The sequence below is a fragment of the Macaca nemestrina genome, chromosome 10 (genome assembly GCF_043159975.1).
Source record: "Macaca nemestrina isolate mMacNem1 chromosome 10, mMacNem.hap1, whole genome shotgun sequence".
Lineage (NCBI taxonomy): Eukaryota > Metazoa > Chordata > Mammalia > Primates > Cercopithecidae > Macaca > Macaca nemestrina.
In genome coordinates, this window is record NC_092134.1 from 108,594,278 (window position 1) to 108,738,456 (window position 144,179).

General features: G+C 36.7%; 1 protein-coding gene and 2 pseudogenes across 1 annotated transcript; 2 read left to right on the plus strand and 1 right to left on the minus strand.

The window, feature by feature from the left end:
• Positions 1 to 19,699: 19,699 nt before the first annotated feature.
• On the minus strand, positions 19,700 to 21,116 carry LOC105496900 (hsc70-interacting protein pseudogene; annotated as a pseudogene).
• A 15,067-nt stretch (positions 21,117 to 36,183) lies between these two features.
• On the plus strand, positions 36,184 to 104,762 carry LOC105496893 (synaptotagmin 10). The gene is made up of 7 exons (XM_011767538.3): positions 36,184 to 36,643; positions 49,309 to 49,666; positions 66,686 to 67,253; positions 90,479 to 90,599; positions 93,247 to 93,418; positions 95,804 to 95,933; positions 98,815 to 104,762. The coding sequence occupies exons 1-7, from the start codon at positions 36,493 to 36,495 to the stop codon at positions 98,884 to 98,886; spliced, it is 1,572 nt and encodes a 523-aa protein (XP_011765840.2). The 5' UTR covers positions 36,184 to 36,492; the 3' UTR covers positions 98,887 to 104,762.
• Positions 104,763 to 138,085: 33,323 nt separating this feature from the next.
• LOC105496892 (large ribosomal subunit protein uL18m pseudogene) lies at positions 138,086 to 138,991 on the plus strand (annotated as a pseudogene).
• The last annotated feature ends 5,188 nt before the right edge of the window (positions 138,992 to 144,179 follow it).

The window sequence follows — 144,179 nt, forward strand, 5'->3', positions numbered from 1 at the left end:
AATTTTCTTAGTAATTTCTCTATTACAATTAAAATCACAAACTTATAGCTAGTTTAAATTGATACCAACCTAGCTTCAGTAACATTAAAAAAACTCTATTCCTATCTGGCTCCATCGCCCCCTTTACGCTTTTATAGTCAAAAGTTACATTTGTATGCCTCGTGTGTCTATATTAAATACCCATAATCATTGTTTTATACATTTATATTTCAAATCATATATAATAAAAGAAGTGTTACAAACCAAAACAACACTGTTTTACATTTACGTATGTAGTTATCGTTACTAGTTATTTATCTCTGTTTGTGCTTCTGATTTATTATCTAGTATCCTTTAATATTTCTTGTAGGTGGGCCTACTAGCAATAAACTCTCTCAGCTTTTGTCCATCCATGAATATATTAATTTCTCTTTCATTTTTGAAGAAGAGTTTTGTCAAATATAAAATTGATTGACAGTCTTTTTTCTTTCAACACCTTAAATATGTTGCCCCATTGTCTTCTGGCCTCTATAATTTCAAATAAGAAAACAAATATTAATCTTACTGAGAATTCCTTGTAGGTGATGAGTCACTTCACTTGCTACTTCAAAGATTGATTATAGTGTGTCTCAGTATGACTATATTTGAGTTGATTCTACTCAAAGTTCATTAAAGATTCTTGGATTGGTAAATTCAGACTTTCATCAAATTTATAGTTTTCAACCACAATTTCTTTATATATTCTTTCTTCTTCTTTATCTCTTTCTTCAACTTCTGAGAATCCCAGAATGTTATGTTATACTTGAGAGTGCCCAAAAGATTCCTTAGGCTTTATTAATATTAATTCATTATTTTTCCTTTCTGCTCCTCAGAGTGGATAATTTAATTGGAGTTTATTGATTCTTTCTTCTGTCTGCTCAAATATACTGCTTATCTCCTCTAGTGAATCTTTCACTTTAGCTACTTTACTGTTTAGCTCCAGAATTTCTATTTGTTTCCTTTTTTATAATTTCCATGTCTTTATTAATATTCCATATTTGATGAGACATAATTCTTCTGGTTTCCTTTAGTCATTGTCCATAGTTTATTTTAGCTCTTTGAGCATACAGTTGATTTAAGTCCAATGTCTGGATTCCTCAGTGATAGTTTTGTCAATCAACACTTTTTCCTGTGAGGGGCATACTTTCTTGTTTCTCTGTATGCCTTTTAGTTTTTTGTTGAAAAGTCAAAACTTGGCCGGGCGCGGTGGCTCAAGCCTGTAATCCCAGCACTTTGGGAGGCCGAGGCGGGTGGATCACGAGGTCAGGAGATCAAGACCATCCTGGCTAACATGGTGAAACCCCGTCTCTACTAAAAATACAAAAAAAAAAAAAAAAAAAAAACTAGCCGGGCGTGGTGGCGGGCGCCTGTAGTCCCAGCTACTCGGAGGCTGAGGCGGGAGAATGGCGTGAACCCGGGAGGTGGAGCTTGCAGTGAGCCGAGATCGCGCCACTGCACTCCAGCCTGGGCGACAGAGCGAGACTCCGTCTCAAAAAAAAAAAAAGAAAAATCAAAACTTTGAAAATTGTAACATGGAAAATCTGGAAATAATATTCTCCCTCCCCAAACGTTATTGTTGAGGGCTGCTGTTATCCAATTGTTTAGTGACTTCTTAAAGCTATTTTTTTCAAAAACTTATTCCTTGCTGTGTGTAGTCACTGAAATCTGTTCCGTTACCACAGCATTCAGCCAGTGACTTGACAGAGATTTCCTTAACTGCTGAAATTTAGCAGTGTTTTCTTTCATTAAGCACTTCTCTGGTTCTACAAGTTTCCTATTGGATTAGTTTTTATTAGATTCCAGAGTTCTGAAAAGCTGTTTCAGTTAGCTATTTTTCATCTTAATGTTTGTTTCAATAGAGAGCTCCCTACTCTGCTATTTTTAGGTTATCCCTCCTAAGTTGTGTTTTTTAACGGTTTCATATTTTTAAAAAAATGTTTAACAAATATAAAGACAGATTCCATGAGTTACAAATGAAAATAGTGATTTATTTCCATTCATCACTTACTTAGAAACATATTACCTTTAGGATCTAGGTGATCAACAAACTTTGCTAAACTATTGGATCTCAATAATGTAATCAAGCTATTTTCCATGCTTGCCCTTTTAATGATGTTTTCTGAAAATGTATCCAGTAGAATTTAAAAGTAGTAATATCCTCAAGCAGGTTTTTTTCAAATGGATCTGATGTTCTCTAGTTTTTTTATTGAAATTAAGAATATAGTAACATATAACTATTCATTGCAAAAATATTTAAAGAGATTTACCATTTTCTTTAATGTCATCATTAATACAAGTTTTTTTCTGGTTAGACCAAGACTGGCCATCTTGAAATTTTAGGTTACAAGTGATTATAGCCTAATATTTAAAGGCTCTCCTAAAAAACCATGTCACTCCTCCAGAGAATATGAGAAACCCAACTGAAGAATAGTGGTGTCACATAACACAGACTAGTATACCATAAAATTCTGTTTCCTCTACCTCTTATTTCAATTCAAATGATAAATAAGCTCAAGAAGAGAACTGTATTTACAATTATTTTTTTAAATGATATTTCATTTTGTTTTCTAGTGCTAGCCAAATCTGACTAAAAGTGTAAACATGATTACGTCTTAACAACATTCCTATTTGCCAACATTCCCATTACCAAAAAAAAAAAAAAAACGAAGCATGGGAAACATGTTGTTCGTGTCTAAATTTTATTATTTACACATAATAAAAATACAATTCAAAAATAATTATATACATGTTTAAAATAAAAACATTCGGAATGAGTGCACTTCTTCAATTTAGTGGCTCTGCACAACTTATTTTTGATGTTCTTCCAGGACTCAGCTGATGGAACATAAGCCATTTGTATCTGTTCTCAAAAATGCTGTTTGTTCCTTTCCAACCAGGAAGCTAACAAATTAACTCAAGAAAGTAATCTAGTCCGACCCATTAAATTTATATGTTCATATATATAAATAAAAAATATTTGTTTAAAAAAATAGATTAACCAAATCAGAATAAATATATGCCAGAGCTTTACAAAATCCTTACAAGGATTCTGGTAAGAAGCCAGAATTAAAGAAAATGTTCCCATCAGTGAAGGACAATGAAGTTAAACAGGAAGTCCAAAATAAAAGTGTAGGCAAAGGTGAATCCAATAAAAATGATTAGGAATGTATGTGTAGGATGAGGGATTCGGCTCCTAAAGAGTGAGCAGGCTAGAAAATCAATTGACTCAACTAACTGATGCAATTTTAGTCTTTTTTCCAACTTTTATAGTTTTCAGTCCCAGCCATGAATTGATGCCACCTGTATCACTTTCTGAAAATCCAACTTTTGGGGTACTCCCTTGAGAGATTCTTAATCATGGTCTTTGGTATGATTCAGACATGGGTATTTTACAAAGCCCTGCAGGCAACTCTGATGCACGACCAGGAGTGTATACTGCTGACTCAGCTGTTTGGATGTTCCATGTAAATTAGATAGACAGATACATAGATAGATAGATGTCTTTATTTTTATATATCTGAACCCATTTCATTAGGCAAAATTCTAATCTCTGTTCTTCTGGGGGACTTCAAAATGGTAATAAATGCATGAATTTTAATATATTTATTTTGTGGGCTAAATTTTTATTTAATGATTAAATAAAAAGTAGAAAACTAGGTAATGTATAAATGCATGTCATCAAGTCCGAACATTCGGTAACTACTTACTGTAAATTACCAAGTTTGCCCCAACCTCAGAGTCTTTGCCTAAAAAGTCAAAACTTGATGTACATCAGATTCATTTCCTATTATTTCTGACATGGAAGCAATATTTCCTTTGTCACAGCCTGCTTGGGCTTCTCAGTATAATTTCATTATAAGCACCAGGACCTTTCTTCCTCCTGATAACGAATAAGAATGTAAATACGAAATTAAAATCTACTTTTGACTCTATTAACAGCTTAAGAGTAGCCACTTGGGACAGAGGGTAACCTTAATTCTAGAACATTTGGAAGGGCATCAGTGTAATGATGAAGCAACAGTCACTCCCTGAATAGGCTGACAACAACTCCTAGAGTTTCTCACCAAAAAAGAGCAGACTTCCAAGGAACAGCTGCAGATACCTATCATGACAAAACTACTGTTCATGCAGTTTAAACTTCATAGGTTTTAGAGTCTGAATAAACCACTTTTTTATTCCAGCCCCACACTTCCCAGTTGGGTAACCCCAGGCAAGTTGCATAAACTCTCTGTGTCTCTATTTTTAATTCTATAAGTTAATGATAAACATATGTACATTATAAACATACACATACACATATGCATATATTTACACACACACACACGATCAATTTTTTTTTTTTTTTTTTTTTCCTGCACAAGCCAAATAGGTAAATGGGGTTTTGGTAGGAATCACCAACCCTGCATCTTTCAAGTCCTTCAGGGTAACATAAATTTCTGCAATTCTTCCAGGATTGCGATATTGTCTTTTGTTTACTGTTTTCTTAGATAGAAGCAGTTCTAGGGGTTTCCATTTGCCTTTCTTACCACAATAACCCTCACTCCAGAGGTCAGGGAAATAAGATGGGGATTCTACCAGTTGCTGAGTACATCTGTCCCAATTACACATTGTGGAACTGGAGAAAAAACCACAAGATTGGTCTGTGGACCTGCTCAACTCAGACACAGGCTTGAGCTAAAATCCCACTGATAACCTGACCCCCATAATCTCCTACTCTGACTCCTTAAGCCCTTGACTTGACTTCCATAAGCCACTACTCTGACTGGTAGAACACAATAACATTTTGGGTCTCCTGGAATTAGAATAGATATAGACAGAAAGATAGATATGATAAATATATTTATTTCGAGGAATTGGCTTATGGAATTGTAGGGATTAGCTAGTGTGAAATCTGTCAGAAAGGCTGGTAAGCTGGGACAGAAGCTGAAGTTGCTTCCCACAGGTAGACTGTATTATTCCTCAGAGAAAGTTCAGTTTTGCTCTTAAGGCCTTTCAACTGATTGGATGAGTTCACTCCAAATTACTGAGGATAATTTCCTTTACTTAAAGTCAACTGATTTTAGAGGTTAACCACACACACAAAAATACCTTCATAGCAATACTAGATTTGTGTGTGATTTAATAAATGGGTACTACGTGCTGGCCAAGTTGACACATAAAACTAACCAATGCAGACCCCTACATCTGGAAATGAAAATAACAACTTACAGGTCAACCTCAACATCTTCATAAGCCCTATGTCTTCTTTATTATGCAATATTTAATTTATTGCATCTAACTATTCTGTTTAAATCATTTAGATGTTCCATCTAATTTATCATTAATGTTTACATCTGTTTCCACAAACAAGTTATATTTTATGAAAATCACTGTAGGTCATTTTATCCCAAAACAAAATCTTTAGAAAATGTCATCAGCAGGTACGTTGATATTCCAATATGAGAACAGGCACAAAGTGACATTAATTGCTAAATTAATTCCCAAAACTTTCCATAGGTCACAGTCATCTTCCATGAAATTCTGATGTAAAAATATAGAAAAGCATACTTCAAAAAGCTCCCAGATTATTTTCTTCATCCTAAATGAAGGAAATGTTCTTCTTTTGTCATACTCCAACCTATCCTGTTTATTTTAAACTCTTTATATAACATTATACAAGCAAGATCCTCCCATATCTGTATAGTGGTCCTCCAATTATAATGACCAGTAATAATTTCATTTAGGATAAACCTTTGCTCAAACATAGACCAAAAGCTTTCAGTTTCAATAAACACTTACTGAAAAATGGTTAGCTCTGTGAAAACAAAGATTGCTACTTTTTGACAGCTACAGTATCCCCAGCTCCCGAGACATCCAGATCAACTTTGTTGGTATTTATGTCAGTAAAACCAAGGTGGTAAGTTTTAGCTTATACAAAAGGTGGTTGTTTTCTTTCTCTCTAAGCAGTGGCCACATATTGCATTCCTCTTTCTTTCTTTTTTTTTTTTCTTTTAGTTATACTTTGAGTTCTGTGGTATATGTGAAGAAGGTGAAGGTTTGCTACATAAGCATACACATGTCACGATGGTTTGCTGCACCCATCAACCCGTCATCTACATTATGTATTTCTCCTAATGCTATCCCTCTCCTAGCCCTCCACACCCCGACAGGCCCCGGTGTGTGAGGCGCCCCCTTCCCACCATGTCCACGTGTTCTCATCATTCAACCCCCACTTATGAGTGAGAACATGCAATGTTTGGTTTTCTGTTCTTGTGTTAGTTTGCTGGGAATTATGGTTTCCAGCTTCATCCATGTCCCTGCAAAGGACACGAACCCATCTTTTTTTACAGCTGCATAGTATTCCATGGTGTATATGTGCCAAATTTTCTTTATGTAGTCTATCATTAATGGGCCTTTGGGTTTGTTCTAAGTGTTTGCTACTGTGAATAGTGCTGCAGTAAACATATGTGTGCATGTGTCTTTGTAGTAGAATGATTTATAATCCTTTGGGTATATACCCACTAATGGGATTGTTTGGTCAAATGGTATTTCTGGTTCTAGATCCTTGAGGACTCGCCATACTGTTTTCAACAATGGTTGAACTGATTTACACTCCCATCAACAGTATAAACGCATTCCTGTTTCTCCACATCCTCTCCAGCATCTGTGATTTCCTGACTTTTTAATGATCACCATTTTAACTGGAGTGTGATGGTATCTCATTGTGATTTGGATTTGCATTTCTCTAATGACCAGTGATGATGAGGTTTTTTTCCATATATTTGTTGGCTGCATACATGTTTTCTTTTGAAAAGTGTCTGTTCATATCCTTTGCCCTCTTTTTGATGGGTTTTGTTTTTTCTTGTAAATTTAAGTTCTTTGTAGATTCTGGATATTAGCCCTTCAACAGATCGATAGATTGCAAAATTTTTCTCCCATTCTGTAGATTGCCTGTTCACTCTGCAGATAGTTTCTTTTGCTGTGCAGAAGCTCTTTAGTTTAATTAGATCCCATTTGTCAATTTTGGTTTTTGTTGCCATTGCTTTTGGTGTTTTAGTCATGAAGTCTTTGCCCATGCCTACGTCCTGAATAGAATTGCCTAGGTTTTCTTCTAGGGTTTTTATGGTTTTGGTCTTACGTTTAAGTCTTTAATCCATCTTGAGTTAATTTTTGTATAAGGTGTAAGGAAGGGATCCAGTTTCAGCTTTCTGTATATGGCTAGGCAGATTTCTCAACACCATTTATTAAATAGGAAATGCTTTCCCTATTGCTTGTTTTTGTCAGGTTTGTCAAAGATCAGATGGTTGTAGATGTGTGGCATTACTTTTGAGGCCTGTGCTCTGTTCCATTAGTCTATATATGAGTTTTGGTACCAGTACCATGCTGTTTTGGTTTCTGTAGCCTAGTAGTATAGTTTGAAGGCAAGTAGCGTGATGTTTCCAGCTTTGTTCTTTTTGCTTAGGATTGTCTTGGCTATATGGGGTCTTTTTTGGTTCTGTATGCAATTTAAAGTAGTTTTATTTCTAATTCTGTGAAGAAAGTCAATGGTAGCTTAATGGGGATAGCATTGAATCTATAAATTACTTTGGGCACTATGACCATTTTCACAATATTGATTCTTCCTATTCATGAGCATGGAATGTTTTTCCGTTTGTGTCCTCCCTCACGTCCTTGAGCAGTGGTTTATAGTTCTCCTTGAAGAAGTCCTTCACATCCCTTGCAAGTTGTATTCCTAGGTATTTTATTCTCTTTGTAGCAATTGTGAATGGGAGTTTACTCATGATTTGGCTCTATTATTGATGTATAGGAATGCTTGTGATTTTTGCACACTTATTTGGTATCCTAAGACTTTCTGAAGTTGCTTATCAGCTTAAGGAGATTTTTGGCTGAGACAATGGGGTTTTCTAAATACACAATCATGTCATCTGCTAACAGAAACAATTTGACTTCCTCTTTTCCTAATTTAATACCCTTTATTTATTTATCTTGGCTGATTGCCCTGGCCAGAACTTCCAATACTATGTTGAATAGGAGTCGTGAGAGAGGGCATCCTTGTCTTTTGCTGGTTTTCAAAGGAAATGCTTCCAGCTTTTGCCCATTCAGTATGATATTGGCTGTGGGTTTGACATAAATAGCTCTTATTATTTTGAGGTCCATTCCATCTATACCTAGTTTATTGAGAGTTTTAGTAGGAAGGGCTGTTGTATCTTGTCGAAGGCCTTTTCTGCATCTATTGAGATAATTAAGTGGTTTTTGTCATTGGTTCTGTTTATGTGATGGATTACATTTGATTTGCATATGTTGAACCAGCCTTGCATCCCAGGGATGAAGCCGGCTTGATAGCAGTGGATAAGCTTTTCGATGTGCTGCTGGATTCAGTTTGCCACTATTTTATTGAGGATTTTCGGATCAATGTTCATCAGGGATAGTGGCCTGAAATTTTCTTTCTTTCTTGTGTCTCTGGCAGGTTTTGGTATCATGATGATGCTGGCCTCATAAAATGAATTAAGGAGGATTCTCTCTTTTTCTATTATTTGGAATAGTTGCAGATGGAATGGTACCAGCTCCTCTTTGTACCTCTGGTAGAATTTGGCTGTGAATCCATCTGGTCCTGGACTCTTTTTGCTTTGTAGGCTATTAATTACTGCCTCAATTTCAGAACTTGTTATTGGTCTACTTAAGGATTTGACTTCTTCCTGGTTTAGTCTTGGGAGGGTGCATGTGTCCAGGAATTTATCCATTTCTTCTAGATTTTTTAGTTCATTTGTGTAGAGGTGTTTAGAGTATCCTCTGATGGTAGTTTGTATTTCTGTGGGATTGGTGGTGATATCCCTTTTATCATTTTTTATTGCGTCTATCTGATTCTTCTCTCTTTTCTTTGTTATTCTGGCTGGTGGTCTATTTTGTTGATCTTTTCAAAAAACCAGCTCCTGGATTCATCGATTTTTTGAAGTGTTTTTCACGTCTCTATCTCCTTCAGTTTTGCTCTGATCTTAGTTATTTCTTGTCTTCTGCTAGCTTTTGAAATTGCTTGCTCTTGCTTCTCTAGTTCTTTTAATTCTAATGTTAAGGTGTCAATTTTAGATCTTTCCTGTTTTCTCTTGTGGGCATTTAATGCTATAAGTTTCCCTCTACACACTGCTTTAAATGTATCCCAGAGATTCTGGTATATTGTGTCTTTGTTCTCATTGGTTTCTAAGAACATCTTTATTTCTGCCTTAATTTTGTTATTTACCCAGTAGTCATTCAGGAGCAGGTTGTTCAGTTCCATGTAGTTGTGGGTTTTTAAGTGAGTTTCTTATTCCTGAGTTCTAATTTGATTACACTGTGGTCTGAGAGACTGTTTGTTTTGATTTCCATTGTTTTGAATTTGCCGAGGAGTGTTTTACTTCCAATTAAGTGGTCAATTTTAGAATACGTGTGATGTGGTGCTGAGAAGAATGTATATTATGTTGATTTGGGGTGCAGAGTTCTGTAGATTTCTATTAGGTATGCTTGGTCCAGAGCTGAGTTCAATCCTGTATATCCTTATGGATTTTCTGTCTCGTTAATCTATCTCTTATCGACAGTGGGGTGTTAAAGTCTCCCACTATTATTGTGTTATTGTCTAAGTCTCTTCGTAGGCCTCTAAGAAGCTTGCTTTATGAATCTGGGTGCACATACATTGGGTACATATATATTTAGAATAGTTAGCTCTTCTTGTTGCATTGATCCCTTTACCATTAAGTAGAGCCCTTCTTTGTCTGTTTTGATCTTTGTTGGTTTAAAGTCTGTTTCATCAGAGACTAGGATTGCAACCCCTGCTCTTTTTTTTTTTTTTTTTTTTTTATCTTTCCATTTGCTTGGTAAATATTCCTCCATCCCTTTATTTTGAGCCTATATGTGTCTTTGCACGTGAAATGGGTCTCCTGAATACAGCACACTGAAGGGACTTGACTCTTTATCCAATTTGCCAGTCTGTGTCTTTTAATTGGGACATTTAGCTCATTTACATTTAAGGTTAATATTGTTATGTGTGAACTTGTTCCTGCCACTATGACGTTAGCTGGTTATTTTGCCCATTAGTTGATGCAGTTTCTTCAGAGTGACAATGGTCTTTACAAGTTGGTGTGTTTTTGCAGTGGCTGGTTCTGTTGTTCCTTTCCATGTTTAGTGCTTCCTTCAGGAGCTCTTGTAAGGCAGGCCTAGTGGTGACAAAATCCCTCAACATTTCCTCATCTGTAAAGGATTCTAGTTCTCCTTGACTTATGGAGCTTAGTTTGTCTGAATATGAAATTCTGGTTTGAAAATTCTTCCTTTAAGAATGGTGAATTTTGTTCCCCACTCTCTTCTGGCTTGTAAGGTTTCTGCTGAGAGATCCACTGTTAATCTGATGGGCTTTCCCTTGTGGGTAACCCGACTTTTCTCTCTGACTGCACTTAGCATTTTTTCCTTCATTTCAACCTCGGTGAATCTGATGATTGTGTGTCTTGGAGTTGTTCTTCTCGAGGAGTATCTTTGTGGTATTCTCTGTATTTCCTGAATTTGAATATTGGCTAGCCTTGCTAGGTTGAGGAAGTTCTCCTGGAAAATATCCTAAAGAGTATTTTCCAACTTGGTTCCATCCTCCCTGTCACTTTCAGGTACAGCAATCAAACATAGATTTGGTCTTTTCACATAATCCCATATTTCTTGGAGGCTTTGTTTGTTTCTTTTCACTTTTTCCTCTCTAATCTTGTGTTCTCACTTTATTTCATTGAGTTGGTCTTCAATCTCTGATATCCTTCCTTCTGCTGGATCGATTCAGCTATTGATACTTGTGTATGCTTCATGAAGTTCTCATACTGTGTTTTTCAACCCCATCAAGTCATTTATGTTCTTCTGTAAACTGGTTATTCTAGTTAGCAATTCATCTAACCTTTTTTCAAGATTCTTAGCTTCCTTGCATTGGGTTAGAACATGCTCCTTTATCTTGGAGAAATTTGTTATTAGCCACCCTCTGAGGCCTACTTCATCAAACTCATTCTCTGTCCAGTTTTTTTTTTTTTTTTTTTTTTTTTCCCTTGCTGGCAAGGAATTGTGATCCTTTGGAGGAGAAGAGGCATTCTGGTTTTTGGAATTTTCAGGCTTTTTGTGCTGGTTTCTCCACATCTTCATGGATTTATCTACCTTTGGTCTTTGAAGTCAGGGACCTTCAGAGGGGGTCTTTGAGTAGACCTCCTTTTTTTTAATGTTTATACTATTCATTTCTGTTTGTTAGTTTTCCTTCTAACAGGGCCATCTGCTGCAAGTCTGCTGGAGTTTGCTGGAAGCTCACTCCAGACCCTGTTTGCCTGGGTATTGCCAGCAGAGGCTGCAGAACAGCAAAGATTGCTGCCTGTTCCTTCCTCTGGAAGCTTTGTTGCAGAGGGGAACCTGCCAGACACCAGCCAGAGCTCTCCTGGTGGTCTGTTGGCCCCTACTGGGAGGAGTCTACCAGTCAGTATACATGGGGGTCAGCAACCCACTTAAGGAGGCAGTCTGTCCCTTATCAGAGCTCAAACACTGTGCTGGGAGATCCTCTGCTCTCTTCATAACTGCCAGGAAGGAACGTTTAGGTCTGCAGAAGCTCTCCTCACAACTGCCCCTTCCCCCAGGTGCTCTATCCCAGGGAGGTGGGGGTTTCAGCTATAAGTTCCTGACTGGGGCTGCTGCCTTTTTTTCAGCGCTTCCCTGCCCAGAGAGGATGGAATCCAGAGATGCAGTCTGGTCGCAGCAGCCTTGCTGAGCTGAGGTGGGCTGGGCTCAGTTTGAACTTCCCAGTGGTTTTGTTTACACTGTGAAGGTAAAACCTCCTACCCAAGCCTCAGTGATGGTGGATGCCCCTTCCCCCACCAAGCTTGAGCATCCCCAGTCTGTGGAGCTCAGACTGCTGCTCTGGCAGCAAGAATTTCAAGCCAGTAGATCTTAGCTTGCTGGGCTCCGTGGGAGTAGGACCCATTGGAGCCAGTCCACTTAGCTCCCTGGCTTCAGCCCCCTTTCCAGGGGAGTGAACAGCTCTGTCTTGCTGGCGTTCCAGGTGCCACTGGGGTATGAAAAAAGAACTGCAGCTAGTTTGGTGTCTGCCCGAAGGGCTGCCCAATTTTGTGCTGGAAATCCAGAGCCCTGGTGGCGTAGGCACTGGAGGGAATCTCCTGGTCTGCCGGTTTCGGAGATCATGGGAAAAATGCAGTATCTGTGCAGGAATGCACAGCACAGTCCCTAATGGCTTCCCTTGGCTAGGAGAGGGAGTTCCCCAATCTCTTGCACTTCCCTGGTGAGGTGACACACCACCCTGCTTCAGCTTGGCCAGTCCCAGTGAGATGAACTGGGTACCTCAGTTGGAAATGCAGAAATCACCCACCTCCTGCATGGATGTCACTGGGAGCTGCAGACCAGAGCTGTTCCTATTTGGCCATCTTGCCAGCAATCCCACATTCCTGTTTCTAGGCAACTTAACATTGCAAAAGAATAAAGTGACTGCAACTAAATCAGCTGAAACCATTAGATTTACTGGACAAAGTGCTCTGAGTTCATTGACAGTTTTCTTTTTTTTTTTTTTTTTTTGAGACGGAGTCTTGCTCTGCCGCCCAGGCTGGAGTGCAGTGGCCGGATCTCAGCTCACTGCAAGCTCCACCTCCCGGGTTCCCGCCATTCTCCTGCCTCAGCCTCCCCAGTAGCTGGGACTACAGGCGCCCGCCACTTTGCCCGGCTAGTTTTTTGTATTTTTTTAGTAGAGACGGGGTTTCACCATGTTAGCCAGGATGGTCTCGATCTCCCGACCTCGTGATCCGCCCGTCTCGGCCTCCCAAAGTGCTGGGATTACAGGCTTGAGCCACCGCGCCCGGCCGACAGTTTTCAATTATCTGTGTGTATCACAGAAAGTGTAAGTACACAATATTAAGGTGTTCATTTAAAAGTAATATTTACCCTATGTAGTCTGGATACTTGAAAACAGTTCAGAAGCATGTCCTTGTTTTAGATTCATAGGAAAATCATTTTAATCCCTCATTTACTATTAAGTTTACTAAGTGCTATTTATGCATATGAATCCAAGGAAGCACAGACTCTTTAATTTAATTATCAGACATTGATATGTTACTGTATTTTGAACACCAGGCTGGCAATTGTTTCAATTTGAAACAATCAGCCGGCTGGAAAAAATCTAAAATCATTTAAACCTAAAAAATTTGTTTTGTTAAATAATTTGAATGATAATGAAATACAAGCTCACATGGAGAAACAATTTTCATTTAATATTTTTGTAATGTTCCTTGCATCTAATTTAAATGAGATTACATTTTTCTATATTTATTTTGATTTACTATAATTAAATGAAGTTCAAAGCAAAGCATTTAAGAAAGATATGGACCTATGTTCTTAAGATCAAAATAAAGAAATACGGGCTCTGTGAAAGTTTAAAGGAAGGTTACCACCATTTATTGAATTTCTGCAAAATATTAAGCATTGGAATCTGAGCTTTACATATATTACATCATTAATCCATATACAATAAAGTGTTATAATTCTAAATTAATAGAAGAAGATTCTGAACTTTTAGAATAGTTATTGCTTAAAATGCTGGAAGACATGGCAGGGTTAGGGTTTGAACCTATGCTAACTCCAGAGCCAAGCTCATAACTATTAAACTATAGTTATTAAACCTTTGCTATTGTCTGAATGTTTGTGTCCCTCCAAAATTCATATTTTGAAATCCTAACCTCAAATATCATAGTATTAGGATGTGGGAGGTAATTTGGTCTTATAAAAGAAGGCTACGGGAGCATATCTGGCCCTTCTCCTATGTGAAGACACAAGATGAAAACTGCTCTCTGTGAACTAGGAAGTGGGTACTCACCACTGATCTCTCGGCACTTTTATCTCGAGCTTCTCAGCCTCCAGAACTGTGAAAAATAATTTCTGTTGTTTATAAGTCAATCCATTTTATCGTATAAACAGTCCTAACAGACTAAGACTACCTGTTCCAAAAATTATTGCAATCTTTTAAAAAATCCCTTTCTAAACTTTAGATTTATTTGAAACTATTATTATCTAAGTAGTTCTTTCATATTATAATAGTAACACATGGTTGTCATATAAAATTTAGATGATACAGGTATATAAGCTAAAGGATAAAAATTAAAATAATCCAATCATATCAGTGATCAATTGCAGAGAACAAATTGCAAATGTTTTCTCCCATTCTGTGTGTTGCCTTTTTACTCTGTTATTTTAATACATAAAATTGTTCAAATTTTAATAATGTTCAACTTCTCTTTCTTTTATTGTCTGTTTAAATTGGTGTCATATCCAATAAATTTTTGACAAGTTTAATGTTATGAAACTTTTGCATTATATTGTCTTCTAAGGGTTTTATAGTTTTAGATCTTACATTTATTTAGGTCTTTGGTTCATTTTGAGTTAATTTTTGAATTATGGTGCTAGGTAAAAGTCCAACTTCATTTCTTTGCACGTCGATATCCAATTTTTCTAGAACCAAAACTATCTTTTCCCCCATTGAATGGTGTGGGCACCATATCAAAATCATTTGACCATATGTAGGAAGATTTTTCTGGGTTTTTTGTTGTCATTGTTGTTGTTTTGAGACAGAATCTCACTCTGTCACCCAGGTTGAAGTGCAGTGGCTTGATCCCAGCTCACTGCAACCTCCGCCTCCCAGGTTCAAGTGATTCTCCTGCTTCAGCCTCCCGAGTAGCTGGGATTACAGACGCCCACCACCACGCCTGGCTAATTTTTGTATATTTAGTAGAGACAGGGTTTCACCATGTTGGCCAGGCTGATCTCGAACTCCTGACCTCAGGTGATCCGCCTGCCTCATCTTCCCAAATTTCTGAGATCACAGGCATGAGCCACTGCGCCCAGCTATTTTTCTGGGTTCTTTATTCTATTTCATTGGCCTACATATCTGTCCTTTTGAGAAGTGTAAGTGCTTCAGCTTTGTTCCCTTTTATTCAAGATATTTTGGGCTATTCAGGGTCCCTGGAGATTCCATGTGAATTTTTAAATGGGCTTTCTCTTTCCACAAAAAGAAATCATTGAGATTTTGATAGGAATTGCATTGAATATGTAGTTTGCTTTGGGTAGTGTTGACATATTAACCGTATTAAGTCTGCCAATCTTGGAATGTGGGACATTTTCCCACTTATTTATGTATTCTTTAATTTCAGCAATGTTTTATCATTTTCATTGTACAAATTTTTCAACTGCCCAGTTAATACCTAAGTACTTTCTTTTCTTTGATGTCATTGTAATGGAATTATTTTTGTGATTTTCTTTTCAGATGGCCTACTGTTAATGTATAAAAATTCAACTGATTTTTGTGTTGACTTTGCATAGTGCTATTTTGCTGAATTCATTTATTGATTCTATAGTTCTTTTGTGGAATCTAGGGTTTTCTACACATAAAAGCATATCATCTGTGAACAGAGATAATTTTATTTCCTTTTTTCTATCTTAGATGCCTATTATTTCTTTTTCTGGCATAATTGCCCTAAATAGGACTTCCAGTCCTATATTGAATAGAAGTGGTGAAGGCAGTCTTCCTTGCCTTGTTTCTGATCTTAGATGAAAAATGTTCAATCTTTCACAGTCGAGTATAATGTTCACTGCAGGATTTTTATATATGGCCTGTATTATATTGAGGTACTTTCCTTCTATTCTTAGTTTGTTGAATGTTTTAATTATAAAAGATGTTGAATTTTGTGAGATAATTTTTCTGCATCAATTGAGATAATTATGTAGGTTTTTCTTTCATTCCGTTTATGTGATACATTACATTGATCAGTTTTTATATATTAAACTATTACTGCATTCAGAAATAAGTTGCATTTGGTCATAATGTATAATCATTTTGATATACTGCTGAGTTCCATTTGCTAATATTTTGCTGAATCATTGTTTATATTGTTTAGTTCCTTCAGCATCTTTAAAGCAGTTGTTTTAGGATCTTTGTTTAGTAGATCTACCATCAGGTCTTTTTCAGTGACAATTGTTGTAAACAATTACATTGTTCTGTAATTTTCTTTTCCTGCAGTGTCTTTGTCTGGCTTTGGTATCACATTCATGCTGACCTTATAGAATGAGACAGGAAATGTTCCCTCTTCTTCAATTCCTCCTCTTCAATTTTTTAAAAAAGGTTTGAACAGATTGATTAGTGCTCATTTTTCTTTAAATGTTTGGCAGAATTCACCAGTGAATTCATCAGGTCTAAAGTTTTTCTTTGTTGGAAGATTTTTCGATTACTGATTCAATCTCATTATTAGTAATAGATCTATTCATGTTTTCTATTTCTTCATGATTTAGTATTGTTTGTTTCATGTTTCTAGGAATTTGTCCACTTCATTGAAATTATCCAGTTGTTGGTATATAATTTGTCATAGCACTCTCATAATCCTTTTTACTTCTGTAGAATCAGTAATTATATGCCCACTTTCCATTCTGATTTTAGTAGTTTGAGTCTTCTCTCTTTATTTCTTAGTCCCATTAAGTGTCTACATGTTTGTAATTGTTGTGTGTTCCTACTTGTATTAAACCTTTTATGAATATAAAGTTTCCTTCTTATCTTTAAGAAGATTAAAGTTTATTTTGATTTAAAGTCTATTTTTGTCTGATATAACTACCCCTGCTTTCTTTTGATTACTATTTGCATGAAATACCTTTTTCCTTTTGTCCACTTTCAATCTATTTGTATCTTTGATCTAAAGTGAGTCTCTTGTGAACAGCATATATTTCGAACATGTTTTTTTAATCCATTCATCCAATGGCTGTCATTTGATTGGCAAGTTTAATTCATTTACATTTAAAGTAATTACTTACAGGGGTGGACTTACTTGTCATTTTACTATTTGTTTTCTATATGGCTTATAACTTTTTGGTGTTCCATTTCCTGTGTTACTGTCTTCTATGTTTAGTTTAATTTTTGTAGTGGAATGTTAAAATTCATTGCTCATTTCCTTTTGTATATATTCTATAGCTATTTTCTTTGTGGTTACCATGAGGATTATGCTTAACACCCTAAAGTTATAATACTATAATTGACATTTATGCCAGGTTAATTTAAGTAACATATAAAAGCTCTACTCTTTTAACAGTTCTGCCTCCACTCTTTTTATGTCATTCACAGAATGACATTTTTATACCTTATGTGTTCCAAAACATACACTAATAATTATTAGTCTCTTAAATCACAATTTTGTTTTCTAACAAAATTTGGAGTTACAAAGCAAAGTTTCAATAATACTCACCTTTAGACTACTTTTTAAAAGTCTCTTAAATTCTGTAGAAAATTAAAAGTACAGTTACAAACCATTGTTACAATACCACTAGTTTTTATAATTACTCACATTCTTATTTTTATTGACATTTTTATTTCTTCATACAGCTTTGAGTTACTGACTAGTGTCCTTTCATTTTATCTTGCAAGACTCCCTTGAGTATTTTTTACAGGGAAAGCCTGTTGGTAAAGAATTCCCTTGGCTTTTGTTTTCTGAGACCATTTTAATTTCTCCCTCATTTTTGAAAGAAAGTTTTGCCAGATATAGAATCCTTAGTTGACAGGTTTTTTTATTTCTTTTAGCACTTTGACTATATTGAGCTTTGGCCTCAATTTTCTGAGAAATCAGCTGATAGTCTTGTTGAGGATTTGTTATATCTGACAAGTTCCATCCCTCTTGCTGCTTTCAAGATTCTCTTAGTTTTTGTCTCTGAAAAATTTTACTATAATGTGCCTCAGTGTAAGTCTTTTTTAGTTCATTTTACTTGGAATTCATTGAGCTGCTTAAATAACTATTTTAATGTTTTTCATCACATTTGGGAATATTTCAGCTATTATTCTTTCAAAAATTACCTTTCTCTCTTTGTTTCTTCTCCTTCTGGGACTCTCTCAATGCATATGTTGGTTGATGCTGTCCCACATGTCCTATAGTTTCTTTTCACTTTCCTTCGATCTTTTTTCTTTCTACTCCTCAGACTCAATAGTTTCCATTGTCCTATCTTCAACTTTATTGATTCTTTCTTCTTTCTCTTCAAATCTCTCTGAATCCCTGTAGTGATTTCTCTCATTTCCATTATTATAATTTCAGGTCCAGAAATTCTCTTTGGTTTCCTTTTACATTTTCCATCTCTTTATTGGTATTTCCATTTATTTCCACACATCATTTTCTTGACTTTCTCCACATCTTCCTTTAGTTCCTTCAGCATCTTTAAAGCAGCTGTTTTAGGATCTTTGTCTAGTAGATCTACCATCAGGTCTTTTTCAGTGACAATTTCTGTTAATTTATTTTTTTCTTTTGAATGGGTCATACTTGCCAATTTCTTCGTATGTCTTTTGATATTTTTGTTGAAAACTAGACATTTGAATCTAATAAAATGGTTAACTCTGGAAATCAAATCCTCTCCCTTTCCCAGGGCTTGCAGTTTTTAGTTTTTGTTGCTGTTGTTGTAGGCTGTCTCTGTGCCAAATATCAGCCTGTGGTGTAAACTTCAGGTCTTCTCAAGTCTTTTCTCAGCCCACACCTTTCCTTACACATGCATGGTAACTTTCTAATTTTCCCCATGTATGCAATTGCTTCTTAACATCCTAGTCTTTAATGTCTGGCTTCCAAGCGGGGAAAAGGAGAAAAATTGGTGTGGCAAGAATCACTGGCCTTTTAAATCACCTGGAAGTCTTTTCAGTCACAGATGGAGGGCTTGCAACAACTGGGGGAGATGCAACAACAATGCCTCTCTATCCCCCCACCCCATCTGCACTTCTGTGATCAGAAATAGCAATTGGTAATGAGAACACAGAACCTGATGTTTGGAAGACAGGATATGTTTTGCCCAACACGGCTCCTGCAAACTATGGGCAGGTTGTTCCATGAACACATGCAAGCTGCCTGTCATGGGGTTGGGGGTGCGAGACAGATTCTATGGTGGTAAGAGCTAAAACTGACCTAAATTAACTGCAATTTACCATCCAAGCCACCCTTGGAAGTTACAAGCCTTCAACAGACTCCAGCGTTCCAAAATATTTACATCAGACCCATTCTGCTAACGCAATTGTTGTCTAGGTGGGAAAACAGATTCCTGGTGTTTCCTGTTTCCATCATCTCAGATTCCTCTCACCAATAGCTCTTTTTTGAATAAGTGAATGGTGTTCAATTTTGCCAATATGACACACATGATCTAATAAATCCCCCATTTTGGAAATGTAAATTGCTCTAACATTTTTAGTATTACAAACAATGTTCTGATAAATATTTTTCTTGCTAAATCAGTTAATTCACTCATGATATTTTCTTTAGGATAAACTGTTAGAAGTATACTTCTAAGGAAAGCATGCAAAAATGAGTAATTTAGAGAAATATAACATCCACTTATTTTCTTACCAACAGTGTACACAACTACCCAGTTATCTTGCCGACACTGGCTCTTACAATTTTTTTAAAAGCTGATTATATTGATAAATTCTGCAGTTACTTGACTATTAATGAGGTTATTTTATGTGTTAATTTGTCATGGCTACATTTTTTTAAAATTCATGTTGCCTATTTCATTATTAAAATTTGACTTTTGTTTTAATTAATTTATGAAATATTTTATTATTGAGATATTATTGTTACTAATCTTTTGGTATGTATGCCACACACATTTTTCTCAGTTCATTTTTTTTGTTTTAAATAGTTTTAAAGTTTAAAAAGTGTTTAAAGTTTGTAATTCCTAGTAGGAAAACATTATGTAAATGAATACCCTAATGGCAAACCACTGTAAAATGCTTCAGCTGCATTTGGGGTCGAGGGATACTGATTATCTTCAAGGTGACCCAGCTCTCTTGATGAGGAGGTCAGAAGTACACTGGTTCATATTATTGTGATACCCATCTAAAGCATTCTAGGTGATCTAGATTGCTTTTCCTTCAGCAAGGGCTTTATTTATCAGGAGGGCATTATACTTGACCTCCAAATTTGGCTGATAATTTACTGATAAGATTCATAACCTTTGGTTGCTCTGGTATTTTGACATATTTGCTGGGTTCTGGGCTACATGCTGGAAGGCCACCATAATTTTGGATCCTGCTTCGCTGCAAGAACCTCGGGATCACTAAGAATTTCTTTAAGTCCAGGCATTCCTGCCACTCAAGGCATTCCCCCTCCCATTCCCAGCATTCCTCTGTGAAAATTATCAGGCATTCCCCCAAGAAAGCCACCCAGAAAAGAGTCATACTGAACTGCTGACTGTCCTCTGGCTTCTTCCTCTATTTGGGCTCTCTCATGCTCTTCTGGAGCCTTCTTAACTCTTTCTATTCTTTCTTTGATCTCTCACTCTTCACGTTTTCTCTCACGCTTTTTCCGACGTTCTGCAATTTTCTGTGCCCTAGGTTGAACTTCTTTTAGCACTGCTCTAGCATCTTCATCATCATCCACTTTAAAGGAAAGGCCAAGCAGGATCATGGGTTGCTTCGTCCCAACGGACTAAGAAATCTGTGTGGTTTCCCTCATGACTTGTAAGGCTGACCTGAATCAGGATTTATTTCAATGGCTCTGTCACAGTCTTGAATGGCAGCATTTGGTTTCTGTAATTTCTCAAAGACATTGGCCCTCTTGGTATACAGAATGGCCAAGGGAGGATTCAGCTTGATGGAATCTATGAATGAGTTGATGGCTTTCTACAGTTCATCATCAGTTAGGGCTTCAATGGCAGCCACTTACTTATCGTTAACCTGATCCATCATCTCCTCTGCTATCTCTGAATTTCTCATTTCTTGAGGGGCATCAGTGTCTAGTTCCATCACACCTTCATTATCAGTTCCTAGATCGCTTTCCTCATTTGATGGTTTGTCTGTCTTTAAGTCTTCCTCCGCCTTCTTATTATCTGCTTTTTCTTCCTTGATATTTTCTTCTGATTGAGCTTTCGGAGTAGCAGATGGCACCTTACCCCGCATGCTCTTCACCCACTCCCTCAGGAAGCGCATTTTTCATGTGCAGAACACTTGGATCCTGCTTACACATTTTCACGAAGGTCGGAAGCTCCTTCACTTTGCAGGGGTCCGTCCGTGGTCGGTAGGTGGTGGGTGAAGCTGAAGGGCTGCTGCTGAGTTCACGGGCCAGACCCTGGCTCAGCATGACCTCAGTTCATTTTTTATAATGTTTTTCAGTATATTTTTATCCTGTGTTATGGTTTCAATTTTTACATTAAAAATGATCTAAACATTTTTATTTTAGAATTAATTTTTACAATTTTAAATATATAAGGCATTGAAAATTAAATTCTGTGTGGTGATAAATAAGCATTTGTTGTTTTTTAAAGATAACTTTATTGAGATATTATTCACATTTATTATTCAATCTTTGAAAGTGTATAATTCAGTGGTTTTTAGAGTATCCACAGAGTTGTGTAAACATCACTACTAACTTTGAAACATTTTATCACCAAAAAAAATAACCTTTCCATTAGTAGCCACTGCCCATTCCCCAGTTCTTCCTGCCCCCGTCTCCAGATCCTGAAAGCCACGAATCTACTTTTCATCTCTAAGAATTTAGGTACCCTGGAGACTTTGTATAAATGGTGCCTCAGAGTATGTGGTCTTTTGTGACTGGCTTATTTCACTTAACACAATATTTTCCGGGCTCATCTATGTTGTAGCTTGTATCAGTAATTTATTATTTTGTATTGCAAAACAATATTCTATGGTACGGAATACATCACATTTTGTTTATCCATTAATCAGCTGATGGATATTACCACTTTTTGAAAACTAGGAATAATACTGCTATGAATATTAGTGTATACATTTTTGTGTGTGAAAATATGTTTCCAGTTCTCCTGGCTAAATACTAAGAAGCGAATCAGTAGATAACTCATAGGAAGTTATACTTGGTTTTCCAATGTCATTGTACCATTTTTATTTCTACCAGAGGTGCATAAGGGTTCTACATTCTCTTACTGACATGTGTTATATCTGTCTTTTAATAATAGCTATCTTAGTTGATATGAAGTGATATGTTACTATGGTTTTAATTTGCATTTCTCTAATGGCTAATGATGTTGAATATCTTAATGTGCTTAGTGACCATATGTATATCTTCTTTGGGGAAATATCTACTCAAATCCTTTACTCATTTTTTTAAAATTGAGTTATCTGTCTTTTTGTTGTTGACTTATAATCATTCTTTATATTTTCTAGATTAAAGTCCCTCATTATATAAGTGTTTTACAATATTATCTCCAGACCTATCAGTTAGCTTTTTGCATTCTTGATGCATTTTTGAAGTAAAAAAGGTTTAATTTTCATTAAGTTCAAATTATCTATTTTTTAAAATTTTGTCTATTGAGTTTTTGGTGTCAAATTTAAGAAATTATTGTCTAACTGAAGGTCATGAAAATTTATTCCTGTTTTTCTCAAAAAGATTTATAATTTCAGTTCTTACATTTAGGTCTATGATCTCTTTTGAATTAATTTTTATGTATGGTGTGAGGAAGAAGTACACTTTCATCCTTTTGCATGTGTATACCAGTTGTCTCATCACCATTTGTGGAAAAAATGATTTTTCCCCTACTGAATTGTGTTTGTAACCTTATTGAAAAGTCAATTGCCCATAAATATAAGGGTTTTTTTCTGGATTATCATTTCATCAATCTGTATATCTGTCCTTATCCTAGCACCTCACTGTCTGCATTACTTTAGGGCTTTATAGTAAATTTGATTGGAAGTATGAGACCTTCAAATTTCTTCTTTTTTTATAGATTGTTTGAGTTATTCTGGGTGCTTTGCAGTTCCATCTAAATTTTAGGATCATTCGATTAATTTTTGCAAAAACAGCAGCTGGGATTTTCATATAGATGACATTAAATCTGTATACCAACTTTGCGACTTTGCCTTCTTAACAATAGTAAGTCTTGGATTCATGAGCATATCTTTCATTTATTAAGATATTTTAAAATTTCTTTCAGCAATATTTGTATTTTACAAGGCTCAAGTCTTATAAGTATTTTACTATTTTAATGTTCTAAGTGAAATTGCTTTCTTAATTTCATTTTGGATTGCTTATTACTATTATACAGCAACAATATTTTTATATTGATCTTGAATCCTGAAACTTTATGTTAAATTCATTTATTAGCTGTTGTAGTTTCAATATGGATTCCTTAGGATTTTCTGTATATAAGATGATGTCCTCTGCAAACAGAGATAGTTTTACTTCTTCCTTTCTAATCTGGCTGCTTTTTGTTTCATTATTTTTCCCTAATTGTCCTGCCTAGAACCTCCAGTAAAATGTTAAATAGAAGAGGCATGAGTGTATATTGTTGTCTTTTCCTAATCTTTGGGTAAAGCTTTCAGTCTTTCACCATTAAGTACGATGTTAGTTGGGATTTTTGTTTGTTTGTGTGGGAGAGCTGTGAGGAGGGCAATACTTGGTTTTTGTTTTGTGTAAATGCCCTTCATGAGGTTGAGAAAGTTCCTTTGTATTCCTGGTTTGTTTAGTGTTTTTTTTTTTTTGTTTTTTTTTTTATCATGAATCCCTTTGTTTTTAAAGTAAAGATTTAACAGCCAGAATTCAAGATTGGTAAATAAAATATTTAATCAATATACACAATTATGATTTAGGTTTAAAAAACTTTTAAAAAACTTGAATCATTTTTAAGTTCTCTGTTTTTTGTTTTGTTTGTATTTTGTAGCATGTGAGTTGGCTTTGAAGTTAATCCCAAAAGAAGCACTCCAAAAAAAATTTGCGTAAATGCAGCATTTTGAAATTGTTGGTGAGTCCATAAAAGCAACTATGCAGACAAACAATATATTTTACTTTATAGTCATATTCCATATTCTAGCACTTACTCTTTAATGTTTACAATAAAAAATATTACAAATTCTTCTGCAGAAAACTTACTCAAAAAATTAAATTGAAATTTTCTAGGCCAGCTTTCTGCCAAGAGAGAAACTGAGAATAAAAATTTCCTCAGAACTTACATACTATTTATATCACCATGTATTAATTATATAACTTTGTTGAGTGAAAGAATTGTAATCCTAATGATTTACAAATCATTTTAATCAATATATCCTCTTTATTGAACTTCTCAAAATAACCAGTAACATTTATGTGATTTTGGTGTTTAGAAATTGACACAGTACATTCTAAGCACTTAATTCAAACTTGTCAGTACCAGATAAATCCTACTTAAAAACTATTATAGCTCTTCACATGGTCACTAAAGCTAAATTGTCATTTTATTCCTGCTCTGTGCCTATAATTATTCTCAGTTCTGGGATGCAGTGGTGAAAAAGTCAGACCTGGCTGTCAGGGAGTTTGTGATCTAGTATGGGAAAGATAGATAGTAAACACATAAATAAACCAGCAAGATAATTTCAGAGAGAGGCCACTGCTGCAGAGATAATAGAATATTCTAATATGATTTAGAATGATTAGAACTTCCTCTGTGAGAATTGAGGAAGAACGTGGTGTAAATGGGAATTTTAGGGAGGTTAATGATGTGCTACGTGAGGTAATTCATCACTTGTTGCCTCTTGAGAAAGGTATTTTGCTACTTCTTAAGACTTCTAGGGGGCCCAATTATTTTACTTATTAATGAGGCACCAATTCGAAAAAATATTTGACACAGAGTAAAAAGGCTGAGCTGTAACTGATTTATATATCAAATAATCCTAATCCACAGAGTGACGATTATAATTTATATTTGCATAGCATTTTTGAGTACTTTCACATTCACTGCCTCTTTTGAGCATCAGGGCAATCCTTTGATGAAGTAAAACATGATATTATTCTATCAGTAAAAAAAGACACGCTAAGTTCAAAGAGTTTGAGTAAGTTATCCATTACACAGCTGGCAAATTATGGAACTTAAAACAGAACTGTGGGTTTGTTTGTTTGTTTTTTACCTAATTTCAATTAATGCCCTCAATCTGTTGTTATTTTAGATTGCTTATTTTGAGTTGACCAGATATTACACCCAAAGTAAGTAAGTATACTACGTAAATTCTTAAGGATACTTTTTGGTCTAAAGAACCCATCTAGAAGAGTGGTTCTCAAAGTGTGGTCCCTGGACCAGCAGTATCTGTATCACATGGGAAATTTTTAGAAATGCAAATTCTCAGTCCCCACCTCAAATCAAATGAATTAGAAACTCCAGGAGTGGGGCCTAGCAACTTATGTTTTAACAACCATTCCAAATGATTCTTACACATGCTAAGGTTTGAGATCACAAGTTTAGAAAAGAAACAATGGTTAGTCTCAGATTCCTTATTTTTTTAATTAACAATAAAAATATTTTGCATTTTAATTTTAATTTCTTTGATAGGCATATACATTATATATATTTGCATAAGTGTTTACATATAAAAACACAGGGCAGTCTTTGAAAATAATGCACTCAATGTCAGGAATTTAAAAGTACTAACATCTATTTTTATAAACGGGGATGCACAAAAAAGGATAATCTTATATGTTTCTGGTAGAAATGTGAATTTAAATGTAATTTCACATGGCAGAATTATCTTCCTTGGAAATATAGATAATGTAAATAAAATTATCAGTATTTAAGTAAATATTACAAGTAAATTCACTGCAACATGGCCCATTGTGATAAATAGCTAAAGTAAAAAAAAAAAAAAAAAAAAAAAACTGCATCAGTAGGGAAATAATTGAATAAATTATGGTATATCATCATCTTGAAATGTTTCTAGTCATTAAAAATAATTATTCATCATGCCGTACATGCTGGAGATTTAATATACAGCATAGTGACTATCAGTAACAATACCGTATTATTTATTTGAAATATGCTGAGAAGACGGGCATACCTTGTTTTATCGTGCTTCATTTTATTGCACTTCACAGATATTGTGCTGCTTACAAGTTGAAGGTTTGTGGCAACCCTGCCTTGAGCAAGTGTATTGGCACCATTTTGCCAACAGCATGTGCTTACTTCATGTCTGTCACATTTTCATAATTTTTGCAATATTCAAACATTTTAATTATTATATTTTTTATGATAATATGTGATCAGTGATTGATACAGTGTGGATATTTGTCCTGACCAAATCTCATGCTGAAATGTAATCCCCGGTGTTGGAGTTGGGGCCTGATGGAAGGGGCTTGGATCATGAGGATAGATCCCCCATAAATGGCTTGGGCCATTCTCTTAGTGATAAGTGAGCTCTCTCTCTAAGTTCATACAAGATCTGGTTGTTTAAGTGTGTGGCACCTCTACCCCCAATTCCCTCTCTCTTGCTCCTGTTTTCACCATGTGACATGCAAGTTCCCACTTCAGCTTCCACCGTAAAAGTTCTCTAAGCCATCCCCAGAAACAGATGCTGGCATTTTGCTTCCTCTACAACCTGCAGAACTGTGAGCCAATTAAATCTCTATTCTTATAAATTATCTAGTCTTAAGTATTTCTTTATAGCTATGCAACAATCGCCTAACACAGTGATCTTTGATATTACCATATTGTTTCGAAGTACGATAAACCACACCCATAAAAGACAGCAAAATAATTAATAAATATTTTGTGTGTTCTGACTGCTTCATCAACCCGCGATCTCCTATCTCTCTCCCTCTCATTGGGTCTCTTTATTCCCTGAGATACAATACTAAAATTAGGCCAACTACTAACTCAAAAACGGCCTTCAAGTGTTTAAGTGAAAGGAAGAGTCACACATCTCTCACTTTATTTTATTTATTATTATTATTTTTTTTAATGTATTTATTTCTTGAGACAGGGTCTCACTCTATCACCCAGGCTGGCGTGCAGTGGTGCAATCTCAGTTCATTGCAGTTTCCGCCTCCGGGTTCAAGAGATTCTCCTGCTTCAGTCACCCAAGTAGCTGGGATTACAGGAGTGCAATACCATGTCCGGCTAATGGAGATGGTGTTTCACCATGTTGTCCAGAATTCCTGAACTCAAGGGATCCGCCCACCTTGGTCTCCCAAAGTGCTGGGATTACAGGTGTGAGCCACCGCACCAGGCCGCATCTCTCACTTTAAATCAGATGCTAGAAATGATTATGCTTAGTGAAGAAGGCACGTCTAAAGCCAAGACAGTCTGAAAGCTAGGCCTCCTGCATCAGTTAGCCAAGTTATGAATACAAAGAAAAAGTTATTGAAAGAAATTACAAGCGCCACTCTAGTGAACATATAAATGATAAGAAAGTGAAAACAGGCCGGGTGCGGTGGCTCACGCCTGTAATCCCAGCACTTTGGGAGGCCGAGGTGGGTAGATCACGAGGTCAGGAGATCGAGACCATCCTGGCGAATACAGTGAAACCCCGTCTGTACTAAAAATACAAAAAAATTAGTCGGGCGTGGTGGCGGACGCCTGTAGTCCCAGCTACTCAGGAGGCTGAGGCAGGAGAATGGCCTGAACCCGGGAGGCGGAGCTTGCAGTGAGTGGAGATCCCGCCACTGCACTCCAGCCTGGGCAACAGAGTAAGACTCCTTCTCAAAAGAAAAAAGAAAACAGCCTATTGCTGATATGAAGAAAGTTTTGCTGGTCTGGATAGAAGATCAAACCTCCGCAATATTTCCTCAATCAAAACTCTAATCCAGAGCAACGCCCTAACTTGCGCTCTAGGTCCTTGAAGGCTGAGAGAGGTGAGGGAGCTGCAGAAGAAACCTTGTAAGCTAGCAGAGACTGGTTCATTAGGTTTAAGGGAAGAAGCCATCTCCACAATATAAAGTGCAAGGTGAAGCAACAAGTGCTGATGTAGAAGCTGCAGCAAGTTATCCAGAAGATCTAGCTAAAATCACGGATGAAGGTGGCTACACTAAACAACAGATTTTCAATGTAGATGAAACAACCTTCTATTAGAAGAAGATGCCATCTAGGACTTTCATAGGAGACAGGAGAAGTCAGTGCCCGGCTTCAAAGGACAAGCTGACTCTCTTATTAAGGGCTAGTGAAGCTGGTGGCTTTAAGTGATAATCAAGGCTCATTTACCATTTCAAAACTCTTAGGATCCTTAAGAATGATACTAGATCTGCTCTGCCTGTGTTCCCTAAATGGAACAAGAAAGCCTGGATGACAGCACATCTGTTTATAGCATGGTTTCTTGAATATTTTAAGCCCACTGTTGAGACTTAATGCTCAGAAAAAAGAGTCCTTTCAAAATATTACTGTTCATTGACAATGCATCTAGAAATCCAAGGGCTCTGATGGAGATGTACAAAGAGATTAATGTTGTTTTCACGACTGCTGCCCATGTACCAAGGAGTAATTTTGATTTTCAAATCTTTTATTTCAGAAATACTTTTTGTTGTTGTTGTTGTTTGGGGGTTTTATAAATGATGATTTATTAAGCTTTTGTTCTTCTTCCATTTTGATACATTTCCTGTACATGGCTCTCGAGGTTCTTTTTTTTTTTTTAACTTTATTTTAGATGCAGGGGGTACATATGCAGGTTTGTAACCGGGGTATATTGCATGATGCTAAGGTTTGGGGTCCAAATGATCCCATCACTCAGGTACTCAGCATAGTACCCAATAGTTCATTTTTCAATCCTTTCTGTCCTCCTTCCTCCACCCAGTAGTCTCCAGTGTCTATTGTTGTCATCTTTATGTCCATGAGTACCCAATGTTTAGCTCCCACTTATAAGTGAGAGCATGCAGTATTTGGTCTTCTGTCCCCGCATGAACTCACTTAGGATAATGGCCTCCGGCTGCATACTTGTTGCTGCAAAGGACATGAATATTTAAGAAATACTCTTGATAAGGGCACAGCTGCCATAGATGGTGAACCTCTGATGGATCTGGGCAAAGTAAATATAAAGACCTCTGGAAAAGATTCATCCTTCCAGATGCCATTAAGAAGACTCATGATTCATGGAGGCAGCCAAAATATAAATATGAACAGGAGTTTGGAAGAAATTGATTCCAGCCCTCATGGATGACTTTGAGGGGTTCAAGACTTCTGTGGCAGAAGTAACTGCAGATGTGGTACAAATAACAAAAGAACTAAAATTAGAGGTGAAGCCTGAAGATGTGAATTACTGCACTCTCATGATAAAACCTGAGCACAGGAAGAGTTGCTTCTTACAAATGAGCAAAGAAAGTGGTTTCTTGAGATGGAATCTATTCCTGATGAACATGCAGGAAACACTGTTATAATGACAACAAAGTATTTGGAATATTCCATAAATTTAGTTGATAAAGCGGCAACAGGATTTAAGAGGATTGGTTCCAATTTTGGACAAAATTCTTCTGTGGGTAAAATGATATCACAAAGCACAGAAAAAATCTTTTGTGAAAGGAAGAGTTGACTGGTGCAGCAAACTTCATTGCTGTCTTATTGTAAGAAATTGCCACAGCCACCCCAACCTTCAGCAACCACCCTTGATCAATCAGCAACCATCAACACCAACGCAAGACCCTCCACCAGCAAAAAAAAGACTGCAACTCGCTAAAGGCGCAGATGATCGTTAGAATGTTTTAGCAATAAAGTATTTTTTAATTAAGGCATGTATATTGCTTTTTAGACATAGTACTATTGCACACTTAATAGACTACAGTATGTGTCAAGATAAATTGTATAAGCACTGGGAAACCAAAAATGTACTGTGACTTTTTGATGATATTTTGTGGCTTTATTATGATATTCACTTTATTGAGGTGATCTGGAACCAAATCCACAATATCTCCCAGGTATTCCTGGAGATCTGTAGTGTCTTCACTAACTTACTCTACACACACAAAATGGTAACTATGAGTAATGATGGATATATTATTTAAATTAATTGTAATCATTTCACAATGTATAGCTATAGCAAATCATCACATTATACACCCTGAATGTGTACTTTTTTAATTTGTCAATTATACCTCAAAAAAGCAAGAAAAAATAATTCATTAAACTACCACAGTTAAATCGAAGGGATTTTCATTAGTTATAGTTAGGTAAAAACTGCATCATTTTGGAAAATAGACAACAGAGTAACACGTATACATCTGTGTATCCATATGCTTATTTACTTACATGGGAGAGGAAAAGAATATGACAAGGTTCATTCTAGGTTCTTAGATGGTATAACTAGTAGGGTCATAGATTGGTTGCTAATGTGAATGAAGAAGTAGATGAAGGCCATACTTTTATCATTTCACTCTTTTATCAATTCACCTTCCTGGCTGACTGATCCCTTAATACCTTTCTGCCTACTCTGTAGACACCTTATGAGGATAGATGAGAAGCCGCAGCATCCAGCAATGGCTAAGACCCTAATTCTGCAACTTAAGGTCTGAATTGGAATCCAGACTCTACTATCAATGGCTATATACCCTAAGAAAGGCTACTTAAACTCTCTGAGGTGTTTTTTTTTTACCTGTACAAAACAAATAAAAATATCTATTACACAAGTTTATTGTGAAAATTAAATAGTAAATGTATGTAAAAAGCTTAGAACTATGTCTGTCACTATTCTAAATGAGCTAATATATAAGATATTAATACTATAACAATTAGCTTGAAAGTACTTAGTTTTTTATAGCTTATATATCTAATAATTATGATTATGATTATTAAGCATAGATATAAAACATATAACACAGACATGACACAAAACAGGTATCAAGAGTTTGTGACTGTTCCTGAGATACAAATGGACATCTTTTTCCTTCTGGGTCTTCTTCCTCCCTGGGAATAGAACAGTTTACTAGCTTCTATTACATACCCTGGTGATATGGTTTGGCTCTGTCCTCACCCAGATCTCACCTTGAATTGTAATAATCCCCATGTGTCAAGGGCTGGGCCAGGTGAAGATAATTGAATCATGGGGGTGGTTCCCCCCATACTGTTCTGATGGTAGCAAGCCTCATGAGATCTGATGGTTTTATAAATAGGAGTTCCCCTGCACAAGCTCTCTTGCCTGCCACCACGTAAGATATGACTTTGCTCTTCATTCACCTTTTGCCATGACTGGGAGGCCTCCCCAACCATGTGGAACTGTAAGTCAATTAAACCTCTTTCCTTTATAAATTACCCAGTCTCAGGTATGCCTTTATTAGCAGTGTGAGAACAGACTAATATACTATATATTTCTGAAATAAGTAACTAATGGCTCTTATTACTGATGATAACTACAGAGAAAGAGATAGGGTTAAGAAGTGACATATTAATCTACTCATTAACAAATGCTTATTGAATAACTATTACTGCTGGCACAGTGTGAAGCACTAGAAAAAGAGCAGTGATAAAGCAATATATGTTCCCTTCCTTCCAGAGCTTACAAGAAATTATTTGACTTTATGATTTGTGCTGCAAAGGAGAAATTGAGGATGAAAAGAAAGTACATGGTCAACTCAGAAAACAATAAAGAAGACAGACAGAAGTCAGGTCAGTAAGGCTTTACAGACCACGCTGAAGGTATTCAATAAATCCAAAGCACAATTGGAAGCCACAGGAAAGTTAAATAGTGGCACAATGAGAATTGCCTTTTTAAATAGCTAAACATGATAAATTAAGAATTTGCGTGCTTGTGTTCCTGCTCCTGAAATGACACTGCAATGACAGTAAAGCAATAAAAGGCTATAAACCCCAAAGAACAAAAAGACTAAAAAGACAAAAGATGTTAATAGATTTAGAAGATGGAAGTCGGTGAATAAGCAGTCACTAACTTGCTAAGCAGAGGGAGCTTAAACCTCTAGAGGCAGACAGCAATGAGAAGCTAGTGATTCACCCCAGAGAGACCCAGAAAAAAATAGAGATGGAGACACCTCATATTCATTCTGAAGAAGGTGGAGGTAAGACAAGAGGCTAAAAAGGCAGGGGTTGGGGGTCAATGTAATTCTTAAGATGTCTTGAAGCTTAAGTCTCCACCCACACATCCTTAATTATTACCCTTCCCCAAATTGTAAATAAAATAGGTTTGTTTTTTGTGTTTTATTTTGCCCAGAAATATTAACCTTGAAAGGCTCTAGATCCCAGATATCAGACCCAAAAAAGGACAGAGTCAGGGGACATACTGAAGAAGGAGGATTAAGTAAAAGCACGCAGATTTTAATTATTACCTTTACATCCCTGGTGAGAGACTAGATAGTCCCTCTCTGAAAAGAATTTAATCACTCCAGAGAATAAAGCTGTTGATACCGATATTTGGGGTGTTCCAATTAAAAATACAGCTCAGTTATGAATTGCCCTTCAGTAATGCTCACTGGTTCTATGTCTTACTGATGCACTTGGTCCTGCAAATCCATATTACAGTGTTTTTAAATGGAAGCCCAGGGATCAGCAGACACCTGAGAAAAAATCCTCCAACATAAAGAACAGAACAACAACAACAAAAAGAATTATTCAGAGAAAAAGATGACAAGACTGAAACAAGGGTGAAAGGGTGTTAAATATACATAATTAATATGGTCAGAGAAAGAAGAAAAGATTTTGCATTCATGAAATAAGAAAAAAATAATCACTAACCCAAAAAGTGTGCAGATCTTAGAACTATAAGACATGAAATTGTAGTAGTTTAATAGAAGGCTCAGAGGACAACGTCAAGGAAATCTCCCCAAAATTAGAGCACAAGGAGTAGGGTGACAAAAATGGAAAATAGAAGAGAAGTGAAAATTGGAAATTTAGTCCTGATAGCCAAAAATCCAACAAAAAAGGAGTTCTAGTAAGGGACTGCACAGAAAAAATGGAAGTTAGAACATTACTGAAGGAATAAATCAATAGAATTTCTCAGAATTGAAGAACTCAAAACTGAGTCTCAGATTGAAATGCTCACTGGGTATCCATCAGGAAAAATGAACAAATTGAACATAATGGAAAAAGAGAAGACACCAAAATCTTCCAGAGTGATGAATTGGGTTGTATTAAAAGGATCTGGAGGCCTGGGGACAGTGGCTACTGCCTGTAATCCTAGCACTTTGGGAGGCCAAGGTGGCCTGATCGCCTGAGGTCAGGAGTTTAGGATCAGCCTGGCCAACATGGTGAAACCCTGCCTCCACTAAAAATACAAAAAATTAGCTGGGCGTGGTGGCGGGCACCTGTAATCCCAGCTACTCTGGAGGCTGAGGCCGGAGAATTGCTTGAACCAGGGAGGCAGAGGGTGCAATGAGCCGAGATTGAACCATTGTACTCCAGCCTAGGCAATGAGAGCGAACCTCTGTCAAAAGGAAGGAAGGAAGGAAGGAAGGGAGGAAGGAAGGGAGGGAGGGAGGGAGGGAGGGAGGGAAGGAAGGAAGGAAGGAAGGAAGGAAGGAAGGAAGGAAGGAAGGAAGGAAGGAAGGAAGGAAGGAAGGAAGGAAGGATGGATCTGGAGTCAGAACTGGACTTCTTAGTACGGACACCCTTCTGTGCAAGACAGAAGTTTTGTCATCATCACCAGCGGGGAGTGAGTGGCAATTCCATTTTCTGAATTGAGGAATACAGGAGCGGCCCCAAGTGTATACAGAAAGTTACAACTGGGATGTTATGAATCTGAGCTGCCAATAAAATACAAAAAAGGAAAGCAGTAACACTTTAAGTAAGTTAAAATTTAATAATTTTCTGTGATCTTCATTCAGACTAAGCTTAGCTGCTCTGAGATTTCTTCATTTACCCACTCTCTTAGTTCCTGTCTTGGAGGTCAAATAATATTTAAAATTAGAGTCTTAGAGTGATTCCCAAGTTCCCCTCACCTTAGGGAGATCTCTGCCTAACAAGCTAACTCTCACTCCTCCACGATGTGAATGAGAAAGAGGAAGAAGAAATTGGAAGAGGATTGAGCAAGCAGGGAAATCACAGAGTTTTGAATGTTTAAAATTGTCACTTAAACAGATATGCTTAGCTCACGTGGGTTTTTCTTGGGCTCCTTATTTCCAAACCAGTCCCTCCTCTACATAACTTAGAGGTCATCCAGAAGGAAGCTGTGACAGAGATCATTACAGCCAGCATTTTTTTGACTAACAATGGCTACTATAGTACTTAGCACAGCCTACAGTGCTCGGTAAATATCAGTCTAACCTGCACTCCTCTCCTTTTACTATTTCACCAATTCCTTCAGAGTGTGAGTGGGGAAGTAAATACAAATCTGTATTTCTTGGTTTACTTTTTAGGTTCTTGGTAGTTGAAATAGTTGGAAAAAAAATTTAAAGACTGAAAGTTGAAATTCTTGTCATCTTATCCTTCAGCATTGAAAAAGATGATCTTCAATGCAGTTTTTACTTTGCCCAAAATTCTTGCCTGAGCTTTTAGTTAGTGACACACACACAAAAAAAAACTGTTTTGATTCACCTGCTAATGAGCTGTGAGATAGTCCAAAGAACAAAGAAAAAAATCAAAACCTGTGATATTCATTTTAGATGAAAGAAATTTTTTTTCAGAGAAATGAATTCAGAAAATCGAATATCCAAGTGAAATTAACTCTTCTTGTTGTGAAAACACAACAGTAAGGCCAGGAACAGCATAAACAAATACCAGGAAAGTTATTTTCAGAATTTGTTTACTTAATATTTAACGCTGAAATCAAACACAAGAGGGTCATTAGGAAGATCTTCTGCATTACTCCACTTAAGCAATTAGATTCTGTAAGTAGTATAAAGATAATTACTCATTTGGTCCTCCTACACAGCAATTAGTTCATATGGTAAATATGAAAGTACAGCATGGCATTGCAGGTTGTTTTCTACCAGTCTGTCTGTGTAGACTGTAGCAGAATGGGGGGCAAAAGGCAATTGGAAAGGGCCTTATTAAAATGTGTTACTTAACTTTGTAGATACAGTAGATGTTTAATTTTTTTTGATTGACAGTGAAATTATTTCTTTAGACAATGACTGAAAAACCACCCAAGTCAGTGTGCATAAAAACAAAACTCAGATAGAGACTGCAGATTTTAGTTTGTCTTAATTCATGGTAAAAAATAGTCCTAGTTAAACCAATTATCCTATGGATCAGGTCAAAATTATTCAACTAATGAATGCTTCCCTACTGGAGTGCTATGGCTAATATTTATAGTAGGTTTACCGTAGTGCCCGTGCAAAGGAAATAATTTACCATGAACTGTTTAGCCGTTTTTAAAAAAGACTACTTATTCTACTAGTATAGACATGCCAACAAGTTCAATACATCCCACTTCAAAAATAAAGAATCCCTCATCACAAGAGGGTTAAATCAATCCTCAGGTTATGATATGGGATGAAACTCCGCCCGAAAACAGTTTAAAAACCATGTAAACACATTATTATATCCTGAAGCCCGTGTTTATTAATTTTATTTTGTCGCTTTAGTTCTAGTGATTTGCACGCATTTGCATTAAAGAATTATAAGAATAGGTGAGCTTAAGACATACGAATCAAAATCTCCCATTTCACAGACTCAGGCAAAGACCCGAAAGCAGGCCGGGCACGGTGGCTAGTGCCAGTAATACCAGCATTTTGGGAAGCTAAGGCGGTAGGATTGATTGAGCAAAGGAGTTCGAGACCAGCCAGGGCACCATAGTGAGATCCCTGTTTTTACAATAAGTTAAAAAAAACAAATGGCGCCTGGAGTCCCTGGAGTCCTAGCTACTAGGGAGGCTGAAGTGGGAGGAACACCAAGACCTGAAAGCAGCTTCAAGGTTAGGCTGAGATGTGTGACAGATTTGAACTTAATCCTGTTCCCTTTAACACCCATGTCTTGTTTTAAGTCGCTAAGAAGGTAGATGGAGAGAGTCAAGTTGTGCATTCTCAATCTCCAATTACGGATTAATCAACAGAATCTTATCTGATTATTAGTACAAATAACATTTTATTTTGTGACCTACCTAAGAGGGTTTGCTTATTCATGCATTCATTTTTTTAAATTAACTTTTTCAGTTTTTCTTCGATTGGGATGACTTTTCCAGAAGGGCAGAAGCAGATAGCACAAAAAGTAGAATACATGCGTGGAAAAGTTGGAGAGACAAAGGCGGCGGGGATGGCTGCACTGATGCAGGGAAAAGTACTGGGAAAACGGAGAGGGCTCCTCGGGCCAGCTCTGGGCAACGATGAGCAACTCCAGCCTCGGCAGGGGCGCCGGGCCGCCAGCCCTCCCTCGCGAGTCCGTTCTCCAGAGGACGCGGGGAGCTGGGTCTGCGCGCTCTGCCGCCAGTCACCCCGCGCCCGCGCCGGGCTGCTATTGGACGCGTCGCCGCCAGGCGCCCGCCAGAAACACCAGTGTGCTGGGGGGAGGAGGGGGGCGTGCTTGCGAGTCGAGGGCTTTGGCTTTTTTACGGCTCCCCCCTCCCCTCGGCACTCCATGCCGGGTCTCTAGTTCCAGCTCGCCTCGGCTCGCTCGCGCGGCGGGAGAGTTGGCGCAAACCTCGCCGCAGCCGCAGCCGCAGCCTCCTCGCGCGCCTCTTCTTCCCCTGCGCCCTCCGCTCCCGCTATGGGACTAACGTGGGGCTCCTAAGAGTTGCCGGCTCTCAGCTGCGCGCTCTCCAGCTAAAGTCACGGCAGGCGGACTATGGCTTAGGACGCCCGAGGGGTTAGTCTAGAGGTCGGGAAGAAGAAAACACGGCTAACTGGGGAAAAAAAGAGAAAACGAAAGAAAAGCCAAACGATGAGTTTCCACAAGGAGGACGGAGTGAACGGTCTGTGCCAGAAGGCGCTGCACATCGTCACCGAGCTGTGCTTCGCGGGCCAGGTGGAATGGGAGAAGTGCTTGGGCATCTTCCCTCGGGACAGGGGCAGCCAGGGCGGAGGCAGCACAGGTAACCGGGAGGGCTCCGCTCGCCTCCTCGCGCTCCGCTGGGACCCCGAGCGCTCGGCTGCAAGCTCCGGGGTTCTGCGCCTCCCGCGCCGCTCCCGGGGCATATTTGGGGCGCCGCGCTTTCCTACCTCGCTCCCTCCTTCGCTCAGCTCCTGGCGACTTCGAGGGTGGGGCGTTTGGGTTTTGTTTCCTCCTGTCCACCTGCAGGGCTTCTCCCATTCTCTGGTCCGCTTCCCGCCTCCCGGCGCCGTCTCCCGCTCCCAGGCTCGCCGCGCCTCTCGGCGCTCTCCCACGCCTCCCATCTCGCTCCCGGAGTGGAGAGGTGAGTGCGGGCGGTGACTGCGCCGGGAAGGCTCGCGGCTCGGCTGCTTGTGGGGGCGGCTCACCTGTGGGACTGGGGCTGCTCTCGCTCGTTAACCAGCCTCTGGTCCCGGCCTTTTTGATGGGGGCCAGGCGGGACGGACAATCTATGCTTGGACGCAGAACTCCCTCGCAGAGGTGGCTGCCTTGGCCTCCGAGGTAACTCGCGGCTGCAACCTTTCGGGTACTTGACAATTTCTAAAGCCCTTTTAATATATGTGATTTTCTAGGGTTTCATGACAAAGTTGGTAAAACAGCAGGGATTATTGATCCCATTTGTGAGGCGACACCTAAAGCTCAGAGCACATATCGAAGAAGTGGAAGAGAGGGGAAACGTTTAAAATCCCTAGCACACGCACGCTCTCATACATCCAACTCACAGACGTCCTCCCTACCCTTCAGGAAACTAGGAAGTGGGCTGGATGGAGGAGGATATCGACCGTCGGAAATCTGGAGATGGAAAAAAGTCTCAAGTGGATTTTCCTCAAGGCTTGGGGGTGGAAAGAATCGAATTCGAGTCACTGTTTGGGTCACCATTGGGGAAAAGGTTGGTGTGTCCAGCCTGCTGTGCTGCTCGGGCGCACGCGAGGTGGATCAGAGCCGCTTGGGAGGGTCACTTGTTGCACTAGGAGTCAAAAAACACTGCTTTCGGGATTTTCGGCTGGAAGGTTACCATTCCTTCTCTAGGTTCTTTCCCTTTGCTTTTCCTGTCATTTTGATCTCCTGGCGGAATTTGAAGCGTTGAAGGTAATCAGGGCAACAAGAGCTGAACAGCCAGGCTCGGGGTAGAGCAGGACAAAATGGAGCCCTGCGTGCTGGGAGGGAGCAAAGCTGGGCACATTTAGTGAATCTCCTCCACCACTACCCCTGCGTCAAAGCCAAGCGGGGAGCGGGAATGGGTTTAGTTTAGCTTTTACGTTCCGTCGTTCACATGAGTAGCTGCAGGATTTGGAATTCTCTGATCCACGGCAACGCGAGCCAAGGGGGCTCTGTCTGCACTTGGCAGAGCTTGAAGAGATGCCGCTGTTTGGACCCTGGAACGGAGAACTTTAAAATTTTGTCAGTGTATAAACACAACTGATAATCATTTCCATTCGTTCAGTAGGTGTTAAATTCCTAGGAGTGTATGAAACTCAGTGGAAGGCACTGGTGGGCATGTTGTATTCTGTGTCGTGTGTATCGTTGCTAAGTATGAGGTAAAGACCAGTATAGTGTGACCTCAGAGTCCTCTGTGGTGATATTAGGTAAGCTTTTCTGAAACGTCTTTAGTGACACACGTGCTAAAGGTAACACTGAGAGAAGAGGCTACGCTGGACGAAATTAGAGTATTTAAGTTTGAAGACTGTGCTTTGGTAATTGAATAGTTGATGCTGTGAATAAAACTACTGATTTTCCTCTTTCCTGCCCTTTTGTGATCACACACCAAATAGGGGTTGCCCGGGTCTCAGATTGGCTAGTAATGAGGAAAATATGTGAAAATTAGAAACCAAATCCCAACTTCTAAATCTGTCCAAAATGCACAACTATATCAGTTTCAGATAAAATACAGTATATGAATTATAGAAATGGTTCTCAGTTTTTCCTAATCACCACAAGAAGTAGTTGTAGTCTGAATTCCTTTTGAACTTTTCTCCTTGGGAATAAAAAGTGAGAAAATTAGCCTAAAACAATTGCGAGAATATTTTCCTCCCCTTAGGAGGAAAAATAGACTACATAATATATATTTCTTAGCCACTCAGCGTCACACTGTTCTTCAAAGTAGATTTTCTTATAACTTTGTGCCCTCATGCTTGTTATTATAGGTTCCTAAATAAAGCACTTCCAGTGATCCTTCTACTCATTGTTTAATGAGAAGGGCATTTTTGGTAGGAAGACATCAACAATGTTGAATGGCACAGTGCTTATTTACTTTGAAAGTTAATCAGCACTGCCCACATGGTATTAGTTGTTCTAACATTACAGTAATAATTACAAGCTCCAAAATTGTGTATATTTTTAATTCCTTCACATAGAGATAGAGGGAGAGAAATTCAGGTAATTCCAGTTAAAGTCATTCTACATGAAGGGAGTTACAAATCACATATATAAGTAAGATATTAGATATTATCTTACTGGTTTTGTAAATGTCAGTGAAGTGCAAGCATCACCGTTCTTTTTACCATATCAGCAGTAGCAGAAGCAGCAGCAGTATTGTTGCCATTGAGGATTTCACAATCACAGTATGATCGCAATATGACCAATCTCATACTTTAATGAAATTGGTGAAGACTTACACTAAAGTTGCCAACACAGGTACATTTACTCTTTTGGCGTAGTTTATCAGAGTCATTATATGTGCCAGCATTACTAATATTCTAGAAAGTTCACCATGTGCAATTGTTAGAATATCAGATATGTTGAGTCTTTTTACCACAGATTCTCTCCCTCTCCCCAAATAAATATATCACCCACTAAATTCATCTCAATGCACAATATGATTTGATATTAGAATGCTTAGGGAAAATACAAAGCAATATATTGGGCTCAAAAGTTATTTTTCAGGCATACTGTGACTGAATATATATAATCGTTTTTAAACTGGATTTAGCTTAATGTCTGGTTACTCCTTAATTGCTGCTTGAATGCTTATCAATTTCAAGGAACCCATGTTGCTTAAAAGGCACACCTCATAAATCACAGCTCATCAAGCCCACTTAAGCTCATTCACTTGAGCTCACATCACAATTGTATAGATCTAACCTTAATGTAAAGATTTTCGTAAGCATTTAATTCATTCATGTTCTAATTTTGCATGTTTACACAATTTTAATTTGGGACTAAAATTTCTAAAATAAAAATTTATACAAAATTCTTTTAAATTCATACGTGTGTTCTTCCGTTTCTTAGAGGTAGGGATAATAAGTAGGTATATGGCAAATAATTTTATTAAAGTACTTACCTGATAAGAAAAGGGATAGTTAAGTAAAATTTTAAGAATTACATCATAATTTCCCTCTAAGATCAAGGCATAGTGGGTCTACGATAAAGGTTTAAAATTAGTAGAGGGACTTCATAGTAGAGGGACAAACCAAATGACTACCCAATTAATTGAGTTATCATTTTTTTAATCACCATAACAGAGTTTTACACATCCTAGTGATTGTATAAAGAATTCCAGTTTACAAACATATTATCAGCAGAATTTTTCCCTTGAGACTTGTAGGTCTGTAAAAGAATAATAGAGCCACAGTGAATTCAAAATGATAGGCCCATTTGAAGAAGGATATATAAGAGGGTATTTTTCCTTCCTCCACATTGTCACTCCACTGCAGAGTGGCCAGCTTCTGCTATGTCTAGCCTCATTGTCACATGATCATCAATACACCTTGTGCTTGGTCTGATTTACTTCAAACGGAAATGGAGACCTATCTTCAAAACCAAAGAGGTCTCAGCAACATTTATTCTTCTTAATTCCCAGTATGTTAGCAGTATTGGCAGGAATTTCTTTTGGCTTTAACCTTTTCTTTTTCCTTTGTGACGAATTAAAAGCTGTATTTCCTTTTTCTATGAACTATGAGTCTCTGACATCTAATTCTCATGAGTGATTTTGTATACCAAGTTCAAATCACATTTAAAAAATTTTAAATTTTGGTTTTCTGAAAAAAATTGGTAATTGTTTGAGATGCACCTGCATTCATTTACAAGCTTTTTTAAATACAAAATTCCGGCAGAAAACAATCATTACCATAAATGTTTAATGTAATTTCCAATGTCAATTAAAATCATTTCTATTTTGAACATATGATTATATTCTTCCTGATCTACGTTTTATTCCACTAACGATGTACACATTAAGTCAATAGCATGTCAGCTCTTTGAGGGCAGGGACTTGTTAATTATTTTATCCTCAGTGCCTAGAAAAATCTGTGGTTCATACTAGCTACTTTATTTATTTATTTATTTGCTTATTATTTTTATTTTATTTTTTTTAAGACAGAGTTTCACTGTTGTTGCCCAGGCTGGAGTGCAATGGTGGGATCTCTGCTCATCACAACCTCCGTCTCCCAGGTTCAAGCGATTCTCCTGCCTCAGCCTCCCGAGTAGCTGGGATTATAGGCATGTGCCACCACACCCAGCTAATTTTGTGTTTTTAGTAGAGACGGGGGTTTTCTCCATACTGGCCAGGCTGGTCTCAAACTCCCAACCTCAGGTGATCCACCCGTCTCGGCGTCCCAAAGTGCTGAGATTACAGGCATGAGCCACCGCACCCAGCCCAATTAATATTTTTTAAATGAATGAATGCATCTTGGGATTTATTATCAAGAAACTTCAAATGTATTATTTGTAAAATAATGAGTCTGTCTTAATAACCTCCAAATCCCTTCTGCAACTAAATTGTATACATCTGTATTTTTGTGTCACCAGTGTCTAATATGCTATATAGACATACAGAATATTTAGTTTATGATAACAGCAGAAATTAGAGCATTTGAAACATTTAAAAGCTACAATTCAGTGAGCAATATACTCATGAAAAAGCAACTGAACTTGATATAGGTATCCATTGACTTTCTTCAGAGTGTGTTCAGGTGGAGCTATAATTCCATGGCAAATTTGTAAGTGTTGCATAAAGCGCTGGGTCTACAAGTTCTAGAATCTCTGTTCAATATATTCATGTATGGCAGTAAAAGGAAAGCATTGTTAGTGTGCTAAGTAGAAAGTGACAGGGGAAAAGTAACCATCTCATTATTCGGATTGCTGTTAATCATTCCAGTTGAAAGTGGGAATCATCATTTTGCAGATGTGAAAACCAAGGCAAAGAAATTTAACTTCCCTTCAAATCACAACTAGTTAGTGTTGGAGATAGGCTAAGAAACCAGGGCTTCTTAGATTTTAACCTAGGTTTAACGAAGAGTAGGAATAGGAAGAGGAGATTCTGGGGGCATCCTTGGCGCCAAAGGGCATTGGAAAAAATGTCTGTGAAGATAAGCTCTTATTATTATTATATCATTGGCTATAATTACTGGCTAATAAAATTTCTTAGTGTGCAATTATGACCCAAATCCGAAACATTTTTATTAGATTTTCTGTCATCCAAATATAACAAGCAGTGTTTTTCATTTTTCTTAACTTGACTATATGCACACATGTGTACTTCATTCTATGAGTAGGTGTTTACATATTCTTGGCCAAATACAATTGATTTGTGTCAACTGTAAAATCACATAAAAGGTTTTTAGTGTGTTTGAAATGCACAACTTTGAACTCATATAATCCCAAATATGGTTCCTTTCATATGTTTATAAATAAGTCTGTAGTGAAAACAGATATTAAATTACCAGTTACATTGTTTTTGTTAATTTGTAATTAGTAAAAATAACTCATTAAAATCTTGTGTACTGTATTTTCCTACCATATTTTGGTCAAGTTAAGTAATTAACAGTGTATACTGTTAAAAATTCAGTACTATGAGGCATTGGAGACAAAATATGACAAGGAAAAAGAGCTGAGAGTCACCCACTAAAAGATCTCAGAGCATCATTAGTATGAATGTATCAAAGAAACTGAACCTTCAGATAAGGAGTGTTACTATTGTAGGTCTTTCGTCTAACTTGCACAATGCCAGTTTCCTCTGTTGGTGGAACACCTAACACTGACCAAGCTTACAAACAGAGTTGCTGACTAAAGAGATGACTTCTTTTATTATTTTATAGGGTAATTTTCTTTTTCTTCATAATGTTAAATACATCCTAAGTAGTCACTGAAGCTATAAGAGCTGACATCAACATGCCTCACGTAGACTATCAAGGGAAAAAAGTGGAAGCTCTTATGGGTTTATTACCGGAAATTAATAAAAGTCTTTAACACCTTTGTTTCTTTATGGAATTCTGCTGTAATGGCCTTGGAGCCAGACGGGGGGAATCATCTTAAGGAGAATAGAAAGGAACTGATATTAATGACCTTTTTTTTACTTAGATGGACCTTGATGTATGTTATGATCTAGTATCTAATTTATTATTCCATTGTCGATTAGAAAACAGTCAGTTTTTAAAACCTTGTAAATGTCAATTTGTCCATACCACAAAATTGTCTTAATTAAAAAGGACTATTGTTTTCTCTTCAGTATTTATTAATTTTATTCCCTTAGTGATGTTTTAGTAGTCATGAATTTATAGGACTAGTGGACAAAACAATATTCACAAGCCTATCATTTCTAATCTGCTACAATATGAGCTGTTAATGTACCTGAGAAGTGGGGTTAGCATTATGCCTTTATTCAAGCAATGTTTATTGAGCACTTACGATGTGAAAGCCACTGTGCCAAGCATTAAATGTACTAGTGCCATCAATTAAATGTATGTGATGCTATGTGTGATGTTCAAGTTAATGTAAATATATAAGTAATATACAGTCACAAATTATAATTTACTCAATTATGAGCATATGTAAAGCTTTTTAATAAATTTAGATATTTGAATACCATATTTGGTACCATGTTTTATCAAATCGGAGATGCCTTTATTATAAGATGCACCATTATTTTATGTGGCACCAAGAAAGGAAAGAGAATGTTGCCAAATAAACTATGGCACAATGCTTTTTAATCACATGGGATTTTATTTTATATGTATAGAAATAACCTCTTTTAAAACTTAATTAGACTTTTAAAGAAGTCTTATATCACTCTGGCACAAATATAGAAGGAAAACATAAAATAAATACATACGTTAAAAGTGATTTTAAAACTAAAATTCTGAGTCTGATTCTTCTGAACGGCTTTTTGATTCAGAATTAATGATGCCCTTGCTTTTCCATACATTTCATATTCTATGCCATAAAAAGTGTTAATGATACATTTTTTTCTTAAAAGAATTCATAAAAGATATACAAGCCAATGGTACTGTGCTCTAAAGCTAACTGTGCAAATATGTGGGATGTTACCAGTATTTCTAAATACATCTGACTCACCACCTTCACCACACATTTCCAAAAAATTGACTTGTAAGGTTAAAGGATATGCTTCAGTATTTTCTCCAATATTCTCTTACGAGCCACTTGGACTTCTATAAATTTTGATGCTGATGTTTTTGCTTTAGCACATACACAAATAACGAAAATTATGACACAATTATTGCCTGGCTATTAGCTATTGTGACAAGCCATCAATACTAAGATAACATCCTGATTTCAAAAATGCAAAATGTATTAAAGTATTTATTTGATAATGGATTAAATATAGTATTAATATAATTTTTATCATTTATTGAAATTCAAGAGAAAAGCAAAGATCAATACATTTAAAATGGGCATTATAAGAGGCAACATGCAAGGATTGTTGGTGATTGATTGTATTATGTATTAGATTTATCGATGAGAAAGTGACTACTAGTTGCTTCCCAATATTCATCTCTTGCTTCTACTTCACAACAATAGGATCTCTTATTTTTTTTAAGAATATGGCAGCATAAAACATTTTAAAAGAACATTTTTCCGTCTCCTTCCAGTTTGGTATAGCCTCATGACTAAGTCCTGACCCTTGGGAAGTTAGCAGTGATGTGCACAACTTCAAATTTGTACTTTTAAAATGAAATGACATACCTTCACCTTCCCTTTTTCCATCTTCTTCTTCCATTTAGCTGCCTGAAATATTGTCATAGCCTTCCCTTTTTCTATCTTCTTCTTCCATCCAGCTGCCTGAAATATGGACATAGTACCTTGCCATTTTGGACGTTAAAGAGAAGCAAAGACCTTTTAATAGCAGAGCAAAAATGTAAAACCAGAATTCCAGGCACCTTGGAGGTGATAAATCTGCTGTGGCCTGTTTATGCTGGGACAGTCTCGTTTCACATGAAAGAGAAATAAACCATCTTGTTTCAGTCACTATTAATTTGGTCCCTTGTTATAGAAATCAGAAGCATGCCCTAATTATTATAATGGTAATATCAGATGTATAGTATAAATAAATTAACTTCAGAGATAATCCCAAAATTTCATCTTTGACTAAGAGTTGCTGATTTGAGTTTTATTGCCCCTCTTTCTCTGTGAAATGGTGCCATAAGCAAACATGTAGTGTGGTCAGGCAACAACGGGGAGCAGGAAAGAAACAAAAGGCTTGGAATATCGATGAACTAAATTATATTAATTTCTGATTAATGATTGGAAATCACATTTTTGTACATTTTGAAAAGTTAAAAATGAACTAGAATTTCAAACTTTTTAAAAAGATACAGAGAGACACAGAGAAGAGTATCAATTCAAGCAGTGGTAATTGGATTTGAGAACGGGACACTTGGCCTGTGCTTTTCTGCATGATCATAGTTAGCTGTATGGGTAGTAGGTAATTGGACCCAGCAGTATTTTTAAGTCTCAGTGGACAAGATCATGCAAATGTTATGGCCTGGTTTTACAGACTTTAGCAAAGTTGTGCCATACTAAAAGTTTCTGAGGAAGTCGCATTTTAGAAGTTCCCTGTATTGGGGGGAGGGGGGAGGGGGGAGGGATTGCATTGGGAGTTATACCTGATGTAAATGACGAGTTGATGGGTGCAGCACACCAACATGGCACAAGTATACATATGTAACAAACCTGCACGTTATGCACATGTACCCTACAACTTAAAGTATAATAATAATAAATAAATTTTAAAAATAAATAAATAAATAAAAATAAAAATAAAAAAGATGTTCCCTGTATTTTCTGATGACAGTGATCTTTTTCTCAGTTTTTCCTAACTGTGTCACTTGATTTTGGGATATTAAGACATGATAAAAGAGTAAAATGTTTCTAACTAAAATTAGTTAGAGATATATAGTCAGACAGACCGACAGACATATGGACAGACAGTGGCAGAATAATGTTTATGCATATGTATGTAATCAAACCAGAGTCTGAGCAATTTTAAACCTAATTATCTCAGAGCCTAATCTAATTTCTGTATATTTCATTAACTCTTAATCTTTCCAGATATAATAGGATGAATGTTATGTAATGGATTCTTTTGAATTATCTGGAGACATGAAAATTAGAGCTAGAGAGCCTAGTCACCAAGTTTGCCCATTGGAATGGGTAACTTGAAAGTCCATGTAGAAAAGCCAGGACATTCATATTCATCTCCCTGGCCTCCTGGTGATTGGCCACCTTCCTCCAGTGATCTTCTCTAGTCTACCTTACCTCTTTTATTTTATGATCATACTCAAACCCTTGTCATTATGGTGAACGATACTACCATAGCATTGTAAATCCAAATATTTCAATCCCCAACCAAAATCTCCTATGAGTTCATCTTTCTCATTTAGAAACTCCAGTCTATTAACTTTCCTATTTATCTCTGAATTTTCTTTCAATAAATATGGCATCCTACTCATGATGCATCATTTTATCTGTCCAATACACTCTCTCCTTTGTGGTCTATCACACTCTTCTGGAAAAACAAACAAACCAAAAACCTCATCCATGGATGAATTTATTTGTCTCTCTGCCCCTACACCAAAGCTGCTGAATGTTTAGAAGATTTTAAAACCAGGCAGACTAGCATCACTTTATTAGTCTCTAATTTCGAAAGAAATGTATATTCTGACCAGGCATCGGATGTTTTCCTATTCAATTTTCTCCTATTCTCTATAGTTCCTATTTCAAATTGTTGTCACGCTCTTCAGATATCCCAAACTATTCCCAAATATTCCAACATAATTGGCAGTTAACCCTAACTCCTCCTTTGGAGAGAAAAATACTAGTTATAAACAAGAATTCACTTGACTTCCTGCCTCCAGACCTATAACCTTACTGGCATCCAGAACAATTCTCTTTCTTACAAAGAAAGAAGCAATCCAATTCTTTGATCTTTGCTTCAGATCTCATCCATTGTCACCTTTTATGGGACTTAACTCTTAATTATTCTGCTTAATTGCCTATCCTTTCTTGTCCACTGATTCCTTCTCATTATTCTGAAGCATGGTGAGGTATTGCACATTGGAATAAAAACACCTTCATCAACTCTGTGCTGCTGTAGTTATTGCTCCCTCTCTCTCCTCCTTTCCTAGGTATAATTTCTTGAAGGAATTATCTACTCTCACAGAGTCCACTTCCACACTGCCAGTCACTTCCTTTTTTTTTTTTTTTTTTTTTTTTTTTTTGAGACGGAGTTTGCTCTGTGGCCCAGGCTGGAGAGCAGCGGCGCAATCTCGGCTCACTGCAAGCTCCGCCCTCTGGGTTCTCCTGCCTCAGCCTCCCGAGTAGCCTCAGCCTCCCGAATAGGTGGGACTACAGGCACCTGCCACCATGCCCGGCTAATTTTTTGTGTTTTTGGTAGAATCGGGATTTCAGCGCGGTAACCAGGATGGTCTCGATCCCCTGACCTCGTGATCCGCCCGTCTCGGCCTCCCAAAGTGCTGGGATTACAGGCGGGAGCCACCACGCCCGGCCGCCAGTCATTTCTTAATCCAGAGTAATCTGATTAACACAACGTCTGCTTCACTGGTCTCATAGAATTCACTAAAGATATACTTGTTAAAGTTAATGGTCACTTCTCAACTCTTGTTTTAATTGAACTTATTTTAATGATCTACACTATCATTTCTTAAAATATTCTCCTAGCTTCTGTGAAAACCGACTGACCTGATTTTTTTCCATATCTTTCTTTCTCCTTTCCCCCATTCTTCTGTACAGGTTTCTTATTCCTTAAAACTCTCTTTCTTTGAATATTGGTGTACTCAGAATTCTGTTAAAGAGCATTTATCTTCTACGGATTCAGATCCCACTACTTAAGGAAGTTAAATTAGTTGCAATTTATTTAACTTGCATTTATGCATGACCAATAGCCTACTCAAAATTTCTACTTGCATGACTGTAAGTACTTCAAACTCAATACAACCAAAATTGAAGTCATTGTGTTCCTTACTTCATCATCCCAGTGAGTCACATTCTTGTCCTTTTTAATCTTCACACTCCTTCACTAGGGCTTTGATTTTCTCTGGAATCTTTTCTTTCCCATTTCAGCAACCCTGGTTCAGAACCACTACAGTCTCTCACAAGGATAGCTGTTGTAATCTATTAACTAGTATTTCCTCTTCCAGTCTTGCCTTCACTTCTGTCTTCTTCTTAGCCAAAATGTTAGTTCTGAAATGCAAATTTTCATTTCAACACCTCGATTTAAAATGTTTCTGGGACCCCTCATTTTTCTTTGAATTAAATGTGTATTCCATGTCATAGTTAAATGAATCACAAATATGAAAATGTCTTTAAAAATTTTTGTTGACTTTATAAATTTTCCTAGATCCTCACTCAATCTTTTGATAGGTTCGTTTTATTTTGTTAAACAAGGCTTGTTATTGGGGGAAAAAATATGTCACAAAGAATGCCTTATGCACTTGATTTCATTTTTAATACTATTAATGATTAGTCATAATTGCTATGGCAAGCAATGCAAAACATAAATAAAAGACAATAAGCTTGCTTACATAATTTTAGTTTTATTTTTCAGGATAAAATTCTACTTAATCTAACTTCTTGCACTGTTTTCTATTAAGCGGAATTCCCTTTCCCCCATGCCTTATGTCTCTGGATGCAAGAAGCTACAAGATTGTAATTATGATGGAATTTTGACCAACCCCCATCCTTAAGAAATGATATATCAATTTCCCCTTCTTTGAGGAAAAAGCTTGACATCTTCAAGAAATGAAAATTTTCTGCTTCTCTATATTGCAAAATGTACAGGGTCAAGTCCCCATGGAGAATGCCTGCACTAGTCCTGTGGGCCCATTTCCTGGTTCATAGATGACACCTTCTTGCTATGTCCTCACATGGTGGAGGGGCAAAAGAGCTCCCTTAGCCTACTTTATAAGGACACTAATCCTACTCATGAAGACTTCCCCCGCTACCTAATGTCCTCCCTAGAGGTCCCACCTCCTAATACTATGGCCTTGGGGATTAGGATGTCAGCATATGAATTTTGGGGATGATACAAAAATTCAGACCAGAGCAAAATTCATTGATTAATTTAGGACTCAAGAAATTAAGAGAAATTAGGAACAAAAATAATACAAAATTATCAGAAAGAATCAATGGAGTTTGCAAAATCTTGGATACACATACATCATAATTTTCCTGTATATAATTAGAATTTTTACTGGGGTGGAACTTTTCAATTATCTCCTTTGAGAATTTCCAGGAATGATTATTAACTTTTTCTTCCTACAAAGATAAATTAAAATTGAGTTTTTGAAACTCTAACTCAGGAAATAATAACAATTATGATGTAAAATTTTCTTTTCATTTCTGCTTTTTAATGTACAATATTAATTAATCATTTTTACATTATAATTTTTCCAGATATTTCAGTCAGCCTGTTAGCAGTCGTTGTCAGCTTTTGTGGACTGGCCTTGTTGGTTGTCTCACTTTTTGTCTTCTGGAAGCTGTGTTGGCCATGCTGGAAAAGCAAACCTGTGACTTCCAACGTCACTACCCTTCCACAGAGCATTTCAAGTGCTCCTACTGAAGTTTTTGAGACTGAAGAGAAAGAAGAAATTAAGGAAAATGAAAAGCCAGCCGTAAAAGCTATTGAGCCTGCAATAAAAATCAGCCACACTTCCCCTGACATTCCAGCAGAAGTCCAAACTGCTTTAAAAGAACATTTAATTAAACATGCACGTGTGCAAAGACAAATTACTGAGCCTACGTCATCATCTCGGTAAGGAAAGATTAAATATATAAAACTGGTGTGTGTGTGTGTGTGTGTGTGTGTGTGTGTGTGTGTGTGTGTGTGTACGAAATTTCATAAGAGAGAAAAACTTTAGTTGGAAGAAAAGAGAAACAGGAGAAATGGGAAAGACATAGGAAATAGATAAATAAAGAGAGAAAGGGTAGGACAGAGTACATACGGGCAGAAAGAGAGAAACTAAGGACAAAGAAGCCAAATAGGGAGCAGGACTATGAGAGGGGCTTAGCAGACTGTGAGGTTTCAGTAAAATCGTGTAACTACAGATTATTGTTAAACTTTCTCCTTTGAAATATCATCAGTTGATAGCTGCTACTTGTGGTCTTTCAACTTAATTTAATTCAACCAATAAATATTAAGAAAGCCATTTGAAATGCATATCATGGAGGCTCTATACAATCAGGAATCATCTAGAATTTCACAATCACAACTAACAGATTCATATTTAGTCTGCAGCTATTTAACACATATACCAAAAACATGAAACTTCATTGTGTGTTTGAGCTCATGTAGACCAGATTCTTAACTGGGCAAAGTATAAGTTCCACAAGAAGCCAAATATCATGGGCATATGGAGGAGTGTACATAAAAGGGAGGAAGAAGAGGACTTCCTTAAGGAAATACATTTTAACTCAGCCTGAGAAAATCAACAAAACTTTGTTGGAATTAATTCACCACAGTATATTCTAACTGTATTAACTGTACAGGAAAAAATGATTCTTGTAAAGAGGCATTTTTTTCTGCTAAGTATAGGCATCAATTCTTAAAACAAATTGCATGAGAGCAGTTTTTCTCGGGTTGCCAAAACTAGCAACTAGTTTTATTCCAGGGTAGGGTAAAATCAATGATCTCTTATTGAGAGGAAACTGCTATTTCCTGCAAACTGATTGACTTCCTAACCTTACCTTTTTATCTCTCTAAAGTGAAGGTGCATCCATGTTTTCCAACATGGTAATACTTTGTGGGCTTCGAAATCTATCAAATTGAAAAACTGGGACATATTGGCTACTAGAATTGAAAGGCTGTTCAATATGTATTATGTGTAAATAAGAGAATTGTATCTACAAATAAATCCACTTCTTACTCAAATGTATTCTAGAGGGATAAGAATAATTGTTCCCTTTGAGATAAGGAACTTTGGGATAAGGAGGATGGATGGAGGTGTCCTTTTCATGTTACACTTTTCTGTGCTACTTAAATTTTATAACTAAGGAATGCCTCATATTTTGTTTTTATTTTGACAAGTTTTCCTGAGCAATGATATTTAGGCTCATTTTAAATTTTCTTATTTATGATTTTTGTGTAATGTAACCCAATAAATATCCATGTTAACTTTTATTATATATTTATTGAACTATATATATATTTATTGAATTATATATATATTTATTGAACTATAAAATAATTGTCCAATAAACCACTTTTTTTTACATGTTTTACAAATAGGGGAAAAATGTCTTTGGGAGGAACTTCCTTTTTTCCAAGACATTGATCTCACTATACTTATAGGGGAAAACCTCTGTAAAATTACCTGATGTATTTACTTGATTATCACTACCGTCCCTGAAAACTTTGGCCAAATATGATATTTTGTAGCAACGAAGACTTAAGACACTCAGAAATTTCAGGGTAAAAATCTTCAATTAATCTGCAAAACATTTTAAAAATACCAACCCCTGTGAATATATATTAGCTTAGCATTCAGAATTATTCAACTCTTTAGCTGATATGTACAGATTATATAAAGATACTCAATGAAGACAAATTCAGGTAATCAGTGTTTCTTTGGAACCTCAGAAAAACAAAATACTGTCTCCAAAATATTTTCTGTTGAGTATAAAGAGACCACTTGTCTGATTATCCCTAGCTAGAGGAGAATGAAAACACGTGAGTGAAGGCTTCATTTTGCTAGCTATGGATTTCTCAGTAATTATGTGAAATTGAACAACTCAGAAAAACATAAAAATTTCAACCTTAAAATCATAAAAATTAGATTGTATATATCTGATATTTTCTAAGAGGAAAAACTGCAACACGCATTCAGAGTTTTGCTAGAAATTTGATATCATTTCACCTGCCTCTGACTTTCATTGTTCATATGGGTGATTGGGGAAAGAAGAAGAAGAAAAGAATTTTGAGCACTTGAAATTTTGTCACTATGCCAAGGCACCCTTCCTGATAATCCTTCCCCAACCTGCATGAAGAAAGTATTATTAATTATCCCCATTACATGTGAGTTAAATGAAACCCAGAGAGATTTAAAAAGTTGCCTGAAGTCATGAAGCTGGGAAGAGTAAAAATTCAAATTTATCCAGATGGAAGAACACAAATTAAGCATAAATGCCACAGGGATGTAGTTTTCCTGCAATTAAATATGTTGGTTACAAAGTATGCTTAGGACAGGTAGTTGGGAGGTTGGAGAAAAGCATCTTCCTGTTTATCCTACTCAATTAAAAATCTGGAATTTTATATGATTATCATGAATGACTAGAGTCATGATTTGAATCTGTTTAGCCTTGGGATGAATTCCTTGCAGAAAACATGATTATTTCTAGTTCTCAAAACCCTCATCTACATTAATTACTTAATCATACTAGAAATTACCTTTATAGAGAGAGGAAGAGGAAATTGCTGAGTTCATTATGTAGTCCACATGAACACGGAGATCGAGGGTACATTATGAGTCAAATTATTCTGCTCATATGCCAACTTTTCACTGAGATGTAGCAAAATCAAACCTACATGCACAGGCACACACACACACACACACCACACACACACACACAGACACACACAGATGCGCGCACACACACACACTGAATTTAACTTTAATAATTGGTTTCCTCACCTTATTAGTATGTCACAGCTCCAGTCTGTGGGACTCCTTTTAATTTGGCTCAGACATCATAGTCTTTCAAGTTTTACTTGTCTCTATATTTAAATAGCATCCTGATGGGCCTAGAAGTTAGCAGCATCGCTAGAAACACACATTTCTCAAATTCTCGTCTCCCTTTTCAAATACCTGGACATTTTGCCCTATCAGCCTGCCAGGCAACCAAACAACCCAGCTGGCATTTATGTATTTCTTCATTACTAATATTCTTTAAGCGTCATCTTGATTGATTGTTTATGCATCCAATAACCTTATTCAACATATATTTAATCCTGGGTATAGTCAATGTATCCTACTCCTTCCACTCTGAAAACTCTAAGGATCTGTGACCACTTCTGTAAATTTATAATATAATGTGGAGACAATACATACAATACCAATATAAGGAATTACAAATGCCAGCTATGTGATGGAGAATGTGGAATTCAGGACATTGAAACATTATTTCCAGCTAAGGCATGGAGAAGAGCCATTAAGCTGAGTCGAAGGAAACTGGAAATTCATGTAAGTGGCAATTGGGAAAGGATGTGCATCCTAGATAGAAACATATTATGTGAAAAATCATAGAGTAGGAAGTTTTGCTAAGAAAACAGCAGGTAAGGTACTCTGATCAAAAAATAGAGTAAAGTGAAGGAATAATGGACGATAAAATCAGCTGAAATTGAAATATAGTGAAACCTTGAAATCATGGCCAACATGTTCAGAGTCTCTCTTGTCAAAAAGTATTTGTAGCAGAGGAGTTCTATGCATAAGTGTTATGTTTTAGGAAAATTCACCTGGCAACATTTTATAACACAGACTATAGGAGAAGATATCTATTTTGTAATTACTTTTTATTATGTTCAAGCGTAATAAAAATCAGGAAATAGAAAACAACAACAACAAAAAAGAAACGTTAAGAAAATTTGTAAAGGAAAATCTAAGATCCCTTGTAAAAAAACATTAAGTGGCAATTCAGTAATTCCATGTCTAGTCCAAATCTTTTAAAAGTCATTCAAGGCTGTTATACTATGATTATACCAAGCTACCATTAGCATTTTGGTTCTATATACCCCCACATATAGAGTTGTATGCTGCTTTCTTAGGCAGAAAATCTGCCGTATTCACTTCTATATTGCTTTTTGATGCCTTAACAAAACACTGTAGGAGCTCAAAGTGAACTTACTGAATTAAAAGAATCAATAAATGAATTCAATGACCTCATCTTGTTTATCCCATTGATCTTCCATGGTTGCTCACTAGAAGGGTGCTTGGTCTTTTTACCATCCTCCTAAAGACCTGACTCTCTTTGCCTGTGTGCTTTTGTTCATGCTGCTTTCCTTGTGTGGAGTAACAACCTCGTTTTTATGTACTATAAGATTTTTAAGGAAAATGCATCTGAGAGTCCAACTTTATCTGCCCAATTATTAACTATTATCCTTTATTATTTAAAGCTGTTATTGCTATATTAAATAACAAATTGCTATATTAAAACAGCAATGCTGTTAAAACTGTAATTGCTAATTACAACCTAGCAATTATTTTGTGTCTTAATATTGAGCTCCAGCTGTTTCCAAACGAGATGCTAAATTTTCAGAGAACAAGGGTGTATAACCTACTTTTATGCCCTCCTAATTTCCACCAATGTGTAGGTATATAATGTCAATTGAATGCTTTTGATTGATTGATCATCTTCCACTTATTTTGCCTTTTTAAATACATCGTCTTTAAAAGCCACACCAGCTGATGAGTGGTGAGATACACTGTGTTCATATTAGAAAGAGGTTAATGATAGTATTCTCACAGGGATGAGTATGAGAATCAATTTTATGTGCATTTATTAATGGTGTAAAGACAAGGTGAATAGTAACTGGCAAAATAATGTATTGAGGATGAGGAATTATGTAGATTTATGACCTTTAGGACTCTAAGTACCTATTGAAAATAATTAGGAACTGTAATAGCAGAAACAATTGAGCATGAAACAAAAGCAGGAAAATGTACATGGGAAGAAATCACTGACTTATATGTGCTGATAAATTTACAATATTTACAATTAGCTATGGTTGATTAGAAGAGTAATGCTTAAAATCATCATGCATAGTATCCAAAAGAATGCTTAATGTACATTATTATAAGAAAAATGAAAAATTATTTAAAAATACATAAAATGAGATTCCATAGTTAACTTTACTGTAAGAATGTTTTTTAAAAATTGAATTTCTCTGAAAAGATAGCTAAAATTGAAATTATCTATGCTAAAACACTGTAAGGAATGAAAAATGAGATATTACAAAAAGGAGGAGTTTAAAAGATGTATGGCTAGCTAGGGTATCAAGTAGCAACACTTCCCCAGAACAATGGAAAGACTTGAGATCTGTCTCCCCGAAATAGAAGTTCATAAAACATGCTTTGCAGGAACTTGAGGTGGTTAAATAATCCCCTTCATGAAAGAAATGTATTAGGTGTACACCCTTGTTTCTTTTCTGAAAAGAGATGACTCTTTGAACTAAAGCCAGAGTCACAACCTTAACAAAATGATTGAAATTTGAAGTTTGTTTTCTGGCACTTATAAATATTGTCTTATACACAAACACTGATTCGGTTCTTTTTTGCTGTTGTTGTTGTTGTTGTTGTTTTGATACAGGGTCTCACTTTGTTGCCTAGGAGTGCAGTGGCATGATCATAGCTCTCTGCAGCCTTGAGCTGCTAGTTCAAGTGATCCTCCTGCCTCAGCCTCCCAAGTTGCCAGGACTACAGGCACGCACCAGCAGGTCTGGCTAATTTTTAAAATTTTTTTTGTAGAGATGAGGTCTCAAAATGTTACCTAGGCTGGTCTTGAATTCCTGGCCTCAAGTAATCCTCCCACCTCAGCTTCTTAGTCTCTTCTATATAATATGAATAATGCTTGGGAAGTTTGGTTTTATTAGTCACAGGAATCGTATGGTGAATTATTTTCATACAAACTCCAACATACATTTTCTTAGTTCCTAGCAAATGTTTATGATGAAATACATTAAAAGATGAATAATACTTAGTCTCTGCTATGATAAAGACCACAATTTAGAAGAAAGTCTTGGAGAGTGGAAGACAAATCTGAAAACAGGTAATTTCAATACACTATGTGCAGTAAGGTCAAGGAGATGTGGAGGCACAGACGAAGGGTCATCAAGACTGGTACCTGAACCCGGTTATAGAGCTATGACTATTTTTCTCCAAAACCTAGCTGAGCTCACCAGGAGGTAAGCTCATGAGAGTCAGAAACATATTACAAAGTAAAAGAAGGCATAAAATTGCACACTGAGCATAGAAATCCAGAGCTAGAATTATGGTCAAATGACCTTCTAGGAATCAAGTAATGCTAAAATATAAGTTCTTGGATTTATTGTTTTGACCAGTTGTTATTGAGAATTTTTTAAGGTTTAAGGCTTCAGTCTATATTTACTTCTTTTCTTGTAATATATATGTTATGTTCTCAGAACATTATCTGTAGATCAAAAGCTATGAAGAAGTATTTTCCAAGCTAATTACTTCATACACATTTATTTAAACATATGCTACATCAAAAGCAATTGCTTATCATTGTTTTATGATGTTTATATCTTGTATCTTTTTTAAACATGGAGAGAAGTCAAAGTAAGTATTTTGAGAATAACTGAATTGCCTCCTTAGCACGATAGGCAGTATGTTATTCTCATAATCTGAAGGTTTTAAGTTCAGAATAAGTGAACATTTATTTCATTAAATTTATTAAAGAACCAATTGCCTGTAAATTCTTGAATAGAATAAAGGTAAATTACTGAATGGATTTTAGCCATCTCTTTAAATAATTGAGAAGAAAACTAGTTGCTTCTCTAGCTTTTATTATTATTATTCAATTGCTATTTAGTCACACGGCTAAATTTTTCAGAGAAAATATTTTCTTTCTTCAACAATATTTATTGAACACTTATTATGTCATAGACATTTTTCTTGAAATTTGATACACATTTGGCACAAAACTGTCAAAAGTCTCCCCCCCACACACACCTTCTTATAAATTATATGAGGTTATAATAGGTAATAAGTCCTATAGAAAATCATAGCACAAAACAAAGGGGTTGGAAAGTCTGAGTGGGAGGCAGTGTTGCAATTTTAAACATTGTAGTCAGGATAGATCTTCCTGAGAAGGTAAATTGAGCGAAGACTCAAAGTGGTAGAGAGGTAGGCCTTGAGGAGTCTGGGAGGGCTTTTCATATAGAGGAGGCAGGTGCTGCAAAGGCCCTGAAGCTAGAACCTGTGCTACATGTTCCCACCAAGAGAAATCTAGGAGACAAAGCAGAGGTAGAGGGGGCTACATTATTTGTGGCTTTTACTCTGAGTAATATGGGAAGCCACTAGAGGAAGTCAAAGGAGTGGCATGACCTGTTTTTAAAATACGATTCTGCCTGCTGTATTGAAAAGAGACATTGAGGAAGGCACAAGGATAGAAGCAGAAAGTCCGCTAAGGAGGCTCTAATCCAGGTCAGAGGTGATGATGTTTCAGACCAGGGAAGTGGTAGTTAATAATGTTCGTGAGAACTGACTGGATATATTTTGAGGGTGTAAGAAACAGACTATCCTGATAGATGAGCTGGGGCATGTGAGTGAAATACGAAGAGCAAAAATGACTTGAAGATTTTGGACTAAGCATCTGAGAAAATCAAGTTGAGACAGATGAGACTGTGAATGGAGTGAGTTTGAGAGGCAAGAAGAGGAGGTCTGGACCTGTGGCATTTAAGGATTCTATTAGAAATCTAAGTGGACAAGTTCAGTGGGCAACTAGGTAATGACTCTGGAACTCTGAAGTGAATCTATAATATATATATAAATTTGGGATCCTGAGCATGTAGATTATGTCCTCAGCCAGGAGATGATATCATCAAATAGTTGAGAGTAGATGGGAAAAAGAAGAAAAAGGATACATTTCTGAGCGTTGAGAGATTGGGAACAGCCAGGTGGACTGAGAAGTAGAGGCTAGTAAAGTAGGAGGGAAGCCGGGAGGGTGGAACCTGGAAGCCAAATGAGGAGAGTAAGTAAGCTCCCAGGAGGGAGTAGGTGTCAGGGGAGTGTGCTAAGGCTGGGTAGAATGATTGTGAATGGCATTTAAGGATTCTATTAGAAATCTAAGTGGACAAGTTCAGTGGGCAACTAGGTAATGACTCTGGAACTCTGAAGTGAATCTATAATATATATATAAATTTGGGATCCTGAGCATGTAGATTATGTCCTCAGCCAGGAGATGATATCATCAAATAGTTGAGAGTAGATGGGAAAAAGAAGAAGAAGGATACATTTCTGAGCGTTGAGAGATTGGGAACAGCCAGGTGGACTGAGAAGTAGAGGCTAGTAAAGTAGGAGGGAAGCCGGGAGGGTGGAACCTGGAAGCCAAATGAGGAGAGTAAGTAAGCTCCCAGGAGGGAGTAGCTGTCAGGGGAGTGTGCTAAGGCTGGGTAGAATGATTGTGAATGGACCTGTTTGAATTTAGCAATGTGGGGGCAACATTGTTCACATTTTCAAGAGCAATTGTGGTACAGTATATGAAAAGCTGATTAGAGTAAGTTTAAATAGAATCTGGACAGTGAATATACTGTAATTAACTCTTTCAAAAAGTTTTGCTGCAAATATATTAGAGAAACAGAGCAGCACAGAGAAAGTGGGGTGAATAGAAAGTTCTTTTAACTTTACATCCCAATTCAGACAACCCTTCCAACTCACCAAAACCTCCAATCCATTGATTCTGTCACTATGTCATAATTCCTATATCCTTGATATTATTATTTTTTCTTCTTTACTCAGTTTCAATTCCATGGTCAATCAGAGTCACTCTTGTGTACATCCTCAATTCTCTTGTTGCTTTCTATTTTTGTATTTGCAGGGCAAAACCACAGCCCTACCTGAATTCATTGCTCTGTCACCTGTACACTTGCACATGTGCAATGTGACTGGAAAAAAATATAAACAACTCTCATGAATCCACTTGAAATTCAGGACCACATTCCTCATTTAGCTATCTAGTGCTAAAACAAAAATCTGTTTTCCCTCTCAATCTTTGAGAGTCACAAGACTATTGTGTTGATACATTTTCTGTTGCTCATAGCAGAATATCAGAAGCTGGATAATTTATAAAGAAAACTAATTTATTTCTTACAGTTAGAAAAGCTTTAGTCTATGGTTGAGGGGCCACATCTGTCAAAGGTCTTCTTGCTGGTGATGACTCTGCAGAGTCCCAAGGTGGTGCAGAACATGTCAAGGCAAAGGGGCAGAGTATGCTAATATGCTAGCTCAGCAATCTCTTCCTCTTCTTATAAAGCCAGCAGCTGCACTCCTGTGATCATCCACAAATCTATTAACTCATTAATCCATTGATTCATGAATGGATTTAATCCATTCATGAGGGCAGAGCCCATATGCCCTAGTCACATCTTACAATACAGGCTCTGCCTCTCAATACTGCCACATCAGGGATTAAGTTTCCATGTGAGTTTTGGAAGGAACATTCAAACCACATCATTTTATACCTTCTCACCTTTTTTCAAACTTCTATCACCTTCTTCCTCATTCTCAGTTTTCAGTTTTAATTAATGACCTTATTTCCCATTTTACTAAGAAAATTGAAGCAAAGGGCAGAAACCTTCCACAGATTCCCACCACATCATCAACCCTCTTACCAGCATCTATCCCATATATTTGCCTTCCTGATTGATACTACGTCAACTATCAATGCACCTATCTATAACTAATCCCTCCACTTTCATGTTAGATCCCATTTTGCCTCCTGTCACTTCTAAGAATCCTCCTCTCTGATGTTTGCATTATTAATTCTCCCCCTCTCTTTTATTGGTACTCTCAGCACAAGAGCATACCATTATTTCTTCCATCTTAAAGGAACCTGAAAAGGTAGGAAGTATTGATCAGAGGGAAGCATGCCTGAAATTGCGGTTGTGGAGAGCTTGCAGTTGATGATGACAAAATCTGGCTATTTACATAATAGTGACTGAGGTTAAGTAGAGAACATCATTGGAAAAGAGGAGTTCATTGAACCTTGAGGCCAAAGGGTTGGAAGAAATACTTTGATTGCCAGAATTAGAGCAGAAACATTGTGAAAGAGAATGTTCATGAACCAGAAGACTAAGATAATGAAGACTTTATAGAGAGGGTTTTGGATATCAATAGATCACTAACAGTAAATGGTAATGGGAGTGTGATTTCTTGACATGAGCTTCAGAGATGGGAGTGGTAGCTTAAAAGAGAATGGTGTGAGCCAGGCTTGGTGGCTCACACCTGTAATCCCAGTACTTTGGGAGGCTGAAGCGGGTGGATTGCGTGAGGTCAGGAGTTCAAGGCCAGTTTGGCCAACATGGTGAAACCCCGTCTCTACTAAAACTACAAAAAAATTAGCCGGGTGTGGTGGCTTTAATCTCAGCCACTTGGGAGGCTGAGTCAGGGGAATTGCTTGAACCAGGGAAGTGGAGGTTGCTGTGAACTGAAATCATGCCACTGCACTCCAGCCCGGGTGACAGAGTGAGACTCTGTCTCAACAACAACAAAAAAGAGAATGGTGTGAAGTGATAATGGGGGTCAAGAAGAAACAGTTACCTCACTGGCAAGCTGGTGGAATAAGGGCCATGGGAAATAACAGCCACCATGTGAGAGGAACGCATAGGAAATGATGTCCTTGGGGAAGAGCCAAATTTCTACCAGGTAAATAAGGTGAAGAAACATTCCAAAAAGGGATTAAGAATATAGAGGTCAATGGGTTATTTTTAAAAATCCACTGTGGCATTTTATACAGTTTACTCTCCTTATGGTCTTTTGCATGGTATATGCTCAGATATTTGTGTAATGAATGAATCACCTTGTCTTTGTTTCACACTGAATGGAAGAAAATAGGAAACTGAGAATAAAAACTTTGTTTACCAGAAACTTGATTTATTCTTGCTACTCAAGCTTCTTTAACTATGAAATCGGGATCTAACTGAATATATAATGAGAATTTCTGATGCAGATTTTAATATTAAAATGGAGATAAATTTCTTTTAAACATTTAATTATTAAATAAATAGAAAGCTGCTAAAGATATTTTTACTTTTCTTCTGTAATTTCTTAAGCAATATCTAAGGTTGATTTAATAGATAGTAGAGACATTGCAAATTAGAGCAAGAGGATATAGGTTTCCCATTAGATGCTGAGATTTGAAGTCAGGTGGTCTCTTTAGCCCAGGGTAGTGGCCCAGGACATGCTTACATAGAAATGACTTTGTACATCCCCAGGAAGCCTAGATTTGACTTTGTCAAAACTAGAATTCATTATGGCATTTGCACTTCAGCTCCTTGTGTCCTGAATTATAATAGTAATAACTAATATCAATATGAAAAATGATAGCTGGGAAAGTCATACATAGGGAAGCTGGAACCAAACTGTAGTCAGATTCTAGTCCAGCACTTTTTCCACCTCATCTCTCTGTAAAAATCTTTTTTTTTTTTTTTTTTTTTTTTTTTTTTTTTTTTTTGAGACGGAGTCTCGCTCTGTCGCCCAGGCTTTAAACACTTGCTTCTCATAGTTGGGAAGAATTTGCTCATATTCCAGTGAGTTTCCAGGACTCTAACCACATGTCAACCAAAGCAGCTCTGTCTTTACATAGTCAAATTCTATCCTCAGATTTTATTGGAAGAAAAGGATCTATTGGTAGTAAATATTTGAAAGTGACCATATTAATACATTATATTCCAGTGCCATCAACTAATATTGACGATATCTAGCTACCCTCAGAGTTCCAGGTTAGATGGGGAAAGTTTTTCCTTCTCTGGGAGAATGCTTGGACAGTGCTAGGTTTGAAGAATAAGATGGAATTTAGGTTGGTGCAAAAGTAATTGCGGTTTTTGCCATTACTTTCAACAGCAAAAAATGCAATTACTTTTGCACCAACCTAATACTAGGTTTGAAGGATAAGAATGGGGTTAGTAACAGTCAAATGACTTGCACTGTGATTGGTTGGATATTTGTGTGAGACTGTATAGCCACTAATCACTGTCATTATAAAAGAAAAAAAAAAAAGCCAGAAGAAAAAGATCTGTGTTGTCATGGCAATAGTTTAACATTGTACTCATTAAAGCTTGTCTTAACTGACTAGCTAAACTGTGACTTAGAATATGTGCTATTTACCCTATAATTAGGACACTGACTTACTAGAACAAAAATGTTACTAGTTTTTTATTCTCATAAGGGGCTTTACAGCTGCAAAAATATAATCAGAGTCATAAAGAAGAAATTACTAATTTTGGCACAGAGGAGAGAAAATTGAAGTTTTATAATATTGAAAAGCACAAGGGAGTGTGAAATGATGGAATAAATCTATTAAAAAAAAATAAAGAATTAACTTCTTAGGGGTTTTGCTCCCAAAAATCAAAAGCTTGTTGCATAACTAAAAGTGACTTTAGCAAGAATATTTGATTTTCTGTTCAATAAAATATCCTAAATATTTTAAGAATAATGAATATGCAAACTAGATTATACTAGACCCTTTTAATATTTCACAGTTAATATATACCACTTATATTCCTTTTTCTATTCTTTTCATTTTCATAAATTCTCTCTGACCTTTGCTAACCCTAGTTTATGCTCCGGATCCTTAATATCTGGGGTAGATTCAAGGTCAAAATACATTTCATGTCATGCCTAATGCAATAGAGTGACATATATCTGAAGAAACAAATCACTTCAAGATTTAAGTTAGCAAAGACTTTTTCACATGTATACTCATTTAGATACAGAAACTAAAATATTGAGTCATAAAGTCAGTGTAGTTTAAATTAGGGGCTAATTTTCTCACCTGAGATAAAGTAATTCTAGCATGTTTCTCTATATAGTAACAGTTTTTCAATTATAGTCAAATTTTAAAAGTCATTTTTAATATATGATATACCACAAATCGCCTTACAAATTTTACTTTGTTGCTATTTCCAAAATATGTCATTTCTAATAAAATGTATCATAACTATAGACTCAATAAGAAATTTGTACACAGTGTCTGATCATTTTCATTTACAAATTAAACACTTGTGCTCCCTTCCAATTTTTGGTAACAAGTCAAATAAGTTAAAACCTCTAAAAAGGTATCTCAAGCTATTTTAACCAAATAAACTTCAGATCTTAGTGGATTACATAATTATGTTATATATAATATTTAAGTGGAAAACATATAAATATATATAAATTGATACTTTAATATTTTATATGGTTATTTAGTAGAATAACTGATTTTTGAAGTAATTTATTCAAATAGGATAACCATTAATATAACAGTATATATAGCATGGTGGCTAAGGGTGTGGCCACTAGACCCAGACTGCCTCAGTGAAATTTTAATGTTAGCACCTGCCTACCAGCAAGACTTTGAATACATTACTCACTTCTCTGTGCCTCAGTGTCCTCATTTGGGAACATAATAGTGAGTGCCTGATTGGGTTACATGAGGCTCAGTTGAATTGATAAAGAATTTACACCCGTACCTGCAACATCATAAGTACTAGCTTTTACTGGCAAAATCTGAAGAGCAAAGGCATCCTAACTTTTTATCGTGAAAATGTTGTAGTGTATATTTCTTTATTTTTTCCCATCTTTTATTATTCCTTTTTATTTTCTTCCAAATTGTATTAGACATTATTTTTTTCATATTCTAATTCTTGGCATACTTCAGCACTAATCTGATATTGGAATATCATTTTTCCGTAGGCTTTCTCCTTTTATCCATATAATTCTCTGTGACAGCACACTAAAAGCTTCTCATTCTGGGGGTGAAGCTGAGCAGAATGTGGAGGACAAGATCTTTCAAAAACACTGCAGTTTACTTTCACTTGTGACACCCTTCCACCACTTTACTTGTATGAATCTTTAATTTGCAATGTATGTACTGAACCATAGGTCCATGTTTGAGAGGTCTGTGAATAGTACAGTAGAAACAAGCAGAGCTACTGATACTCTCACGGCTCATTTTGGTTTGTCTTCCTTATCTGTGTGAAAGGGGACCATAAAGAGAGGTTGAATTAGTTTCAATACAGCCCTAAGCATTTTCTATGGTGTTTTTTGAATTACTGCTCAACAGTTAAGTACAGTTAAAGTAAATAAGTAAATTAAATGTAAGAGAATGAACTTGGCAACACCTTAGATTATAATTCTGATTTTAACAAATTCCATTGTATTAATGCACATAATATTGATGCTGTGTTGTAAACATTTAGGCCCGTAAAATTACTGAAGGACTGTAGAATGACAGAGAATCACAGAATAAACTTAAGGTTAGAAAACACTTAATGCTTCCTGCCTCAAGTGTGATGCTAGACTTGAGGCCAAATCTTACTTGAGGCAGGAATATTTTTCTACAGCATCTAACCTTTGTTCTACATTTCCAGCTTGAGGAAATTCACTACTTCACTGTGTTGGAGAGCTCTAGATCTTAAATGTTCCTTTATATTAAGCTAAAGTTTATCTTCTGTCCCTTCCATAAATTCCTAAATGCTGTCATGACAGTCCTTCGGGCATTAGAAGACAGCTAGCCTTAATCCATCTTTACCCTATTCTTCAACTGCTTCTCCTTTCTAGGTTCAAAATCCTCAGCTCCTGTCACTACTTCTCAAATGGTATTGTGCCCAGGCATCTCACTTCTGGATGGTCACTAATTTGTAAACTTTTCTTTGAGGTCAGGAGATCAAGGCCATCCTGGCTAACATGGTAAAACCCCGTCTCTACTAAAAATACAAAAAAAAAAAAATTAGCCGGGTGTGGTGGCGGGTGCCTGTAATCCCAGCTACTCGGGAGGCTGAGGCAGGAGAATGGCATGAACCCGGGAGGCGGAGCTTGCAGTGAGCCAAGATCGCGCCACTGCACTCCAGCCTGGGCGACAGAGCGAGACTCCGTCCCAAAAAAACAAAACAAAAAAAAGAAATCAGTCTTCTCACGCCTGTAATCCCAGCACTTTGGAGGCCAAGGTGGGCAGATCACTTAAGATCAGGAGTTCGAGACCAGCCTGGCCAACATGGTGAAACCCCATCTCTACTAAAAATACAAAAATGAGCCAGGTGTGGTGGTGGGAACCTCTAATCTCAGCTACCTGGGAGCCTGAGGCAGGAGAATCGCTTGAACCTGGGAGATCGAGGTTGCAGTGGGCCAAGATCATGTCACTGCACTCCAGCCTGGGTGACAGAGTGAGAACCCATCTCGAAAAAAAAAAAAAGAAATCGAGCTTCATTTGTGCATCAGTGAATCAAATATTAATCATGCAATGTCATCCATATTACTTAGTGCTGTAACAGGTGTAGACCTGCTGCAATAGACAACAGAAGTGAACAAAGTATTTTGAAATCAGTGTTCTGAGGGTGTACTGACTGGATATTAAGTGTAAGACAGAGCTGGAAGGAAAAAAAAAAGCCAGCTGAAGGTGACAGGAGAAAGCAAAGTATATAGTGATAAGGATCCGGACTCCATAGCAATGGAAAAGGAGTGGAGTGAATAATTATATGAGATGTTTCAAAGGAAAAGCAACAGGATTTAGAAAACCGAGTAAATGCTATGTGTAAAGGGAGAATGATTCAAAGCATACTTCATGCTTGAAAGCATGAGTGACTGATAAAAATGTTACTACTATTGTCAGAGATTGTGGGATAAAGAACGAATTTGCAAGCAAAAGGGAGAAAATGATGAGTTTTCTTGCATTTGGGGCAAAATGAAGACATCTGTTTAGAAATCTTCCTTAGAAATTTAGACATATGGGACTAGAGATTTATGTAGCTGGGATTTATCTGAGAAACCATCAGATTCAAGACAATAATTATAGTCCAAGAACTGATGATTAGTCTGATGGACAGACTGATGAGAAATGTAACAAAAGACCTGGGACTAAGCTTTGAGGAGATATGGCACAGTTCATGCCAGAAAGCTTGGAGGAAGTATAAAAGAAGCAGATCTTTAATGCAAGTCACATGTAGAAGACATTAGTAAGCTTATATATTTAATATTCTGGAAATGTTGACTAGATGAGTAGTAATAGTGACTGTAGGAAATTCAGTCTGAATTTTTAAAAACTTGTTTTGTTGGGCTCAAATTCTAAAATTCTACATTTGTTTTTATCCTTAGAGTTTCTGAAGACCACAGCATGTTGAAAAAAAGAAAATGTACTCATTTTTGGCAGTCACAACCATATATTCTTTTTAAAAGTAAACATTAATTTAGTAAGATTAAGAATTAGAAACAACTCATTATAAGAAAATGTGGACTTATAATATGTTTTTGTTTTAATACTGTAGTCACTAAAACGTGAAAATTCATGAGACCCAAATATCCAGATGAAAAGAAACCAGCCATCTGAATGATTTTGTCTGTATAATGCTTACAATCTAGATAGACCCAGATGATTGATAACATTCACAATTTTCTGTGGAATATTGAATTTTTTTGCTAATCAGGTTTTTTTAGAATTGTTTTTAATTTTGTGCTTAATTTTAATTATATGCTTATGATTGAGAGTACAAAATTCCAAAAGCATATGAAAATTAACATTTGCCAGCCACATGTTGTGGCTCATATGTGTTATCCCAGCACTTTAGGAAACTGAGGTGAGAGGATTCTGTGAGTCCAGAAGTTCAAGACCAGCCTGGACAACATAGCAAGACTCTGTCTCTGCAAAAAATTTAAAAGTTAACTGGGCAGGTAAGGTGGCGCATGCCTGTAGTCCCAGCTACTCAGGAGGTGGAGGCCATAGGATGGCCTGAGCTCAGGAGTTTTAAGCTACAGTGAGCTATAATAGCACTACTGTACTCCAGCTGGGGTGACAGAACCTGTCTCAAAAAAACAAACACACTCACACACACACAAAGAACATTTAAGTGTTTTGGGTGTTCTGGAATTTTAGGAGACCTCTCTTTGAATATTGTACTTCTTTATTTTTCTTCAAAAGTACCTCTTTGAGTATATGTTTGTGTCTATCTATGTAGATATAGATATCTTTTCACTGTTCTGGGGGTGGGGGAGAGTTTATATGCCACTGTATAACATTCTCATCGAAATGATCTCCCTCAATGATTTTGTGTATATGTGTGTGTGTTCAGCCACAATTCCTTCCGAAGACATCTGCCGAGGCAAATGCAGGTTTCCAGTGTTGATTTTAGCATGGGCACGGAACCTGTTTTACAAAGAGGAGAAACAACAACCAGCATTGGGAGGATAAAGCCAGAACTCTACAAACAGAGATCAGTTGACTCTGAGGGCAACCAAAAAGAAGATGTCAAAACCTGTGGGAAACTTAACTTTACCCTCCAGTATGATTATGAAAATGAACTCCTAGTTGTTAAAATTATCAAAGCCTTAGATCTCCCTGCTAAAGACTTCACAGGAACTTCTGACCCTTATGTGAAGATGTATCTTCTTCCAGACAGGAAAAAGAAATTTCAGACCCGCGTGCACAGAAAGACTTTAAATCCTCTATTTGATGAAACTTTTCAATTTCCTGTAGCATACGATCAACTAAGCAACCGAAAACTACATTTCAGTGTATATGATTTTGACAGATTTTCTAGACATGACATGATTGGGGAAGTGATTCTTGATAATTTGTTTGAAGTCTCTGATCTCTCCAGGGAAGCCACAGTATGGAAAGATATTCATTGTGCTACCACAGTAAGTAGTAATTCCACCAATATATTGTTTTTTATTTGACTTACAATGATATATGACTAATTATTACCCAAATTATTGGGATAAGTCTTACAGAGTTATGGAATTTATGTCTAAGATCCTGCAAAGGTAGGATTTCATTTCTACTACTAATAATTCAGTCACCTAATGCTGAATATATTGGTAACCCTAGTGATTGTGTAAATAAAAAAAAAACTCTTATAAATTAACAGAACTTGTAGACTATTTCTCCTTTAAAATATTTATCTGTGATATAAATATCCTATCTACAGCACCCAGTTTCCTCATAGTTAGTATTGGTTTTCATTATTTAAGATAATTTTGTTAATTTCATTATTTTAGAAATTATTTCACTCTTTAAGAATAATGACTTCATTATTTAAGATAATTCATCAAATCAAACCTAAAATGTACTTTGATGCTATTTGAAAAGTCCTTGGTTTGATATGAAATAACCCATTACTTCACAAGCTTTCATAGAGTACACACAATTACAATATATGAAATGATCAATGATCAAGAAATAATCATTGTTTACATTAAAACTTTTCTTTTTCATTACAAAATGCTTTTTCTGATTATAAAATAATACCAACTTCAGTATTGAAAATTTTAAAAACAGAGTAAAAGCACATAACATAAAATTAAATTAATCTACAGTGCTACCAATTATATATAATATTTTGGCATATTGCTTTCCAACTTTTTGCTATGCGTACTTTAGAATATTAAGACCATACTAAGCTTAACTTTTTTCACACCAATTTTCTTTCATTCTATATTCGTTTTAGCGCATGATGTTGAAATACATGATCCATTTACTTAACCATTTTCTTACTGTTAGACACTTAAGTTAGGCATAAATTTTGTTATATGAAAAATTGTGTTCTTTTTTTGTAAATCTGGTTTTTTCAAGATTATTCATCCGGTATAGAATTATAGAAGTGGAATTAGAGAAGTGATCTCTTAAGTTAGATTGCTTGCTTTAGTTTATTAGCTTTTAAATGGGGACATTTAATTTTTTATCATCAGGTTGTTTTTACATATTTACCATCTTTTGTTTGAGTTGTAATACATCTTATAAGTTTAAAGCGTTGAAGCTTTGAACAGAGACAAGGGATTATTTAAAACATAAGGATACTTTTGTATTCAAAATAGGTCCTTTTGTGTTTTTCCAGTTATGAATGTTTTACTAATTACAATCAGTATGTGGGATAATTATATTGTCATTGTAAATTATGTGGATAAATTAATTTGAAAATTTATGCTGCCAGTTCAATATTGTATTCCAGCATCATAACATTTTTAGTTGTTGAATTTTTCTGTTGTAATCTCTATTGTGATATCTATTAGGGAACAAAGAAGGAATTTTGAAAGTGGATCATATTTCAAATGCACAGTGGGGCTCTTTTGATTTCACATTTGTGTTCATTTTATTACCTATATTCCCACAGGGAAAACATGATTTTTATTGTTTTTAAAAATAACACCTTCTAGAATTCTAGAAATGCAGATGGCAGTTAATTGTTAGATTATTTCTCTTGATTCCTCAGTCTTATTATTACTTTTTATTTATTCAACAAATATTTACTGAGTACCTATTTATGTTTGGTATGCTCTAAGTACTAGGGTTGCAACAAACACATTTTTTTATTAAAAAGTGAAGTATGTTCTGTACATATATTCAGGCTCAGAGGCATATAATCTGCCAATAAAATCTAAAAATTAGTATAATCGACTAGGAGATTGACAGTGAATTTTTTTTTTTTTTAAACATTCATACGTTTTCCAAACTGGTTCTACTTAGAAAAAAGTAGGATTCCTTATGGAAACTTTAGTTTCTCATTGCCAATAATATTTATTCATTGTTTGTTAATATTAATAAATTACTTAAATTTATTTTCAACTTTCCCATATGGCTTGAATGTTAGTTTTTACTTCTGTTATAAAAATTACCACAAATTTATCTTACACAAATATTTTACAATTTGGTTAGAAATCTTTTATAATTTGGTTAGAAATACAGTTTGGTTAGAAATTACCACAAATTTAGTCTTACACAAACATTTTACAGTTTAGTTAGAAACCTGACATGGGGCCAGGTGCAGTGGCTCATGCCTGTAATTCCCAACACCTTGGGAGGCTGAGATGGGTGGATCACAAGGTCAAGAGTTCAAGACCAGCCTGGCCAGCATGGTGAAACTCTATCTCTACTATAAATTCAAAAAATTAGCCAGACATGGTGTCACATGCCTGTAATCCCTGCTACTCGGGAGACTGAAGCAGGAGAATTGCTTGAACCTGGGAGGCGGAGGTTGCAGGGAGCAGAGATCGAGGCCACTGCACTCCAGCATGGGCGACAGAGCAAGACTCTGTCTCAAAAATAAAAATAAAAATAAGAATCTGACATGGATCTTACTAACTAAAATGAATGTGGTTGACAGGGCTGCATTCTTTTCTGGAGGCTCTTGGGGAGACCCATTTTCTTGCTTTTTCCTGATTCTAGAGGCCACAGGCATTCATTGCCTTATATTGAGCCCCAGTGGATAATCTAGGAAAATCTCCCCATCTCAAAGTCCATAATCTTAATCACATCCACAAAGCCCCTTTTGCCATTTAAGTAACGTTACTCACAGATTCCAGGAATTAGGGTATGCCCATCTTTGGGGCTACCTTTATTCCACCTGCCACCTCTGCAGACTTTCTCATTTCAGAATTCTGAATATAAAAAGAAGTTGGCAGAAAATAAAACGTATTTTTAGATTATTCTAATAAAAGAGCATTCTCCTTTAACTAGAATATTGAACCACACATTGTTCGGAATATTGCTTCTGGATTTTTGCTTGGAAATATAGTAATGAAACCTGAATTTCTAGACCATGTGGCCAAATATTATGGTTAGGGTAGTATTTAATTAAAATTTCTGTTCAGCCTTTGAAAATCATTAAGCAATGTTACATCTTATTATTAGTAAAAATGAAAAAAAAAAGATGTAGGTGGAAATTTCATTAAGAAACTTTCTTTTTCTATTCACACATCATTAATTTTAAGAATTTCATGCAGAAATTATTGAGTCTTCTAGAAAAATGGAGAATAAGAGGAAAGAAAAAGCAATGTAGGATATGCTCTCACTTGTTTAAGTCTTGTGGAAACCTACAAAGGCAAATCAAACTGTGCAGACACAGATATAAAAGAGTTTATGTAACAAATAAAATAAATACTGGATTAAAAGACTATTGGCTGGGCACGATGGCTCATGCCTGTAATCCCAGCACTCTGGGATGCCAAGGTAGGTGGATCACCTGAGGTCAGGATTTTGAGACCAGCCTGTCTAACATGGTGAGTGAAACCCCGTCTCTACTAAAAATAAAAAATTAGCTGGGCGTGGTGGCACACAGCTGTAGTCCCAGCTATTTGGGAGGCTGAGGCAGGAGAATCATTTGAACTGGGAAGGGGAGGCTACAGTGAACCAAGATGGCACCACTGCATGCCACCCTGGGCAGCAGAGTGAATCTCTGTCTCAAACAAACAAAAAAAACTATCAGATTAGAAGACAATGATGACAAATATAAATATTCTTTTAATTCTTATAACTTTGTAATTGTAAGAACTCTTATAACTAAAGTTTTTATTTGAAATAATCATTTATGAGATTTTTAAAGAGTGCCTTTATATAATTGCAAATCTCCAATTTAATTTAAACCAAAATTTACTGGGGAAACAAAAATTCCATTTTGCTATCAGTTTGAAAAGCACTAGCTGGTGTATCTTTAATTTTTTATGATTCTTCTTAGAATCATTAAGACTTGCTTTATTATCATATTGTTGTAAATGCCATGGCTGTCTTTTTCCTTCTTCATGCTAATTATATAATTATATCTCATAATTGTTGCAGAGAAGACTCAGTGAAAATCAGACCTAGCGGCTTTTGTGATTGTTGTTTTTAAGGGTCTTAAGTGTCGCATTCCCACAAATTTTCATTACAGAGTCTCTATCATGTTTTTTTCCACAGGTGCAAAGGCCTGTCCAAGGCCTTATCCAAAAAAATCTTCCTAGAACAGTTCATCCCCCAAAATTTTCTGTTCTACAGCATTTGATTCAAATAACTTTAATTTGATTAAATATTTACTGAGAACTTTCTATGAATGAAGTTTATATTTAGTTCTAAAACTGAAAGACTAGTAAAATACAAGTTTTATGCAAGGACTTTAACAAAGGAGACAAACAGCAAGGAAATAGAGTATATGCCTCAGTGTAAATTATTATATAACCGTTTCCTGATAGCCTCCACAAATGTGGTCTTGTCTACACACACACTTTTTGGTACTGACTGTATCCCATATGAAAATATTTCAGATTGCCTTTCCATGATGATAGATTTCTGAAGAAAAGAGTTGGGTGATTCTCAAAGAAAAAAACAGCATGAGGAAAAGGAAATAAACGGGACTGTAACATGTTTTCAGGGGGCAGAAAAGTAAAGTGTGAATATGAAATGAAGAGACTAAAGGGAACCCAAACTAGAATGTTATATTTTATCTATAATCAAGAAGACATTTAATGTCATAGGAGTTTCTATTTATTCTGTTTTTTATTAGAAGAGTGAAATCAGTGAAGCCATTACCTCATATGGCAACCCGTGTGTACAATGGATCAGAGTGGGAGATTGTGAAATGTGGTGCTCAGTAGGAATGTAACATCACAGACTAGATGAGATGAGCAAAGCCTGATTGAGGCTGGTAGCAACGAGAATGGAAAGAAGCTAATATATGCTAATGAAAGCATTGTCTGCTGCACTTATTTAAACATTCTGCAGATGTTTGTCTTATGTCTGCCACTAGTCTCTCAGCTTCTGGAAAGCAGAAATCATCTTGTATATCTCTTGCATCCCTTACGTAATATGAGCGCTTAGTGGTTAATGAATAAATGCTTTTTGAATAAATAACATAGCAAATTTTCATATCGGGTTAAGTATAGAGTTGTATAAATACAGATCTGCCACTACCAGAGGAGAAAACAATGCAATGTTGTACCCTATTGATTACAAGTAAACAAGGATATGCTTAGGTGTACTTTGTTAATGTTAGCTACTTTTTGTAGACACATTTTTTTTAATATTCAGGGTATGGCACCCATATATATATGAAATAAAGCGGGAACATTTTAAATTTATTAACAAAAATGTTATCAGGTTGAAACAAGAGGCACATATTTCATATTTATGATTTCATTAATAAATTATATAAGAAGGATTAATATTTTTCAGGAAGCAGCAATTGTTTTGAAATTTGATATTGACAAAAGAAACCATAAAGGTGAATCTTTATTCTGTGCAAAAATTTCATTTTCACTTTAGCAATCATCTTACTATATATCACAAATCTGGCAAGCCAACCACCTTTAATACTAGCATAGAAACATCTATAGAATAGATATTAAAAAACAATGTGTACCCTATGCTGCTATTTCTGAAATGTAAAGGAGAAATATATATTCATATTCAGTTATATATACAAAAAAAAGTATGTGTAAAGACACACAAGAATTTAGTAGTAGGAGTTAGCTATTGGCAACCAGATAGAATGAATATATGGTAGTAACTGGATGAATGACTATAGAAAAAGAATTATTTGCAGCATGTTGCTTTATATACATTTTATATTTAAGCTATTATGCATAATATTATTGGAACGTTGAATTTTTTTAAAATGTCAATCACTATAAAGACTATTTTCTCTTTTTTTTTTGAGACAGAGTCTCGCTCTATCCCTCAGGCTGAAGTGCAGTGGTGTGGTCTCAGCTCACTGCAACCTCCACCCCCCCAGGTTCCAGCAACTGTCCTGCCTCAGCCTCCCAAGTAGCTGGTATTACAGGCATGTGCCACCATGCCCAGCTAGTTTTTGTATTTTCAGTAGAGACGTGGTTTTACCATGTTGGCCAGGTTGGTCTCAAACTCCTGACCTCAGGTGATCTGCCCACCTCGGCCTCCCAAAGTGCTGGGATTACAGGCGTGAGCCACCACAGACAACCAAGACTAATGTATTTGGAATATTTGAATGTAGTTTTCCTGTGCATACTCAAGAAGCCATTGAAAAGATAGGTAGACAAGGAAAAGATTTCCTTTTTCTTGAGCAGAACTACCTTCATTTGCATATTTATTTACTTACCTATTCAATGAAATTTTCTTTTTGCACCAACTGTGTTCTACACACTTTAAAGTTCTTGCAAGTAAGGAAGTTGCTTGTGTATATCACATTGACCTGATTACAAGTATAAAATGTTTGAATCTAGTATATTCTAACTAAGCATCTGCCAGGTATTGTTTGAAAGAGTAGACCTTGACAGGACAAGTACAAAGGAACTGTTGTATTCATCGTATCAGCCATTCAGGGTACTGGATGCACCTGCTGAGCTTCAGTTTGAAATAACACATTTTATTACACATTACTAAAATTTTTTAATATTTAAAATTCTTTTTAATATAGAGATGTCTTTTTAATTCTACCCTCAATCATCCTGGATCAATCATAGGATCAGAAGAATACTATATATTTTTCACATTTAGCTATCAATGAATTGTCTTCCAAAGTTCATTAACTATGAAATATGTGTCAGCTAAGAACATTTTAAAGAGTGGTGAAATTCCAGTTTTATTTTAAGGAAAAGAGTATGATGGAAAGTGGGGCAGTAGGAAGCAAACCTTTCTAGTCAGGGGCTGTCTGTCTTACCAGGTTTCCTGGTGTGTAACAGACAGTATTGTAGCTATTGACCTGCAAGTTGGGACGATGAACCCACATCTGCTCCTCTATGAACATTCCTAGTTTTCTGTTTCATCTCTGCAATAAACCTGGCCTTGGTGTGTCACAGATTACACATCTGCTTATGGGCCACCAGTAACTGATGATAGATTTAACTCAAATGATGCAAGTAAATTCCATGAACCTGTATGTACGGTCTTTTATTTTGCTAGAGTTGATGGGAAGCATCTATGTTAATTTAGAATTAAATTTAACTTCAGTTTAAAAATAGTAGAGTCCTTCACATACTATCATAAGACCATGGGAATTCAGTTTCCAAAGTATGATTTTTCTTGGCCTTAACATGTGCCTAACTCAGCCAGCCTACTTAAAGGAGCTTTGTCTCATGAGTAATATTAAGTAACATCATAATTTATTATGTTATTTTCATGTTAGATCACATCTATGCACATTTAGAGAACAAGGTTTTGTTGTCTGATCAGTGTGTTTTGACTACTTTTACTTTCATGGGAAAGATTGCAGGTAAGTGGCTATAAAATAGCCCACAACAATAATTGTATTAGCCTTATATTAGCAGTTTAAACAGCAGCTTCCTGTAACATTGATTACAGGCTTCTGTTTTACAAAACAAAAAAGTCAAAGTTAATGCAAATCTGAACTTAAATTTGTGCCACCAGTTTTAAATGTAATTCAGCAGTGATGCCATACTTTTTAGATAAATCTAGAATTGCTGGGTAAGCACTGTATGATATTTAGACACATTGGAAGGGTGTCATTCAAAAATGAGTATCAAGCAGCCACCTAAGGAATAGCTCCCAATCATATTTTAGTCATAATATTTGGGGTTGTTTGAAAAACAAGAGGACGGTTTTTGCCTAAATTCATCATATCTGTATAATTTCCCATTTAAATTCCTACATGGTTGTACTGGTAAATATTATAACTCCCATCAAGCTTCCCCACTATATCCTTGGGACTATCCCTTTCTCTGTGTCTGGAGTTAAGAGGCAATGTAGCCTCTAAGTGCTTAATGAAGCATTGAAGTCTCTGTAACAAACCCACATTGCTTTATATTCCTGCTGTGTCACTTATCTGTGTATGGCTTGACCAAGTTACTAAATCTCTTTAAGTGTTAATTATAGTATCTGTAAAATGGGAATTATGAGAAGGCTAACCATAGTTGGTTGTTAGGACTAAGTAACATAAGTGATTAGCACCGTCGGATATTTGTAAATGTTCCATATATGACATAGGATGTATTTTATGGTGGGTTTTTGGTTATTGTTTAGGTAGCATCATATTAAATAGGAGTAAAGACCTTGATACTAAAACTTATAGTAATATCATGAGGGATAATTTTAGGTCTTATATTTTTCTATTCAAGTTGGAAAGTTTTGAGTTAGAGCTCCTTTACATCTTTTTAGTTACTGTGTGCTGTGATTCAGTGAGTAGACACTTTTGCTGCTTTTTTTTTTCTTTTCTTTTTTATTTATTTATTTATTTATTTATTTATTTATTATTATTATACTTTAAGTTCTAGGGTACATGTGCATAACGTGCAGGTTTGTTACATATGTATACTTGTGCCATGTTGCTGTGCTGCACCCATCAACTCGTCATTTACATCAGGTATAACTCCCAGTGCAATCCCTCCCCCTCCCCCCTCCCCATGATAGGCCCCGGTGTGTGATGTTCCCCTTCCCGAGTCCAAGTGATCTCATTGTTCAGTTCCCACCTATGAGTGAGAACATGCAGTGTTTGGTTTGATGTATATACTCATAATGCCATCTGGCCTGGACCTCATCTCCCACCTGGAGACAGTATTTCAAGTATTTTTCACACATTCATTATTTTGGCATCTTCATTTCTCTCCACTTCCACTCCAGGTATCACCCTCCTGAGCAGCATATTCCACTGCCTATCCTTCCTATCCCTTCCGATTTCTGACTCTACCTATTCTTTATGAACTGGCAGATACTTCTAACTTTCCCTACTCATTTCCACCACTCTCCTATGTGACTTCTCTGCATCAGTTTCACCTCACTCAAAGCAATATGTTTCCAGGCCCGCAAGCTTTCTTACTGACTGATACCTCTGCCTGAAATGTCCATTGTCGCTGTTTCTGCCTGGGAAGCCTCACTCATCTTTTCATTTTCAATTCAGATTCATATTCTGAGAGTCAGACTTCTCCCAAGGAAGAGGGCTCCTTGGGCTTCTTCCCAAGGGAAGAGGGCTCTCTTCCCTTTCCGTTAGGCACTTTGTTCTCTCTTTGTTCCTTCACCAGTCTGCATCTTATAAAACCTCAGAAGCTGAAGATGCTGGATATCTCCTAGGTGTGTCTTTAGGTTCGGTGTCTGCTGTTCTCCACCCCGTTTGGTGCCTCAAAAGGCTGATTGGTTTGGTTCAGACTTTCTGTCCTGAGGCAAGAGTCTCTGCCTTCTGGCAAGAAATATGAAGGCGGAAGAATGACCTTGGGAAATATATTTCTGTCCATTGCTCTCTTCCCCTGCAAGAAAACCTCAGGCTGTCTCTGCCCTTCATCTGAGGGTATGGTTTTTCTCAAAGCAGGCTTTTCTTCTGACTACTTTCTTTCTGAATCCAGGTAACTGTCCCCACTTGCTCTTTAAGTGCTAGTGGTCAAGACAACCTCTGCTGTTACCACTCCAGGGTAGCTGTCTCTTGTGGTTCCTCCTCCCAGCTCACATCTCTGTGAATAGCCCTTCGTGAAGCCCTCTGGAATTACTCTGATTTGTGTGTGCCATCTGTTTCCCACCGGATCTCTCACTGATACTCTAAAGAAAGAAAATGTTTCCTAATTACAAACAGGTTAATTTCCTATAACCTTTCTGAACCATGCCGTGTATCTGACTGTTCGTCTACATGCTCGTTACCTTAGGAGAAATCAAATTAGTCCTGTAAAGGCTGATGATAAGACAAGGCTTCAACCACAGAAAGTAAGAAAGAGCCATGATCATTGCTAAAAACACTCTACTCTTAGAGTGTTTTAGATCATTCCTAAAACACTAAAGAACTTCAAAGGATCTCCTTAAATGTGGAATTCTGGGCCTAGTGCAGTGGTTCATGCCTGTAGTCCCAGCACTTTGGGAGGCCGAGGCAGGTGGATCCCGAGGTCAAGAGTTTGAGACCATCCTGGCCAACATGGTGAAACCTCTTCTCTACTACTCCCAACTATTTGGGAGGCTGAGGCAGGAGAATTGCGTGAACCCAGGAGGCAGAGGTTGCAGTGAGCCAAGATCACACCACTACACTCCAGCTTAGCAACAGAGCGAGACTCCATCTCAAAAAAAAAAAAAGCGGAATTCCACATTTCATTGCAATTGAAAAAATAAGAATTTATGCCTCTTAAAATTAAGATTTCAGACACAGATATACAATAGCCTGGAAAAATAGCTCTCTATGTTAATTTCATAGGTTCCAAAACATATTTTTATGTTCCCAGTTTATCTTAGAAATTTAAAATATAAATACTTATAAAATGCCACAGATGTTTCTGCTTTTTAATTAGAGTATTCTGAATGTAAATTATCCTTTTATTAACAGTCGTGATCTTTGTGACCATTAACTATATAAATTTAAAAAGCAGATTTTCATTTCTGTCCAATGCTCTCTTATATTTAAAATATCTCATCTCTATTTTAAGTTTGCACGCTTCCTGCATTCCTTACTGCTCCAATTCATTGCTTTCAGGTTGAATAATCAAATACCCAAATTATATAATTGTATATAAATAAGATCAATATCTTAAATAATGACCTGAGATCTTGCGCTCAGAGTAAAGTACGTAAGATTTGTAATCGGTCAGAAGTCTTTTCATACTACCTTAAAAGTTCATGGGCATATTCTGGGCAGGATTTTGAGAGTCTTATGTTTAGATCACATAATCATTATTTTAGAATTGGTAGAGAGTCCACGTTTAATCCTTTCTTTTTATAGTTTAGAAAACTGAAGCCCAAGGATGTTAAGAAAATAATTTAAATTCACAAAGCTGATTAGTAGAAGAGCCAGAACTAGGTTTTACATCTTTCATTCCTAGTTCAGTTGTTCACCCTGAATGATATTAGAGTTTTACCATACTTGAAATGTACTAAAGAGAAAGGAAAAGAAATGAATTTTTTTGTGAAACACGGAAGTTCAACTATTGGCTTACAGAATTGGAATCGCTAAAACTAATATAGTTTGAATTACAGAAATTTGTAACATAATATTTGTGGCAAAAACGTATGCATAAGGCCTTTAAAACTTGTAATCCTGTCAAATCTGTCTTGTAAAATTGTGATTGATATGCATAGAGAACTAAGCAATGCTTCTCTTTGCCTTGTTTTAAAAATCAATTGGAGTCAATATTATTTCAGAAAATATCCAGGTAATTTTTCTCTCTTAGATGGAATTAACAAAAAAATTCATATTTGGGTTATTATTCTATCAGCTGTGTCCTGGTATATGTTAATGCTTGAAGGTTGTAGGAAATAAAGAGAAGATATTTAGCTCCCTAATGCTCCAGCAGCATAGCTGGGCCTGTTATAAGTTCTAGGAATTTAGTGTGGTTCCAAAGATACTGTTTAAAGTTGTTCTATTTCTCCTTTGCATTTAACCGGTATAATTATTAGTTATTAACACACTCTTATATAGTGACAAGAATATGCAGATGCTTTTTAAATGTAAATGTTCAGAATAATTCTTCTCCTTCTCTATAACAGAGTGCAGTAAGGAGTTTGCTATAAATTAAGTATCTGATTTTCTAATTTCTAAAAAAATTTTTGGTACTTTATCTGCTGACTTTGAAATCTAAGACCACAAAAACAATTTTATTTTTCTGGCCACTAAAATTGTAGGCACCATTTCTATTAGGTAAAGCCACAGAGTGAAGCAGGAAAGTACAGGAGTTAAAATGCTAATGAGTATACTTTTATTAGAATCCTGGGATGGTTACCTTTAGCTGTATCACTTAGAATAAGTTGCTGAACATTTCTGAAATTGTTTCTTCATCCACCAAAAGAGATTTATAATAATATCAACCCAACAGGAATATTTTGAAAGTAAAATTAGATGATAAATGTAAAATATTTGTAAAATTTAAAGTTTCTAATTGTCAGTTATCCCTGACATGCTACCATACTGCACACAAAGAAAACACCTTGTTATCCACTCAACTGCTAATATCCCAGCTATTTCTACGTCCTAAAGTTCTTGCCATAGTATTTAGATTTCTTAAATGTATTACCCTCATATTTTGAAAAAATGAATGAGAGATACTGATGCCTTAACTCTTTTCCTAAATCTTAAAAATAGAACAAAATGTGACAATATTATTCAAGACTATGCCATGAAATATATTGCATTAAGTCCTGCACATTTAATTCAGTAAACCAGAGACCTTACTGACTGGATACCCATTTTATTCATGCTTTTACAGTGCTTTTAGATTTTTCAATATCTATCGTCTCACATCCTATGGTAAGTAAAAGGAAGCTGGCCCCTATCAAATACCAGTCTACAGAAAAATGTAGATAACTGGACACAGAAAATTGTGCCCAAACACAATGTTATCATAACAAGTAGACTGCATCTGTTTATATAGAGAGGAGCAAGGATCTTACCCCCATCAACCCAGCAAACTTTTGTTTAGTTCTCCTGTTTACCAGACACTCTTCCCAGCATCTCAGGACATAAAGTGTTCCTTTTCTAGAAGGCCAACATTCTAGAAAAGAAGACAGATAATAATGAAGCAAATATACAATATGCACATGAATGAAGGCATGTACTATATGAAACATGAGGCAGGGTAGGAAGTAAGCAGTGGTAGTGGAGTGGAGGTCACCCTAGATAGAGTGCTCAGATAAGAACTCTCAGATGGGTGTGATGGGAGATGAAATCAGAGAGATAGCCGAGCGTCAGGTCATCTAGAGTCTTCAGGCCATGGAAAGAGCTTTGGGTTTTATTCTGAGTTACGTTTGAGGCCATTGATGGCTTTTATTGAGAAGTGAGCCGTAGACTCCCTTGGAATCAATACGATCTCTGGCTATTATGTGGAGAATAAACTTTGAGAGCCAGAAGTGGAACAATGTCAATCAATTCTCTAAAATAGTGAAGTCAAGTTCATCCAGTCTAGGTGTCTATATACAACAATACTTACAGGGACTCCTTTAATTAACAATTTTGTAAATATATTTAAAAGCATCAAACACTCTAAGGAGAGTTGTATATAGTTTATTGCACAGGTTTTCATGCCCTTGTTTAAATGATGATGGAAGTTTGAGAATAAGTCTCCGTTTTTTTGCACCAATAAGCTTATGATTATCTCTTATCCAGTATGATGAAGGGAAGAGTTGTTACGAAATTTGTATCCTCTTTTTGTGTCTCAAGTTGCTCTTGTCTCAGTATCCATGTGGGGCTATTCCCTCCTACTTCACTGTCTTCATTACACAGCTAATTTTGAGACTTGATTAGTTAAATCAAGGAAGGATTGTTTTAAGGCCTCAGCTCTGTCACTTTGTGGCTCCCGATAGCTACAGTCCGTGGTTGTGTTGGATAGGACAAAAGCTAAGCCATTCTGGCATATATGAGGTTGGTGCAAAAGTAATTGCAGTTTTTGCGATTTTCTTTAATGGCAGAAACCACAATTATTTTTGCACCAAACTAGTAGTTGTTTCCCATTTGGAAGGGAACTGAAAATGGATCTCCCATTGAGCAGTGACATAGGCACTCTTAAACAGTGTGCTGGCAATAGTAGCTCTGGGTGGTTGCTGTTAATCGCTTAATGTCCAGGGGGGTTTTGTAATTATACTGTCTCTAACACAGCCATGTTCTCTGCCCCGTTCCTGCCCTGACCTCAGCTATGCTTCAACTGAATTTAGTGCCGTGGCCAAGCACAATGCTTAAGATTATGTGCTTGGTATAAAATTCATTGCTTCTTTCATGCAGAAATACAAGGAAGTCCTGCTAAAAGGCACCTGGTGAGCATTTTCTTTATCTTCAAGTAGAGAAGGCAGAAAAGAGTGAATAATGAAAATATGATGTAAAAATCCAGGAATCTCACTAGGTTTTGTGATAGAAGCCTCCTTTTCCTGTTTCTTCCCTGACCTCTATGGAACACAATGAAACCTGATTGAATCAGAATCACTGGGAGGAAGAGGAAAGGCAGGGAGGGCTTGTTGTGCAAAAATTGTGGTTCTTTGAAAGAAAAAGAGAAAGTGGGCTAGAAACTGGAAAAGGGTTACAAGGTTAATTACATTTCCTAATTGTACTCCATCAAATTGCTTCTTCCTCCCTCCCATTTGCCATCTTTAGTCACTAGGCTGCATGTGCTGGCTGGTTGGGAGAAATTAGCAGATATGTAAGGAAAAAGAGCAATTTACAGACCTTAGGGATGCATTTGATTCTGAAATTTTAGTGTGCTATAGAATTACAGCAAACATAATCCCATGTCACACAAGACTAGAGAGCTCTATAGAGAAATAAGGTCCAATAAAGCTAATAGATAAGTATCCTCTAACTGTAGCTCCCCAAACCTTGCATGTATCTTTAAATGGCTCAAAACTATTATGACTGGTTTATTGTATTCTCAAGGTCATCCTGTGTGGGCAAGCACTTGCACAATTGTAGGCAATTTCATTCACACAAACCACAACACCCGTAAAAAGTGTCTTTGTCACTTGTTGTCTAGTTGCCGATAACTTTCACTCCTTCAAGCAGTAGATGCCTCTCCTGCAACTAACGGAAATCATGACCTGGCCTGACACCTTATTATTTATTTACTCATTTAGTAAGCTTTTGAATGAACATTCACCTTATGCTAATCACTGACCTCAGAAACATGGTTTTGAGCAAAAAAGAAAAGCCGTATGTTTTCTGGCACGTACTGTGTGTCAGGCTGCAAACTGTAGTCTGACGTATGCTATCTTTGTGTATTATCCCTTTTAAATATAACCGCAACCCCTCCACATAATTGTTATTAGCCATAAAAATGGATCTCGTCCTGACTGCAAAGGTGATTTGATTATGTGCTCCTGAGGAGAGGCCATTTCGAATAAGGCCACTGTGTTGCCATTCGAATCATAGTCTGGCATTGCCAGAGCCAATGCTTTCTGTTTGGCCTTCTGGTCATCACTGAGCACTGTAAGCCTCCCCTCACAGCCTTCTTATAAGCTGACCCCTCTGTTTTTAATTCCCTTTGCCTTTACTCATTTTTCAACATTTAGATTGTTACCCACCTCTAATGCCCTCCTCAATCGTCGTGGAAAGAATCAAATATCTTTCATCACTGTTCCCATAATTAAAATCCAAGCATCTCTCTAGAAAACATTTACAACACAAGATAAATTAAATTAAATTATATTAAATTAAATTAAATTAAAAAATAAGCAGCCGGGTGGTGGCTCATGCCTGTAATCCTAGCAGTTTAGGAGGCCCAAGGTGGGCAGATCACCTGAAGTCAGGAGTTCAAAACCAGTCTGGCCAACATGGCAAAACCCCATCTCTACCAAAAATACAAAAATTTCCTGGGTGTGGTGGCATGTGCCTGTAATCCCAGCTACTCAGGAGGCTGAGGTGGGAGAATTGCTTGAACCCAGGAGGCAGAAGTTGCAGTGAGCCAAGCTCTTGCCACCGCACTCCACCCTGGGCAACAGAGGGAGACTCTGTATCAAAAAAAAAAAAAAAAAAAAAGCAATTTAAAATTATGCAGACCTATGTTACCATTAAAGCTTGTCCCCTAATTAATTGTACGGTGTTCTTCAAGGTTAAGCAACTTGTCCGAAATCACATATAAGCCCTAGGAGGAGAAAAATTGTGTCTTCGTCATCAGTGTTTCTTCAATGACTAGAAGAGTGCCTGGCATTATTTATGCACTCAGTAAACATGACCGTGCTAATGAACAAATGAAAGTTTAGAGATTGACCAGACATTGTGTGTGTGTGTATACACATACATATATACATACATATATATATGTTTACACCAGGCACTTTACATGTTTGATATCTACCTTGCAAGTTACTTATTTTATATATATGGAGGGCAGAGGTTTTGGGTTGTGGGAGCATAACAAAAAATTTGTAAGATGAAGGCAGAAAAAAAATGTAGAGACCATATTAGTAGGGGCCACATGTGTCATATCAAATAGTTTGGACTTTATATTGTATGCTCTGTGTGTTCAGCACACATCATCAGATAATCCTCTTGAGAATTTTAGTGGAGCCAGAAGATAATATAAATGACATCGCACGTTTATTATCCTGTATGGCCTTTCCTCATGAATCCCCAACTAGATCAAGCCTGACACTCTCAGCCTTGAGGATTGGATCCTTCCTCCTCTAGCATATTATCTGGAAGTTTAAATGATAGCCATTTTTATGACTACTTGTTCTTGACCTTTAAATTTATCTATTCACACCAAATGATTGTTTGTGGTCTTTTCAAGGAGGCTCCACCCAGACTATAACAAACAGGACCTGAAAGGGCTTGTCCAGACATTCTCGAACATGCCTAAACTATATGTGTTATTTAGTTCTCATTTTTCACCAGTGCTTAAAATTACAGAATTTTAGAGCTGGAAAATAAATTAGCTCATCTCTTTGAGCACTTCATGTTATACCAAGGAAACTGAGGTCAAGTGAGGTTAAGTAGATTGTTCAAGGTTAAATTCCATGATTTTCCCAGGTGAATGAGAAGTGTAGGTCAGGGAGAAATATATTTTACAGTAGTTTGAATCCAATAGATCCACTCTGGGTCTGTATTTTGTTGTAGCTTATTTTGTGGGCAGGTGAATGAAGGACTAGTAACTTGATGAAGAAGCTCATTTGATCTAGTTCTACATCTCACTTTTAACAGTGTGAAGAAAACCATCTGTTTTCTTACCACCAAGGAAATGTGGACGACAGGCTGTGTTTAAGATGCTAAGTTGATGTGATGACTGCTATCACCATAGCAACCAATTGTTTGTTTAGTTTTTTTAATACATGTTAATGATTCTAACTTCCTAATATATCACTGAATTCAAACTTTTCCTCAGCCAACATCTTCCCACGCCAACTTTACTTCAATGACCTCTCTCTCTCTCTCTCATGTCTTTTTTCATTCTAATCTAGCCTACTCAAGATAAAGAAAATTTTTTTCAAATATTATTTTCTTTAACATCATTATTGTTTTTGAGTACCTGTTTACACCAGGCACTTTACATGTTTGATATCTACCTTGCAAGTTACTTATTATTGTCTCCATTTTGTTTGTAATTAAACTCAAGCTCAGAGAAGTCAAGTATTTTTGCCATGTACTTGGGAATAGAACATGGAAGATTTGCTATTTTTAACTCGTTTTTTTGACCCAGGAACCTACGCCCTTTCCACTCTGCCAAGCTCCCGCACTTTCATGTCACCAACACCTTGGTATCCCTATTGCCCACAGAAGACATCAAACAACTACATCAAGTTTAACCCTCCTCCAACATGTTTCCAAACTCCGTATTTCTCAATGCATACTGACCATTTTTATTTCTGAGTATTATCATAGTACTCACATACAACATTATTCCTCATTACCCTGTGAAATCCCATCTGGTTAATTCTTCAAGCCCAACCTAATCATTATTGCCCTCCAGGAATACTTCTCTTGGTTCATAGACCTTCTAGTTATGGAGCCTTTAATCTCCCTTCTCTCCATCTCTTACACTCCATTGCTACAGCTGGATTTTACTATTAGTCCTGTAATAGGATGTGCAATGCAAATATTTGCATGTCAATTTGTCTTTCCAGTGACTTTTATTTTTATTTTGGAAAAAGACTACATAGAAAACACTGTATAACTGTGACTCGGTCTGTGAGGTTGACTAGCCAACCATCAAAAAATGGTCTTTATCTACCCAACTCCATTTTGGTGGAGCCAGCATGAAGAAATCAAATTTATAACCTCTAAACCAGCTTCAGTGTTACCCTTTTTTCATATGCCCCTTTTCCAAGTAGGAACTCTGAAGATTATTATTGTGATTGTTCAGCCAGATAAATTAATATGTATGAGAATGGAATAAAAATCTTCTTACCCGAAATAAATTTTATGGAACACTGCATCCTAGACTTTGTAATAGGCTTTCAAATGGTTATTTGCCCCAAAATACAAGAATTTTTCAGAGGTTGATATGGAAAACTCATGTTTATATAAAATTGTAGAAAAATGAGACTACACACAATTTTCAGAAACTCAAAGCCTTACTCATTTTGAGCTGAAATATAATACCACTTTAAACATTTTAAGCATTTTGGATAAAAATAATCCTGAAAAATAGTGTACATGTCTCTATTTTCTTGAACAGAACATATAGGATATATTTCCTTACCTTGATGACTCAAGGTCATTACTTTAAATATTAATTACTGCTCAAGTCTGTAATAAAATGTTGAGTTCAAGTTGCTGAGGCATTATTATTGTTTAATACCCCAATACAAAATGATTCCAATTTGCTATTCTTTTTAGAATATCTGCTTTTTTTTTTTTTTTAGCAGTTTTGTGTCTTTGTAGCTATTTTTTCTTGCTGTCTGCACTAGACCTACTGCTGTTAATTTCCCCATCTCCACATTGCATGTGTGAGATTGGACCTGCAGTAGATTGATATAGCAAGTAAACATTCTTGCTATAATTTTGTCTAAAATAATAGCAAATGGGTGTTGAAAAAAGTGATATAAACTCCTTATATAAATAACTTTATTGTATAATTTCCTTATATTTATGCTATATGTTTAGAGACCCTTCAATTTGTTTCTTGGTTCTTGACTGGTCACTAAAGTGCTTGGATTGTTGGGGATGAGAATGACCTTTTAAACCACAGTGGTATGTGGCAGACAGAAGAGGCAGCCCTTAAGACTCTACCTGTTCGTTGGAGTTGAACTATCAATAAGGGCACAGACTTAGTGGAGGGTAGTGAGAATTAGCTCACATAGTAGCTCAGAGCAGTTACCAAATTCTAGAGTTCTGCGTTACATATGTTATAGGGCCCTTTTAAGGTCATGCAGCCACTTACCTTCATTAATTTCATTTTCTCATGGCAATCTTTTAGATCACTTCCAGATTTTGAAAGCTTAAGAATATTGATATTTACCTTAGAGAGTACTCTGTCCTTTGCAATATGTTGGCAGTTTGTTCTTTCACATTCACACTTCTTGAAATAAAAAATTAGTTTAATGAAGACTTAAATTTTTGTGTAGTTATTATGTATGCATCCCTTATGTTAATTTTTACCACCCAATTCATTTCAATTTTCTAAAAACTCCTGACTACACGGAGTTTGAATTTTTTTTTTTTTTTTTTTTGGATGGAGTCTTGCTCTATTCCCCAGCCTGGAGTGCAGGGGCATGATCTCGACTCACAGCAACCTCTGCCTCCTAGGTTCAAGCAATTCTACTGCCTCAGCCTCTTGAGTAGCTGGGATCACAGACATAAGCCACCACACCCAGCTAATTTTTGTATTTTTAGTAGGGACAGGGTTTCACCATATTGGCCAGACTGGTCTCTAACTGATTTTTTTTTTTTTTCGAGATGGAGTCTCACTCTGTTGCCCAGGCTGAAGTGCAGTGGCCCAATCTCGGCTCACTGCAACCTCCACCTCCCGGGTTCAAGCGATTCTCCTGCCTCAGCTTCCTGAGTAGCTGGAACTACAGTTGTGCACCAACATTCCTAGCTAGTGTTTTTGTATTTTTACTAGAGACAGAGTTTCACCATTTTGGCCAGGCTGCTCTCAAACTCCTGACCTCAAGTGATCAGCCCACCTCAGCCTCCCAAAGTGTTGGGATTATAGGCATGAGCCACCGTGTCAGCCGAGTTTAATATTTAAGTGGAGTTCTTCCTAGTGCTATAGGCGTAAAGCCAACCACCTTGTACTAAAGAGCTGCTGGAAGATGCCCCTTAATGATGATCTGTGCTTTAAATTTATTTGGGTTAGTGTTTTGGCCAATCCTCAAACTTCTCCATGTTTATCAAATACCTGTTAATAACAGATGGTCAAAATTAACTTGCAACTGAATCCATATAAAAGATCTTTAAAAGATGGAACTAAACATAGTGAACTTTCTTTGTTCCAGCTAATAGCATGTAATGTATCTAGAGGAGAAAAAAAATCCCATTCATAGATGGTTTAACGTGCAAAAGTAAAACCATATAAGTCAGATATGTGAAATATGTTTTATTTGTTAATTCCTATAGATTACATTGTGTGCTTTTTTTCCCCTCTCTTCATGTGGTTTGTATCCTATTGGAATCTAAGCATTTCGTGCCTGAGATATGTCTCCTATTTTTTTGTTTCTGGCTTCTCCATTACCACCCCCACCATGTTTCTCAGTAGAACTTGGTGTCATGATCTACATTCATTAAGAGATCGTTTATTTGACCAGCTGGCAACAAAATATGCCTACACTTATTTATAGTAACTGAAAAGAGACATACCCAATGAGGGAAAAGGGAATGGCTGTCAGGCGGAAAATTTAAGCCCTTAGAGTGAGCCTGAAGAAACACTTGGACGAAGAAGCAGAAAGAGAAACAAGGAGAGAATCAACAGATAAAAATGGCATTCAGACATATTTTCTTAGCCCTTTAAAGCCTACTCACTTCCTTCTCAACTGAGACCTCCAAGGGCCAAACCATGCCATGTCCATCTTGGTGTCTGCAGCACCTACCACTGCGCCTGGCAAATAATGCTCAAAAATTGTTAGATGGTGGCTGGGCGCTGTAACTCACCCCTATAACCCCGATACTTTGGGAAGCCAAGGCAGGTGGATCGTTTGAGCCCAGGAGTTCAAGACCAGCCTGGCCAACATGGGAAAACTCTGTCTCTATAAAAAAATACCAAAATTAGCCGGGCTTGGTGGCACATGCCTGTAATCCCAGCTAGGCTATGGTGGGAGGATCCCCTGAGCTGGAGAGGTTGAGGCTGCCATGAGCCATGGTTGCACTACTGCCCTCCAGCCTGGGCGACAGAGTGAGAGCCCCTGTCTCAAAAAAAAAAAAAAAAAAAAAAAAGGTTAGAAGGAGGAGGATGTTCCTTCTTCAGCAGGAGGTTGTGCTCTTCCTGTTTTTCCTCAATGCTTTTCTATGGGATTTTTGGTCTACAGCAATCCACTAGCCCAAAGGATATCCAGTTGGATATACCTTTCTTTCAAATTAGTTTTTGTTTGCTAATATTCTTGCAAAATAATAATCACTTCCATTATTAAGCTTTTCATTTATCCGGTACTTACTGAACTCCTGATACATGTAAAACACTGCTCTATGTGCTAGCAATACAGTAGTAAAGAAAATATCATTCCTTATCACATGCCAAACACTGTATAAAATGCCTTATGCTTTATTTACATTATCTCCTTTAATGCTTACAATCCTTGTGAAGTGGGTGTTTTTCTCAATTTGCAAATGAAATTTTGGAGATTAACAACTTAATTGAATTTCCCAGGATCTCACTTTTAGAAAGTAGAAAACTGGGGGTCAAACACAAATTTAATTAAAGTTATTTCTCTGAATTACTGGTCTCTCCAACTTCTAGACCATGAATAAAGAAATGAGAATCATGTAAATCAGAACCTAAGCTATATGAGTAAGCCCAATAGATGTTAATAGTGTATCATGAAAAAAGTTTAAGACCCCAGCTCTGTGGACCTGGGTGCATAATCAGCAAGTCATTTCCCTCAAAAGTAAACCTGCCACGAATTTCTTACCAGGCATGATTTCATTGAATCCTGTAAACCGCTCTTTAAGGGGCATCCTAAATTGTCCATTGTCACATTCATTTCCATTTGTCCACCATCTATGCAGTAAAAGACCACGTATAAATCGACATCAGGGTACTGTGGACCGTTCTGCTTTATAAAAATGAAACAAAACAGGTCAAGTTTTATCCAGATTAATTAAATAATATATTCAGTTCTTCAAAAAATATGTACTAGTATGTACCAGCTATGCACCATACTCTTCAGTACGTTGTAGAAAGTAAGACAGCCAAGAACCCTGCTGTCCTGGGTGTTATATGTGAGAGTCAGGGAAACAAAAAAGAATTTAAAAGATGATATCAGACAATAAGTACTACCAAAAGTATGTGAAGGGTCTGGGAGTGGGGTGAGTATAGGATATGAAGGGTGTGCAGTGTCAGAATGAATGATGGGGGAAGGCCCAAGTACAGAAATGCTGTTTGAATTGAGTTCTGCATGGTAAGAAGTCAGCCATATAAAGATTTAAGAGAAAGAAGTGCTAGTCAAAGGGAAAAAAACAAACAGAGGCCCCAAAGCAGGAACAAACTTCATTTGTTTGAGTAACACACACACATACACACACACACACACAGAAAGACATTTGTGTCTGCATCAGACCTTGGAGGGGAGAGGAATGAGAAAATATTAGAGAGAAAGGTAGGGCCCGGAAGACATAAATCTTATGTGTGACGTTCTAATGTATTAGCCACACAAAGACATATTTAAGTGTGGACAGATTGGGAGGTTGAGGTGGGCACATCACTTGAGGTCAAGAGTTTGAGAGCAGACTGGCCAACAGTCGAAACTAAAAATACAAAAACTAGCCAGGCGTGGTGTCACATGCCTGTAATCCCAGCTACTCAGGTGGCTGAGACAGGAGAATCACTCGTCATACCACTGCACTTCAGCCTGGGCAACAGAGCGAGACTCTGTCTCAAAAAACAAATGTGGATGGGGATGTTCTTAATAATTACCCCCATAATAATAGCTATGAACCAGGAATGTCCCAGGCACACCAGGACTTGAAGTTATTCCACTTATATGCCGAAGTAAGGAGTTTGGATTTTATTCCACTACAGTTGTGATCCCTTAGAGAGTTTTAAGCAAGAGATTTGCATTTCATAAATGTTCACTCTGCTGTGTGAAGATTAACTTCTGGAATGAGAGTTTTGTTTTCGAGGCTAGTGAAGTAATCCTGGCAAGCAGTGATGGTGGCTTGAATGGCAGTAATAGAGCCGAAAAGAAAGTCACTGATTTGGGATATATTTTGTAGATAGTGTAGATAGGACTTACCCATAGGTTGCTCATAGGGGTGAGGATAAAAGAATGATAGTCACTACTGGGTTTTCGGCTTCAGCCTTTGGGTGAATCGTGATGCCATTTGTTGATTGTGGAAATGCTGACAGGAGAATCAGTTTTGGAAGATGATGGGGCACGGGTGGAATCAGTAGTCTGGTTTTGACTATGTTAAGTTTGAGATTCTTGTTGTAAATACAAGTGGAGATAGCAAATAAGCAGCTGGGATACAATCATTTTGCTTACTGCATTCAGAATAGCTTTCTTGCAATGTTATCTGTATTATCCTCAATAAAACAATTTAAAATGACGCTCCAGTATTCTACTAAAGTGATTTTGTATTCAACATCTTTCATTATTTTTTGTTTTCACCCTTCAGTGTTTGAAATTGCTAACATTCCGATTGCCTTTCTAGGAAAGCGTAGACCTGGGTGAAATCATGTTTTCCCTTTGTTACTTGCCGACAGCAGGGCGTATGACATTGACAGTCATTAAGTGCAGAAATCTGAAGGCGATGGATATTACTGGCTCATCAGGTATGTACACAATGGCCATAGGACCAAGAGCACAATCCCAAATAAAATATTTCATGTATCTAAAATGATACATGACTGTTGAATTATGTGTCTATAATGGGGTACTACAAAAGAAAAAACAAGATTACAAATTTAAATGTTCCAATTCATCTCTTTTATTTACATTATCAATATGAAATTTTTAAAAGATGTTATCAAATAGATGTGAATTTGGGTTCTGGTTTCTATTTCTTCCTCTACCAATTTAGTACTGTCTCAAAAATACGTAATTTACCATCTACTCCCCTACTTTCAGCTAGTCAGTTGTTTATAAAGGAAGATTCTTAGGCTTTAAGTGGTGAGTGAGGCCATGTGAAGATATATTTTAGTCTGAACTTATTCCCCTCACCTGATCTGCAGAGAAATAACCATGTTCCACGACCATCATTTGCATTTGCATTTTTGCCACCTAACTAAAAATGTGTGCATCTCTAGTGTCTGAAATAAATAATACAATAAATCAATGCTTCTTGAAGATTCTGAAAGAAATTCTTGAAGGAAATGCCTCTTGTGCTAACTCTGATAAAAAGATAAAGACACATCGTGTTTCTTCATCCCTTTATTTAATTCACTGCAGTTCTGGGTAATTATTTAGAATTTAATACATAAGCACTGGCACAACTCTGTGGAAGAAAAATGATAAGCGAAGAGTAGGGAGACTGGTAGGCATTTGTTGTATTAAACAGAAATAAGAAATAGTGGTGGAAATAAAGGATGACATTTGGGGAAGATCTATAATTTGTGGTTTTGCAGAACAACAACAACATCTAAATTTGCATCACAAAAAACATCAGGGAACTATAAGTTCTAGTGTGGAAATAGCTCCAGGATGTACAAGTGGATTTTTAAAAAGAGGTAAAAAATTAACATGAATATTATGCACCCTTCTGTGTAGGAATGGGGAAATTTGGAATATATATATTCATATTGCTAATATCTGTATTAAAAATACTGAAGTGATATACAAAAACTAAGGGATGAAGAGGGATGAAGACAAATGGGAGAGAGACTACTTATTGTATATCTATCATGGATTTTTGAACTATGTCATGATGTTCATTTTTTAAAATTTGCAATACATAGTGTGCATGTGAAAGTAGAACAACAAGTAAATTCTACATTAATTTTGGTGAAAAAGTCTTGGGTCAGTAAATGTTGAAGAATGTAAGATAAACAGTGTACTCTGCAAATTGTTTATTCTACTCTTTTTTGCCGTGTATGAAAAGAGATCAAATTTTGAGACAAGAAAACAACATCAAAGTTATAATTAAGTGCAAGATTACATTTTACTTATATGAAACTTTTCATCAGAGAAACACTTGCTTTGAGAGCACCTCCTCATTAATCCTCACAACAGGCTTGTGAATCCACTAAAGAGCCAGTAAATTATCCTTGTCACAAGCAGAGAAATGCAGTCGGAGACGTGATGGGAGTTACAAAGGGTAATCCATGCCTCTCATTCCCATGGTTCATTAGAAGGCCTAGGCCTGTGGGCTCAAACACAAAGCTGTATCACAGAAATGAGCTTCTCCTTAGGATGGACTTCCTGTTATTTAAAAATTTAAAAATAAATAGGAAACAGAGATTAACATTACCCTGTTATCTTGTTTTCCTCTATATACCCCATTTCCAGCCACGAATACCTTGCTTCTTGATGGGAATGCTTTGGAAATATACAGATACATATTTCAAGAGTTTAAGAAGCATTCACATGCTCAAATAAATTAATATTGTCATCATTTTGGTTTATTCTATGGAAATAAAATGTATTACTGTGGAAATAGGGAAAAAGAAATATTGGTGCTACAGGTAGAGGATGGTCAGAATGAAAAAAAAATAAGATAGCAGACGTTGATTGTTTAACTATCTAGTGTGCTCAACCCAATGTCAATATCACCTCCCAAAACCATACCTGCTTTGAATAGAAGGTGCAAAAGTAAGGCTTGTTGGAAATTTTGTATAATCATCATATAGTTTTCTATCATACTATAGCAGTTTTACAATTTAAGATGGTAAGGGTAATAGGAGAGATATCAAGTCAGCTGTAGCAGAACTTGTTAACAATTATCTGCTCCCTTTGGCCTATAAAAATGTAGCCCAACTAAATTTTTCTCCTGTAATTGGCATGATGTAGACAATGTCCTATCAGGAGACTTCTTCCTGTGTGGCCATCTTTAAACCAAATATCCCTTTTTTTTATCATTTCCTGCTGTGTGTGCAATAAATCACTTGTAAGGATCATTTTTTTCAATCGAAGTTCCTTATTAAGCAAATGATATTTTTAATTTTAGGTCCTTTTCCAGTACTTGAAGGAAATTCCGAGTATATTTTTTGCTCTCTAATTGCTGCTTATTGTGATCTCTATCTGTCTAGGTATAGTGTTGCTAAGTCTTTCCCAAGTTTTGATCTTCTTACTCTAGACCATTTTGAAAGAAACTAACCTTACTAGAATTATTATTTTTTTGGAGACAAATTTAAAATTGGTAATACTAAAGGTCTTAACATAGGCCTTAGTACTGTATGTCTTATTTAGTAAAAATAAACTGCAGTTTTATTCATACTTTGGACTATTACTTTTATTCTAATAAAGTTATCTTCTTATTCCTAGATCCTTATGTCAAAGTGTCCCTGATGTGTGAAGGTCGAAGATTAAAAAAGAGGAAAACAACTACAAAGAAAAACACTCTAAACCCTGTGTACAATGAGGCCATTATTTTTGACATCCCTCCAGAGAACGTGGACCAGGTCAGCCTCTCCATTGCAGTCATGGATTACGATAGGTATGTGTATCTCTCTACTCACTGAACGGCAGCCACGTGTAGTCATGCACAAGCCAAACTCAGCTTTTCAGGTCATTTACTGCTACAACGGTTTTAATTTAAATTGGAGGAGGGAATATTGATTCCTTCAAAATTCGTTGTTTTCTGTGTTAGAGTTCTGGATTTTCATTTCCAAAAGAAGTCATCTTTAAATTAAAATTCACCTGGGACTGGTGAAAGAATGGGTCCAGAAGTGATATAGAACATATTCAGGAAAGCACTATTGTGGAGTCTTTTTACAGTAACAACAGAGATTGTAATCAACAGAATTTGTTTTACCAACTAGGCTGGAATATGAATATCATGGTGCTTACCTGAGCTCTCTCATTAACTAGCCGCATGAGAGGACATGTTACATAATCACTTTGAGAATCACTTTTCCCATTTGTAAAACTTAAGCATCCTATAGAACTGTAAACAATGAGGAATAAGAGTGGCAAGTGAATAGTAGCCATAAGGATACAGCTTTGATGGCTTCACATTAATCTCAAAGCATTGCTTTATGGATAGTGCTTCCAGATCACACAGTTTGAGTCACTCCTGCTTTCACAAAAACATTGCAGCCTCCCCTATGCAGCTCTGAAGATCCTTCCCACTGCAGCTCTTACCTTTGCCCTCCCACTCTCCCCATTGCCTGGACTGTCCTCCAGCTTCGTGTATCTTGTCCCATCAACACCCCACATCCTTGCTTATGTCAGCACCTCTGTAAGTCTTGCTTTGTTGACCAGTCCTCTTCTTCCTCTGAACTCTTGTCCTATCAACAGTTTGTGTCTCTTATTTGGGCCTTACTGTATACTTCCTCTTATTATTTTGCCTTTTAGATTTATACAGTTTTTGGAAATGAATGCTTATGTTTTTAACCTACAAAATTATCAGCGCATAAAGAGTAGCTTAGTACATTTATTTTGTTCTAAAACACACAAACAAACACGAAGTGTCCATTTTATAGTATCATCACCAGGACCCTATAACTGAGAGAAATTAATGTGCTCAGCTCTGGCTTAGAGCTAGGGGGAAAAAACACTGAAAAATAACATTTGCAAGCACCATCTATTAGAACATTTATAATTTAAAATTTAAATTATAATTTTTAAAAAATGTATAATTTTTAAAAAGTTCACTTGTGACTACTATTTAGAAAGAGAGAGAACTCTTGAAGTAGTCGGAATTTCAAACCTAAAAAAGCTGCAGATGTTTTTGTCAGGAGCCCCATTCTGCTTTGCCAGTTACCTCCGTTGATTTCTCACAGCAGTAAGTACAGGTAGATGCAACTGAGCATTTGTCACTTGGGCAGTTTTATGGAAATGGATGCTAACAAGATATGCACAGGAAGACAAAATTTTTGTACCTAAAAACATGCTTGTTGGGGAAATTTCATATTAAAGAAAATAATACTACATATACATATCTACATCAGTGATGGGAAAAAAGTAATGAAATTGTTCTAAAATCATCTCAGAAGTAAGCTCCTTCCAATGACATTCCATTCTTGAGAAGCAGCTTAACCACATGTGCTCTTCAGTCAACAACTCATTGGATTCAGCTCCTGTCTCTGCCTCTTACTAAGTGTGTAAAGTCAGGCCAGCTCCTAACCTTCTGGGCATTTAGTTTATTTGTAAAACGAGAGAATGATAATAATGATATTGATGGTCATGGTGGGAGAATTAAGTGGGTCAGTACATTTAAACTACTTAGAACACTGACACATAATAAGCTCTCAAAAATATTAACTGTCATTATTATCATCTTGATTCATTGCTGTGAAAGCAGGACCTGAATAGAAAACACAAATGTTGTCCAGTATGTTTTCTGTTATGCAAAAATAAATGACATGCCATGCAACTGAACATAATCCTGCCCTATTTAATTGTAATACAAATGGTAACACACTGACATATCATTTAGAGCCAATTAAAGAAAATTGGTACTGTATTTCTTGGTGAGAAATCTAAACATCGTTATAAAACATTAAGCCTCGTGGAAAGAACAAGATTTGCTTCACATCACTTATATTAAATAAGACTGTTTGCAAGAAAGACACTCATATAGCTAAAGACCTACTGGTATTTCTCATTCATGCCATTTTTATTATGATGAAATATGCTTAAACTACAAAGCACTGAAATGGTTTGTGTGTGCCTCTTATACACATTCATTTTTTGAATGTTGATACTGTTTAGTAAATGTTGATTTACTTAAGAGATTTCTTTCGGTCTGAAGTAGTATAATCTGCAAAATTATAGAATCTAATGTTTTAATCATATGTTTAAAATTCTACCAAGATTTATGAAGCTCCCTTTATCTTTGAATGTTGGAAATGAAAGTATAATATTCCACAAATCATAGGGTAGGACACAATGAGGTCATAGGAGTATGCAGAACAGGACTGGATGCTGAGGGTCTTGGGCGAGACCACTGGAATGAAATGCTGGCCTATCATCGAAAACCAATAACACACTGGCACCCCTTGCTGGAGGTAAGTTTGTGAGTTCCTTACATCTGCTCTTTTTGTTGTCTCTTTTACTTACATAGTATTTATCTGCTAACCTTTATCTGATATTTTATGTATTCATCCTGGTTAAAAAAAATAGAAAAGATTGTTCTTGCTTTTGTCCCACATTCTCTAACATTTAATATTCAAAGTTCTGTGTGCCTTCTTGGATTTTAAAAAACACTACATTTTCTGGGCTTCGTATTCTTTTGGACAGTAAGCCATTTGCAAGTTGTTTTTTGTTTTTTGTTTTTTTGTTTTTTTGTTTTTTTGCATAGTCTGAAAACTTACATCTGTGAATGCTGGAGCAATCTAGTAAGTTTATTACTAACTGGAAACTGCATTTTTGTCCTTCTCTTCTGTAAGAAACAGTCACCTTACCCAGAGTTTTCCACAATCCCTAAATAAAAGTGCTGTCACCTAATATAACTTTTCTGTGTAACGGGGAAGATATGTCTCCCTCAACTCTGATCAGGAAGTAAAACTGCCCACAGGTTTTAAAAATATTGAGGTGTCAGTTTAGTCGAGTTCAAGGCTTGGCTCTGCTGTGTGATTGCTTATTGTAAAACCTCAGGCAAGTTGCTTTACCCTCTGTGTTTCTGCTCTGACTCTGAAATAGTGGTAAACTCAGAGTAAAACTAAAGAAATGCTGAATATTAAGTGCTTAGTGCTTCCTGTTCCAGCACTAGGGACTGAATTGAATGGGAGAGACTGTGCAGTATAATTGACTAAGTATCAGTGGGACCAGGTTCTAATCTCAGTTTGGTCACAAAAAAAATGCGACCTCGGCTGTGTTACTAAGGCCATTGTAAGGGAAATAGGATGAACACCGAATGAGCATTGCATGTTCACACAGGTGAACTGTCGTCGTCAGTATCTGTTTATATGTGAATGTGTCAAGTCTTTATCTGACTTCATAATTCAGTATAAATCATAAAAGATAGACACACACACACACAAATGCATCTACACACACACACACACACACACACACACACACAGAGAGAGAGAGAGAGAGAGAGATACCCAGTCACTTGGTGCTTTCCCCTAGAACTTCATAAGTGTAGACGTGTCTTCTCTGAGTAGCTCACATCTTAGAAAGTTATTATTTGTTTCAAACGGTGAATGTTGCCTAAAGTACACTTTACTGCTTATTGTATGATTAGTATTCTTTTCCTGATTCTCATCTTTTCATGTGAAAAGTGAACATTAATTCTAAAAATCTAAAAAGGAGAGTAAAGCCATGTTGGGTAGGAACTCACTCTGAGTGGAGAGGTGGATTCTAATTTTGTTTCTCTGGCTGTCTACTTCTGAGCAGGCTGTTTACTCCGCCCCCAACTACACTTCTCCATGTTTCACAAAAATAGAACTGCATGCCTCTACAGGCTGCGCAGGGATGATGCAGGGAGAAATGAGATAATGTGAGCAAGAACTCTTAAGGAATGAGAGAAAGGTGCTTTATGACCAAGGCATAGTAATTATTTATTAGTGCTTAATAAGCAGCTTTACATTTCTCTGATGAAGGGGGATTCTGCAATAGGCACATATTTGTGTTTGGGAATGTGTGGACACTTTTTTAGTCATAATAGAATATACAGGAAGATAAGCTACAATATAGTCATCAGAAAAAAATCAGATAGTTATTGAGAACAAGATTGTGTAAATATACATTCTCCAGCAAAATAGCTCCTTTTAACCCCTGTTTCTATATTCATTGGTCAAACAGAATATATGGACTAGGGACCTAAGAACTAGCTGGATTGTGCATTGTAAGAAAAATAAGTATGTAATTATATATGTTGTTGTCACAGAAGGCATAAATATGAGAAGGGAAGAGTTATTTGAAAGTTGTGTCCATTGGTACAACAAAGACTAAAGTATCATGTAGAAAATCGGGTTCCTCCACCGTCGCGGTGGCTCATGCCTGTAATCCCAGCACTTTGGGAGGCCAAGGCGGGTGGATCGCTTGAGGTCAGGAGTTCAAGACCAGCCTGGCCAACATGGTGAAACCCCGTCTGTACTAAAAATACAAAAATTAACCAGGCTTGGTGTCAGGTGCCTGTAATCCAAGCTACTTGGGATGCTGACACAGGAGAATCACTTAAACCAAGGAGGCAGAGGTTGCAGTGAGCCAAAATACACCACTGCACTCCAGCCTGGGCGACAAGAGTGAGACTCCATCTCAAAAAAAAAAAAGAAAAGAAAAAGAAAATCGGGTTCCTTTTATCTAGATAATCATTCATTTTGTTGTAATTAAACTTTTAAAATACACATAGGCATTTAAGGATTGTGCGAAAGTATCGCTGTCACTTGGGGCTCCCATCTGCCAAATGCAGTTCTCATCTCATTAACTGCCCCCATGATCACCTCCTGCCTTAGAGCAAGTGGAATGCAGTATCTTGTGTTTACTTCAGTTCTCTTGTGTTTAGTCTCTTACTGCTCTTTCCTAGAAATTGCCCCTCACTAAAGTAAACCAGCCTGGCCAACATGGTGAAACCCTGTCTCTACTAAAAATACGAAAATTAGCCGGGCTTTACTTTACTAAAGTAAACCATTTATTTTTTGTAGGAAAAAGCTAAAACCCTGTTGTAAAATTTGAAATTATTCTGCAGTTGTAAATAGTTGTCTACACAGGGCTGCTCCATGTACTTCTGTGTACCATGCTCTGCCTACATTCTATGAGACATCCATGTCCCTTCATGGTAGCAGAGAAGGTAAGTTCTGAAGGCCAAAGGGAGTTATGTATTTCTTTTCTTCAGAGATTCACATATTATGGTTGAATATTCACTACTAAAAGGGAGCAATGATTAACCACTGTATTCTGTTTCTGTACTAGATCATATGTTATGAAATTATTGTCTTTCAGTTACCTGGCCGGGCGACCAGTTTTGATAGTCAAGGATCCTGCCCTTCTCCTAAACCACCTTCCACACCATAATGCCTCCAAAATAAGACCATGATATTAAGAACCTAGGATCATGTGCTAATGAATCAGAAAAAAATAGTGGAAGGTTTGATTTCCTCATTTAAAATATATCCATAGTAATCCACGAACTTGATGTGCACTTTTTTATTTACTTTTATTGTTGATTTTTTAACTTTGAACATCAATACATTTTACTTGAATACATATAGTCCTTAGTTGCATAAGGCATTTTATCCTTCGCGTCAAATGCCTGTTAGCACAGAGTGTTTTACTATGTTGTAATTCTTTACATAAGCAAAGAAATGGTTTTTTAAACAGTTCATATTTATCTAAAATTAAATATAGTTTATGCTGCTATTGTATAAAGTAGCAGATGTCACATATGTATGGGTTTGATTTTGTTATACTGTGTTCATTTCTAATTGTGCATGTGGTTCTATATAAACGTAAAAGGAGATTTTGAACTTAACTTACACAACAAATCCTTGCACAATCAAATTAATGTTACTTATCTGATAATACTTTCTTACATTCCCAGAAAATTACTTTCTTGGTGAGGTTTGGCTCTGCTAAACTCAAAACTTTGTCTCTCAAGCTTGTTCTTTAAAACACACAGACAAAGCTGTAAATTTAAAGAATCATTTTGAATATAAATTTAAGAAGTAATGCTTATTGGCTGAAAAATGGAGGCTGAGCCATTGTGGCTACCATTTTATACTGTTTTACTGTAACATTAGCTCAAATATCTGTTGCACTGTTTAACTGATATTTTTTTAATTCGAATAATCTTCACCTCAAATGTAGCATTAGTATTTCTAAGTGAACAGAATCAGAAGTTCATTTTTTAAGTGTCTGTAAGGTTCTCAAGTACTGTGACATGTATTTTTTGTGACTTGAAGCTATCATATAGATCCTGTATTTCGGATAGACCATACTAACAGACACCAAAGGAACAACAACACTGTCTGTGTTCATCATCGTTTAGATTGTACACGGTAATGGTGACTCTTAAACCCAGTCAGAAGCTAATCATTGGAATTGGGTACTTTCATAAAGAAAAGATGATTTATTTTCAGCAAAATATAGAAATATACCATAAATATTAATAATACACCTTCAATGCTTAATAATAATAAACACATTAATTCTAAAGGCCCAGGCCTCCAGTCCTTGCATGAAAGGCATTTGCCTTCATAAGGATCAAGGTTCAGGCCACTACATGTAAAAACTATGCAAATGTTTTTACAAAACAGAACTTTCTTTTAAATCAGGTCAACATATTTTGTCCCATTTTCAGGCCCTGTTGGAAAGTATCTATACTAAATTACCCCAACCTTACTTTTGAGATGTGTGGTGTGGATAGTATATATTTCAAGCTTATTTCAAAATTGATGGTTTTTTTAAAAAAGGCAAGAAAATAAAAACATATTTACCTGGATGAGAAAATTTTATCAGCGGTTATGAAATTTTTATTTTTGTAAAATCCCATTGTTTCTAAATATTAAAAAAAGTTTTAAAAGCATTAACATTTTGTTGACATCTCTTGTAGTGATGGCATTACTATTAATTAAGAGGTAAATATTTTGCACATTAACATTTTAAAGGCAAACATAGTTCTGCCTCAGATTTTTCAAGAATGCTTATACCACCCTAAGGGAAAACAGGTACACCTAGCTAACATTTTCTCATTTAAAATAATAGAAGAAAGCTGTTTGGAAACACTTGGCTACCTTGTCAAGCCTAAAAGGATTATTTACTATAGGTAAAATGAAAGATGACACTTGCATTTTGAAATTATTTGTTTTATTGGGAAATAAAACTTTTCAAATGGGAAGACAAAGTTATACTATTAATAGAATGACATTTTTAGAGACAATTGTTTTATTACTAGATATAACTGAAGCTTAAAGTAAATTAACAATTACATTTCCTAAGTGAGTATAATTCTTTTCACCCAAAAACATATTTGAAGGACTTTTTGTTGATTCTTAGAAACTCGCTTTTCTTTACTTCCTAAGGAGAAAAAGCCAATGCTTGTGATGAAAAAATGTGAACCCATTGGCCAATCAGAAGACTCTAATATGGGAATTGTAGATTAAAATAAGTTTTTAAAATAATTTTTTAAATGTTTCCTTGAAGTTAGAATAAACTCATCATGCAAGGATATGTGTTAATCCTGAGAAAGAGATTAAGAAGAGGAAATTCACCACAACTGATCTTTCATGTAATTCAGGAGGTAGGTTTATGCTCAGATTAATAAGGCATGATTGTTAAAAATGACAGTTCATATTATTAAAATGTAATCCTAACACTTTTAATACAACACACCCTCACTCTCTACAGCCCACACATTCATATACACATAACTTACCATCTTTCTGCTTGTAAGTGAAGATGAAATATTTTTAGTTTCAGTATTTAAAATAAGGTTGATATTACAAATCTCCTCTCATTTGTGTGGGACATCACATTTTAATGACAGTACTGACACATTATGAAGTTGCAGTTCAGGTATATAATGAATATCTAATTTCAGGGACTTCTTCAGGGACTTACCAAATATAAGTCTAGGGAAAAAAAGAGTAAGGGTTGATTCATTAGCATAACAACACTGATATTCTTTTTAGTTTTAGGGGAGGGATGTGTTGTTGTTTTTACGTGATTCACCAGGCAATCACGGGGATGAGGAAATTGAATATGAAAAGAACATTCATGTTTGTGGAGTATATCTTTTCATAAAACTCAAAACATTGTTTTCTTCACGCTGGTTTCCTAATAATATTTTTCCCAACAATTGTTTTTGTCAGGCCAACCCTGTGTTTCTGATACTTCATTTAACATGTAAACATTTCCATATTGAATATATTCACAGTTCAGCAACAAATATCATTAAGACTAGTGCTAGGGGAATAAAGACAGGAAAGCAGAGCCAATCACTCACTTTCTTATGCAGTTTTGGGAAGTGTGTGCACGTTGTAGTTACTGCAGGGAGATCACAACTGATCAATACTGACTCAGGTTTTTGATAAATAAAAGCAAATATATTTGAACCTATTTGGTGGTGATATTTCATTGACATTCCCAACTGTGTTTATTCTCCTCTGATGTTTATTATTATAAATTTTTGCAACTCAATATAGAGGTATCAATCTCCTAAAGAATTCATTTAATGATTAATTACTAAAAATTGAAAAAGCCAGACTTCCAACCCTGTGGTCAACTTTCACTATCCATAAAACAAAATATACCTTATTTGAGGATCAGTTACCAAAAGAGCCAAAGACTATTACAAATAAAGGGACACAAAATCTTAACATTGAACATGTGGTAATTTCTTTAGCTCCTCAAAAAGAGTACTTGAAATTATTTAAGAATGTATATTTTTATAGAATTTAGTCTGATTTTTTTTTTTTTTTGCCACCTTAGTTGTAATACTTACCAGGTAATTTAATTGCCTGATAATAAAGAATACCCGGAGTTGTTAAGGATTTGAGAGCGTCATTTGACCTCTACTAAATAAAAAGAAAATGCAGAGTTTTCTTCACTTGTTTTTGAAGCTGCTCTGGTTGTTTTGAGGTACTCTACTTGATCTAAATTTTTATAAACTTTAGGCTAAAAATATATTGCTGTCAATGAGACATGATTCAAAGAATGAAAGTAAAATTAATTACATGACAGTTGAGAAAAGAAGCTAAAGCATATGGAAATATGATATTGAGATGCAAAATCAAAAGAGGTGTGTGTTTTAACTTTTAGAGAAATGTATATAATTTTACATTGTTCCCAAAAAACCTATGACAGAGCATTTAATTGTTAACTCAGTGACATGGGTCAGGATACCATTCATCTGAACCTGCTGTAAAGACCCGTTATTTCAAAGAAAAGAATGAGCTTGTATTTTCTATGAGAAACAGTTAATTAAACTAAATGTTGTTTCCAATACATTATTCAGTGATACCCTTTTAGGTAAGAATTTTATGTTTTATTAAAAGACTTCTATATATGTACTCAATATTCTGTTAATTAAAGTGAATGGTAATTTAATAAAAGATGTATTAGTAATTGGTTGTCATCTACCATTAACAGTTAACCAAAAAGATGTGTATTTGAACAGTGGCAGTTAATTAATACTCAGTTCAAGTGTCTTCTCATCAAAGTAAAAAGTTATTTTCCCTCTCACCCTGTTCATCTTGAACATAAGAAACCAGGGTATAATTTGGTGGCATGACATCATGCTACAGAGACTTAAAAAAAATAAAGCACTCAATTAAAGGCTGAAGTGGAAGTGGGACTTAACAGTTTATTGAATGCAAACATTTTGAATACTAAAAGTGGTGACTGAAAAATAAGTAGACAATGTTTAAGAGAAAGGGTAGCCTTTTTCATGCCTGAAATGATTTAAATACACTCCTGCCTGGAGGAATTGATTAGGATGATACTATACTGCGACACTAGAAATGACTTGCTATTGATAGATACATTTGTATGGAAATATTTTTATCTCAAACTGACAATAATTTCTTCTAAACTCACCTGGACCATGAGAACCCTCTCCAAAAATCAAAGTTATGCCTGATCTTGTCACCAGAGAGTAAAAGTGAGCCATTTTCTCCTGAAATTTCGCTGTAAGTGTAATCGGTTGTATGTATACAGATCCCCTTATTTACTGCACAGGGTAGTGGATTTCAGTTATTCAATTTCACGTTTTTGTTCCCTCAAAAATAATTTATTAGATATTAATGAATATTATAGATATAAGCCAAAAGTGTTAAGAGAAATAAATCTCAATGTTGGAAGGTTAATGCATTAGCTGTTTATTTCATCAACCCTTTCAAAATTTTTTGTTTAATTTTCCTAATCTGAGCATCCATATATGAATTATATTTGGCTATGATTTTTCCATAGAATAAAGTTTGTGGACCCAAAACAACCTATAATCCCTAGGTTATTTACAAACTCGTCATTGAATTATTCTGTATAAAAATTGCATGATTTGTTCTATCTATATTTATATAGATCATTTTGTGAGTTTCATTGTAATTTTTGTTTTTCTTTAAAAATACCCTGGAAGTTTTCCACTTAAACAACATAGTAATCTCCAGTGTGAATAGCTTCATAAATTTTATCACTGTATAAATAAACAGGTAGACCAACTCTAATATACAAAATATTTGCATTTATAGTTTGTTTTATTGACAAAATGTCCAGCCCAAAAGGTGTCATTCACAGTAGCTTGTTATTGACCTTTCCGACTGAAAGAAGTGATCGGGTTCACCTGCAAAATATGGAGAAATTATGGACAATGAAGCGAAACCTTTATTTCAGGATGAAGAAGTCAAAGTCGAAAAGAACTGCCTCACATTGTAAATGTGATGAGTCCACTAACGAATAGTCCAAGATGTTGCCAATTATCAATTATTCTAAACTGCCAGGAACCACTAAAATCCGTCATTTCACTTATAACATCAAATTATTTGGATCCATTATATCTGATTTTTTGTACCTTTAATCCTTGTTCGTTAGGTGACTTTTCAGCTGAATTTTGTGATTTGATACTTGGCCATTGTTCAAATCAGTATCTTTGATTTCCGTATTATAGAACAGAAATGTTAAAATCTTTTGAAATTCGTGTTTCTGGCTTTTGTACATTGTAAACAGTCATTTGTGAAACTTGACAGCATATAATTGTATTACTTAGAACAAATTTTTTGCAACCACCTTTAAAAGATGTTACACAATGCAGTATTTTTACAATGTCTTCTTTAGAATGTGTGACTATATTTGTCAGGTTCAGATGAATTATGTAACAATTAAACCTCAAAGCTCTTATGAAGTATACAGTTTATGATTACTTTTGTAAAAGAAAATGGAAAGCATTTGAAATATAATTTTACTCTGTTTCATATGTACTTTGCAAAAGAAATAAAGTGATTATAAATTATCTTTGTCTGTGTTTATAGAAAATATATTTTCCAGATTTAATTTTGTGGCCTTTATATTATTAAGGTTTTCTCTAATAGACATTATTTGTGGCATTCATTAGTAGTGCAGAATGATATGTTTATCAATAATCCAATAATTCAGGCACTGAATATATGTTAAAGGTCTTCTGCAATATATGTCATTTTTATCACAAAATTATTCATTTAAATTTTTTATTATTTCCAATAAGAAGCAATGAAACAATCATGAGTCAAGTGTTAAAAGCCGTAAATGCCATTTACACACATTAGCTAAATTTGTTTTACCTTCCAAAAAAAATCCCAAGCCCCTAGAAATACCTTAGCAGGTGAATCAGCAGTTGGGGTGTATCAGATATTTTGCTGGATCATTTGTCTGCTTCTGCTTTGCCTCCAATTTTCAAAATATTTTCATCAAGAATATAGGTGTAGCTACTAGTTTTAGACAGTAAACAGGGCACTGACTCAAAGAAAATCATAACTGTTGGCAAATCAGATGTTCTATACCTAGAGTCATTGTTTATTTATATATATATACATATATATATATATATATATATGGCCAGGCGTGTTGGCTCATGCCTGTAATCCCAGCACGTTGGGAGGCTGAGGCAGGTGGATCACCTGAAGTCAGGAGTTCAAGACCAGCCTGACCAACATGGTGAAACCCTGTCTCTATAAAAAATAAAAAAAATTAGGCAGGCATGGTGGTGGGCACCTGTAGTCCCAACTACTCAGGAGGCTGAGGAAGGAGAATCACTTGAACCCAGGAGGCAGAGGTTGCAGTGGGCCAAGATTGCACCACTATACTCAAGCCTGGGCAACAAGAGCAAAGAGTGAAACTCCGCCTAAAAAAAAAATATATATATATATATATATGTGTGTGTGTGTGTGTGTGTGTGTGTGTGTGTGTGTGTGTGTGTGTGTGTGTATATATATATATATATATATATATATATATATATGCCTCTTCCCAGAATGATGCAGGATAAAAACTCAATGACCTGACCTGTCTGGCCTTGTTTAAATCCGTATATCCAAGCAGTATGATGAGCCTGAGTGAAATCTAAGTTACTGCTTTAGAAAAGGAGCCAGATTGCCACTTTTAAAGATTTTCTTGGTAGTGTTCCCAAATTTCTCCCCAGGAAGTGTTCATATTCCCACTGGTTTAAAATGTGTATTCCCACTAACAATATATGAGAGCTTCCAGGTACCCTCATCCACAATTGGCATTATTATTTGAATCTGCCAATTTGAACATGAAAAAATGTTTTAATTTCTATTTCCTTTTTTTCCGGTGGGATAGGTCATATTTTACATAATTATTGGCAATTTGGATTTCATTAAGTCTTTTCCCATTCTTCCATTGGGATTTTCTTCCTTATTTATTTTTAAAGGTTTTTATTTCATTTTTGAAAGCAGATAAATTTTTCATATAAGCATATCTCAAACTAATCATTCTTCAAAGTAGATGTCAAAATATTAGGTTATACTCTATAAAGGACATTTATACTATATATAAATAAATACATATTAAATATATGTATGAGGAAATGTAAAGCAAAGTTTAAACAAAAGTTATCTTCTCTTGAAAAGCACAAGTTCTTATCTTGACAGTTTCCAGGATGATTTCCACCAGTGTGTCTGAAAGAAGCAGAAAAAAATAATCTATTATTTATGCTATTGTTTAAAAATCCATTGTTGTGCTAAATTTGAATAGTTTTGATTCTATCCACTCGTACAATGCACAGAATGGGGTAAAGTTGTATCCAGTAACGTCCACAGAGAATAAAACCAAAAATCTAAATAGAAAGCACAAATAGGACACTTGACAAGAAGTTTCCATTTTCATGCTATAGTTAGAATTTAAAAAAAAAGTTCTCCAAGTGAAAAAAAGTCATTCAAGTTCCAGCTATGAGTATAAATTATGTGAAGAGAAATGAATTCCCACTATGAATGCGTTTAGTGAGTCTGATTAGATCGTGTGCATTTTCATGAGCAACTAATTTTTTAATTAATTTTAGAACATACATGAGTAAAAAACTTACCTTAAATGGGAAGCTAGACCTGAGTCAGTAACAGAAACTCAAGCCAGAAAGTGAAAGAGCTAATAGATAGAAATCATACAAAGAACACAAGGCACAAACAGGCCACAAAATTGCACAACCCCAGGAGGAATAAAACAGCCTGTAGTCTATGTAAATGGTGCTTCCAGGAACACGCAACTCTAACCACCTCTAATTAGTAAATAATAAGATATAAGTAGCACTAATAGGTACAAAGTTAACTCAACCAGAAGCTAAAATTGAAAGCTAGAGTTGAGAATTAAAGGAGAGATTGTTTTTTATTGGACATGTTACCTAAAACATACAGAATACATGCTATGCACCAAGCACTGTGCTTATTACCTATTGTATTCCAAATCTATGTGTACAAAATGTCTGTGATGTATTATTGTGACCTTTTTAAAGATGGGGGAATTGAGGCTCAGATTGATTAAGTGGATACTCCTGTAGTCAATGGCAGAGTACAATCTTGCAAACATGGCTAACTCATTCCTAAATCAAGGCTTTTAATCTGTACAGGACATGAGATATAACAACTAATACTGATACAATTTTAAAATACTTTCACATATATTGCTTCTTAATTCTTACCATAAGCCATGTGGATTTCATCACCCCCATTTAACAGAGAAGATAATCGTGGTTAATAGAGTTTAAATGAAAGTCCAACGTATTGTAGTAGACTGTGGAATGGGGCCTCAAATCTAGGTCTTTGATCCTCAAACTACATGCACATTTTGTGACCTGTTGCTTTTCTGGTTGCCTTCATACTATGAAACAAAATAAGACTTAAAGGTATTTTGCCTCTTTAGATAAATCACTGATGAAAGTTATATAAACCTCATTAACACTTACTTTACTCATCTATAAATTGAGATTAGTAATTTCTGTCTGACCTACCACTTAGTTAATGTATGTGCCATCTTGTAATATGTAAAATATTCTGCAAATAGTAGGTACTAGTTTTTGCACCAACTTCATTCCTGTCATTAATAGGAAAAACCCATGGATGGGATATTTTTAAAAGCCGTAAGATAGGTGTTTGTGCAGATGAAGTGGCTAAGAAGGGAGTAAATGCCAAATTGACGCTGAGCTGACCAAAAAAAAAGAAAAAGAAAAAAACCAATGAAGAGTAGAGAAGGAGCCTAGACAATAGGTTCAAGTTCTATAGACTCCTGTTAATCATCTTCAGAAAAAAGAAAAAAAACCTCTCCCGTTGCCACTACCATAGCTGAGGCTATGAAACCTCTTTTCTGAATTTTATAACTCATGCTAATTGGTTTAAAAATGTCTAGATTCTCCTAAAGGCCACTCACTCTCCACTATACAGCTCCATCTCCAGAAAATGCATCTCTGAGCATCCCATATCTTTACTCAAAAACCCTATATGGATCTTTAAAAGAAAATGAGCAATAGTGGAACAACTGGAAATCCATAAGAAAATAAAATTTGACCCCTACCTCATATGATACATAAAAATTAATTTCATCTACATCACACTTAAATGGATATCTTAAACCTATAAATCTTCTGGATGACAAAGCAGGATATCTTCGTGACCTTGGAGTAGGTAAACCTGGCCAAAAGTTTCTAGTTTCTTAGAACTGAGCAAAGACAATTATAGAAACAAACAAAAGTAAAGATTTAAATTTCCTCCAGATGGACCACAAAGAACTCAGAGTTTCAAAGCAACTCTAATCAAAACTGCAACAAGATTTCTGTTTGTTTGTTTTTGTTTTAATGGAACCTAATAAGCTGATTCTTAAGTGGCATATGGAAAAGTAAAGGTCTATGAACAGACATTCTGCTGAAAAGGAAGAAGAGGAGTTGAGATTTCACCTAAAAAAAAAAAAAAAAAAAATCATGTCTTCTCCTGAAGTTACAGTCGTCAAAACAGTGTGGTACAGTATGAACTTAGGCAAACTGACAAAATAAAGAGAGTAAAAACATGCCACATAGATATGGAAATTAATATAGCAGAGGGGACATATTAAGCTGTGAGAAAACAATGGAACTATTTAATAACTGCAAGTTTTAAAAATGGGAAAAATATAAACACGGATCCTCTTTTCAGTCTACATACTAAATTCAACTTTGAGTGGCATTCAAATGTCAAATGAAAATTCTCAAAATTATATTGTAAAGTATAAATAATTTAGAAAGAGGAAATGGTTTCTTAAGACATGAAATGTGCTCTACATTGCAAAAGACTGATGAATACTGTTACATTAAATAAACAACTTGTCATTATCAAAACAAACATTTAGAGTAAAAAAGCAACCAGATGTGGTGGTTTAGGCCTATAGTCCCAGCTACTCAGGAGGCTGAGGAGAGGACTGCTTGAGCCCAGGAGTTGAAGGATGCAGTGAGCTATGATGATGCCACTGTACTCCAGCCTGGGCAACAGATCTAGACCCCCATTTCTAAAAAAATTAAAAAACAAAAAAGGGTGAAAACAAACTACAAATTGAGGATAAGATATTAACAACTCATATAACTAATAAGCAGTCCATAGCATGTTATGTAAACAAATCTTACAAATCAATAAGAAGAGCTTAAGTAATCCAGTATAAAGTGAGCAAAAGCATGAAAGGTTTTAATGGAGGAGGGAATACTTATGGGCAGTAAACACATAAAGAAGTACTCCATCTCATTAATAATCAAGAAAATGTAAATCAGGGTTATAATGAGAACAATATATAATATTAATTGACAATGTCACAAAGTCTCACAACACTAACTCCAAAAAGGTGGTAAACCAATAGACTTTCTAATACATTTCTATTAGGAGAGTGATATTAAGAAAACAATTTGGAAGTATCTATTAAACTTTCACATATATGGGATGGAGCAATTCCACTCCTAAGTCTATACCCAGAGAAACCTTCAACCATGTGGATTAGGAGATACATACCAAATTTTAATAGGAAAACCACACAAAATCAATGCAGGGAGAGAAGAAATGACTCACATGCCAATAAAAAGCGCAATGGATAAAGAAAGTATGGTATATTCAGCAACAAAATATTAAACAATAGTGGAATCACCTAATTATTTCTACCTACAATATGGATAAATCTTAATTTAAACTCTTTTTTTTTTTTTTTTTAGACGGAGTCTCACTCTGACACCCAGGCTGGAGAGCAGTGGCGCAATTCCGGCTCACCACAACTTCTGCCTTCTGGGTTCAAGCAATTCTCTTGCCTCAGCCTCCTGAGTAGCTGGGATTACAGGTTCTCACCAACACACCCAGCTAAGTTTTTGTATTTTTAGTAGAGATGGGGTTACTCCATGTTGGCCAGGCTGGTCTCAAACTCCTGACCTCAAGTGATCTGCACACCTCGGCCTTTCAGAGTGCTGGGATTACAGTTGTGAGCCAATGTGCCTGGCCTTAATTTAAACTCTTAATAAATCTTAGAAAATGGTGACTGAAAACACTCACCTTAAAGAATATGTATAGTTATACCTTTACACAAATTTTTTTAAATTGCTAAAGAATACTGTGTCACTGCAAGCAAAAACTACATATAAACTAATTCAAAAGAGCAAGAGAATAAAGACTGATAATAGAACAAGAATAGATGATAAATCAATGGAAGCAAATTGAGAATTCAGGAAAAACTTTCACATTTATGGTCAATCGTTTTTTAACAAGGGTGTCAAACAATGAAATTGGAAAACAATAATCTTTTCAACAAATGGTGTTAGGATAATTAGATATTCACAACCAAATGAATGAAGTTGGACCCCTACCTCACACCGTAAACAATAATTCACTCAAAGTGATTCAAAGTCCTAAATATAAAAACTAAAATTATGAAACTCTTAGAAGAATACATAAGCATAAATCTTCGTGACCTTGGACTTGGCAATAATTTCAAAGAAATAATAGATAAATTGGATTTCATTAAAATTAAAATCATTTGTGGTTCAAAGGACACCATCAAGTAAGTGAAAATACATCCCACCAAATGGGAGAAATTATATATAAGTCATACAAAGAACACCTGTAGTTCAATAATAGAAAGACAAAGAATCCAATTTTAAAATGGGTAAGAGATCTGAAAAGACATTTCTCCAAAAAGAGATACAAAAGACCAATAAGCACATGAAAAGATGTTCAGCATCATTAGTCACCAGGGAAATCAAAACCACAATAAGTAACTACTTCACAACCACTAAAATGCCTATAATTAAAAAGACAGATAATAACAAGCATTGCCATCTATATGGGGAAATTTGAAACCTCATAAATTGTTGGTAGGAAAGTTACACATAAAATTACATATGACCAGCAATTCCACTCCTAAATATATACCTTACAGAAATAAAAACATATGTCCACCAAAGAAAGTGTACATCAGCAGTCCCTAACCTTTTTGGCACCAGGGACTGGTTTTGTGAAAAACAATATTTCCACAGACTGGGGTGGGAATGGTTTCAGGATAAAACTGTATCACCTCAGATCATCAGGCATTAGACTCTCATAAGGAGGTTGAAACCTAGATCCCTCACACGTGCAGTTAACAATAAGGTTTGAGCTCCTATGAGAATCTAATGCTGCCACTGATCTGACAGGAAGCAGAGCTCAGGCAGTAATGTTCATTTGCCTGCTACTTACCTCCTGCTGTGCACCTGGTTCCTAATAGGCCATGAATTGGTACCAGTCTGTACCCTGGGGGTTGGGGACTCCTGGTGTACATGAATATTCATACCTTCATTATTGATAATAGTCAAAAAAGAGGAAACAATCTACATGCCCAATAATTGATAAATGGATAACTGAAATATGGTATATTCATGCAATGGACTATATTATTTAGAATAAAATACTGGGACATGCCATAACATGCAAAGCTTGAAAACATTATGCTAGGTGAAAGAAACTGGTTACCAAAGACAACACATTTTTAGGATTGTATTTATATGAAATAACATGTACAAAATAGACAAATCCATTGAGACAGAATGTAGATTTGTGGTTGCCTGGGGCTATAGTAGATGAGAAGATTGAGGATGACTGCAAAGGATATAGCTTTACCTTCTGAATTGATAAAAATGTTCTAAAATTGATTGTGGTGATGGTTGTATAACCATGTGAATACAACACTAATTATATATAATATATATATATGAAAACACATATATGTGGGTAAATTGTTTGCTATATGAATTATATTTGAATAATACTGTTATCAAAAACAGAGCAAGAAAATGATAGACATAAAATTAAGGTCAGAGTTTATTGGGAGGTGGTACCTAGAATGATAGAATGAAGATGAATAAATATATTCATACAAATAACTAGAATGGTCTAGATTATTATCATTATTATTATTATTATTATTATGAGACAGATTCTCGCTTTGTCACCCAGGCTGGAGGGCAGTGGCATGATCGGCTCACTGCAACCTCAGCCTACCAAACTCAAATGATTCTTTGTGCCTCAGCCTCCCAAGTAGCTGGGATAACAGGTGTGTGCCACAGTATGGTTAATTATTAAGGTTTGAGTTCATGGTCGCTCTTTATATTAACAAATACATACATACACGCTTATCTGCATACATAAAATAAAACAGGACTTTCTTTTTCACATGGACCAATGAAAATAATTTGTCTACAAACCAAACATTATGATGAACACAATTCTATAAACTTGAGGTCCATTTTTAACATAATTAACATCTAGCTTGTTATATTTTATGTATCACATCTCAGTTTACAAAACTGGATCAGTGAATCAAATGTAGTTAATTAATTCTGTTAAAGAGAGGAAAAATGAGCCAGGCGCGGTGTTTCACTCCTGTAAACCCAGCACTTTGAGAGGCTGAGGCAGGCAGATCACAAGGTCAAGAGATCAAGACCATCCTGGCCAACATGGTGAAACTCTGTCTCTACTAAAAATACAAAAATTAGCTGGGCGTGATGGCATGCACCCATAGTCTCAGCTACTCGGGAGGCTGAGGAAGGAGAATCGCTTGAACCCAGGAGGTGGAGGCTGCAGTGAGCAGAGATCACACCACCGTACTCCAGCCTAGGCGACAGAGAAAGACTCCATCTCAAATAAAATAAAATAAAATAAAATAGAATAATAAAAAGGAGAGAGAAAAATATGTAATTTTACTGCTTAAAATGATAAATGCAAAAACGAACAGGCATTGATCTCTAAAATCTTACTCAACCCAGATAAAGGCAAACTACATCCATGTTAATTCTCTGACTGTTCCTATCTACCCACTATTCATGTTTCCTTTAAAATTTACCTGGTCCATTTTCATTTACCACTGCAGTCTTAATAATTACATAGACTGGCCGGGCACAGTGGCTCACTCCTGTAACCCCAGCACTTTGGGAGGTCGAGGCGGGCGGATCATGAGGTCAGGAGATCGAGACCATCCTGGCTAACACGGTGAAACCCCGTCTCTACTAAAAATACAAAAAATTAGCTGGGTGTGGTGGCGGGCACCTGTAGACCCAGCTACTTGGGAGGCTGAGGCAGGAGAATGGCGTGAACCAGGGAGGCGGAGCTTGCAGTGAGCCGAGATCGCGCCACTGCACTCTAGCCTGGGCGACAGAGCGAGACTCTGTCTCAAAAATAATAATAATAACAATAATAATAATAATAATAATAATAAAGACTGTGGGGAAAGGAAAGAAAGAGTGGTGGTAGAAACATTGCTGGTCAAAAGCTGACACATGAAGACTGACAGTGGAGTAGAGATTGGGAAGAGTGTTATTATTTTACATAACATTGTTTATAAGTAATCTTACAAAATATTTAATTTTAAAATTTTCATTTTGTTATTTATAATTCTTGTAACTTTGAAATATATCAGAATTTTATGTTTACCTTTTGGATTGTTGGGGTTTTGGTTTTTGATTTTGCAAAACTTCTCCTTACTCTCCTAAGTGTGTTTGCTTCTCTTTAATGCTTCTACTTTTGGAAAGAAAGAAGGGAATGACATTACTTTTACTTTGGCACTTTTACGGCAAAATTACAAACCCTTCACATGTGATATAGAAGTTTCAATGATAACATGAAATTCAAATCTGAAAACCAATTTCAGCAAACCATTCCAATAGTTAGCCAAGCTTCATTTTTGCAACATTGTTTTATGTAATCCACGATATACAATTCGATATGTGTTTTCAACAAACGATGTCATTTCCTACATGGTACACATTTGCCTTTTTCACAAATATTTTGGGAAACAAAATGCCTGCCATATCTCAGATGCATAGTGTTATTTAAAGGAGAAACCCCGTCTCCACTAAAAATACAAAATTAACCGGGCGTGGTGGCGCATGCCTGTAATCCCAGCTACTTGGGAGGCTGAGGCAGAAGAATCGCTTGAACCCGGGAGGCAGAGGTTGTGGTGAGCAGAGATTGCACCATTGCACTCCAGCCTGGGCAATAGTAGTGAAACTCTGTCTCAAAAAAAAAAAAAAAAAAAAAAATTAAAGTCTGGAACATTTTGGAATTATTTTACTCCTTACGAAGCCTCACCACTGTTCAATCAATTGTTTAGTATGGATGTATTTTCTACATCCCTACTAAAATGTAAACCTATGTAAATGCCTTAAATATAAGCACAGATTTTATTTCAAATGAATGTTGATTTGTTAAAGATTCATTCTAAGAAACTACTGATACTGTTTGCATCTCCCTTTTCAACAACAATAAAATTTAAGAATCTCTTTTTAAATAAATTTTGATATTCAGCTATCTTACCTGAAGTGACAGCTGTCATTTATTTGTACATCTGTATTTCCACCAGAAACTAATAAATAAGCCAACAAGAATATAGTTACCGATGTCATACGGCATTCTAATCCTTATAATCCTATTTTGAATTTGCACAATTTTGTAGGAACATCTTATGAACTAATACATTGAAAAAATTATCCTTTTATGGAGAGTATTCACAATAAAATACACTATCTGTTTTTCTTTTGAGACAGAGTCTTGCTGTGTTGCTCAGGCTGGAGTGCAGTGACACAATCACAACTTCACTTCTGCCTCAGCCTCCCAAGTAACTGGGACTTCAGGCAGTTGTCATTATGCCTTATTAATTAAAAAAAAAAAATTGTAGATATGTGGTCTTACTATATTGCCCAGGCTGGTCTCAAACTCCTGGGCTCAAGCAATCCCCCAGCCTTGGCCTCCCAAAGTGCGGGATCACAGGCTTGAGCCACCACATCTGGTCTTTCTTAAATATAAACATGGTTTGCTATTAATTTCAGGTGTATTCTATTTGTTTAACCTGTTGTAAGTGATTAGATATTTTAATTTTAATTGTAATTATATAATTGCAATTATTAGTAAAGTTCTATCATGAAATTGGCAATCAATCCTTAATTACATTAATTTCTAATGTATTTAATGTCACATATTCTGAAGTTTTTCAATGTTATTTTTGTTGTTATTGTGTTGTAAAAATGAGTTTCAGCAAAAGTACTCTACGCAAGGCTAAATTTGCATTCAACTATACGAATAAGAAAATATATTTTTAAATGTTCAAGTTTTAAGAGTATAGCATACCCATATGCTAAATGCAAGATACTTGAAGAAGTTATTCAATAAAATGAGAAAAGAGGGGGGCGGAGCAAGATGGCCGAATACGAACAGCTCCAGTCTCCAACTCCCAGCGTGAGCGACACAGAAGACCAGTGATTTCTGCATTTTCAACTGAGCCTCTGCTGCTGACACCCAGGCAAACAGGGTCTGGAGTGGACCTCAAGCAATCTCCAATAGACCTACAGCTGAGGGTCCTGACTGTTAGAAGGAAAACTATCAAACAGGAAGGACACCTACACCAAAACCCCATCAGTATGTCACCATCATCATCAAAGACCAGCGGCAGATAAAAACCACAAAGATGGGGAAAAAGCAGGGCAGAAAAGCTGGAAATTCAAAAAATAAGAGCGCATCTCCCCCGGCAAAGGAGCGCAGCTCATCGCCAGCAACGGATCAAAGCTGGACGGAGAATGACTTTGACGAGATGAGAGAAGAAGGCTTCAGTCCAGCAAACTTCTCAGAGCTAAAGGAGGAATTATGTACCCAGCGCAAAAAACTAAAAATCTTGCAAAAAAAGTGGAAGAATTGATGGCTAGAGTAATTAATGCAGAGAAGGTCATAAACGAAATGAAAGAGATGAAAACCATGACACGAGAAATACGTGACAAATGCACAAGCTTCAGTAACCGACTCGATCAACTGGAAGAAAGAGTATCAGTGATTGAGGATCAAATGAACGAAATGAAGCGAGAAGAGAAACCAAAAGAAAAAAGAAGAAAAAGAAATGAACAAAGCCTGCAAGAAGTATGGGATTATGTAAAAAGACAAAATCTACGTCTGATTGGGGTGCCTGAAAGTGATGGGAAAAATGGAACCAAGTTGGAAAACACTCTTCAGGATATCATCCAGGAGAACTTCCCCAACCTAGTAGGGCAGGCCAACATTCAAATCCAGGAAATACAGAGAATGCCACAAAGATACTCCTCGAGAAGAGCAACTCCAAGACACATAATTGCCAGATTCACCAAAGGTGAAATGAAGGAAAAAATCTTAAGGGCAGCCAGAGAGAAAGGTTGGGTTACCCACAAAGGGAAGCCCATCAGACTAACAGCAGATCTCTCGGCAGAAACTCTCCAAGCCAGAAGAGAGTGGGGGCCAATATTCAACATTTTTAAAGAAAAGAATTTTAAACCCAGAATTTCATATCCAGCCAAACTAAGTTTCATAAGTGAAGGAGAAATAAAATCCTTTACAGATAAGCAAATGCTTAGAGATTTTGTCACCACCAGTCCTGCCTTACAAGAGACCCTGAAGGAAGCACTAAAAATGGAAAGGAACAACCGGTACCAGCCATTGCAAAAACATGCCAAAATGTAAAAACCATCGAGGCTAGGAAGAAACTGCATCAACTAACGAGCAAAATAGCCAGTTAATATCATAATGGCAGGATCAAGTTCACACATAACAATATTAACCTTAAATGTAAATGGACTAAATGCTCCAATTAAAAGACACAGACTGGCAAACTGGATAAAGAGTCAAGACCCATCAGTCTGCTGTATTCAGGAGACCCATCTCACACGCAGAGACATACATAGGCTCAAAATAAAGGGATGGAGGAAGATTTACCAAGCAAATGGAGAACAAAAAAAAGCGGGGGTTGCAATACTAGTCTCTGACAAAACAGACTTTAAACCATCAAAGATCAAAAGAGACAAAGAAGGCCATTACATAATGGTAAAGGGATCAATTCAACAGGAAGAGCTAACTATCCTAAATATATATGCACCCAATACAGGAGCACCCATAAAGCAAGTCCTTAGAGACTTACAAAGAGACTTAGACTCCCATACAATAATAATGGGAGACTTCAACACTCCACTGTCAACATTAGACAGATCAACGAGACAGAAAGTTAACAAGGATATCCAGGAATTGAACTCATCTCTGTAGCAAGCAGACCTAATAGACATCTATAGAACTCTCCACCCCAAATCAACAGAATATACATTCTTCTCAGCACCACATACCACTTATTCTAAAATTGACCACATAATTGGAAGTAAAGCACTCCTCAGCAAATGTACAAGAACAGAAATTATAACAAACTGTCTCTCAGACCACAGTGCAATCAAACTAGAACTCAGGATTAAGAAACTCAATCAAAACCACTCAACTACATGGAAACTGAAAAACTTGCTCCTGAATGACTACTGGGTACATAACGAAATGAAGGCAGAAATAAAGATGTTCTTTGAAACCAATGAGAACAAAGATACAACATACCAGAATCTCTGGGACACATTTAAAGCAGTGTGTAGAGGGAAACTTATAGCACTAAATGCCCACAAGAGAAAGCAGGAAAGATCTAAAATTGACACTTTAACATCACAATTAAAAGAACTAGAGAAGCAAGAGCAAATGCATTCAAAAGCTAGCAGAAGGCAAGAAATAACTAAGATCAGAGCAGAACTGAAGGAGATAGAGACACAAAAAACCCTCCAAAAAATCAATGAATCCAGGAGTTGGTTTTTTGAAAAGATCAACAAAATTGACAGACCGCTAGCAAGACTAATAAAGAACAAAAGAGAGAAGAATCAAATAGACGCAATAAAAAATGATAAAGGGGACATCACCACCGACCCCACAGAAATACAAACTACCATCAGCAAATACTATAAACACCTGTACGCAAATAAACTAGAAAATCTAGAAGAAATGGATAATTTCCTAGACACATACACTCTTCCAAGACTAAACCAGGAAGAAGTTGAATCCCTGAATAGACCAAAAGCAGGCTCTGAAATTGAGGCAATAATTAATAGCCTACCAACCAAAAAAAGTCCAGGACCAGATGGATTCACAGCTGAATTCTACCAGAGGTACAAGGAGGAGTTGGTACCATTCCTTCTGAAACTATTCCAATCAATAGAAAAAGAGGGAATCCTCCCTAACTCATTTTATGAGGTCAACATCATCCTGATACCAAAGCCTGGCAGAGACACAACACAAAAAGAGAATTTTAGACCAATATTCCTGATGAACATCAATGCAGAAATCCTCAGCAAAGTACTGGCAAACTGGATTCAGCAGCACATCAAAAAGCTTATCCACCATGATCAAGTGGGCTTCATCCCTGGGATGCAAGGCTGGTTCAACATTCGCAAATCAATAAACATAATCCAGCATATAAACAGAACCAAAGACAAGAACCACATGATTATCTCAATAGATGCAGAAAAGGCTTTTGACAAAATTCAACAGCCCTTCATGCTAAAAACGCTCAATAAATTCGGTATTGATGGAACGTACCTCAAAATAATAAGAGCTATTTATGACAAATCGACAGCCAATATCATACTGAATGGGCAAAAACTGGAAAAATTCCCTTTGAAAACTGGCACAAGACAGGGATGCCCTCTCTCACCACTCCTATTCAACATAGTGTTGGAAGTTCTGGCTAGGGCAATCAGGCAAGAGAAAGAAATCAAGGGTATTCAGTTAGGAAAAGAAGAAGTCAAATTGTCCCTCTTTGCAGATGACATGATTGTATATTTAGAAAATCCCATGGTCTCAGCCCAAAATCTCCTTAAGCTGATAAGCAACTTCAGCAAAGTCTCAGGATACAAAATTAATGTGCAAAAATCACAAGCATTCTTGTACACCAGTAACAGACAGACAGAGATCCAAATCATGAATGAACTTCCATTCACAATTGCTTCAAAGAAAATAAAATACCTAGGAATCCAACTTACAAGGGATGTAAAGGACCTCTTCAAGGAGAACTACAAACCACTGCTCAGTGAAATCAAAGGGGACACAAACAAATGGAAGAACATACCATGCTCATGGATAGGAAGAATCAATATCGTGAAAATGGCCATACTGCCCAAGGTTATTTATAGATTCAATGCCATCCCTATCAAGCTACCAATGAGTTTCTTCACAGAATTGGAAGAAACTGCTTTAAAGTTCATATGGAACCAAAAAAGAGCCCGCATCTCCAAGACAATCCTAAGTCAAAAGAACAAAGCTGGAGGCATCACGCTACCTGACTTCAAACTATACTACAAGGCTACAGTAACCAAAACAGCATGGTACTGGTACCAAAACAGAGATATAGACCAATGGAACAGAACAGAGTCCTCAGAAATAATACCACACATCTACAGCCATCTGATCTTTGACAAACCTGAGAGAAACAAGAAATGGGGAAAGGATTCCCTATTTAATAAATGGTGCTGGGAAAATTGGCTAGCCATAAGTAGAAAGCTGAAACTGGATCCTTTCCTTACTCCTTATACGAAAAGTAATTCAAGATGGATTAGAGACATAAATGTTAGACCTAATACCATAAAAACCTTAGAGGAAAACCTAGGTAGTACCATTCAGGACATAGGCATGGGCAACGACTTCATGTCTAAAACACCAAAAGCAACGGCAGCAAAAGCCAAAATTGACAAATGGGATCTAATTAAACTAAAGGGCTTCTGCACAGCAAAAGAAACTACCATCAGAGTGAACAGGCAACCTACAGAATAGGAGAAAATTTTTGGAATCTACTCATCTGACAAAGGGCTAATATCCAGAACCTACAAAGAGCTCAAACAAATTTACAAGAAAGAAACAAACAGCCCCATCAAAAAGTGGGCAAAGGATATGAACAGACATTTCTCAAAAGAGGACATCCATACAGCCAACAGACACATGAAAAAATGCTCATCATCACTGGCCATCAGAGAAATGCAAATCAAAACCACAATGAGATACCATCTCACACCAGTTAGAATGGCGATCATTAAAAAGTCAGGAAACAACAGGTGCTGGAGAGGATGTGGAGAAATAGGAACACTTTTACACTGTTGGTGGGATTGTAAACTAGTTCAACCATTACAGAAAACAGTATGGTGATTCCTCAAGGATCTAGAACTAGAAGTACCATATGACCCAGCCATCCCATTACTGGGTATATACCCAAAGGATTATAAATCATGCTGCTATAAAGACACATGCACACGTATGTTTATTGCGGCACTATTCACAATAGCAAAGACTTGGAATCAACCCAAATGTCCACCAGTGACAGACTGGATTAAGAAAATGTGGCACATATACACCATGGAATACTATGCAGCCATAAAAAAGGATGAGTTTGTGTCCTTTGTAGGGACATGGATGCAGCTGGAAACCATCATTCTTAGCGAACTATCACAAGAACAGAAAACCAAACACCGCATGTTCTCACTCATAGGTGGGAACTGAACAATGAGATCCCTTGGACTCCGAAAGGGGAACATCACACACCGGGGCCTATCATGGGGGGGTGGGGAGGGGAGAAGGATTGCATTGGGAGTTATACCTGATGTAAATGATGAGTTGATGGGTGCTGACGAGTTGATGGGTGCAGCACAGCTACATGGCACAAGTATACAAATGTAACAAACCTGCACGTTATGCACATGTACCCTAGAACTTAAAGTATAATAATAATAAAAAATAAAATAAAATAAAAATAAAAAATAAAAAAATAAAAAAATGAGAAAAGAATAAAAAAACAAATATTTTAATAATAGAAAAGTCATCATATAAAGAAATTTTCTCTGAAATAAAACTACTGAAATAGAAATTGTTTGAATAAATACTAATTTACTACAAAACATAGTAGAAAAATCTTGAAAAAGAAAACGTAGTATAAAATGTATGAAATGATAACATGAACTAAAATTTTAGATTTCATCACCAAAAAAGTAGATATGAAATGAGTGAAGAGATGGAAGAAAAGAAAGGGGGTTGAATTTATTATAATACATGGGTGGCTAAAAGACATTAATATTTTTAAAAAATAGTAGTTACACTATATTTACCTAAAAGCATATATCTACAATGAAAACAATGAATAGACTAATAGGGGTTAAAAACAAAATAGTCTAGATCGCCAAAAAAAAAAAAAAAAAAAAAAAAAAAAAACACCAAAAAGAAGGAAAACAACAAGAAACCACTAAAAATAGTACATTATATAAAAAGATAACATAGGATTAAATATTAGTTAATATAAACAAACAGAAAACCCCACATATTTATAGCAAATACTATTAGAAACACAGTATATATTTTCAACAATATGACGTTGCCAAAATAAATTATGACATACTGCATTTTAAAAATCACATTTCAGAAAATAATTGTATTGGAATATTATTTTATAGATTTTTAAGAGAAATTAAGATGGGAAAAATAACACTGTGCTTTTATGCTCACCTATGTAAAGACATTGCTCCAGAAATTCTGCCCCCTTCTCATACCATTATATTGTCCTTATTTCACTGTTATTCCCAGCACCACATAAGCATGATGTTACTTTTCCCATGCTAATTTCTCCCTCTCTGCACGCTTCAGTGTTCTTAGTGAAGGAAGAATGCCAGTTGTGAAGGAAAGTCGCAAGGGAAGGATTCCAAGGATGAGAAAGGAGGGGGTAGCAAAATCTTCCAGGAAAATGAGAGGATGAACATCCAAGGGGAAGGCACTCCTCCTGCTAGGCAGAACTAAGGGTCTCTTTTTAGGCTTATGGAATGAATTTAAAGTGGGAACAGTCAATATTGTTGTATGTTTTTTCTCCTGTCATGCTCAGCTCCAGGGGTTTTGGAATACAAGAGAAAGAGGAAGTGATCTGGAAAGATAGGAGATAGTGATCCATAAGTAAAGTGCTTTAAATTGAGATGATAGAGAGGTTGCATTGATTCATATCTTCTGTGAAGAGAGAAAATTATACCCCTGTGAGTCACAATAAAGACATCATGCTTACACTTCATAAAATACACTGAACAGACTGATTCAAAGTCATCTGTTCGTTTTTTCCATAAATGTTATTGAAAATCTATATAGGTGAATCCAGTGGCCCCAGACCCTGGTATTATGATGCTTATTTTGAGGGTAGGAAATAAATATTAATAATCAATCATTCTAATTGAGACATGCAACTTTTTATTATATTCTATTTCAGGAAGACTTAACCTAATCTTGTAGAGAGCTTGGTCAGTGGAGGTTTAATTGGAGGAAAGGGTATTTTAGCAGGGACATGAAGAATGAAAAGGGTAAGTTGGTTGCTGGTATAGTGGTAAACAGAGAAAACTGCCTGTGCAAAGATGCTGAGTGCATCAGAAGAAATGAAAGATGGTGATTATGAGTGGAACAAAAAGATTCGCAGAGTGAGGAGCAGCTAGCACAAGATGAGGCTGGAGGGAAACAGGTAGGAGCCAGCCCATGTAGTGATATGACTACTAAGAAGATGGCCTTTCCAACAGGGGCAATGGAATGCCTGCAGACAGGAACATTTCAAGTTTACAGTTTTAAAGTTTTGAGTGACTAGATCAGAGGTGTGCAAGAGAGAAAGAGAGACAGAGAACACTGAAAGAGGGGAATTTATTTATTTATTTATAGAGACAAGGTCTCACTCTGTCACCCTGGCTGGAGGGCAGTAGCGTGTTCATAGCTCACTGCAGCCAGTCTCGAACTCCTGGACTCAAGGGATAGGAGGAATATTTTTGATGGAGGAGGAGAGTTCAAAAGGTATTTTTCTACATACTGAATTTGAAGTTACTGAGACATCTAAATGTCTATGTCAAGTAGATAAATATCAAAGTCCAAATCATTTGCTAAGAATAAGGGGGAACGAAGGAAAGGGATTAGGTCTTTGTGGATAGAGAGTAAAATTCCGAAGTAGTTATGAGAAAGCTACATGAGTTAAGACCAGTGCTGAGGAGCTACAGCACAAAAATAAAACTATTATTCCAATAGGTTATTTAAGCCAGTAAGAAATGTAGACAGTTATGGCCTTTCAATGAAACACATTGGGGATTTTAAGATGGAACAGTTTGGGGCGAGAAAAGGTACAAGACACACCCATGGAAGTGAGAATGTGCAGTAGATGGGAGAACACCATTTGAGACAAGTGGTCAAGGCATTAATAGCCTGCATGGTTCACATGATCTGGCCCGGAGGTGAGTAGGCCCAGAGGTGAGCAACTTCTGCTTGAGAATGCTGCAGGAGGAGGTCTGGTTAAGGCAAATATGTGGCAGAAGCCGAGACTATGTAAGAATTTCCTGATCATAGATCAGGAATACCAAATAGTACAGTGAAAGGGGTTAGGGGACTCTAAGAGGAGTAAGAAACTGGATCAGTGGAGAGGAGCCCCCAGGGCATTATGAGAAACACTTGGGAGTGGTTGGATGAATATAGGTCTGAGAATAGCAGGAATGCCAAGCAGATTTTTATCCCAGTAGACTCTGGGGGGTGGTGGGCTCTTAGTTCCCCAGGGCTGCTGAAGTCTGGAAAGGGTGCCTGGTTCTTTGTGATACGGCAGGGAGCATGCTTTCTTGATCTCTTGGGGTGACAGCTGTGGGAAGCTCCTGGGAAGCTTTTCTTGTATTAAATTGCATTATCCAACAAATTGAATTGTAATTTAATTCTCTAAAAAAGTTAACAGTTTTCTGGAAAAGAAGAAAGATTAACAACTTTTAGTTATGATTGGGAGCATGAGTCACTCCATCCCCAAGGACCACCCCTGTGTCCTGTGGGCAGATCTAAAAAACAAACTCTCTAATGTAAAGTATGAAATTTCATTTTCTACTACTTGAATTCATTTAACTTTGGATAAAGTGGTATGTGCCTCCACCATGAATGGAGACTCTTCAGCTGAGGTATCATACAGTCTTCCATTAACCAATTCTTTTATTGTAAGTTGTTTTTGATAAAAGTCAATTTGTGCAATCCATTTTGGCCAAATGAATCATGTGCATACTCTCATAAATTGTACCTATATCATGAAAGCAATGACTAAACACTTCAAAATCACTTTATATAATGTGAGTTTTTCCACTCTGGATATGAAAAGTTATAAGAGTTAGGCTGTTAGGTAACTGCTAACCTGTGTGCGGAAGGTACCAAACAAAGGCCATACTCTGAGCTTCTCAAGGGAAGCAGCAACAAAAAAAACTTCAGCCAGATGTTTATTACTTAACTGAACTTCTGCCCGAAACCTATGCCTCATTTGTACCTTAGCAAATAGGTTGGGACAATTTAGAGCCTTATCTCACAGTATGTACAAACATCAACTCAAAATCAATTAAAGACTTAAGACCTGAAACTGTAAAACTACTAGAAGAAAATATAGAGGGAAAGCTCTATGACATTAGTCATGGCAATAATTTTGTATATGGCCCCAAAAGCACAGACAACAAAAGCAAAAATAGTCAAATTGGATTACATCAAACTAAAAAGCTTCTGTGCAGCCAAGGAAATAATCAACAGAGTAAAGACACAAGCTACTGAATGAGAAAAAATATTTGCAAACAGTATGTCTGATAAAGGGTTAATATCCAAAATACATAAGGAATTCAGTAATTCAATAGCAAGAAAACAAAAAACCCAATTTAAAAATGGGCAAAGGTCCTAAATAGACATTTCTCAAAAGAAGATTTGCAGAGGGACAATAGGTATATGAAAAAAATGCTCAACATCACTAATCAGGGAAATGCAAATTAAAACCACAGTGAGCTATCACTTAACACTTGTTAGAATGATTATTATCAAAAAGACAAAAGAGAAGTTTTGACAAAGATGTGGAGAAAAAGGAACTTTTGTCTCCTGTTGGTGAGAGTGTAAATTAGTGCCACCATTGTGGAAAACAGTATAGAGGTTCCCAAAAAAAACTAAAAATAGAATTACCATGTGATGCAGCAATCCCACTCCTGGTATACTTATATAAAAGAATTGGAATTGTTATGTTGAAGAGATATCTGCACTCCCATATTCATTGTAGCATTATTCACAATAGCCAAGACATGGAAACCACTGAAGTAGCCATCAATGGTTGAACAGATTTTTTTAATGCCATATATTCACAATGGAATACTATCCAGCCTTAAAAAAAAAAAAAAAGTAAATACTGGCATTTGTGACAATATGGATGAATCTAGAGGACATTATGTTGACTGAAACAAGCCAGGCACAGAAAGGCAAAGACCACATAATCTCACCTATATGTGGAATACAAAATAGCCAAACTCATAGAAGTAGAGAGCAGAATGATGAGTACCAGAGGCTGGGGTTTGGGGAATGGTGGAGATGTTGGTGAAAGGATACAAATTTTCACTTGAACAGGAGGAATAAATTCAAGAGAACTATTGTACACTATGGTGACTATAGTTAATGACAATATATTTTATACTTGAAAATTACGGGAGTCAATTTTGTGTTCTAACCACGAAAAAGATAAGTATGTGAGATAATGCATGTTAATTAGCTTGATTTAGCCATTTCACAATATGTGCATATATCTTAACACTATGCTGTACACCACAAACAGAATTTTTGTCTATTTGAACAAGTTTTTAAATTTTTAATTATTAAGATGTGAAAGTCATGCAGGATGATGAATAATTCTTTCTTGTGCAGAATGCCCTAAATATTGCAGAACATCTAGCATCCCTCATTCTTTCTCATTAAATGAGACAGGACTGTAACACCTGAAAATATGTAACCACTGATCTAATGACATTACTTCTTCCTCCATGGTTTAAGTCAGTGTGACATATCTGTAGTAGCCCCGATTGGCCACTGGTTCTCTAAATTCCTCTTTAATGAGCTAGAAAGTGGAGCTTGTAACAATTTATATGCATATGTATAGCAGGTGGCATAACAAGTATGAAAGAGTAATATTTTTAGATATTTACCAATATGATCCCTTTTTCTTTCTTCCTCCTTGGAGTTGACTCCATCCCTTTCTTCTTCTGCTTCCCACAGTCAAAGCAGCTGGATTTTCCATGATTATTTTCTCAGGGGAGGAATATAAGAGAGGAAAACAAGAGTTTCTTCTTGGTCTTTTTGTTTCAAAAGCCTGTGCTCATTGAAGCATGGAGAGGACGTAGTCAAATTGAGGAAGAACTTCATGCCACTTCAATTCCTATGAGACTATAAGTTGCTGTAGACTGGGTGGTAGGGAAGTTGAGTGCAGGATTAGAAGGCTGGCCACGAATAAATCATATGGTCAGGAATGAGGGATTATAAAGCAAAGGATCCTGCTGAAGGAGCATTGTATCCAAGGACCTGGCAGTAGGCAGAAGAGTGGGAGTGCCCTTCCCACTCTTCCAAGCATCCTGCCCATCACCCATTCCTAGCAGTTACACTTCAGGCTGATTAGAGGGCTTCCCTTAGATCACAGCCAAATCTAAACTGAGTTACACATCACCCAACAGGCAATACTGTCTACTTATCCTGTACTGCTGCTTGGACCTCTACTGATATATTCCAACCACCACCAACTGACTTGCATTCCTTAAGATTAGACACATAATAGAATTAAAGTTAGGGAAAGTCACTGTAACTGATTTCAGATGAGGATGCAGTTGAAGATCTTCCTGAGCTGCTGGATCATCTAACACGTTTATTTTATGCCAGCAAAGTTAGAGCCAACTCCAGTGTGATGTCCCCTCAAACTCACTTAGACACAAACCAAGATGCACTTCTCATTCTCCTTTTGGCAAAGAAAATGACTTGGCTATTCAAGGATGAGGCAGTTGCACTGTTCCTTAACTGGCATAGTGAGTGTATCAGTCTGGTCAGGCTGCCATGACAAAATACTTTACCACAAACTGGATGGCTGAAACAATAGTCATTTATTTTCTTGCAGTCCTAGAGGCTACAAGTCCAAGGAGCAAGGTAGCAGGAGGGTTGGTTTCAGGGTGGGCCTTTCCTCTTGGCTTGCAGACTGCCGCCTCCTCCCTGTGTCCTCACGTGGCCTTTCCTCTGTGCTTGTGCAGAGAAATAGACTCCTGGTGTCTCTTCCTCTTCTTATAGACAAAGGACACCAGTTCTAATGGATTCATGCTCCAACTTGAGACCTCATTTAACCTCAATTACCTCCTTAAAAGCCCTATTTCCAATTATAATCACAATGGGGGTTAGGGCCTCAACATATGAATTTAGGGGAGAGGGAACACAATTCAGTTCATAGAACTAAGTATTAGGTTTAGGTTCAGGAAGGGAGCTGACAGACCACACATATGTATCATCCATCTCTGTCTTTCCCTTGGTCTTACTCTGCCTGTTTCTCTCTGTCTTTATATCGCCGTCTGTCTCTAGCTCCATCCTCTGTATCTCTTCCTTTCTATTTTTTATTTTCTTTCTTATCTGCACTACAGTACCAGGAAGGATCTATAGCTCCTGAAATTTTGGTTAAAAAAATGCAAAATTCAAGAGCCTAAAAAATTGGTTTTCTTACTACCCAGAAGACACTGGATCTGTAATATTTCTATTCAATTCCAAAAATCTCCTCTTCTTTGCAGCTACTTGAAGTCAGATGCGTACTATAAGCAGACAATGGCAACATCAGATGTTAATTCTTATCTGTGGCATATTTCACCATATTATGTTGTTGCTTTTCTCCAGCATTACAAAAAATGTTTCAGATACCAGTACCTGAGAACAATGTTGGTCACATGTCCAACTGAATTTTATTATCCAGTTCAGAACATTTCGTCTTTCTGTTCTGAATCACAAAGTGACCTTACCAGTTAACCTCCTATTATTGACACAAAATCTTAACAATTTCCAGAGCTATGGCTGTGTCTACACATGTGGCAAAATTGAACATCACTGAACTTGATCTAATTCACTTGCTATAAATCACCTCAGTAAGCCCATCCATTTCTAAGTAAAACAAGAAATTTAAAATCCTACAGCTCTCAAGAGAACACTATACATATCATGGAGAGTTTGTCCAACAAAATTTGAGGGTTAGGCAAAGATCTACAGTCCTAGGGGAAAGGAGCTGGCATACCTTTTGATGGATACTAACCTCTCCTCTACTGAGTCCTCTACTCTTCCTTCTTCACCCACCCATTAATTTAACTCCTACACTCTAAGGCCAATCAAAATCTCACGCCCCTCCATTAATGCCTCTATAAGATTCCAGCAGGCAGAATATTTTTAATTTTGCTGTTTTTATACTATAAAAAAAGAACTTTATTATATATACATATGTGTGTGTGTGTATGACTTCTCTTTCTACTTGCTTTCTTGTCAAAATTATAAAACTTGCAGCAACAAAGACCATGTATTTCTTAGACTATATGACATAGAATTAGCCACACATCAGGATTATAAGAAATTCTTGTTGCTTTGATTCGAAAATTGAGAATTATTAGTTCAATTAACAATATCCCTCTGAATTCTGAACTGCATAAAAAATGGCTTATTTTTTTAATGCTAAAAATGCATGATTATGTTAGCAGGGTCAATAAACCATAGAGGGACCAGAAATAGCACAATGTAGTACTCAATTTTTCAGAGAACATTCTTGTTTTAATTGTTTCAAATGTTATATTTTCTATTTGGTCCTGGAAATAAAAATCTTGATAAAACATTATTCTGTATATGCAAAATGTATTATTTATTTTTATAAACATAAATTGTCAAAACCTTGCTTTGCAGCTTATTACCATTATTTGACTTCTCCTGCAGAGAACTAATGAAAGGGCACTCCCTAGAATTTGTAATGGTAAATTTCTGCAACAAAAAATTGTTAGCTGTATTTTTTTCTCTCCAAAGAATATTCAATGTTCTCTCTAGCAAAGAATTTAGATGCAAGAAACCATGAAATTTTAATCACAGAAATAACCCTCTCAACTTTGTAGTCAGTACTATCACAGAGAATAGAGATTTGCTAAAACTGGAAATCAAAGGTAATCATAATGAAGTGAGGGAAAATCGATAGTTTGAGATAGGATATCACTGGTGTTTGGCTAGATTTTAGATCAGATTCCCTGTGGAACTGGTACTGGACAATGCTATGAGTATAAATAAAGATACTAATGACATTTCTGTGGGCCTAAGAAAATTAGAAATGAGAAGGATAACTCAATAAGAGGTGAGGTAGCTATGTAGTAATTCACCAAGAGAACTATCATCAAAATAAGAATGCCTAAAAATTTCAATGCTGTATTTCTAAATGAGACTCAAAAATCAAAATTAATCATATAAATGCAATGATATCTGTAGTTTTCATTTGGGCTTATTTGTAAAAGTAATTCAAAGCATGATACAGTCACTAAAATCACCGGAAACAAAATGAAAGGACCAAATGTGTTTAGAAACAATCTTTCTCATATACATGGTGCATGTCCAAAGGGGGATAGAATAAGTTGTACATTAATATAAACAAGAGTAAAGGACAAGATCTAGAACAATGGTGGGGAAAGCAACAAATGGAAGGCTGGAAAAGGCTAACAGCCAGTAAGAGCCTGACTGACTATAGATGTGTTCTATGCCCTCATGGGCAGCAAAGCTCATCACTATGGTTGGAAATGTCTGGGCATACTGAGTAGATATGCAACTGGCATGACCATATGGTTTGAATATGTGTCCTCTCCAAATCTCATGTTGAAATGTAGTCTCCAGTATTGAAAGGTGGTGCATCAGTGGGAGGTGTTTGAATGACGGGGGCAGATCCCTCATGAATGGCTTGTCACCATCCCATTGGTGATGAGTGAATTCTCCCTTTGAGTTCACAGAAGATCTGGTTGTTTGAAAGTGTGTGGCATCTCCTCCACCCCTTGCTCCTGTTCCTGCCATGTGAGATGCCTGCTCCCCTTTCACCTTCAGTCATGATTGTAAGCTTGCTGAGGCCTCCCCAGAAACAGATGCCAGCACTATGCTTCTTGTACAGCCTGCAGAACCTTGAGCCAATTAAATCTCTTCTTAAAAATTACTCAGTCTCAGGTATTTCTTTATAGCAATGCAAGAATGGCCTAATACACATGGGTTCCCACATTTATTTTGTCTTATGCTAGGATTTACACTTAAATTTGGACTATGTCTTCACCTCCAGCAGGCATTGAATAAGTTCAGATTTTATGCTTAGAGAAATATAAAGGTGTACATTCCAAGAGCCACTACATTCTCCGAGAGTCAAATTGGCTAGTTTTTTAAAATAAATACATGAGAATTATAGAATGAAAAATGCCTATGACAACAAAGAAATAAGGCACTATTATCATTACAAAGAATACATTGAGTTAAAATAATTTTAGTTTGATATTAAAACCTATTTGATAATCATACAGTTCATGTGATGAACACAGTCTCATATGGCTCAAATAAGTATGATTCAAATTAAATTGTCTTGACATAACCTTATCCAAAAAGTTTACTCCCCTGTTTTTTTTTTAATTATACCAATGTCTATTATTAAGGCGAAGAAATGAAAATCACAGATAAGGTGAAATATATACATTTATAAGGATATATGGCCAGCATATATTATTTTTTTCATCTTTGTTTTTAAGTTTAGAGTACTTAAAAACTGATGGATTTTCCTAACTATATAATTCTCTAAGGAATTCTGGCATATTCAAATTCAGGCAGAAACAATAGGGGAAAACATGATTTGAAGAAACTTAAAACCAATGACAAATTTTTTAATTGAAAATATCCCAAACTCTTACAGTTTTTTCTCTAAGGGTTTTCAGTGGAACAAAAAAAATTTGGAAGATAGCAATATTTATTTATTTATTTACTTATTTATTTTAAGTGAAACCAAGTTTATTAAGAAAGTAAAGGAATAAAGAATGGCTACTCCATAGGCAGAGCAGCCCTGAGGGCTATTGGTTGCCCATTTTTATGGTTATTTCTTAATTATATGCTAACAAGGGGTGGATTATTCATGCCTCCCCTTTTTAGATCATATAGGGTAACTTCCTGACATTGCAATGGCATTTGTAAACTGTCATGGCGTTGATAGGACTGTAGCAGTGAGGACGACCAAAGGTCATTCACGTCACCATCTTGGTTTCTGTGGGTTTTAGCCAGCTTCTTTATTTTATTATTATTTTATTTAATTATACATTTAGTTCTGGGATTCATGTGCAGAATGTTCAGGTTTGTTACACGGGTATACGTCTGCTGTGGTAGTTTGCTGCACCCATCAACCCATCATCTATATTAGGTATTTCTCTTAATGCTATCCCTCCCTTTGCCCTCACCCTACGATAGGTCCCAGTGTGTGATGTTCCCCTTTCTATGCCCATATGTATTCTCATTGTTCAACTCCCACTTATGAGTGAGAACATGCAGTGTTTGGTTTTCTGTTCCTGTGTTAGTTTGCTGAGAATGATGGTTTCCAGTTTCATCCATGTCCCTGAAAAAGACATGAACTCATTCTTTTTACGGCTGCATAGTATCCCATGGTGTATATGTGCCATATTTTCTTTATCCAATCAAACATTGATGGGCATTTGGGTTGGTTCCAAGTCTTTGTTACTGTGAATAGTGCTGCAATAACCATACATGTGCATGTGTCTTTATAGTAGCATGATTTATAAACCTTTGGGTATATACCCAGTAATGGGATTGCTGGGTCGAATGGCATTTCTAGTTCTAGATCCTTGAGGAATCGCCACACTGTCTTCAACAATGGTTGAACTAATTTACACTCCCACCAACAGTGTAAAAGCATTCCTATTTCTCCACATCCTCTCCAGCATCTCTTGTTTCCTGACTTTTTAATGATCACCATTCTAACTGGTGTGAGATGGTATCTCATTGTGGTTTTGATTTGCATTTCTCTAATGACCAGTGATGATAAGCTTTTGTTCATGTTTGTTGGCTGCATAAATGTCTTCTTTTGAGAAGTGTCAGTTCATATCCTTCACCCACCTTTTGATGGTTTTTTTTTTTCTTGTAAATTTGTTTAAGTTCCTCATAGATTCTGGATATTAGACTGTTATCAGATGGATAGATTGCAAAAATTTTCTCCCATTTTGTAGACTACCTGTTCACTCTGATGATAGTTTCTTTCCTGTGCAGAAGTTCTTTCGTTTAATTAGATCCCATTTGTCAATTTTGGCTTTTGTTGCCATTGCTTTTGGTGTTTTAGTCATGAAGTCTTTGCCCATGCCTATGTCCTGAATGGTATTGCCTAGGTTTTCGTCTAGGGTTTTTATGGTTTTCGGTCTTACATTTAAGTCTTTAATCCATCTTGAGTTAATTTTTGTATAAGGTGTAAGGAAGGGATCTAGTTTCAGTTTTCTGTGTATGGCTAGCCAGTTTTCCCTACACCATTTATTAAATAGGAAATCCTTTCCCCATTGCTTGTTTTTGTCAGGTTTATCAAAGATCAGGGGGTTGTAGATGTGTGGCAATATTTCTGAGGCCTCTGTTGTATTCCATTTTTTTATTTATATATATATCTGTTTTAGTACAAGTACCATGGTGTTTTAGTTGCTGTAGCCTTGTAGTATCAAGTCTGGTAGTGTGATACCTCCAGATTTCTTCTTTTTTTTTGCTTAGGATTGTCTTGGTTATACAGGCTATTTTTTTGTTCCATATGAAATTTAAAGTAGTTTTTTTCTAATTCTGTGAAGAAAGTCAATGGTAGTTTGATGGGAATAGCACTGAATCTGTAAATTACTTCAGGTAGTATGAACATTTTCACAACATTGATTCTTCCTATCCATGAGCATGGAATGTTTTTCCATTTGATTGTGTCCTCCCTTATTTCCTTGAGCAGTAGTTTGTAGTTCTCCTTGAAGAGGTCTTTCACATCCCTTGTAAGTTGGATTCGTAGGTATTTTGTTCTCTTTGTAGCAAATGTGAATGGGAATTTTCTCATGATTTGGCTCTCTGTTTGTCTATTATTGGTGTACAAGAATGCTTGTGATTTTTGCACATTGATTTGGTATCCTGAGACTTTGCTGAAGTTGCTTATCAGCTTAAGGAGTTTTTGGACTGAGACAATGGGATTTTCTAAATATACAATCATGTCATATGCAAACAGAGATAATTTGACTTCCTCTCTTCCTATTTGAATACACATTATTTCTTTCTCTTGCCTGATTGTCCTGGCCAGAACTTCCAATACTATGTTGAAAGGGAGTGGTGAGAGAGGGCATCCTTGTGTTGTGCTAGTTTTCAAAGGGAATGCTTCTAGCTTTTGCCCATTCAGTGTGATATTGGCTGTGGGTTTGTCATAAATAGCTCTTGTTATTTTGAGATATGTTCCATCGCTACCTAGTTTATTGGGCTTTTTTAGCATGAGAGGTGTACTCTCCGGTTTTTAAATTTATTAACACCTCCAAAAGGAGTCAAGTGAGAAGGTTACTAGAAATTGGAGTAGATGGCACTCATGATTCGTATTTTAAGAAAAGTGTATCAATATTTGATTAGAGTAAATTATAGTCTTCTTTGATACTTTGGCACTCAATTTATATGTATGGTGAAAATAATTAATACATGCCAATGGTATCATTTGTCTCTACAAACTATATTACTGAGCCGGGCGCGGTGGCTCAAGCCTGTAATCCCAGCACTTTGGGAGCCTGAGACGGGCGGATCACAAGGTCAGGAGATCGAGACCATCCTGGCTAACACGGTGAAACCCCGTCTCTACTAAAAAATACAAAAAACTAGCCGGGCGAGGTGGCGGGCGCCTGTGGTCCCAGCTACTCCGGAGGCTGAGGCAGGAGAATGGCGTAAACCCGGGAGGCGGAGCTTGCAGTGAGCTGAGATCCGGCCACTGCACTCCAGCCTGGGCGACAGGCCAGACTCAGTCTCAAAAAAAAAAACAAACAAACAAACAAAAAAAAAACAAAAAAAAAAACTATATTACTGGAAGCAGAAATATCAAAGGCACAAAAGGGATTCAATATGTGGTCCACTTGTTGTTGTTGTTGTTGTTGTTGTTGTTGTTGTTAAGAGGTAGGGTCTTGCTCTGTCACCCAGGCTGGAGTGCAGTGGCATGACCATACCTCATCACACCCTTGAACTCCTGGGTTCAAGCAATTCTCCCGAGTAGCTAGGACTATAGGCACATGCCACCATGCTTAGTTAATTATTTTATTTTTTGTAGAGAGGAGCATTTCACTATGTTTCCCAGGTGGGTCTCAATCTCCTGACCTTAAGCAATACTTCCATCTTAGCCTCCCCAAATAATGGGATTATAGATGTGAGCCACCATGCCCAGCCAGTCCACATTTATTTATTCTTATTTATTTATTATTTATTTATTTATTCCAGTTCGCATATCTTTTTGAGGACCGCACATTTAAACCAAGACCTAAAAGTTGAGAAGAAAAATTCAAGAAATGAGCTAAAAATGAAAGCAGACAGACAGCAAATCCCAGTCCCTGAGGCAGGGAAGAGACTGATGTGGTGGAGAAACCTGCTCCGGGGTCTCCGTCCTTCTAGGATAAATTATTAACTTGACATAACCTCCCCAAACAGGCTGCTTCCAAGCATTTTACATAGATGTCAAAAATCTGAAGGCGGCCTAGAGGTCTGCATGAAGTGCATGGGATAGAGTAGTATAGATTATCCTGGAGCTACAATGGGGGAAGTGAGGAGGCAAGGGGCACCTAACAAGGAGTTGTGACATTCCTCAAATGCAACCAGAGTCCAACGAAGAGTTTTAATCTAGATTGTAATATGAAGTTATTTATTTATTTTTGACCAATTGCAGTAACTTTTTTGTTTCTTCCTTACCCCTAATGACCTGTCTTTTAAGAAATAGCCAATCCATACTTGGGAGGCTGAGGCAGGAGAATGGCATGAACTCAGGAGGTGGAGGTTGCCCTGAGCCGAGATAGAGCCACTGCACTCCAGCCTGGGCGACAGAGCGAGACTCCGTTTCAAAAAAAAAGAAAAGAAAGAAATAGCCAATCCAATAGCAGCAAGAATATGGCAACGTCACCAAGTGAAAGAATAAAACAAAGTCAAATGTTTGAGTCTGGCCCTGGCCTCTTGCGAGAATACTGTGCCTAAGCCAGAGCACCACTTCCTCCCTTACAACTCTTAATGTCAAGAGCTGAAAGGATTGCAAATTCCACACTAAGCCTGCTGAGTTTTCAGAGGTTTATAAAATTATGGTATCACCACGATTCTTGATATTTCAGTTAGTCAGTCATTTTCAACAAAATATCACCAAAATGTAGGGAACAAGGCAAAGGAGCGCAGCGGAAATACTCCGAGTTCTTTGTGTCCTTGGAGGACAATTATCACCTTGATAGGGCCCTGTTCTCCACCTCTCGAAACAGGCTGCCCCTAAGACTTTAATACAAATGTGAAAAATTCAACGACTACGGGGGTCAGGAAGGGAATAGAAACGATTAAAATGGGTCTGATGGAGACTGTGGCAAACTCCGAATTATATACCCCATCTAAAGAGGTCAGGAGCTTCTCAGCTGCAGCTTATTGCTACCCTGCAGGATTACAGACACATATTTTAAAGAGAAGCCAAAATCTCTATGTTAAATGCTGGAAACTAATTGAAAGTTGTTTTAAGTTACTGTGTGGACCAATTTTTTAAAAAGAAAAAGGAAGAAGGAAATGCCAATCTTGCAGCTTAGATTTGACCTGCCAGTAATGAGTTTGCAAATTCTCCCTTAAGGTATCTTTGGAAACTCACACAAACTTCAATCCTTCCAGGCCTCCTCCTGTTTTCTGGAACCACCAATGGAATCCTCTAAGAGTTAGAAAAACTTCTCAGAAGAGCCAGTAAACAATACATTGGTGTCCTCACTTGGACTCGGGAAGGGGAACATCACACACCGGGGCCTATCATGGGGAGGGGGGAGGGGGGAGGGATTGCACTGGGAGTTATACCTGATGTAAATGACTGGTTGATGGGTCCTGACGAGTTGATGGGTGCAGCACAGCAACATGGCACAAGTATACATATGTAACAAACCTGCACATTATGCACATGTACCCTAGAACTTAAAGTATAATAATAATAAATAAACAAATAAATAAAACAGAGTTTTAATATTAAACACTTTCCTTGAAAACTGCAGTAAGCATAAGCAAGGAAAAATAAAAGAGAATGAACAAGAGTCAAAAATCAGAACTGAGATATAAAAGAAAGTGAAGGAATAATTAACACAATGATGGAAAGTAGGAAAACAGAAACTATAAAAATGTGACTAAAGTTAATACATGAGAAAAGTAGGGAGAACAATGCTCAGGCAATACCCTAGTGACCCATGTATAAGAGAGGGGAATAGAGAACAGAATTCCCAGGCCCATGAGAACACAATAGGGGGTGCTAATGGGAGTGAGTGGCAGTCGTGATGAACTGGATACAGGAGATAATTAACTAGTGGAGAATAGCTTAATGAGAGTACATTTCTGCTAGAAGGAGTTAAGATTTGAAGGGAACCACTATTACTATTAATGTTACATGAGGAAAATAATTTTGTGAACGATTTTCATGGTCTGCTCATACCACTAGCACATTAGAAAGAATATGATGAACGTGAGAGCTTGATCTCTTACAAATTGTGATTTCCTGAGAGGTAAGGAAGGGGCACATAAGCGTATGCCCAGTGTGTTGTTCTGGTTATATCTGTATGAGAAAACACTTTATTAATAAACAACTCTCAGGAGAACAATAGCAACCACCCAGTTCTGAATCTCCCCACATTCACTCTAGAAAGCCATCAAATTGATTAAAAGAGTAATTAAAACTATATGATTTTTCACTCTGACAAAAATGCATATTAAAATATTTAGGGATAAAGGGCTGATGTACGCCACTTGCCCTCAGACTGTTCAGAGGAGAAAAACTTTCTAACTTTTCAAGTATGGTCATTGATTTATGGATTCATTGTTCATTCATTCCACAAGCATCATCTGTTACATATGCTTTATTCAACATTACTTCTCCAAACTGAGTGCCTGTTATTTTATATGTGCTTAGGAGGTATATCTAGTAAAACTAGTGCTACTTCTCACACTCAAAAAAAAAAAAATGTAGAAGTCCAGCTTCACGAAACAATGAGAATATTGCTGGCATGTATTGCATTTCACCTAAAGATGTATTAGAATTAATTTGCATGTCAGAGAGTAAAACTTTCCAAACTCCCTCAAAGTTTCACTTTCAAAAGTAACTACCCACATCTCTTAAACCTTTCTATTTGCAAAATTTAACAGAACTCCTGACTTTCTTCTTACATCCCTTATCCCTGTCTGACCAAACTCTTCCAATCTCTAAGTCCTTTTGTGCCATTTCTTATGTTGATGATCAGAATCTCTCAGATTCTTGCAGTCTCTCTTCTGCTATACTCAGCATATTGAGGGTCTTACAGGCACAAAAAATGACTGTGAACCCAAGTCAAAAGGGAGAAGGAGTTCAGGGATGCAATAGAAGTGGAAATGAAAGGAAAATACTTAAAATAATTGTATAGTTTCCCTTATTCCTATAACATAGTTGTATGTGTAGTAAGTAAAACACAGTATTCTACCGTTTCTTCAAATAAAAAAAAGACAGTTTCTTTTTTGAAAACCTCCCAATATGGTATTAGTCTAGACTCTAGACAAGAAAAGAAGCAAAAGGAGAGAAATAGTAAGAGAGAGGTAAAAGAGAAGAAGGAGGAGGAGGAGAAGGAAGAAGAAGAAAGCGGGGAGGAAGAGAGAAAAGAAGTAAAGAAGGATGCAGGTGTGAAAGGATAATAAATCTCAGGGCCCCAAAGTCACTAAGCCAAAGGGAAAGTCAAACTGGGAATCGCATCAAGCGAACCTGCCTCCCATTTTATTCTAAATAAGATAGCTATGAAGATTTAAAAAGCTACATACCGAGAGTTTGGGGATCTACAGCAACCAAAGGCTTTTCCCTGACTTCATATGACTGCGGCAGGCGAGCGAGTGAGTCGTCCCTGAGGAAAAAGAGGCAAGGCTTTTCCGAGATCGTCTCAGCGATGGCGCTTCGGTCGCGGTTCTGGGGGTTCTCCGTTTGCAGGAACCCTGGGTGCAGGTTCGCAGCCCTCTCAACCAGCTCCAAGCCGGCGGCGAAACTTGAAGTGCACCCGGTGGAAAATGAAGCTGTCGCCCCAGAGTTCACCAATCGGAACCCCCGGAACCTGGAGCTTCTATCTGTAGCCAGGAAAGAGCGGGGCTAGCGGATGGTGTGGCCCTCCCGTGAGTTCTGGCACAGGTTGCGAGTTATAAGGACTCAGCGTCATGTAGAAGCACTTGTGGAGCATCAAAATGGGAAGGTTGTGGTTTCGGCATCCACTCGTGAATGGGCTATTAAAAAGCACCTTTATAGTACCAGAAATGTGGTGGCTTGTGAGAGTATAGGACGAGTACTGGCACAGAGATGCTTAGAGGCGGGAATCAACTTCATGGTCTACCAACCAACCCCATGGGAGGCAGCCTTAGACTCGATGAAACGACTACAAAGTGCCATGACAGAAGGTGGTTTGGTTCTACGGGAACCTCAGAGAATCTATGAATAAATGAATAAATGGAAGCATTAATTGTTTTGAACATGTAAATATAAAACTGTCAGCCACTACCGCCATCAAAAGAGAGCATCTGGAAGAACAGCCAGCTTGGAAGTTTTACAGCAATAATGTTGCAGTGGAATATTATTTGTAGTTAAGGTCATCCTCCTTCCCTTTCTGTTTTTTTAAATCAAGAACTACATTCTGCCCCTGTCTTGGGCTTCAGAAGCATCTAAGAAAAGCAGTCGTCAATTATAATTAACTTTCAAAGGGCAAGTCAGAAGTTGTCTATAAATTACAAAATAATTTAAGAGTTATGAACTCTTAAAAAAAAAAAAAAAGCTACATACCTCCTCACAATTAAGCCATAAGGAAATTCCTTGTGGGCTTCAAGATCTTTACCCTAAAACAGTTCTGCTGAACTTCACCCTGGTAATGTAAATTGATAGCTTATCTTCATAGGCGAGGGACAAAGGACAGAACTCAAAGTCATCCCTCTGCTCACCTGAGACAAATGTGTATCATTTCTTCCTCTGACCTGTTGTTTATGTAAAAATGCAGATTCACTGAGCCAGACTAAGACATAAGTGACTATTACTTTACCCCTTTCTCACATGTAGATTGTGTATTTAGTGAAAGGCTAATCAAAGCCCAAAAGAATACAACCTTTGTTTCTTATCTACGCATGACCTGGAAGCACCCCCTCCAACCCAGCTTCAAGTTGTCCTGCCTTTTTGGACCAAACCAAAGTACATCTTCACATGTTGATTGATGTCTCTTGTCTCCCTACAATGTATAAAACCAAGCTGTGCCACGACCACCTTGGGCACATGTCATCAGAATCCCCTGAGGCTGTGTCACAGACACATCATTAACCTTGGCAAAATAAACTTCGTAAATTGACGGATACCTGTCTCAGACACTTTGGGTTTGCACAGGTGGTAATAGAACTAGGTATAATATGAGAATTTCTATTGGTGTGATGGTCATATATGCCTTGAGACAGCACTGGAATATGATTGTGATTTTTGTGTGTTTATTTACAGAGCACCCTTCACTCTCAAGTGTCTCAATTTAGATGAGAAATTATGTTTGACAGATCAATCAGCAGAATAGAATGAGGTCTAACTTTGATATTACCGAAGTACCTTTACAAAGACAGAGTTGGTCTTTATCCATAAGATCTCAAAACTAGATTTTCCGTAGATGAATTCTTCAGGGAAGATATCTGCTAACTGTTGGCTTCTAATTGTAATTTTATTCATGGCTCTTGAGAAAACTGCATACATTTTAACCTCTTCATGTAACTGAGTGTCCCTCACTTTTCTAAGAGGTGGTTTAATTATTATTACTATTATCTGCTTTCTCTTCCATTCTCGTTTTCTGGTTTCCCACTTCCTACTTAGCCCTTTAAAAATGCAAATGTATTCTTTCTCATCTCCCTCACCAGACATGTCCTGCAATGCAACTTCTAACTCTTTGCTCCAAGATAGGTCTCTCCTTGAGAGTCGACGGTCACTTTGCAGACCAAAGCATACCCACCACAGAAGTCTCACCTCCAGGGAGTTACCTTCAAACTTCCACTCTTGCCTCAGGGCTTTCATTCACCAGGAGGGCATGTCAAAAGCATGCCTACTTGGCCACTTTTACAAATTATTTCTTCCATGGAAGGTGTCATCTCAACTGTTCTGTAGATAAGGCACCAAGTTAGTAGAGGGGTCCCCTGCTCTGGCTCAATTTCCCCTTACCTTATAAAAATATCCACTTTCTGCTCCAAAGATGAAGTGCCACATTTAAAGGCAGGAGACTTTGTACCCTTCCTCCAAGTTAACTTCAGAATAAATTCACATTTTTTGTATCAGACCTCTATCTTGTTAATTGGACTTTACATGCAGTGAGCAACTAACTTGCATTTTGGTTACATTCAAACACCAAAAATCTCCAATATGAGATTAAATGAATCAGTTGCTGAGGGTGTTCTAGGCTGGGCCTTTTCTGACCTTTGGAAAACTAGCTGATTTTTTGGATTACAGAGACAATGAACAACAAGGTTTTGATACAGACAGGAGACAGGGAAATACTGAATAGAAGAGGGTGGTTCCCCAGCAAAGGCCCCACCCTCAAGCCTGGAAACCCACACCCCTAAATGGGAATAGGCATTCCTGCATTCGCACCCAAATGTTGCCTTTTGGCCCACCACACTCCCATATCCTGTACCCATATAAACCCCAAACCCCAGGCTCTATGAGCAGAAGAGCAGAGGAGCAGAACAGTGGTGTGGCACAGGAGAGAGGAGAAGGAGTGTCTGAACATCAAGAGGAGTTCGGCCGGGGATGGTCAGAAAGGAGATGGGCCACCGGATGACCGAACTCCAGGGGAAGATCATCTTTCCACTCCATCCCCTTTCCAGCTCCCCGTTCTTCCCACTGAAAGTCACCTCCATCTGGCAATAAAATCCCCTGCATTTATCATCCTTTAATTTGTCTGTGTGACCTGATTCTTCCTGGACACTGGACAAGGACCTAGGTACCAAGAAGGCACTGAGCTGGTTAACACTTAAGCCATCTGCAGAAGGCAGAGTGAAAAAAGCACTGTAACACATGTAGTGGGGTTTCCAGAGTCACAGACACCCACCCTTAGAGGTTACTGTGGGGCTGGAGCCCACAGTCACTTGCCCTTGCTCCTGCACATGCCCATCTAAGTGCTCCTCCTCCTGTAAGAGGTTTGAGCACATAGCGGCCAAACAGGTGAGACACACCTGACATCCTGTGAGGGGGGTCAGGGAACTCTCCCATTTCAGTCCCAATCTTTCCAACTTCAAGGGCTAATTTTGACAATTCCAATGATGTCAAATTATTATCTTCACAGAATAATCGAACAAATCAATGCTCAATTCTGAAGTGAAATTAAGACAGCCTTGATTGAGCCACTCTGGAAGGTGAGTGCTGTAGACCTAGTCTGTTGAAAGCACATATTCCAAATGTCTTTAAAAAGCATACTTTATACATGTGAGCCTATTTTATGTAACAAGTGGGAAATTTTTTAAATCTTTCTAGAACTCAACATTGGTACTTTTTAGGAATGACGGTCAAAGAATAGGAAACATGTAATTTTTAAAACTTCCTTCACTCTCCTTTCACCTTTTTCTGATAAGTTTTCTGCCTCAGATATCAGCTATATGCAATCAATTAAATGAATAAACAGTTCTCTTTGAGAATTCAAAAGCTCAGTCATTTGACTGATTGAAATGCCTGGCTTAGCTTCCTAGGGGTTCTTTTCTCTTGTATGTAAATTTAAGTTAATCACTGCCAAAATTTGCATATAAAGAATCTGTGGTTTTTAAATATATATAGTCTTTAAGGCTTCTTTTTCTCATTTTTTAAAAAGCCCCCAAGGAAGGAGGAAATGGTGAATTACTAATCAATAGGCATAAGGTTTCAGATAAACAAGATGAATAAACTCCAGCAATCTGCTGTCTAACATTGTACTGATAGTTAACAATATGTATTGTATGTTTTAAAATGTGTTAATATGGTAGATCTCACATTAAGTGTTCTTATCACAATAAATATGCATTTAAAAAAAAAAAAAAGCCCAAGGAGGTAGGTGTGTGACCCTCTCAGAGAAAATACAATCTGAAAATGACTAGGTATCAAGTGACAAGTATGCATTCTACTATACGGTACTGTTCCTGTGAAATCTCTAATGAAGTTTGAAGCAGCCCTTTAAAGCTTTTCATGTCTTCTAGTTTAATTCACAGTTTCCTTAATCTGCAAAATGAGTTGCTGTGATAAAACAAGTCCTATTCAAAAGTGAATGTTTTGAAAATAAAATTACCCAGAGGAGATAACGCTCAAATTCAACACATAGTTTTTAAAGACTCATTATGTACCAAGCAGTTTTAGGTACTGTGAGGAACATAAAAATAAAGACGACACAGTTTAGTCCTCCTAGAACTCATAATCTAGTGGAGGAGGAAAAAGCCATAAATAAGCCCATGCAAGACAGCCTGAACATGAGACATAACAATGTAGAATGGAGGAGTTGTGTGAAAACAAAATCCAGTCCCATCCTGAACAAGCTGACAATTTCCTAGCAGAGACAAATCTTCTACCAATGATAACATCAAGCAGAATGTCTTAAGAGGCTTATTAAAAGTGTACACAATGCAATTGTGTCAGATACAAACATTTGTAAAGTGTCTACTATTTGCCAATCTCTATGCATAACACTGGCATATTCACTGGCTCATTTAAAGAAAGGTGATACTAATTCTGAGAGGACCTTGAGGAAGTTCTGATGGATATCTAGAAAAGTGGTACAAATTGAACAAAAGCAAGAGCTTATAATTTTGCTCCCCTGGCTGGTTTGTCAGAGACCTCCATTTGTTCTCCAGCACCTGTACATTTTTTCTTAATACAATTATACAAGTTATGCTGGCAACAGCCATCACCAAGTACGCTATTGACTCTCTCAACCTGTCAACCTGGAAAAAATGAGACACGTCATTAAAGATTACTGATAGGGATACCCTAGCAAAAATTTAGTGATCTGAAAGTTCTAAAAATTTAAGGATTTTATGTTTTCTTTTGCATAAGGGAAGTTTTATGGCAAATGTCTTAAGATTTGGCTGTAATTGGTCAGACTTGTTTTTTCTTTAGTTCTTTAGGCAATATAAAACAATAATGGCTCATGCCTGTAATCCCAGCACTTTGGGAGGCTGAGACGAGAGGATCACGAGGTCAGGAGTACAAGACCAGCCTGGGCAACATAGTGAAACCACGTCTCTATTAAAAATACAAAAAAAAATTGGCCAGGCAAGGTGGCACATGCCTGTAATCCCAGCTGCTCAGGAGGCTGAGGCAGGAGAATCACTTGAACCCAGGAGGTGGAGTTTGCAGTGAGCCGAGATCGCACCATAGCACTCCAGCCTGGCAACAGAGCAAGACTCCATCTCAAAAAAAAGCAAAAAAAAAAAAAAAAAACCAATGAAAAATATATACCTTAGTAACTAAGAATAGGAAGGGCAAAGAGCCAAAAGGGGCTAAATTTTAGAAATTCCTGACTCATACTGTTGTAGTATTAGTGTTCCATCAGCAAAGTTTAGTTGTGAAGAGAATACAATACTCAAATTTGAATGTATTAGACTGATCCTTGAATACTTTGTCTATAATTGTGTCAGTCTTTAATTTTTTTTTACTTCAAAAAAACATAAATGTTACTGTGGTGGGAAAATAGGCCCTAAAATTAAATTGTGCGATCTTTACTTAATCATGGTACAGTACACATTGTTCTAACAGCTGCCAGAAATCAAAGCTGGTTGCTTGTTAATGGCAATAGCATAATCATGATGCAACTCAAAGTTGATCTTGTCCATTGAAAATTGATGTCATGCACCACATGTAGTGTACAATTCCTACAAATTGCCAGGAATGAATTTGACAGGCTAGCATCCAATTTTCTTTAGGAAAACTTGTCCGTAGTCCTT

Excerpts from the sequence above, each read along its gene's own strand:
- LOC105496893 (XM_011767538.3), top strand. The coding sequence starts at position 36,493 with ATGAGTTTCCACAAGGAGGACGGAGTGAACGGTCTGTGCCAGAAGGCG. Across the intron at positions 49,667-66,685 it reads GAGCCTACGTCATCATCTCG|CCACAATTCCTTCCGAAGAC; the intron begins GTAAGGAAAGAT and ends GTGTGTGTTCAG. Across the intron at positions 93,419-95,803 it reads GCAGTCATGGATTACGATAG|GGTAGGACACAATGAGGTCA; the intron begins GTATGTGTATCT and ends CACAAATCATAG.